Raw genomic sequence first — 120230 nt, 5'->3', positions numbered from 1 at the left:
TGAGTACCTAAGTTTAATTGCTGTCTCCACATTACTGACCGGCTATGTGACATAGGGCAAGCTCTTTAACTTCTCTGAACTTCATTTCCCTGATGTGTAAAGTAAGAAAAAGAATAGTACTTCACACAACTGTTCTTAACTAAATGAAAAAGTCACTAGGAGAGAACTCTTCATGCTCTGACACTAGCTATTATGTTGTGGTTAATGATCAAAACATCTTTTGTCTTACAGGATAAAAGTCACAATTGCTTGAGATATCCTTAACCTTCTGACATTTGTCAAGTCAGTTAAGGGACATAAAACATTTCAGTCAAAAGTGTATCACTGATGAATAAAATTTGCTCAAAATATAAGCATTATACTCAAACATAGCAGTATTATGATAGGGGGAAGTTTCTAAAATGTTAGTCCTCTTACTACCCTCCCCTCCAAAAAATCAACTTTGGTGATAAAAAACTAAACATAGTTGAAAATACTGTATTCCCTATTTTTTAAAAAGATTGTGTGTATGGTGTATATATATTTTTTATTATGTGCCCTCCAGATAGTTTTATTTTTCCCTTGGTCTTTTGCAAAAGAAATATGTGCAACACATCGTGAGATATACTAAGAGCTATCATCATAATAGCTGGTCATGATGATCTTCAATTACTAGGAAAGGCAGTATACTCACTCTCTCTAGGAAGGCTGACTAGTTTATAAGTATTTTTATCTATACTGAGTTACAAGGTATCCCAAGCACATGAAAGTTACCTCTTTAAAACAAACCTACTACTCAGTCCATGAAAAACCATTCTCTAAGGATTCTAGGAGCTTAACTGAACTACACGTACTAACACTAGTTTCCTCAGAAAACCAAGAGAGATAGTGATATTGTCCAGGGGAGGGCCCGCACAAAAATGAACTGTTCTTTGATGTAATATGCTGAAAATAAGTATCTGTCATGTAAGTTTTTGAAAAGCACTCGAAAAATGTGTGTGCAAGTAACTGAAATGCCATCTATGAAACAGTTAAAACCACCAAAATAAGGAAGGCTTATTTTTTCTATTTTACTTCAAAGGAACAAATAAATTGGTTATCAGTCTGATAAATTCTGGATTTGTCACATTTCCAGGAACTGTACAAATGAATAATTCTTTTGTTTTGCTTAAAATTATTTTTAACATGTATATCACATAAGGCAAATTCACTTCATGCTTTGCTTCAGTAAAATGGAAAAAAAAAGCTTTCTCCAAAATTGGCACTAAAGTTAAGTTCTTAATAGCAGAGAGATACACCCAACTATGAGCAGAATGAACACAGTCGTAATACATATCAAATCAAAATTATTTCCTTTATATCATCAGCAATGAGTAACTCCAGAGGTAGTATGGCAGAAATGAGCATGGATCCTATCAGGTCACAACCAATGAAGAAATTAAATTTATTTTTTTTCTCTGGTTTGCCCATAAATCGCTTCACACATTTAGGATCTGAATAAAAATCACTCTCAGCAGAAATCTTGGCCCATTAGTTCAACTGACACATCAATTTACAACTTTTAGAACTGCAGATATAAAAAATGTAAAGTATAAAATTATGTAAGTTTGAAATGGTTTTAATCATATTCATTAAAAATATTTACATTTCCCAGTACTTACTTGACAAAACGCCCTTGCAATATAATTCTACTCTAAACTTCTATTTATAAAATGAGGCTCATTTATGAGATTTCAATGACTGTTATACTGCAAATTACTTACATTCTGTAAAATATTTCAAGAACTTTTCATATCAAAGGTAGTTTATATTGGATTATCTGAAACCCAATAGTGCCCACAGATGAGCTTCTTATAATTCTTTTAATTAATGCTTGGCAAGCACTGTGAAAATGAAAAGTGCTATTAAGTGCTATCATCTCCCTTAAATTTTTACTTATATTGTGTGCACATTGTGAAATAAACACATATGCAGCATGTCCATGTTTTGATATGTATTTTTTATTTCCCTGCAGTTTTCACTTATCAAGAACAAGTAACAGGGAAAGTTGTCTGAACTAGTGCATAAACAAACATTCTGCAACACCACTACACGTATCTAATTTACAAGAACCGTATAAAAAAAGTCACTAAAACACTACACTATGAAGGTGTCCAACGCTTACAGTCAGACTTTTTCCAACCCGTTACTTGCCTTGTAGCCACAGGAAAACTCTCCAAAATTGAAAAGACAATCTTGTCACAACCCTCCCCCCCTCCCAACACCTGGGATGGCTCGATATCTAGACTTCCAATAATTATTGCAATGATATAATGCAATACATACCTGGTAAAATATCCTTTATGTGGTGTGTTACAGTTTTAAAGCCAGTTAAAATATGCAGTCTTCAGATAAAATGTAATCCTTGAAAAATTTTCATATCTGCACAGTTTAAATGTGCTAGATGCATAATTTTTCCTAGTCCATTTTTTCTGTGTAATTATTTTTTATAAACTGGTATTATAAATAGAAATATACATTCAAAATATATGGAAAAGTGAGTTACTACATTAAATTTGCATGTATCGATCCATCCCTTTCCCCTGCACAGTAATAGAAAATACTATTTTGCCTTGAACTTCATATTTGACAGTGAAATGCCACTAAAGTATTTACCAAAAAGTCCATCTAGTCAAATTGTGAAACAAAATGAACCAAGTGAAAACTTTACAGTTCCTTTAGAAAAAAATTACAAGAATTTCATTTCCTAGCTATGAATCTTTAACTTTTTAGACACAAAGTTGGATTTATTTTTACAAGATACAAAATGTAAACATGGCAAAATAAATAGTTAAAACAAGTGATGCAGGATCCCATTTCATGCTCATGATCCCATTAAAGAATTATTTTTTTAAATCCATTCAGTTGCAAATTCAAGTGCAAAAGCATGATGATGAATATCTACTATTCAAGTAACAGAAATAATATTGATGATACAAATAAACTATTTTACAAGGTAGTGATTTTCCCAATTTTACAAAATATACATCATATATCGATTACACATCCGATATACTGTAGTCCATTTAGGTCCACTGTTAGCCTCTGTGATCCACAGAGTGTCGCCTTTTGCATTCAGCTGGAATATGAATGACTTGCACACCATCAGCACAGGTCAAAGCCACATGTTTTAGGTTATGTCACTTCCATAGCTACTGTTGTCTCTGCTATTCCATTTAAACCCAATCTTTCTGGTTCATGGTTCTCTCTATAATAAGGCAAAGAGTAAAATAAACATTAACACTCTCTATTTACAGATAACATTTTTATGTACTATAAACATGTACTTCCTAAGAACATTTCCCATTTTTATAATTTCTATATAGGAATGAGAAAAAGCTTCCTTCAGCTAAGAAATCCTATTAATCCCTAATTACTTGATTATAACTATTTATTTAGGGAAGAGAATAATTTAACATAATATTCCAGTGTAAGCCAGTGATAAATTACTTATGCAATATATAACATAGGACAATCCAAAGTTTTTACAATACATGGAGCTTATGATGCTCAAAAAGAAGGATCATTAGCGGTACAATACTATTTAAATTACTTTCAACTATAGCTGAATTTTATAGGTTTAAGGTCATGAGGCTGTTAAACCATGCAAGTCAGTATTTTTCTGATTCACTGTTCTCATGTTAGTCTCATAGAAAGAAATGTAAAAACTATTCAGAAGCACATTATCTTAGATTTAGTTTATCCTAGAATATTCTAATCTTAATACAAACATAGAATAATTTACTTTCCCTTGGTGCTTAATATTGAAGAAAACAAAAATTTTGACTAGAAAATTAAAGCTTTGACATGGACGTTAATAATAACAACTCTAATCATACCGACTCTTTAAACTACAAAAAAGTAATGAGAGAATAACTTAATCTTCTAAAGTAGACTATTTGATATATTTAGCTTGATGGTTCCCAATTTGATGTAGTTTTCTCCTAGTGTTTTTACAATTCTGGTTGGCATTTAAACACTTTACTCGTGACCTCAAACAAATAATCCAAGTCACAGCGCTTCACACTAAGCAGATATTCAACATCGGTTGAAAAGCGAGCCAATCAACAGGTATCTATTACTTGAGCAGTGAATAAAAAAAAGCCTTTTTCCTCCCACAGAATAGCCAGCGAAAGAGACAGAATGGTGTGTGAAACACACACACACACACACACACACACACCTTGCTATGCTGCTGATGGCACTGCTAGGAGTAACCTTTGGCACTCTGTCCATACTGGCAGCAACTGTGGCAAGTTTTAAGGCTGTTGGCGATGGGGCTGAAGTCCGTGTGTTGATATGCACATTGACTGGAGAAACAACACTGACGTTATTGAGGTGCACTGCATTTGTCAGGCAAGAATTGTTCATGGGAAGTGTTGGAGGACTGCTTGTGCACAATGCTGGGATTAAGTGGTTTGTAGTGGTGTGGCCAACTGTCCTTACAAGTTGTACAGCTGAAATCCCTGGGCTGGATGATAAAGCCATATTGGTGGAGTATAATGTTTTAGAGGTTCCTGAAGGAGAAAAAAAGATCAATTCATGTTATGAGACATTAATTAAACTCTTACAAAATACCGTATGATCTCACTTATATATGGAATCTAATGAACAAAATAAAGTGATGAACAAAACAGAAACATAGGCACAGACACATGGAACAGACTGACAGCTGTCGGGGGGGGGGGGGCCTTTTCACTGGATGAAAGACGGTGAAGGGATTAGCCAAAGAACACATACGTGTCCCCACAGACACAGACAACAGTCTGGTGATGGCCAGAGGGAAGGGGGGTGGGGGCAAGGGCTGGGTGGAGGTGGGCAAAGCAGGAAAAGATAGGGACATCTATAATAGCATCAACAAAAATAAAGGGAAGAAAAGCAAGCACCTAAAAGGTGTACATGCTGAAAATGCATGCTTAACAGTGTACAGCATTTGGGAAGTACTTAATAAACTTTCATGTTTAATTAATATAAAAAATAAATGCAAACATCTGTATTCTAATTAAATGCCAAATTAACTTTCCATGTAACAGCCTCTCCAAAGATGGCTTCTGATCAGGAAGTACAACATACTCACCTATTACAACCCCATAGACAAAGACACTCTCTCTCTACTGGTCTACATAAAAGGACTTTGCAAAGTATTCTGCTGCCTCCACATTTGGAAACTCTAAAACAGGACAGAGAGGTCCATTCTGGAGGTTGAGGGCAGGTGAAAATCATAGCTGGATTTCTATTAGAATTTACACATGTAAGAACAGCAGTAAGGAGGGGCAATCAGGATCGTGGATACATGTAAAAGCAAGTGGAAAATCCTAAGGTCTAAGCAGGAGTTGAAGAATGTCAGGAGCGGCAGGTCTTTCAGGACCACTTGGAGTAGTAAGGAGCAGACAGTGTTTCACAGCAATGCTGTACTTGAAGAGATGGAGTCAGAGAAAGCAGGCCTATGAGTATGTAAAACTGGAGAGGTAACGCTGATTTAAAACTTACTGACCATCCTTCATTATATTTTGCCTTTTTATCAATGAATGGATAATTCAATGGTGATGGCTAGTGATTAGCTTAATGCATTTCCTAAGATGTGGATAAAACTAGGCTGGAGAGTCACACATCCAGTGGGTATGGAAGGAAAGAGAAAGCAGGTTCTATGTGAATTCTAGAACATATCCAGCTATTTCACCACTGACTGTTCTCAGAAATTCTGAAGACTGACTTTTTGTACATTTCCCCCTTGGATTTAAAAAACAAAAACCATACCTCCAATCAGTGAGTTACAACTTCGAGCTAGTTAATAACACACAAAGCCACAGGCTTACCTGAAGGCTGGACAACACCGTTTATGTTGTTGTGGCCAGTGTTCTGTTCCTTGGCTACCTCACTGCGGCTTGGAACAGGCGCACTAACCACTGCAGATGCAGCAAAGTGGGCGCTGGCTGAGTCAAGTGTTTTAGACATACAGTCAGAGGTGCTTGAGCCCTACAAAATGAACAAAATTAAACTCAAGTTTTTAGATGTGATTCCATGAACATAGGAAGAAATGGGCAAACCCAAGAGGCTGTTGCCTTTTTCATATGGAATAGTTAGAAGTGTTTAGATGAAGAGATCTACTACTCCACAGACTATTTTTTGGCATACGAAGCAGGGAAGTTGACTAAAAACTGGGAAGCAAGCATTTCTAAGAAAGAACTCGAGGGTTAAAAACCCAAACCTTTAATGCAGTATAATTTTTCCCAATAAGTGTTAATGAATGCCTTTAGAAATACTTGACAATCTTGATACTATGAGCAAAATAAAAATCGCAGATGCCTAACAGTCATTTTTGCCACAATGTAAAAAACATGCCTTGGCCTAATCTTGCAGTAGGCTGTAAATACTTTAGGTTGGTTACCCAAGAAACTCAGAAAAAAACAAATAAAAAGGCAAGTTTAATGGCATTTACTCTTGTTTCTATATAAAATCGGTAGCTATTACTGACAGCCAACAGTTCTAGAATATGGGCCAATCCCAAATGCACCCGGATGTCACGGGAGTGTTGGAGGGTCCTAGGGTCACTGAGATTTTCACACTGCTGGACTCGGGGTCTCCAAGGTCAGTGTGCTGACCCTGGAGGATAAGCTGAACTCCTATGGAAAATGCTAGTCTGAGATACAACAAAATTGAGTTGATCTCAGTTATTATCTTAGAATTATTTTTAGAATTATGAAACAACAAAATTTAAGACTTAAAACACTAGGTTTATTTTTTTTTCAGAAGGCTCAAATTTGAAATAAACTTCTCAATTACAGTTTTGTTTTTAGAGGCTCAACACAGAAATTTATTCTCATACAGTTCTGGAGGAAAGAAGTCCAAAATGACCCCTACAGGGCTCATCTGAAGGCGCTGAAAGCTTTCTCCTCTAATTACAGTTTTATAAAGTATTTTTATTCTTATCCATAGTGTTTTCATTTAATGGTGCTTATGGAAAACCTCATCTGGTGGCATTTTTTTCTTCAGGGAAATGTAATTCATGGAGACAACAGGCTATGTTTAGAGTTACTGAACAATTCAAGAGAATTACGTTTCAGTCTGGGCACAAGCACATGGAACTAGGGGTTAGGAAAGTTAAATCCTTGAAAAAAAATTTGGGGGGAACAGCAGGGGTGGAGGATAATGGTTCTTCTTTTTTTAAAATCCTCATCCAAGGGCATGCTTATTGATTTTAGAGAGAATGGTAGGGAGGGAGAACGAGAGGGAGAGAAACATCAATGTGAGAAAAAAACACTGATCAGGTGACCCTTGAAGGCGCCTGGAACTGGGAACCAAACCTGCAACCTAGGCATGTGCCCTGATCTGGAATCAAACTCACAACCCGTCAGTCCATGGGGCAATGCTCCCACCAACTCAGCCACATTGGCCGGGGTGGGGGATAATGGTTCTAAGATTATACAATTACTTTTACAAATTCTCAATAATCATTCAAATCATTTTTTCCTAAATTAAAAGCATCATATTTGGCTCTAGTGCTCCTCTCACAAAATATAAACTAGTTACTTAAAATGATATAAATGAACTAAAAAGACTTTTGATTTCCAAAATCAAGAGTGGCAGTATCAAGATTATCTTCTCTGATGTGATTAAAATTGAACAGAACTACATAATTATGAGAGAAAGGAAGAGAAATAAGCATGATTAAAAGACAGGTTTACCTGTGCTTTTGGATGTGTCTGTTGGGAGGAATGCTGAGATTGCTGTTTCTGCTGAAGCTGAGCAAGCTGCTGCCTTTGCATTTGAACTAACTGCTGTTGATGTGTCTGAAACTGTTCTTCTGTGATACCCCCTGTTACTGATAAAGGACATTAGCGTCAGAAATAAGTATGTCTTAAAGTATTCTTAACAACACGAGTGAAAATACAGCATAAAATTCTTCCACAATTAATATGAAAAGGAGTTACAATGCACAATATACATCATCAGCAAAGAACCCAATAAAAATGACAACTCTTTCAGGAAGTGGCTATGCTAATATCCATGATCTTATGCTAATAAAAAGTTCCTATATGTGGATTTTACTTTATAACACAGTTCGAATATGAGCATTCTACCAGTTATTCATACTCTGTATCTCTGCAATCACTCTAATTCTCTACACTACGATAACTGTAGTAATTGTATAATGAGAAATACTTAGATTTATTAGTGCAAATAATAATAAGACTAAGTTATAGCTTTAATAAGAAAACAGGACCATCTGCAAGGTGTAAATGATCCTGACTGCTGGCTTTCATCTACGGCATTCAAGTGGAAATACCTTTTTTCTGATTACAAATCAGAGTGCAAAACAAAGATGTTCATCTAACATAACCATAAACCATAGTTCAAGCTAATAGATTACATGCCTGAAATAAGTCCTATCTATAAAACTATGGGCTATATATCAGAGAGGTGTTTAGAAAATTAAAGATACAATATATCCCTGGAAGTAACTGATTATGCTATAACCAACTATGTTAAAAGTTAGTAATTTCAAATAAAAGCAAACATCTAAAATGTTTGTTGAAAAGATTAGCTAAGAAAAAGTTGTAATAGGAAAATTTTTCTCAAAGAAATGTAAACACACTTTCATATTTAAGTAGACCACTGATAAAATATTTAGAGGACACAAAGCTATTTCTATAGAAGTTAGTATATTATTAGTCAAGAAATATTAAATCACATCAGAATACATGTACTACTAGAGTTATTTTGCTCTATTTTTCTTTACTGCTTTCCTCTCTCCCAACTATTTCACTCAGTCAACAAGTATTTCCTATCTACTGTGATTCAGACCGCTGCAGCAACAGTTAAGAGTGTCTACAGGGAAAAATAAATTAAGAAGGGGGCCCATGCTATAAATCCTATAGGGTAGTTGGGAAGTAAATATGAATCAAACTTTAAATGCCATCGAGAAATCTAATCAATATGACCTAAAGGAGTTAACAGATATACCCTTAACCTAGCTTACTGTTATAATGAGCCTCCACAGTAGTCTGTTTAGTAGGACAACCAATTGGAAATTAAAAAAAAAACTTTGAAGATTTTTAAAAATTTATTTTTAGAGAGAGAAGGGAGGGAGAAAGTGAGGGTATATCAATGTGCAAGAGAAACACTGATCTGTTGGCTCTTGCACATCCCCCACTGGGGACCTGGCCCGCAATCCCGGCCTGTGCCCTGAATGGGAATCAACCAGCGACATTTCCGCTTGTGGGACAACACCCTATCCACTGAGCCATACCAGTCAGGGCAAGAAATTAAAAAAAAATTTTGATGGTAAATTAGATATAACAAGTCATGCATAATATAGTCTACTTTCTATGAAAAGGAAGTTAGGCATCAGAGACGGACAAAGCTTTAGATATGCCTTCATTTCTGTTCCACAACAATTTAAATTATTAAAATTAGACAATGAGGGGGAAACAGTTCTTACATAGATAGCAATTTTATTTTTAGAAGATTAAAAAACCCAGGGCTATGATCGTGCTCACTTTAAAATTTTAATATTACCTGTATTTTTGAAGTACACATTAATTATCTTACTGAATTACCAACAAAATCAAATGTCTTTCTTTGCACATGTTAAATTCACTGCAAGTGTTCTATTTTAAATGAAAAAAATAATTTTAATTCTAAATTTACAATCTTCAAAATCAAACGAAAATGTGAAGTATTCATGAATTTCCAGCTGTTTGAAAACCTTGGGAAAGATGAAAAATAGTTTATTAGATACAAAGGCAGGAAAGAAAAATTACCCCTCCCTCAAATCTGTTTAAGTCCTATGTGAATAAGGGATATATAAATAAAAAAATATATATACTTGGAGCCTGTTAGCATAGTCTACTCCCTCAAATCCAGCATTATGTTATGTTTTTTTAAAATTTGGGCCCACAGAGGTAAGCATTAAAATACATCAGAAGAAAGTCATAGTCAACAACATGAAGAAATCTGTTTAATAATGAGATGCAGGATAGGGGCCAGCTTTGGGTGGGTGGTAGTGGCACAAAGGGGAAATGGGAATGTACGAAAGAAACCCTTTTTGCTTCTATTGCTTAGGACCAACCCATGTTCTTTCTACTAGTTGCTCTTAAATTGCTAGCTTAAAAGTGAAATTCATGCTGGTCAAAAATCTACCCTACCCTCTACCCTCCAAGTCCTATCATTTAAAAAATAACTACAAATATGAATATTTTGTGGTTAACCTGAATAATATGAGTATAATAATTTATAGTTTTAATTTTAACATTTCACTTAAAACATCATATGGTGTGCATCAGTGTGTTATTGCCATGCTACAGGATAACAGGCTTATGTTTTTTTTTTTAAAGATTTTATTTATTTATTTTAGACAGAGGGGAAGGGAAGGAGAAAGAGAGGGAGAAAAACATCATTGCATGGTTGCCTCTGACCTGGCCTGCAACCCAGGCATGTGTCCTGACTGGGAATCAAACCAGCAACATTTTGGTTTGCAGGCTGGCACTCAATCCACTAAGCCATACCAGCCAGGGCAGGCTTATGATTTTTTAATAAAAAAGGTGTGTTATTTTTAACAGACTGTGTACATATGGCAGAATTTTCCCTTATATGTAAATATGTCATTCTATACATTAGTAATATACTAACATTTCTAACTATTTTGTGTATATAACCAACACTCTGTTCTTCACTAAAGACCCTAAACTTCCAGGTTATACCTTCTTTATACATGGCTCATTACCTATCTTTGATTTATCAGTTTCCTTTAATCCTCAGATGAATCCAGGTACTACTTCTTAGGATACTAGTCACAATGCTTGGAATGTTCATTGTTTTCAAAGGTTCTATTTCCTTTCCTTATTTCATTTCTTATTTCATCTATCACCTGTCAGGCATGTGGTTCCTATATGGTGGTCTGCTAGGCTGACCACTCATCACCTTTTCCTCCTGATAGTAACTCAGCAGAAACATATTCCAGGTATTGTCACTAGATTATACACTGATATAATAATTCTAAAACCCTAGATTACTGGGTTTTTTTTTCAAACTTGGGCCCACAGAGGTATTCTTGAGTATATGTAAAATCTACAAGTACTTGTTAACTTTGTATTGTTGTTTCACTGATAAACTAAAAAGAAAAATCTAATAGAAACATATTCTAAATCCCCTGGATGACCTCACAATACAATTGTGTGCTTCTGCCTGCCTTTGTAAAATAATCTTAGCTCTAGTGCAGTATTTCTCAAAGTGGCTAAGATGATATATGATTGGGAAGCCATGAATTTTAACACTAGTTTAGACCAAGTTTTCACAGTTTAATGAAGAACACCTAATGTGGTAGTAAAAGTTATCTAAAAATCAACATGAATATATTATCCAGCTTTTCTTCATCAAGCAGGTAGGTCTTACAAGTTTTAATACGTGCTTTACTGAAAGAATGCTGACTACATGCAATTTTTGTAAAGACAGATCTGGGGTCTGCATTGGGGGAGGGCGGAGGGAGTTCCTATTTTAAACCTTCTGGGTGAAAGTTCATATACACCACTGGAGCTACCCTGAGAATAAACCTTCTTCTAATCCTCAAAAGTTGATATAACCTGTCCAGGACTATACACATCCTGTAATGTCATTTTCATAGCTGAAGGCAAACTAACAAACTGCAAAACTAGGGGGTGGGGAGGCTGGAGATGGGAAGAGAGGTGAGGGGGAGAGGGTGAGGGGGATGGAGAACAAGAAACAAGGTGTAATGATAAAGAAAACTAACTCAAGAGTCACTTAAACTTCTGACATTTAAGCTGAAGAGTTACAACAGAAATTTCAGTAGTATTTCCTGTATCGAACTACAATCTTTTAATCCATGAAGTCTGAATCCATCTCACCTTTGGAAGTGACCTTAACTCAAATAATAAATCATGAGTTCTGCAGCTAGTTGTTCTACCTATCTTTAAACTTTCATACTTGCAAACAAACATTTTATGTCACTTTAAGAAAGAGATGAGAAACTGAAAAAATTAAAAATCAGGAATTTCTCCTGTAAAACTGTCCAAAATGTTGGTATCTTACAAATTGGTAATAGTAAGATATTTGAAGCTGGTGAAAAAGGCTGCTGGTATCTACTATTCAGTATACTAAAACAAATGAGGAAAAAAAGTTGATTTGTGACCATGCATTTGTCAAAACCATAATTAAGTGTAAATTAATCCAGTCCTTCAAATCTAAACAAGCAAAGCTTCTTTTAGATATGAAATATATTTTCTTGAGGTTTGAATTTAAGAACATCTCAAAAAAGAACAGTTAAATAATACTGTACTTTCAAATGCCTGAAAACTTTAACATCTATTTATAGAAAGAACATAATATTTGCCATGTAGTGTAAGATCCTTGAATGTAAGGATTACTGTCTTGTAAAACTCTGCAACTTTTAAACACTTAATATAGTGCTTTGCATATAAGAGATCCTAAAATAATTATGTTAACAGTCCTTGGTTATTCACGTCCCATGTTCAGCACAATCTATCTTTCCTTTCTCTGTCTTGATTCTATTCTTTGAAAATAATTTTTCAATGGAGAAAAGATCCTTATTTCACTTAAGAGTTAACAAGACACATCTCTTTGCTTTAAGATGAAGTCTTTAGTTTTGGTTCTTCTAATATTTAGGACACACTTCAATTTGCTTTTTGTTTTAAGTCCTTTATGTTTGATATAAAAAAATAAGAATTAGAATACACTTAGGACACAGGGATTATTACTTGAAAACATTAACTGGGTTATTAATATCATAAAAGAAATTTTTTTGCTACTAGCTCTCAAGTTCCTTTTTTAAATGAGAACTAAGGAATCCATGATACAAATAACTGTCAAACGTATTATATTTCTATTTATGATTAAATCTTTTATTTGCTGGCTTTCCTAGCTGTGAAACAGAAAATCCAGTACTTAAAATTTGTCTAGTTCAGTGATACTCTGCCAGGTAAAGGTCAGGGCTCGGGTCAGTCTTGGTCCTCATTTTAAAAGACACTCATGCTCTCAAGACCAAGGCAACTAAGAATAAGCAGAAGGCAAAAGTGTTAGAAGTCACATAGATTTAAAAAAAACAACAAATATAGGAGGATTCAATCCTTTTGTATATGTCCACCACATATAAAAATACAACTTTCTAAAAACTCCTACATCCTTTGCTTTAGGCAGACGAAAGAATTTCTATAAATATTTATTGAACTGTAGGTGAATCCACTTAAAATGATCTAACCGGAATTGAGAAAACTGTGTAATGAATATAGCTGGTACAAATGAATATTAAAATTGTCACAGCTTTTTGATTATTTATAAAAATGCTGTTAAGAGACTAGTTTCTTTATGCATTTATATACCTATGCCTAATATTATGAAACAAAAGAAATTTAAATACAAAACCCCCTCTTGTGTATTCAATGACTAGAGGATGACCTTTAGCAGAAGAAAAACTTCAAGTAAAATCCTTTACTTCAGTAACAAATAATTATATATTTGAAAAACTTAATTAAAAAACATTGATTTTAATATAGCTTAGTTGTTGCTTAAGCCTTGAAATTTTTCAAATAAAGAAGTAAATGGTACAATGTTGAGAGAACTAAAAAACATAAGACAGAAAAAAATTACATACACCAAAAAAACTATTATTTTTTCTGATGGTAGGGGAAAAGCAAAAAAAAAAAAAAAACAAAAAACACCACCACCACCACCACCACTTGTGCCTATGATGTTATGGTTTTTTTTAACATTTGTGATTTCAGCTCCTTGAGAGATGCACATTTTATTATTATAATATTTCAAATGCTTATTTTATGCTAATGTATAGTAGTGTCATAAAATCCTAGAGCTGATTATGAAGTTATTTAAGTTACATTAAATTTTATTCTGGATCAATACATTTAGAGTATTAATGATATAATAACATATACAACAAATACACATTTTCTGGAAAAGAGTTTAAGTCAAATAGTTCTAAGGTTGTTTGGGAATGTATTGTAGAAAGGCTGTGTGTTCAAGCTGAGAAGGAACAGAATAAAATCATTTTTTTGGTTTGGTATACACTGGTAGAGTTGAAACTCCTATTAGAAATGCCTATACGGATGTGTTTTCAAACTTCGTTTTTGGCAAAAATTATTTTGAGTCATTTTTAGGATAGGAATTCTCGTGCAGTTTAATAATTTGAACAATGTGTCAGAATTGGCTGAAAAAAAGATCTGACCTAATATTCATCAACTTCCTACTATCTTTTAGATTTCTTAGAATCTTGCCACCTCAAAGTCAAACTAGGTATTTTTTCAGTTTAGCTTCAAAAGCTCATTAGACATCAGATTCATGAACTTTATAAAATGGGATGCTATTTTTCTTCCTAAGTTCATTTAGAAGATAATTAACCATCTAATTTAAAGAAATGATATGCCCAATTTCCAATCATTAAAACGAATCCAACTTCCCATTACAACCTTTAAACAGATAAATGTCTAGGTCACATTTGAAAATAAGAAGTTCAGTAACTAAAAAATTGAACATTACTGAGACCAAATTTCAAGCCAAAATGCTTTTTGTGTTTTACCATTTTTGCCCTTTTAAAGAAGTCTAACCTAATTTCGCATACTAAAATGTACACCCCAGGAAATAATTTAGAAATAGATACCTATTATAGAAAGACAGGATATCAACAGTATAAGTCAAGTCACATCTAGTTTTTATCTCTGGATACATACCAAATAATTCATGATATCCAAAGACAAAGACATTATAAAGACATTTATAAATTATACATACTTGTATACATGTGATTATGCAAGAGAAGCTATCCACAGAAGGAAAAAAAATCAAAATTACATTTAAGATTCTCTAGAAATTATATATTATTTACAATGTACATGTCATAAAAATATTACATTTTTTTAGGTACGATGTCTCTTAAAATAAAAAATAACTTTCCAAACTCAGAAATGTAAGTTATCAGATAAAAATTGTAACTATTCATAGAAAGCCTCTCTTAAAGTAACTTTTGTCAGAAAAAAGCTTTCAGTGGTACTCTTGAATAGCAATGCCTATTTTTAAGCAAAGCTTATACTTACAAGTAAAAATTTTCTTTAATCAAAGCAGACAGTATTGTGCAATGATGGTCTGGTTGCAGCTTATAACCACTTTGCCCACAGGGATCCCTACGCATTCTGCTAACATGTTCACCACAGCTGGCACACACATTCAAAACATACATCGGTAGTTTTATAAGTATCAGGACATTTTGGTTAAAATGCAAACCACAAAAATTAGGTTTAGTTTCTTAGGCTGGAAAAAAATGTAGTAGGTTAGGTAAAATATGCTGTCTTCAGTGGGATTATGAAAATAAACCTTCAAAATTTACCCTGTGAATTTATGGAGTAGATAATGAAAATTAAGGAGAAAAGAACAGCAGGATATAACTTCGACAAAGCGACGGCTTACCTGATATGCCATTCTTGCTGGTATTCAATAAAGCTACAGATGCTGCAGAAACTCTTTTATTGTTCACAGTCTGCCCTGGTTTTCTTGAGGTACATTCTTCACTATCACTGTCCTGTACATTTAGTAGCCTTGGCTGGAAACACTGTAGTCGACATGATCTGATATTGCTTAATATTTCAGAAAGGGACAGTCTATTTTCACAATGTTTACTGGAAGGATTGGTCCGAGAGAAATTAGAAGAAAAGTCTATAGTTTGGGAAGAGCTTGAAAAACCATTCAGCATTTCAGGGTCTATCTGTTTCAGGACTGGGTCATGTTCTGTGGATATTCGGTCCATTATGACCCTGAAAAGCAATATAAACCCAAATATTATCTAGAAGTACTTAACATTTTCCTATACCTTTATTTCCAGCTTGTGAACAAAATCCAGGTCAAAATAAATAGTTTACCTTCCACCTCTGCCAATTCGCCTCCTTGCAAATCCTATACATCTTCTTGGGACTGTGAGTGTTGTAAGGCAATGCCTATATCTCAACTTATCCAAATCTGTCAATTCCGAATTTTCAAATGAATGGTTAACTTGGTCCAAACGAGGCTGCAAAGCAAGAAAAAGAATTAAAACTCATGGAGTAAATCTGAAATGAAGAAAGCTAAACTGTATTAAAAAGTAACTACAGCATTAGAACAATTAGAATTTAGCTACAAACTATAAAATTGGGGTTTAAGTACTATTAACCAGGTCCAATTTTATAAAATTGAATAAAAAATTCACTCACCAAACTAACTCAAACTGAATTTAGTTTATAAATATAAACATATTTAGGGTGTATTTTAAAAAGAAAAATATCTTTAAAGAATAAAAATGGCTTTTAAAATTTTTATTAAAAAAAAAGAGTGAGATTAGTAATTTATAAGTTTCCTCTTGGGATAAACCAGAGGAAATTTTTTTCTGGACCAAAAATTGCACTTTAAGCATGGGTCAAGTTGACACTTCCTCTTTGCTTGTAAGAACATACAGTCCATTTCCTTGCCTTCTCATTCCTTTTACTGTTCTGCTTTTTTGTGTTTTACCACTTTTGCCCTTTTCATAATAATTTCCTGCTTCTATCATCAGCACGACTTGTAAACACCTCCTTACCTCTTCTACATTAAATACAAACACACACCCTGAAAAAGTTGTATGTTTACCATAGTGCAACAAGACGAATGGTGTCCACAAGCCACATATGAAAGTCATCCTTGTAACTCTATAATACTTATACTTCATCTGAAAACCCAAACATTTGCGAATGGGGGTCATTCCTTGATATTATGCTGCACCAAAACTTGACTCAACAGCACAAGGTAATTTCTAGGTGTGTCAAAAAGTTATGAACATAATGACTAGACAAAATATTACCATGAGGAAAGTTTAAAAATGATTTATTTTTCATACTTACTGGATATGGATGCACAATATGGGCTTGCTTAATAGTAAATTTCAATAAACACTTTGCAGTCATCAAAGGTTCAATTACAGATTCTGGGCTTACCTAATGCTAGCCATGACACTGAGTAATTTCTGTAAATGCTGAGCTATTAGCCAAAGCCCAAAGTGAGACTAGGTCTCTAAAATATGAGTCATCAAATTCCAAGTGAAGGATTCTGATATCCTTTGAAAGAACTCAGTACCTTTGAGCATCTTTTACTGGTATCTGCATAGGGAATATTAAATTAAAAATACTGACGGATTTCCCACTTTTAGATCAAGACTAAGTCACCTTGACAAAAGTTACCTGTTAATTCCAGTTCACAAAAACATCACAAAAAATAAAGTTCTTACAGCATAATACTGGCATCCTGCTCGCCTCCTGAAAGCACAGGGACCATCAGGATCATTTTCTTCTTCAGGTTCTGATACTGGGGATGGCACCTGAAAAATGAGGAATGAGACAGTCTATTTAGGAGTCATCAAAAGTCAATAGGTAAATCTTTGTAATGGTCTAAAATTAGAATCGGTGAGCAACAGTAAATCACGCCTATATTATATACAGTAGGCAGTAGATTTCCTAACACATTTAAAGAATAGCAAAACTTTTCTATGGTTAAAAAGTGATTCTTTTTAATAGATTAGTTCTTGCAGGTAAGTTCACATGGTATTCCTTATGTGCTTCTGAACATGTAAGCACTATAGACTTAAGAAAAATTAGTACAGTTTTTATATGTCCCACTTATATTTTGTAAATAATGTATGTGGCCATAAATACTTTGTTACAATAATTATGCTTTACTTATAGGTAGGTATGTTTTTATCCAATAGCTTTATCTCTTGGTAATAAAGGCAAAAGCTGGGAAATAGAAAGAAAAGCTTATAAATAGCCCCCACCCCAAAGCCATAAAGGCCATATACATTTTACTCAAAGGAGAGTCCCTTATTTCGCCCCTCATTTTTTAAAAATCACTTTTTAAACTTGGCAAATCAGAAGCAGAACATTAGAAGAAGAAAGAAGACTTGCTTAAAGGCAGACTGGTTGCAGAGAGAAATGAAAAACCCACAACTTGACAGCAAAAAGGTAAACGAAGACTGGTCGTACATTAAAAAGCATTCTGCCTGGCACCTTATGATATCAGGTCAAATCCTTACATAATCTGAGTGGACCCTGAGGGCAGCACCCATACATTACACAACACACTTTATCAATGTCATCCAAAACCAGTTATATGATATATAAATATATTCTGATATGGCAGGGAAATTATGTGGTTTAGACAAATTTCTACCCATAATGGTTAAAAAAAAAAAAAGTTTTGTACTTAAGTTTCAGTTGTCTCGCAATTTCACTTTGGAGTATATCTTTTTCTGACAACGCTGGCTCATACATATTTACTTGCAAATTTTTGAACCTCACAAATCCCTCTCTTCCTATTTTGAGAGGAAAAAATGTTTTCTCCACATTATTTCCAAACTGTGGTAATTACCACTGAGCAGGGTCATCCAGGGGAGAAAGGCATTTGTTTGAGGTTCCAATATACCTCCACCAGCCCTATGGGGGAGACACAGAAACAGTAAACTAGGGCTGACTCTTCTTCACAGGGAACCAAGCCCTAAACCTAAAACTTGAAAGGAAATCCCAAATGTGAATTTATACTTTGGTTCCTTTGCAAATCATCTACCTCTTCTAAAATACACATAGGAAGTATCACAATGTCTTAGAAATTCTTTGCAAAAGTATACCACTCCTTCCTCCCAACCACCATTCCCTAGGAGTGAATTTCAGGATTTAGTCTGAGACATAGGGAGAGAGCCATTTTAGGAAAACCAGAAGCAAGATCAAGGGTTTTCCGTTCTGCTCTGCTGCAAACCCACTGGATAAGTCTGGTTAAAATGTCTGTTCTCTTAAGGCTTCTTTTTTACTTGCTTATTGAACAAAGAAGCAGCATATGATTATTTTACTGATGTTTTTATCAGTAAAATCTTGATTTTATAAGAGCCACATTCTAAATAACTGCCTCATGGAATACTGTCCAACTCCAGGTAAATACATACTTTAGCAACATGGGGATACCATTATAAAAATTACTGAGGGTTGTCAATGACCTAGTACAAGAACTTAGAGGAATCTAAAGGTTTCAAAATGCAATTTTCTTGTGGTGATGACAGCTGTGGACTATATGAATAAACGTAAGAATTTAGAAAAGAAATGAAGGTATCCTAACGCATGAGGAATATATGACTAGTACAGTATGTTGAGTGTGAGTGTGCCTCACTATCAGGGTGGATAGACTGATTCTAGCAATAAGAAAAAAGTTTCTATAGGTCATAGTATCCCCATGATATCATTCTTAAAGGGAATGTATAGTAAAACATTATAGGGTCTCTTTAATATTACCAATATAAGGCTATTATATATGTATTTATCTACCATGTCACATTCTGACTTAAAATTCTTCAATAATTTCCCAATATGTGTAACGTAGATAGAGACCACGTGCTACCTGGGTAGTACTTCAGGCATCATTTTATTCACCTTTTCTTCCTTTTATTGTTTTACGTTCCAGCAATGCCAAATTGCTAGCAGTTCTCCCTAATATGCTATTTTCTCTGCCTAGAGCCCTTCCCTACACTTTTTACCTGAAAAACTATATTTGTGAGGTCATTATTTCCTTTATTCTTTCAAAACGGTCATTTAATTAATGTTTCATGATTATTTAAAGCTCTGGCCTACGTCTAATTGGATGATCCCCTAAGTACTTTTCAAGAGCATCCTAAATTAAACACATCTTTGTGCACTGGTTACAATACACATGAATGCTAAAATATTATCTGAGGTAAAAAACTAAATCAGTGACAAAAGAGTAAAAATATATTATCTAGCTGAAGGACACATTTTATGTCAATTCTAGATTTTAAATAGTTACAAAAAAGGATTTTGTAAGCAGTCTTGCTTCCAAACATAGCTATGATGTTGGTTTTTAGAAAACATTTCTTTTTTAAAGCAAGTAAGTCAGAATGCTAAAATTTGATAAAGCTCATTTGTTATGGCAGTCTCTTTAGGTTGTCTGTACCATATAGAAAAGAAAAGAAAAAAGAAGAGGATATTGCCCGATCAGGTGCTAATTTTTTCAAAAAAGTGATCCTTTAATATATAAAGGTCTTGTTTTAGAAACAGAATTTATGAAAGTAAAATAAAGATTTTAATTACTAACAATTTTCTATAAAACCAAAGAATTATCTTCACAAGTTAAAATTTGAACTAGTTCTTTTAAATCTTGTTTATAATCCATAGTTATTGCCAAACAAATTAGCAAAATTAGCATTAAATTTGTAAAATGCAACACTGGCAGACTATGGTAAAAATGGAATTACTCTTGGTGAATATTTACAGCTACGTATTAAATATCTTAAAGCATAAATAATCTTTGGACCACTAATTCCATTACTAATAATCTCTTTTAAATAGAGGAAAAAGATAGATACTCATTTTTATAAAAGGGAAAACTGAAAAACACCCAAATTCTTCATAATAGAATAAATTCTATCCTACTGACAGAAAATAACAAGAAATAAATACCATTTCAGTGGCTAGATAAATGTGGCAATGTTTATGCTACAATCATTAGGTGAAGAAAACAAGAACCAAAACTCTAAAGATGTCAATTATGTTTTAAAATATAGCAATATAAAAGACTAGAAGGAAATGTTTTTAAAATAGTTTTAAAACAAGCACCTGTGGAAATTCATCTTCATCTGAGCTGTGAAAGTCATATTGCTTAATGTCACTCTTATTGATCACAGGCAATGTCTCAGGAGTGGGTTGCTGAGATGTTATCAAAGCCTCTGCTTTAGGCTTCTTTGGGTACTTCTTCTTTTGACGAACCACATCAGAAGCCTCTTCTTTCAAAGACAAATGATGAGGGTGCTGTTTACATGACGATTTTCCCCCCAAAGGAAGAAATGAAAATCATTTTAGAAATCATGAAAAACTATACTGCTCTTTGAAAAACATACATTTTTACCCAGGAGGTAATTTTATTTACTGTTTTTATTATGCAAAACTTATGTGATCATAAATTTTTAAATGTTTTACTTTCTGTAAGTTATGATAAAAAATAATTATGGTATTAAATTTGCTTTATATATTGTTATTAATACTTGTTAGTGATTTTTTTAATTGCTCTATTATGCAATCTGGCATTTAAGAAGTATTTAAATTCAATTTTAATTTTAAATCTCTGCACTAATGATGAAAATTAATGACTTTTTATTTTTAAAATAACTTGAACTAGATTATGAATTCATTAATTTGTTACTACTCTTATTTCTGACTTTTAAAAAATGTCAAATTTTTTGAAGAAAAAAGCTTATTAACTAGAAAAAAAACTTCACTTTTTGGAGTGTATAATTATTGCCTCAGTTGAGCAATAATCCAACTGTTCTCAAGTACTCCAGAGCTGTGTTGGTACTTCAGAGACCATCAGGCAGAAAGACTGGCTGATACAGTGGGTTTCCACCTCGCCCTCCCACCCCTCAATGCTCCTCCTCAACAGAACAGCTCTGTTTCTTTTTTAATATATCGACATTCCTTTTATAAAGGGGACCTACCACTTAAAAAAGTCTGAAATGACTGTTCTAAGCACCAATGTCCAAGCAATATGAAAAGTGTAAAAATATTTAAGTTGTATATTTTCCCAGGTAGTCCAGATTTTTGTTAAAACAACTTTAGGGTCAAAATGGTACATTCAATGAAAATGTTGCTTAAATGCCAAATTATTTAGTGAGATATAACTGTTTCATATAATGTGTACAGTTACAACACCAAAAAGAAAACCTGAACTTCTTAGAAACTACCTATATTTTAAGGTGGGATGTGCCACAAAGTGAATATAGTTAACTATGTGTAATATGGATGCAAAAATGGATGCAACCATATTTCTAAAAGTAGGGTTTAAACAGACTGGGTGTTTATTCTTAGAGATGATCTAAAAAAAAAAAAAAATCAGTATATAATAAAGGCTAATTCTGTCAGTAATTTTGGGTTGAGATTTTCATATTCTATGCCTACCAATCACATAGCTAGGAAAAGCACTGATTTATAAAAAATGGATTTTAAAAATGACTTGGAAAATGACATTTATTGCATTGATTACATTGTGGCTATAGAGGCAAGTGTAATTTAAAGGGAATCAGGTAGGTGGGCTAGATGCCTGTGATTAATAAGAAAGAACTCTGGTGTTTGAACTGACATGAGTTGAGTAAAGGAGTTTTCCTGCTCCACATTCTTCCTTGACCTTTAAGAATGAACCCATGAAAAATGAGGATTGTGTACATTTTTTAAAGATGAATTTTCCACAAACACCCTAAGTCACTTTTATATCTTGATACACAGTAAAGCTCTATATGGTCCAATGCTTCATTAATACCTGTTTCTTATTTAAATCTAAGCTCCTAAAATTGAAAGTCTTACTAATTTTTATATATCTATTGAATAATTAATGTGCCGAGTGAATACTGAATAAATAAAATTCTTTAGTCTAAGAGACTAAAGTAATTGTTGTATCTGACTTATCACTAGGAAGAAACTGTAAGCTAGAAGAGGACTTTTTCAAATCACAAAGAGTAGATAGCAATGGATAACTGCTGATTTGGCAATGATGACGACAAGAATAACTTTCAATAGTCTCAGTGAAGAAAGCTTTTATTTTAGATTTTGATCCCTGTCAGTATGATGCAGGATTTGTTAAGGCTAGCAGTAATAACTAAACTTTAACCTTATTCTCTACAGAAGCAGCATGCACAGTGCAAAGCACATCATCATCTTTGGTGTTAGACCTGGACTCAAACCTTGAATCTGTCACTTATTAGCTATTTGATCTAGTAGTCACACAGAAATAAAATCTATCTCAAAGGATTGAGTCATATGTACGTAAAATTCCCAGTAAAGTGTTGGCAAACAGTAAGAACTAAATACCTATTAATTACTTTCTTCTTTAACCCAGCTCTAATAAGACAACTTCAGCAACCAAAAATGTGAGATCGATATTACTATACATGCTTCTTCCCAGAAGATATTCACCTTAGTTTTACATTCTTGGACTTTGTGATGATTTCCATTATGAAGAGCTGCTGGAGTGGCATATAACTCTTTCTCTGATCGATTGATTTTCACTTCATTAAGGATTTCACCACCATAATCTCCCAAATGGTATCTTGAAAAGGTAATAAAATGTAAAAAAAGTGTTGCACAGTTTAAAAATAAAGAAGAAAAAACAATGACACCTCAATTAATTGGAACACAACTAATCAAATAAACCCAGTGATTAGATTCTTCTTAAAAGAGAAGACTTGCAGGAATAAAGCAGCTCATATCTGAGATTTAATAAACAAAACAAACCAAACCAAAACAAACAAAACCCTCCCTCCCCCAAAATCTCTAAGGTACACAGAAGATGAATTTCTTGTATATTTTACATTTTGAAACACTGGGACATGATGTTTAGAATGCTAACTTCAGGAATCAATAAAATTCTGTTATGTTTAGTACAGTCTAATTATGCAGAAAAATGACTATTACTTTAGAGAACACATTTTCAAAATACATTGAAATGAAAAAACGTTTTCTACCTAATCAGAAAAAAATAATCAATTAAACATTCATTTCCCTCAAACTTTGATTAATAGAAATTTTAATAAAGAAAATTGGATAAAATGATATCTAGGTTCTTTTCTAAATACAATTTAACAGTTCTGCAAAAAACAAGAAAAATTTAAGTGTATTAGATGATCTATACTACACACAAAAATATCCTCCAAATTTGCACTCCAAATTATAACAATCTGCTTAAAAAAAATTGTAACCACAATTCTTAAACCAAAAAACTTTTGTTAGAGAATCAATTTCAATCGCTTTAAATTTACCAAAAAATATCTCTCTCATCTGGTTATATTTTGCCCATCATTTGGCTAAAGCTGCCACTAGTATGTAATTGTAGCAATGTTACCTTTTTTCCACAACTTCTAAGGTTAAGTGCAATAATTCTCTTTTTGTTTTCTCTCTTCTCTTTATCATTTCCAAAATTGTTATGGCTCTACTAAACTCTCGTCTCAGTTTCAACATCTTTTCATAAGAGGCTTCATCATTCTTACGATTCTATTGAAAATAATGACAATTTAAGAAGAATAAACAATTACTCCAATTATCCACATTTCCAGCTTCATTCAACAAAATCTTATCAGATCCAAACTCACTGTATAAAAGCAAAATATTAAAAATGTTGAATGTAAAAAAATCACCTAAACAACGACTACATTAAAGAAAACTAACTCTGAAAATATTAGTAAATATCTTTCAATAAATTTTCAGGAAAAATGTTGCCAGCAACTGAAAAGATAGAATGACATAGAAGGGATAATTCCAATGTAACCAAATTTGTAAAAGTCTGCCTGAAACAAAACCTAGTGAGTAAATCAGGAAACGCAGTCCATTCATATTTTAGCAAGGTATTTTCCAATGACAGAGAGAAACAGTTCTGTCAAATCGAAGTTACCTAAAAATAGCTAAAATGGGTTTCTAGGTTCTATATACAATGAGAACATGCACAATAGGAAGCAAAGCTTCACTTCAGAAACTCAGATATAAAAAATTGGGAACTAAAGCACCTCAAGGAATGAGATTGTCATGATTTAGTGTAGTAATACCTCACTGCAGAGTAGAAAAGTGAGTTAGTGAAAATTCTGAGTTTCAGAGTATTGTTCAGAAATTTCTACTCTGATTTGTAGAAGGAATCTGAACCAACTTAAGAGTGACAGTCCTGTTTAATAACCAGGGAAGGCTCAGTTGAAATTAGCAGCATCAATTTGCATACAAAAATTACTGTTAATATAAAATATTTCATTCAATTAAATAGCCACAGAATACTTGCTTTATATTAGGCAAGGCACTATTTGTTTTAAAATGGACCATTACCATCCCTCATTCTACATGTCCAGACAGACTGCACACTTCCGCAATCTCTCCATCCTTACTAACACAGTATGACATTAAAAGGAACCGGAAGAAAGCCAGGTTTGTATTGGAGGATTAAAAAAATAAAACTTGAGAAAACATCAAAGTTTTACTCTTTTTTCCTTTTGTATATAGTTTCTTGTATTTGAAAATTAATCAGCACCTACAAAACATCACCTAAACTAAGTCCCATCAAGGTGCTGAATAGCAACTATTAAGAAACCTTATGTTAGTAAGTCATCCTCTTTCAAGAGGAAATTTATCTTTTTTCCCTTCATACTATGTGACAAAAGGTAAAATCTAAAGCATAATTTTAAGCATTTTTTTTGGTAAACAGGCAGCAATAATACCCTCCAACTGAAAAAAAATTAACGTTACCAAGAGCAAACATTAAAGTATCCACTCTGTGCAGGATATTGAGCATGTCCCCCATCCTCAGAAAGCTTAAAGTCTTATAAGAATGAGAGACATATAAATTCAAAATATAAAAATAATACAAGGCTACAAGCCAGCTGAACACTGAAAAGAGTACCAGATCCTTCATCTTGCTTCCCTCTTCACTAAGTTCCTCCTGGATTACGTACTTCTCTGCCCTGTTTTATTCATTCATTTCATGCTCTCTTTATGCCCAAATAACCACCTTTTCCTATTTTTTTCTTTACCCAGCCCAATCTTTTCTTTTTACTTTTTATTTTGAAATAATTTCAGATTTATAAAAAAAAGATACATAGTATAAAGAATTTCCATATATCATCATCCAGGTTGCCCAAATGTTAATATTTTCAGTTGCTTTATCTCTATGTATACAGGGTGGGGCAAGAGTAGGTTTACAACTGAGACAACAAAACAGTTTATTTTTATTATTATTTATTAATACTGTATTGTTTTCCATACAAACTGTAAACCTTTTGCCCCACCCTGTAAATATACATATACATGCACATGTTATATATTTATGTACATGCACATTGTTATGGACTGTATACTTGTGTCTCCTGAAACTTCCTATGTCGAAATTCTAACCTCCCCAATGTAATGGTATGTGGAGGTGGGATCTTTTGGAAGGTGATTAGGTTACCAGTGTGGATCTAGGAATGGATTAGTGTGTGTTGGGAAATGCCCTATCTGGGTTGAGGAAGTGTAGCCTCATTGACAAGCGAGAGGGCCCCAAGGCTGGAAGTAATCAAGGAGGCCTTGGGAAAATAGGCCACTGAGGACACAAAACCTGTCTCTCATCTCCCTGCTTGGCCCTGAAGGATGGCTGGTTAGTCCATGACAGGTAAGGCCCCTTGACGGAAGGGGCAACCTAAGAAAGGCACAGCCACATGGGCATCAGGGAAAAACTTGGGGACATGGAGAAAGGGCAAAAAGACCTGTACCCCTCACCTTGGGCTTTGATATGGCCAGGGTCCTCATTCTATCTGAAAGAAATGTCCCTATTTCCTGGTTACCTTGCTCTTCCCCCTGCCTGGCTCAGGCTTGAAACAACCCTGGAGACAGTCCTAAACTAGATCTGGTGGTTCCCAGGGAAAATCAGGCCTAGAAGTAAATTCTTTAAAGCATGTTTTGTTCTCCCCTCAAAAGCTATGATAACCAGCTCATGCTGGGAAAGAAATGTACATTATTCACAGACCCTGACCCTAAACCCCTTGGCGTCCTTATGTTTATGCCCTCATGTTTACTCATCTCATTTTAGACCCATGTAAATCGGTGTTTCTGCCATTTGTTTTCCTCAACATCATCTATTCTCTGTGAACATTAATATAATGATGTAATGAGATCACCTGTACATTCCTATTACCTAACCCCACTGGTAACTTTTTCAATAAAAGCCTTTGGAAAAAGGGGCTCAGCTGGCTTCTCCACTAGAGGGAAGAGACCTTTCCCCTCTCCTGGCAAACAGACAAGTTTTCTGGGACAATTCATTTTGTTTGCCTCCACCCATGACAATCCTGGGACAGGCTCTGCACGATCAGGGCTTAAGCTCCTGCCTCAGCTGGTGCTGAAACCCGGGACCTGAAGAGTCCCTCCCACAAGCGCTGTTATAAAGGAGAACCCAGAGAACTCTCTTGCCCCTTCTACCACCTGAGGGCACAGCAAGATGACCATTCATGAACCAGGAAGCAGGCCCTCACCAGACACCAAATCTGCTGGTACCTGAACTTCAGACCTCCTAGCCTCCAAAACTGTGAGAAATAAATGTTTGTTGTTTAAGCCACTCCGCCATCCAGTCTATTATATTTTTATTACAGTAGCCCTAATGAACTAAGATACATATACACATACGTATATAAACATATATAAATTATTAGCAGTAGTACTTTAAAGATTTTTTGAGGAAAATTTAAGCTATAATGCCCCTTTATCTCTCAACACATTCAAGTGTACTTTCTTAAAACAATATTCTCTTATATAACTGCAGTAAATTATTAAAATCAGGAAATTAACATGATGTAATCCTACTACCTTACAGATTTCATTTGTATTTCACCAATTGTCCCACTAATGTCCCTTATAGCAACAAATATAATTATTACATGTGTTTTTATATGCTTACATAACTGTTGCTATAAAGGGCATTAAGTGGGACCACAGTAATTTTTATAATTAAAATTCATTAAAATGTAATATATTCTTTTGTTCTGTCTGGGATCTGATTCTGGGTTAAAACTGCATTTAGTCGTCATGTTTCCTATAATATGAAATAGTTTTCTAATTTTCTATGTTGATCATGACCTTGCTATTTTTGGAGAGTAGAGAGCACTTATTTTTACAGAATTATTTCTCAATTTGGGTTTCTTTGATGTTTTTCCACAATTAAATTTAGGTTATATATTTTTAGTAGGACCCTAACAGAAAGATATATGGTATATCTTTCTCTTACCATATCACAAGTTAAATGATACCCATTTGTCCCATGAGTGCTGATGTTAACTTTGATCACTTGGTTAAGATGACATCTGCCAGGTTTCTCTACTCAACTTATTGTTTTTCCTTTTTTTAGTTAAAAAGTATGCTGTATAATTTTTGTCTTATTTTTCATCAAATCTCCCCCCACTAGTTGTGTATCCATTGATTCTAATGTTGCCTGAAACATTACTATGGTGGTTGCCAAATGGTGATTTTCAAACTGCATCATTCCACTGACATTTATAAGGAAAAGTGTAGCTTTCTCTTTATCTATCTGTGTATCAATCACTCATTCACCCACCCATATATATCAGTATGGACTCATGTCACTCATACTCTTTAGGTTATCCATTATGCTCATTTAGACACTCAAACTTTCCCAGCCTCCTTCAAGCTGGCTCCTGAGACCTTCTGACATGGCTCCAACATGCTTCCATTTTCAATCACATTCTTACTTTCTGGTATAGCAGAATGTTCCAAGTTTATGTTTATACTTTTCCAGCCTCAGACCTGGAATCAACCATTTTTCTAAGGAGCCCTGGTTCCTTTTATGAAAAATGTTATTTAAAATCACAATCTATGTGCAAAACATGACCATTGCTACTGAGTCACTGCTTCTAGACCCTCTCAGAGAACAAAGTTAGGAAATATGTATGTAATATATGTATGCACATACAAGTGCACAGATTTGTATCTATGTCTAACTATATCAATATATTAAAATCCATGAGTTCATACTGATACCTTTCCTACATGCTTTTAAGGTGACCCTACTCCCTGAGTTCAAATCCTCTCATTCCTCTTACCCTTCCTTACAGGTGTCTCTGTTCAGGTAGGGCCAATTCTTTTCTTCTTATTCCAGTAACATACAGTTCTGACCTACTGCCAAATCTCTAGGGAAATGGTTCTCAAACTGCTGCGCTTTAGAATTAACTAGATCTTTCTGTAACCAAGGATAATTCACAGGTGATCATTATGTGCAGCCAGACTGAGAACCACTACTGTGAGTGTTTCTTCTCCTGTTTGTCTTGCTTCTTCTGGGCCACAAAGAGGGGGGAGAGAAGGCACAGACACTAACAGTTGCATCTCTGGGGTTAAACACATTAAATGTATATGCTGATTCAAGACTTCCCAATCAGTGCATTCAGACTTGCTGGTGCCTTAAGATTATCTTATTTAAGAACATCCTAAAGTACGTAAGCACTCCCAAATTAAATATTAGTTTGGTGAATTAAAATTAAATTCTAGACTACCAAACAAATATTTCAAAAGTCCCTTACTTTGTGTTTGCATCATCTATACAAGTGTTTTCAATTTTGTGGGACTAGAAAAGGAAGCAGAGAATCTTTATTAGCTGTATTCATTTTTGCATATCTCAATGCTTGCCCACCTCCTAAACATCCCAGGGGATGGGGGTAAGGGGCTCATTGTTTACTGCTTTCCCAACTTTCTCAATTTGAAACACATAAACATTTCTAACCAGCAATAGTAGCCATGAAGGGGAACAGTCTTTCCTTCCACAACTAAAAACAAAGAGGAATAAAAAGACTACTGGAAAAGAAATACACCACCCTGCAGAGGAATATGAAAGTAACAGGTAAGAGAAGGGGTAGGAATCAAGAGTGCCAGGAAAAAGCTGGACTAGTTAGTGACGAAGCATCTAAACATAGGGATCCATTATGAGCAATTCTCAATATGCACTGGTTAAAAAACAGTGATTTAACCTGTTTTAAAACACATTTAAACATTTAGAATATTGTTTAGATGTGAAAAGTATTTCTAATTTTAAATACTTCATACTACTCACAAAAAGTCAACCAATAGTACTTTTCCTTCAAAAGACATTGCTAAATCTTTGTTTTGCAATATATTTAAATTAATTACATTTCTTTTAAAAAGCAATTGGCAGTTCAAATTTTTTAGTCATTCAGATAACCTTTCCTTCCTCAGGTCCAATGGTTTATATTTATAAAGTTTTACTCTATTTACAAACTTATCACAGTCTCATCTTTTCTACGACACTAAATCTTCATATAATATCTTAGATTTCCTTTGCTCAGAACTAAAATGCCAAATTGAAAACTCAGCCTTGGTTAGAGTTTTCCAAGTGTAGAATGTCATCTACACTTGGGAGATCCTAAAAAGAGTTATATAAACTCTGATTGTTAACCAGTGGGAGAGTTTCTCCTAAATATACTATCCCTGACAGCTGTTACGCTTCCCAGCTGTTATATTAACAGCTAACAAGGACAAGCTTTCAATGTTAGAAAAAACAGGAATCCACAGAAAATGTTTTGTCTCCAATTATAATTCCTCACGGTTTTTACTTTTATATGTTCTTACTATTTTACAATGCTCGAGAATGTATTAGGATGTGTGGGGTTTACTGTTAATTATGAGAAATGGAAGGCAGTGAATAACTACTAAAATAATGCTTTCTTCTATACCACATCATTCCACAGCATGAGACCTTTTTCTCTTAATATTCTGGCTCACACTGCTTCTGAAAGCCAGATGGGGATGAGTTCATCAATCTGAAATCTGACACAACTGACAACTCATAAAAAGATCCTTCTGTGTTACTTATGACTGTTGGCAGAAGAGGCCTGAAAATGAACCTTTCCCTAGTTCCCATGACCCACTAGTAGCTAGAGGCAGTAAAGTCCATAATTAATTAACAGTTTCAAAGGAACTGTAAGCTTTTAAGCTTCCCAAATAAAGGATATATATAGGATGTATAGTTTAATTAAGAATCAAAACTTCCAAGGTACACGAAGACCTATAATTCCTCATATCACTTCAACTGCATGTCTAAAATGGTATGATCAGTAGGTATATAAAGGGCATAGATTTAGATACAACTGGTCAATAGAAGCTATTAAAGAGCGGAATTTCTAACATAAAGCTCAACAATATCATCAGCACCCCTTTATGTTCAAAGTATTCAAAATTATTCGAGTTATTACCAGAAAAAGAAATACTAGTCTTAAATACAATTAAGCTATATTCAATTAAATCTAATTTGCACATTACCTTTCGAGTTTGCATTTTCTCTGTTCTCCTCCGAAAGGCAACGTAAGGATCATTGTTAGTAGAGCCATCTCTTTTCTCTTGTTTTATCTGAGGAATGAGAGATGGCCCCCTGCAGTTTTTACGTTTTCTCACCCAGTAGTCATATACCGCTTTAATAAGGTAATCATCTTCATTTAGCAGCAGTTTTGCTTCTTGAAGTGTTACAAGCTAAATTAAACAAAACAAAACACATATACCAACAACAATGTTTGAAAAAGAGAAATCAAGTTAAATGATACCTATCGAACAAATGTGGTAAGTCTAGCAATTATGATCAGATATCATGATAGCAGAAAACACAATTCAATTCAATTGAACAAAAGATTTATTAATAATGAGCTTTATCTGAAAATTTACTTTTTTCCCTTGAGAAGTAATGAGTACCACCAGTTAAAATATTTAAGAAGCCTGGATGAGTTATAGTTGGGAAGACTACAACCAATCTTTGCCTCAGGTAAATCTTATACTAGAAGACCTCAGAGATCCTTCAAAATTTTGATAGTCTACGTATGATTCTATACATTTGAGGATCTACTAGTTTTCAATAGACTCCTAACTCCTTTCTGTGTTTTTGTTTATCAACAGAATCTAGAAGATATAGGTTTCTTTTTATCTCTCTTTAAAATAAAAGATAAATACAGAGTGTGCAAAAGTAGGGTTAGAGTTGTTTGTATGGAAAATGATAAAGAATAAACTGTTTGGCATACTCATAACTGTAAACCTACTTTTGCCTAAACCTCTATGCTCTAATTTATTGCAGCTAAATATATAACGTCTGTTTTGAAATTGTAAAAGGACAAACTGTTAGCATGCTTCCTGAAAATTCAACGCCATTTTGAATTTCCGGTACTAATTACATGTAAAAGCAATTCCTTTATCCAAGCCGGTTAGGTACTTGAGTCTTTGTTCTCAACACTCATTCTGCTAATGACATTGTTACGTCTCCTCTGTGACAGTTTCCTAAGAGTGTTCCTCTAGGAGCTGACATTGGTATCTCAGGGATCTATCTGCTCCTTTATCAAAGCAGCCAGTATGATAGGAACATATTTCAAACTAACATTTGTAAAAATTTGCTTGGTCACATCTGTTTCCTTGTTCCTCGTGAAAACTGGATAGAACAATCAACTTTAGCAGAATGGATTTGGGGTTATACAAATCCATTTACAGTGAACTTCAGAAAAAGATCATGGAGGAGTTTTAGGGCTGGAAAGCTTCAATGAAGTGAAACTATCTCAATTTTTTTTTTTTACTTGTATCATTTTAGAGATTAAGATTAATTTCAAAACAGGTTGAGATAGCTCCTAAAAAAAAAATGTTTCCCTGAAACCTGGAAATGAAGGGAAAATTTTCTCACTCAAATTATAAGATCAACATATGAATTATCTGTTGGGCCTTATGAAGTCATCTGAAGAAGGCATGACCCACCAAATAAATTACGCCTATGATCTGACTTATATTGGTATAACTTCATGGAATAAATGGAATGATCATTTGGACTTCCAGTCCTATGACAGTGGGGCTCATTAGAGGATTTCTTATATAATTTGGTTGCCAAGATAGTGTTACCACAGAAGGAGAATACACTGACAATGAAAACTCAAGTATTTTAGTTCATGTCACAGTTACATTTAGTGCATTAAAATTATAGGTGGTCATTTTTAATTTATTCAGTGTCTCAGTGGAGTCAGCTTAACAGCATCTGAGAAGCTGAAAAATTTAATCTTTAAAGTGGCAGGTCAGAGCCTGGAAAAAGACCAAACCAAAAGAATCTATTTACTAACATCAACTTTATTATTTTTTAAAAAGAATTTATTTATTCTTAGAAGGGAGGGGAGGGGGAAAGAGAGAGAGAAATATCAATGTGAGAGAGACATATTGCTCGGCTACTCCTCCAATGCACTCCAACGGGGGACCAACCCTACAACCCAGGGATGTATCCTGGCTGTAACCGAATGGGTGACCTTTCACCTTGCAGGACAATGCCCAACCCACCCGATCAAGGTTTCAAACTTCAATTTTAAAAGGACACTTTCCCACTGCTGGTTGAAGTTCTCTGGAATGGTGATGTATGCCTCCAAAGTCTACAAGGACAGTAGTACAGTAAGAATCAAGCTTTGTGGCTCTAATAGAATTCCACCTCATGCTGACAGCATCAAAGCATCACTAGCCACTCTCATGTGCTCTGGGGACCAAGGGAAATAATGCTGTGGTTATGCTATACATACTTTAGTTGTTTGGTCATTCTGCTTTGGATAAAATTTTACCACCTTTACTAATTAAATAAAAAACTTAACCTAACGTTACAGTGGGAAGGATTGGATTCTTTCCATCAACCTGCAGAGCAGTAGTGAGTTTCTTACATAACAATACTATCAAAATAACACTGCTTCCTATCCATATGCTGCCTCAGATTTTCTTCTCTGGTGCTTCTTGCTCCTGCTAGAAATATTCTCCTGCCTGGTTGTTAAGTATCCTCTTTGTATTTCAGGTCTTAAGAATTCAATACACAATTTACAGTTAAACATCCTGACATTTCTTTCCAGTGTTAACTGTATTTTCTTAGTTGACTGCTGTTTTTATGTTGTCATACAGCAAAATTTTATTTTATTGAATAACCTTGGTTTTAATCATTCTGTAAAAATTATCTGTAGCTATTCTAAGGCAGCTAGTATCAATGCATTACCATTATCAATGTGACACCATCGATTTGAGTGGGCAAGAACTATTTGCAGATAAAAGTAGTCCCAAATTATGTTGCATGATTAAAAACCTACAAAATCAGAATTCTACTACTTTTGAACCTCAGAAAAAGTTCTGCCATTTAGCACTTTGTCTACTAGAAAGTAGTAGGAACCAGTATTTAACTGGCAAAGCATTTGGGGTATATTTACTATTCCTAAAGCAGCTCTGAGTTGTTTGATTTACTTGATTTACTTACTTTGGGGGAAGGGAATGGTGAGATTAAAAATTATCCTACCATATGGTTTTTTCTTCTAGACTGCTTACTAGCTCCATGAGGGCAAGGATCATTTAGTGTGTTTATAAACAAAAGTCATGATCTAGCAATTTCAATAAATACATTTTTAATACACAAATGAGTAAATTACATGTAAAAATCAATGTTTTCTATATATAAAATAGCCAATTAAGCAATAAGTAGTTAATAATCACCAACCAGCAGCCCACCATTGTGTTATGGGTTGTGAGGAACATAAGTAAAAAAAAATTTAAGAAAAATCCACTACCTAAAGAAACTTACAATATGGCAAAAAAGGAAAAGTAAGACAAATATAAATTAAACAATAAGAAAACAATGTAAGAATTTTAGAACTGAGTATTAGTGAAGTAAGATACAGGACAGAGTCACAAGAACACTCTCCGAAGTGCCTGCAGCAGTAGCCTACTATATAAGAATGAATTCACAGGACAGATACTGAAGAGCAACAAATGAGATGTAGAGGAGCAATGGAAGAGGAGATGAAGACAACAACAATCAGGAAATGTGGAGGTCAACAGCATCCAACACTACAGGGATATTAAGTAGGATGGACGCTGAAAAGAGGCTCTTGGATAACAGTAAGAAGGTCACTTGCTGGCAGACTTTATGCAATTTCTATAAACTGAAATGGATTGTGGTGGCTAATCTTTTGAAAATTTAACTGTGGCAGAAAAAGGAGAGACATCAGCTGGTAGTTTATTAGGAAAGACAGCGTCAACTATAGGGACCCTTGGCACATTTTGGGGCAAAGAGAGAAAGATTGCAGAAACGAGAGAAGAGACAACTGAAAATGAAACATTCAAGGAATATGAAGGTACACAAGGAAGACTAAGAATTAGAAACTTAGGGGCTAAAGGAAAGGTCTAAAAAACAGACGATTCTGAGTTTTGTGAGTCACTGGAGAGAGAAGGAATATAGTACAGCATCATCTGGAGTTGAAAGTAAATGAGATTTTGGAAAGCTTAAAGTTGAAAGGTCTATAGGCCAATAGGCAGCAGGAAAAAAGAAAATCCTGAAACCTGAAAAAGATGTCAAGACTAAAGGTATATGTACTCTTATACCCACAAAAAAGCTTGCTGAGGTGCTATCTCCCCAAAATACATAGGTTAAGAAATTCAAGAAAAGAATATCAAGAAACTCTGATGTTTTCAGGAGTTGAATAAAAAGTTGGCAAAAGAAAATTAGAAGGAATGGTCATAAAAAATATTAAGAAAAACTAGATGGGAATGATTTGTATTCTAAAGACCAAAGATAATGACAATCAAGAAATAAGAAGAGATCAAATTAGGCAAAAGGAGGGGGAAAGAAAATAATCACAGCATTTGGCAACAGTTTTCACTAATGACTTCATTACAGTAACCTCCACAGAATGATGGGGGCAAAAGCTTTACCCCAGTCTACTTTTTGTGTCTTTCTCTACTAACCTAGTAAGTATTGTTTTAATCACAAACCTGATTCCTTGCCCTTGAAACTGGTCCTATGCTATTCCCCCAAAAAGAGAAATAAAGAAATCCACAAATTCACACAACAGGGACTGGGATGGGGACAGCCTTCTGGTATCTTTAATCCTTGGTTCTATTAACAGAACCACTACCCTGTTCCTATGACAAAACTTCCACCTTCATCTCCACTGCTGAAAGCAGATTCATGCTATCATGGCTAAGTCCAGCCTGTTTATTTAGGCTAGAAGCTTGTCACTGAGTAAAGAGAACTAAAATAGGATAATGCTGATTGTATGTGTAGAGTTAATTGCATTGTTTCCATGCTTTTTGGTTTATTCTGCCCCAACTAACAAGATAAGCTCAGTAAGATGAGACCTTCTGTCATGGCTCCTGTTCACCTGAGCACTAAACAAATATTACTGATTGAATGAAAAGAAACAAATGAGAGAACAGAGGGGTGAAGGCTTTGGACGAACATAATTTCAGCCACCGAGAATAATGTCTGCACAATCATGGAAAACAGTAGAAAGAGCAAAAGACTGATCAAGCCTAAGATTGCTAGGAAAATTTGTATATAAAGAAAAATTGAAACTGTATCTGATGCCAGTGATCAAAATCCTAGAAAAACTGTGAACATTAACTATAATGAATATCAATTTGATAATTAAAAGAAATCTCCAATGGGGGAAAAAAAACATTTTCTCAAAAAGCTAATTAGGTTGAATTTTACAAAATTCAGTTTTGAATGTATTTCTTTGGATAGTACACTAAATTTACTTTCCATCAAAATAGGGATAAAAGGCTGGTAGGAAGGCTAAATATGCAACAAAATAACTTTACAAAGCAAAAGTTTTTAGAAATGTTCTGTAAGCTGGTAATGCCTCTGGAATTCACAGGACTTAAGTGGGAGGTAAGAACAATTAAGAGATCTGCATGGGTCAAACAGTGAAAAATTTTAAAAGTCTATTTTTAAGACGTTTGTATCTGTAACTTCTTACTACATTAATAACTTACCATATCAATATATCACAAAGGTATACAAACAATTATTTTTAAAGATAGTTTAGTTTTAAAATCTAATTATAATATCAACGCTTGCTTGTCCTGGCTAGTGTGGCTCAGTAGATTGAGCGACGGCCTGTGAACCAAAGGGTTGTTGGTTCGATTCCTAGTCAGGGCACATGCCTGGGTTGCAGGCCAGGCCCCCAGTAAGGGGCACGTGAGAAGCAACCACACACTGATGTTTCTCTCCCTTACTTCCCCTCTGTCTAAAAATAAATAAGTAAAATCTTAAAAACAAACAAAATACATGCTCATTATAGTAAATTTGGAATCCAGAAAAACAGAAAAAAAAACCCCACAAAAATCACCAGTAATTCCATTACTTCAATATAACCATTTTTGGCATTTTGTTAGACTTTCTTGTTCTTTTAATTCTATGCACAAATATACATGTAAAGGCTTTAAATAAACCACAGAGTTTTCCACTAAAGCAATTCTGTATCCTGTGTTTGAAACCTAACATAAACAATTACTTGTGGCATTAGATATGATTCAAAATAATGATTTTAAATGCCTGTATGATATCCCACCATAAAGACAACTTGTAGGTTATTCTGAACATCATTGTTTAAAAATTTTTTATATTTTCACTGATTATTTTTCTTGAGAATAATTCTTAGAGGTAAGATTACTATATCAACAGGTATAAACATTTTATACCTGACATTTGCTGCATAAATGCTTTCCAGAAAGGCCATACCATTTTAAATTCTCTACCATATAAAAGCTCACTAAGGAAAATTCTTTAGGACTTTGTGAATAATATTCTATTCACTTAAAATTTTAAGTAATATATACATAAGTAAATTAAAATACTTTTAAAATAATTAGAGACCAGCCAAGATGGAGGTATAGGTAGAAACACTTCACTTCCTCGCACAACCAAGAGAAGGATAACAAATTTAAAAACAAAACAACAACCAGAACTGCCAAAAATTTAGACTGCATGGAAGTCTGACAACCAAGGTGTTAAAGAAGAAATACTCATTCAGACTGGTGCACCAAGACAAAGGAATATGGCCCAAAATAAAGAACAGGTCAAAACTCCAGAAAAAGAACTAAGCGATGAGGAGATGGACAACCTATCAGATGTACAGTTCAAAATACTGGTAATCAGGATGCTCACAGAAATGATTGAGCATGGTCGCAAAATGAAGGAAGAAATGAAAGCTATTACAAAGTGAAATAAAGGAATATACAGGGAACCAACAGTGAAGGGAAGGGAACTGGAACTCAAATCAACGATTTGGAACAAAAGGAAGAAATAAACATCCAATGGGAACAGAATGAAGAAACAAGAATTCAAAAAACTGAGGAGAGGCTGAGGAACCTTTGGGACAACTTTAAACGTTCCATCATCTAAATCACAGGGTGCCAGAAGGAGAAGAGGAAGAGCAAGAAATTGAAGACTTACCTGAATAAATAATGAAGGAAAGCTTCTCCAATCTGGAGAAAGGACTAGTATACATGCAAGCCAGGAAGCTCAGAGAGTTCCAAATAAGTTGGACCCAAGGAGGAATACACCAAGACACATCATAATTAAGTTACCCAAGATTAAAGGAGAGAATCTTAAAGGCAGCAAGAGGAAAGGAGAGTTACCTACAAAGGAGTGCCCATAAGACTATCAGCTAATTTCTCAAAAGAAACCTTACAGGCAAGAAGGGGCAGGGAAGAAGTATTCAAAAATCACGAAAGGCAAGGACCTATACCCCAAGATTACTCTATCTAGCAAAGCTATCATTTAGAATGGAAGGGCAGATAAAGTGCTTCCCAGACAAGGTAAAGCTAAAGGACTTCAGCATCACCACGCCATTCTTACATGAAATGTTAAGGGGACCTATCTAAGAAAAGAAGATGATCAAAACTAGAAACAGTAAAATGAGAACAAACTCACAACTATCAACAACTGAACATAAAAAAACAAAAACAGAAACTAAACAAACAACTCGAACAGGGAAAGAATTATAGAAATGGAGATCACATGGAGGGTTACTGGTGGGGAAGGGGAAGGGGAGAATATGGGAAAAAGGGACAGGGAATAAGAAACATAATTGGTAGGTACAAAACAGACAGGAGAAGGTTGAGAATAATGTAGGAAAAGGAGAAGCCAAAGAACGTACACATACGGCCCATGAACATGAACTAAGGGCGATGGGGAATGCTGGAGGGTTGGGGGAGTGCAGGATAAAGGGAGAAAGAAATGGAATAACTATAATAGCATTATCAACAAAATATGCTTTAAAAAAAGAAAAAATAGAGTGCATTAATATAAATCTGAGCAACTGAGCAAGATTTGGTATGAGCTATCTGCCTTAGAGACCCAACCAAGCAAATTTAGCTACTGAAGCACCAAGAAGACAGACCTATGAAAAGAATCTAGAAGATAATATAATATTGTAACTAGCATTGTTTTAATATCCAAACAATAAAAAAAGTCAGAACAGTACTCTTCATACTCCCATTCAAAGAAATTATTCTTAAGTACTCAGTTCAAGAAATACTGTAAATAAAAATTCTAAGATGTCAGGAAAAGAAATGCAAAAGACAGTAAACTGCAATATATGTAGGTCTAAAGAATATGTAAAATAAAGCTACTAACTGGATTAACTGTAAGACAAAAGACATTTTTACAATGTACAGTACCTGATTAGAACTGGCTTTTTCAAGTCTGTCAATCATAATTTCAAATTGCAAAGGCTTAATTTCCATCTTTCTGTTAAGTCTATTTAATAAGGTCTCATCTTCTGAATCCATATCATAATCTGGTTGCTCGTTGTCTAAATTGAAGGCTAGAAAAGAAAAGAAAAAGTTTTCAAACTAAGAAAAAAATAGTTATACAGTGTTTATATTTGACCACAGAATACTCCTGAACTATAATGCATTTACCAAAGAGGAGCTCATGAGCAGACATCTAAAAGTTTGTTTCAGAGATAAAGGGAACAATGGCAAAAAATAAAATTTTAATTCATATATAAAGTTTAATAAAATAGCAAAAATTTATTTCAAAAAGTTCAAAAATACATGCTAAAATATAAAATAGCAATTAAAAAAGATACATCTTTATCAAGACAATAATTTGGCAGCACAATGAAAAGCTATGAAACAAAATGGCATTTCAAATCATTAAGGATAAAACAGATTATTTAAAAAAGGAATTAGAAATAAATGATGGTTTGTACATAAACTGAAGCCCTGAGAATGAATGACAATGATGTATGTATACTGATATGAAAAGAAACCAATCTTCATAAATATTAAGTGAAAACATCTAAGGTACAAAATAGAGTATATAGTGCAGTAAGTTATATTTTTAAAAGGGTAAGGAGTGTGAGTCTGTGTGTGTGTCTATGTATATAAATGCACTGAATATTTTTAAAGGATACTGGTAATACTTCTCCACTTCTAGAATTGGAATGTTAAGTAGGAGTTCAAGGATAGTAGAGAGAATTTAAAATTTCTCTTTGTTCCTTTTAAAATCTCCCCTTTATTTTAAATATAAAGTATTTTAAGATTTAAAAATAGAGGTTTTTAAGCATGTATATGTATTAATTTTTAAAATATGAATGCAGAAAAAGAAAGTGCCACAAAGTATGTGTTGAAATCACACGTCAAAATTTTGCATCAGGCAATGAAAGAGATACCTATCACCAAGAGGCAGTTTATTTAAAGGCTGCCTACATATCAGTGTATAAATGAGTATCTCATAGTCATGCTGTGTGAAATGTCCAGCCATTCTCAGATTCAGCATGATATTCTTAAAGGTAGTTTATAACACAGTAACAGATGTGTATATTTATATATTTGAGTAAAAGCTGTCCCCAACTACAGATAGTACTGGCGGACATAAAATATTTAAAGGTAGCCCTGGCTGCTGTGGCTCAGTAGATTGAGTGCTGGCCTGTGAACCAAGAGACTGCCTATTTGATTCCCAGTTGCGGGCACATGCCTGGGTAGCAGGCCAGATCCCCTAGTTCAGGGCACGAGAGAGGCAACTGCACATTCATGTTTCTCCCCCTCTCTTTCTCTCTCCCTTCCCCTCTTTCTGGAAATAAATAGTCTTTAAAGAATGTATTTAAAGGCAAAAATAACTGATTATAAAGTAAATGACTGTATCGCAAAAAACCTGAACTGTGGCTAATTGTTTAATAAAACTGTTCCACTATATAAAAACAACAAAAACGAGAATAAATTTTAGCTAAAATAACCTTATATAGCACTTAACAGGGGTCTAGGAGTGTTCCAAGTGCTTTATACACACGAAATGATCACAATCACCCTAAGTGGTTGGTAGTATTTCATTCCTAAAGAGACTTACATTCTAAAATCTGCAAAAATTTTATTGTATTTAACCTGTATCACGTAGTATAAAAAAAATGATGCTCTGTACATAAACTGAGGCCATGAGAATGATTAATAAATCAAGTTATAGTTATTCATGAAATAACAATGCAGATTATTTTATAAGTATGACTGATTCACTTAAAATAGTCCTGAAAATAAAATTATCTTCCTTCTCTTGATTCACTGTTTTTATTCCTGAAAATAGCAATAATTCACAATTATGTTTTTAAAAAAATTCAATCACCATCAAATTCAATGACAGATGATATGGATCCTTAAACCATGTAGATTCACTAAAAATTAATGTATATGAAGTGATGTTGTGTTTGTAAATTCACATAATGACAGTTGATGATCTGCCATTAGTCCACAGACTAATAAAAATTAATAAAATATGGTTATCTAATACAACCAGAAGACATGTTAGAGGAAGATAAGTTTAAAAAATGTTAAGTAGATGCTCTGAATTTCTAAGTTAAATGCAAGTTTTTGAAAGTTCAAGGTCAAGGCTATATACACAGATTTTGTGTGACCGTCTTTTACACACCTACCTATCTCACTCATCTCTTATTCCTCCACTTCCCATCTCTGACTCTATGTTCTTATTCTATTCTTACAAAAGGCAGTACCCTAGCTTCTGAGGCAGGGGAAGGGGCAAGAAAAGCTGGGAAATAGTCAGAAAAATTAATAGTGAGAATTGATAGGTCTTACAATATGGTAAATCGGAACGAGGGCGAAGACTTGCATCAGCACTCCAAGTTTTCTGATGCTATCATTTCTCTTTATATTAAAAAGCTGTAAGAGAATTCAATTACACATTGGGTATCCTATTGCTTCCAAACACCTACACGGTTTCATCTATACCTCTTTTTATCACAGATTACATTGATTATCACCTCTATCAGTCAAAAAAACCAAATTTTTAAAAAGCAGTAATTACTTTAGTCATACTTGTATACTCCCTGCACAGTACATAAAGAAAAAAAGGTAGGTAATAAAAGCTGAATAGAAATTGAGTTTCTTAAATATAAATGATTCTTTTAAACTACAAGCAGAATATATTCTAAAAGCTTTTTAATACCTCATTTTTTGAAACACAGAAGGCTTTTCCTGTTAAAAAAAAACCTAACAAATATTGAGTTACTTTCATAAGCCAGTCAACCAAACAAAACAAGTAAAACAATCCCTATTCTCTCCCTTCAAAAAAAGAGGGGAAGGAGGTAGACAGGTGGTTGAAAATTTCTTGGTATGAACAAGGTTAAGGATAGCAAGGGGGTGTGTCTGTATATATGTGTATAAGGCTTTCTGTGATAAGGGTAACTGAGCAGTAAACAATTACAAAAGTAAAAATGAGGGAACTAGAGAATGTGCATGCTGGCCATGAGAAGGCAAAAGTGGGAAGGAAAATAGATCAGAAAATTCTATAGGGTGGCTACCACTGTTCAGGGAAATTGGGTTTTCTGACAGGGAGCAACTGCTTCTGTGTAGGTAGGAAAGTGTGTAGAACCTGCTGTTTGAATATATAGGGCATTTTCAAGTCAATTGGATATAGCTTAGATAATACATAGAACAGAGTTGGTCAAAAATTAGCCAGTAAAGCAAATATTACTTCTAGTCAAAAGTAACTTTCAAAGTCCCTTATACTACCTTTTATTTGGATATGAAGGGTGGGGCAAAACTAGGTTTACAGTTGTGAGTACGCTAAACAGAATTGATCTCTAAATTATTTATTAATCACTGTATTATTTTCCATAGGAATACCTGGAACTCTACTTTTGCCCCACCATGTATTCATATGCAAGTACCTAGCAGGCATAGCTATCTAATGGAATAAGAGAGTTTCCTGGAGAAGAGAAAATTATAAGAAAATTTTCCAGAGCTAAAAAACATCAAGAAGTTTTCAGACTAATGTCATTTACCAGAGAATCAAGATGATGGAGGAGTGAGAGAAAGTCACACTGACCTCTTCCCAGGACCAATCTGGAACTACAACTAAATTGTGGAGAAATCACCTGGAACAAACAATTGAACAACAGCGAGAGAGGAGTCTTATAACCTCGGACAGACAGAAGAATCAGCTTCGGTCTGTGCTCAACCTCCTGGTAAAGAGTGCAGTAGAGACTTGAGAAGGTGGCCAGGGAGCGCACGGACGGCAGGACCAGAAGGATATTGAAACGGCCATTTGAATGCCCCTGAGAAGAGCAGGGTCTAAATCATAAGCAGGTATCTCCAGCCTACAGCACTAGAGCCCCAAAAGTACACAGATAACAGTCAGCTGTGAAAAGCGGCAGGGTTGCTTTCTGCCAGAGAGAGGCAGCTGGAGATGCAAGGAGCCCTTTAAGGGGCCAATGCATAAATTTTTATTTGCAGCCACTTACCCTGGGCTCCAGCAAAGGCCGGGGCAGAGTAGGCTAGAGACTCCTGAGGAAGAGACTGGGGAAAGAAGCTTTGGGGAGAGAACTGAGAAAGTAGTTGGTGGGATCCTGGTGCTGACCTCTCCCCGATACTGCAGCACCCACATGGCTCAGGCAGACCACTCCCCTGACTGGGCAGCAGTGTGTGAGGACCCAATCACCCCACCCCCCAGGAGGGACTCTGCCCCACCCTGTGGTGCCTACGCTGGACTGCTGAGAGCAGAGTGACTAGATTAACAACTGAAGGATATAGCCACAGGACAGTAGATTCCTGGAAATCTCAAACAGAATGCCTAAGGTCAAACAGGGTCAACATGTGACATCATCAGAGGCAGAGCCAGAAAGAAAAAAACAGCGGTCTCTTACCATAGAAGTTCACACCACAAAGTCAGGAAATCAAGACAGATCAATTTAAGAAGCAGAAGCAAAGGCTTTACAATGGATTTAAATGTTTTAACATTTTATAATGGATTTTGACAAAAAAAAAATAAATGAAATCAATCTGCATTAAAAAAAAAAAATGGAACTCCTACCTTTTGTGATGACATGGACTGAACTGGAGAGTATTATGCTAAGTGAAATAAGCCAGTTGGTGAAAGACAAATACTGTATGATCTCACCTGTAAGTGGAGTCTATTCAACAAAATAAACTAACAAAATAAACCACAGGCATGGAAACATGGAGCAGACTGAAAATGACTGGAAGGGATGGGGAAGCAGGACAATGGTGAAAAGATGGGAGACGGGACTAAACAAAGAACATGTAGGAATGAGCCATGGACATGGACAGCAGAGTGGGAACTGACTGTGGGAGAGGGGGGCGGGGTCAGGTGGGTGGAGGAGGGCAAAGGGGGAAAAAATTGAGACAAGTGAAATAGAACATACATGATTTAAAAATAAAAAGATAAAGACTTTAATTAAAAATAAAAGTCATTTACCAACCATGGTACAGAGTGTCAAGGAATTCAATGTGGTGCACGATGATGGGCAAGTTACTGCCAATGACTTCATAATATTATTATGAATATGAATTAATATTATTATTACTACATAATAGTATGCCTAGTATATGTTGTATGTTAATGGAAAATAGGTGTTCCCCACATTTCCACTCAAATCTCCAGGCGGGAAAAGGATAGGAAGAATACTCTCACCTTCTATCATACTTTCACTCTCTCCCCAGCCAGAAAGAGTGACTCAAACTGGTGAACTTGGGAGAAGAACCTCATCAGCTCAATACCTTCAAGTGTATAATATCTTGAGGTTCTTCCTTCCTTTGGAGAGGCTGCGCTCTAGTTGGCCCTCTACTACAGGGCTGATTCCGCCCTTTATGGCCAGTAGTGAGGTAAGTATATTTAATTCAAGGGTTAAAAATTAGATTGTCCATTGAGGCCCTACATTTATGCCTTGTATTCCAACAACATTTTTGTTAGTAATAAAGCTAAAATTTTATATGTCTATACCTGTTTCTCCATTAATTCCAAAGTAAATAGGGAAAGAAATGTTGCTTATTGCTCCTATGCCTCAACATTAGAGGCTACAGAATAACTTATTTTACAAGTGGTTTGTGCCTTTTTTTTTCTTCACTCCAGAACTTTCTATCTTTATACTTTAGTCTCTGTCATACTCAACATCCAGGGTTTACTTCACTCACCCTCTTGTAGGATGCATTATCTCACACAGCATAACATACTGAATGTAAGCCAAAGCCAACGCTTTAAATTCAAGGCTTTCTAAAAACTAAACAAAACAAACACAGATAATTTCCCTATCTAAATTCTGTGAATTAAGAACTCTTTACATAAAACTGTCTCTGTATTTATAGGTGTTAATCACCTTTCTGGACCCTCTATGCCATGTTTGATACCATGCAATATTTCATTCCACAGGGAACTCTACCACGATGAGTAACTGACCCTTAAACTGTAGGTGATCAGTGATCTATGAAATGCTTCTGGGTTTAAAGTATAGGTGGGCCAGATTTCCTGTAACAGAAATGTGACCATAAAGATGGTTTCTGGTTAAGGAGGCCAGAGTGAACTCATGTTTGTTTTGAAATCCCAATAAAATAAAAGCAAAGAAATCTTTTCCTCCCAAATGTCATTTATCCTCAGAAGGGATAGGAAAGAGCAGGTAAAAATTATCAATCAAATTTTCAGACTGGTAACGCACATGGATTAGCAGACAAGAAAATCTTGAAATATAAATGGTGAGGAGAGGACACAAGAAGCAGGAAAGCTTCCCCACCCATTTAAATACTTATGGAGAATTGAAGCTAACAGTTCCAGAAGGCAGGACACTTCTGGAAACAAGAAGACTGGATAAATATCTTTATATGAAAACCAGACCTTTCCCTCATCTAGTATACCTAGGGAACTACTTTTCCTTTGCAAATGGTAGAAAAATTGACGGCTTAACCTGTAAGGGTTAATCCAGAGTGCCAGTGGACTCCAGAGTAAAGGCATGCTGAAGGAAAGTATAAGGCTCCATACCAAAAATGGTAAGTATAAACCTATAGGTTGAACCATGAATTCTCCCACAACTGCCATCCTACTACCCCATTACCATTCCCCAACTCACCTATAAAAATAAAAATAGTCAGCCACCCAGGAGTGAGACTGAATTCTTTGTTTAGGAAAACTGAATAATCCTCCCCAAAGCACTGTAAGATAAAAAATCTTACTCAAATATAGACAGTCAAGTAATCCAAATATCTGAGAAAAGATAGCAAAAGAAACAAACATTTAAAAAAAAACCCTTGGGAAACAAAAAGAATGTAAAGGGAAGGAAAAAAATGCTTAGAGATAGTACTGAATCCATGCAACCAGAAGAGAAAGGGGATACTATGTAAAAAGCACTTAGCGCTGGCCAGTGTGGCTCAGTGGGTTGGAGCATGGACCTGTAACCAAAAGGTTGTGGGTTTGATTCCAGTCCAGAAACATGTCTAGATTGTTGGTTCAATTCCTGGTCCAGGTGCATACGATTCCCGGTCCTGGTAGGTACAAGAGGCAACTGTTCAGTATTTCTCTTTCTCCCTTCCTCACTCACTAAAAGCAATGAAGAAATGTCCTCAGGTGAGAATGAAAACAAAACAAAACAAAAACAAAAAACCCCCCACTTAGACATCAAACAAAATTTAAAACTCTAGGACTTGTGTTCAAGATGGAGACACAGGTAAAATATGGCTTGCCTCTTTGCACAATCACATCAAAATTACAACTAAACTACAGAACCACCATCACTCAGAACTGTCAGAAATCAAGATGAATGGAAGTCCAACAACTACAGGCTTAAAGAAACCACATCCATCCAGAATGGGAAGAGGGGAGGAGGTGTGGAAACACAGAATAGGCTGGTCCTACACCCGTGTGTGGTGTATAAAAATTTGGGACGGATATCTTGGGAGTGAGGGGCCCCAGCCCAGGGTTCCAGTGCCAGGAAGATAAGTCCCCAAAACTTCTGGCTGCAGGGATTGAGTCAGTGAAAGAAACTGCTTGAGCCTCTAGCAGTCCTCTTAAAGAACCCCCACACACACCTCATCCACTCAGACTCATCCCTCTGAGCTCCAGCACTGGGTTTGGAGCTTGAAAGGCACCAGAGGCATACAGAGAGGAACTGAAGTGTTTGGCATCAAGGCAAGAGCTAGGGAACACCTTTCTCTCAGACAGAAAGGTGGGCAGAGGCCACTGTTCCTTTTCTGAACCCGCTCCCCACAGAACCACAACGCTGGCAGGCAGGTGCCATATCTGATATTCCATCAACCTGGCTGATTGCCCTATCCTGGAGATCCCCAGACTCTGCCCCAATCAACTTGCAGGCCCACCCAAACTGTTAACAGAGGCCTTTCCATATGAATGACTGGTCTTGGCTCATGTTTCACAACTTCTAAATTCTCTCAAATAAGCAACAGCCTGCCTCAGCAAGTCCCCAGCCCCTGTACATCTTGCTAAGTAGTTCAGGCCCAGCATTAGCAGCAGCCAGCTTAGGTTCACATCTTAGCTTCACCTGGGAATCTCCAAGTCCAGCACAAGTAGCAGCCATCTACAGATTGCTGGGTAGCTTATGCAGGGTGGCCCTGGGAAGAACACAGATAGGGGCTGACCTTGGCCTGAACCACCCGGGAAACCCCAGGGCCTGCACACCCAGTGGACAGCTACAGACCATGTTGTAGCAACACTACCACCCTGCCCCTGCATAGCTGATCCTCCATGGAGGGAGGGGGTTGGTAATCAGTGGTCATAGGCAGTCCTTGCAGCTGACTGGCCTGGTTAAATCCCTCCCACTGACCTGCCAACAGCAATCAAGGCTCAATTACAAGAGGAGGGGGTATGCAGCTCACATGAAGGTTGCACCTCGAGTACCCAGCTTGAGTGAAGGGGAGGCTGTGTCACTGGACTCAACAGGATACTTACTAAATTAGGTCATGCTACCAAAACAGGGAATTATAGCAGCTCTACCCTATACTTAGAAACACACACAGAGAGGCTGCCAAAATGAGGAGACAAAGAAACATGGTTCAAATCAAAGAACAGAACAAAACTCCAGAAAAAGAACTAAGCACAATGGAGAAAAGCACTCTATCAGATGCAGAGTTCAAAACACTGGTTATAAGGATGCTCAAGGAACTTAGTGAGGACCTCAAGAGCATTAAAAAAATCCAGTCAAAATTGAAGAATACAATGACTGAAATAAAGAACAATTTATAAGGAAACAACAGTAGAGTGGGTGAAACCGAGAATCAAATAAATGATTTGGGACATAAGGAGCAAAAAACCAATCAGAACAAGAAGAGAAAGAATCCAAAAAAATGAGGACAGTATAAGCAGCCTCCCGGACAACTTGAAGAGGGCCAACACTTCCCTCATAGGGGTGCCAGATGGAGAAAAGAAAGAGCAAGAAAAAGGAAAATATATTTGGAAAAAAAAATAATGAAAGAAAACTTCCCTCGTTTCGTGAGGGAAATAGATGTGAAAATCCAGGAAGTACACAGTCGCAAACAAGATGGATGCCAAAAGGCCCACTCCAAGACACATTGTAATTAATACTCCAAAAGTTAAAGAGGGACTCTTAAAAGCAGCAAGAGAAAAACTGTTAGTTACTGATAGGCGAGTTCCCATAAGGCTGTCAGCTGATTTCTCAAAATTGCAGTGTAGAAGGGATTTCTACTTTGCAGGCTAGAAGGGATTTGCAAGAAATATTCAGTATCATGAAAAGCAGAGACCTGTAGCCAAGTTTCCTCTACCCAGCAAAGATATCATTTTGAATCTAAGGGCAGCTAAAGAGCTTCCCAGACAAGGAAAAACTAAAGGAGTTCATCATCATCAAACCATTATTATATGAAATGTTGAAGGGACTTATTTAAGAAAAAGAAGATCAAAACTATGAACATTAAAATGGCAATAAATACCTATCTATAAACAACTGAATCTAAAACTAAGTAAACAAGAACAGAGGCAGAATCTTGGATACAGAGAGCATTTTGATGGTTGCCAGATGGGAGGGGGATTTGGGGGATTGGATGGAATGGTGAGGGGATTAAGAATTGCAAATTGGTAGTTACAAATAGCCATAGGAATGCCAAGTACAGTACAGGAAATGGAGTAGACAAAGAACTTATATGCGTGACCCACAGACATGAACAAAGGTGTGGGGAATGTGTGAGGGAGTAAGGTACGCTGGGTGGAGGGGGGCAAAGGGGGAAAAATTGGGACAATTGCAATAGCATAATCAATACAATATAATTTAAAAAACTGTAATAGCAAAAAAATAACGAACAGCAGATTTCTCAACAGCAACAACTAAAAGAACACAATAGCACAACCAATATTCAAAATTCCAAAGGATAAAGGTTTTCAACCTAAAAGGTTCCACTCAGCTAAACTATCAATCAAGTATGAGGCTAAAATAAAGTTAATTTCACACACGCATGGCCTCAAAAAATTCTTCTTCCACACACTCTTTCTTAGAAAACTACCAGAAGCTTGTGCTCCATTAGAATGGAGTAAATCCAAAAACAAGAAAGCATGGAATCCAAGAAATGGGGAAACAAACACATGAGCGAAGCAAAGAAAATCCTAAAATAACAGATGACAGCCAAGCAGTAAACCTAAAAGCAACCAGTCTAGAATACAGAGGCAAAATAAAAGGTTCCAGGAAAAAAAAAATGACATTATCTAACTGTTTGAACATATTAAGGGACTTATATATTTCTGTGGGAGAATTTGTGGTGACTCAATCAAAGGTACACAGAAGCAGCAGATATAAACACAAGAAAGTTATCTTCTTTGAAAATAAAAACATAAACAAGAAAGGACATGTAATCATTGTTAAGCTGTTAATATCTGCAGAATGATAAGACTTTTCAGCTGTCAGTATTTGCAGAATGAAAATATTGTATACATTGGACTTTATAATATAACTAGAGACAAAATATGGGACAAGTGGGCTGAGGAGAGAAGTAAATTTTAAACAGCCAGTAATCAAAATATATTTTTAAAGAATTTAAAAAGATAATTATATGAGCCCACTATTTAGAAATGTGAAGATAAATACCAAAAGAAAGTACTTGAAGGAAAGTATTTGAAGTTAGTTGACTCTCAGAATGGAAAGGACACGGCGCTTTTTAGGGAAAAAAATAAAAAGAAAAAAATTTCAACTAAGTCTCATGATGTATGTATCGCTTTGATTTTTATGCACTACGTTTGAATGTAATTTTTAGCCTTTTGCGGGTGGTGGAGAACGCGGAGAGAACGCTATGAACGTCTTGGGCACGCTGGGAGAGTACAAGCTGGCGGGGGCGCTGCCTGATCACCCCTGAGTGCCGCACACCGCCCTGTACCGCAGGCGCATCTTTGCACCTAACCATGTCATTGCGAAGTCCCGCTTCTGGTACTTTGTGTCTCAACTTGAAGAAAATGAAGAAATTTTTAGTAGAAATCGTCTACTTTGGGCAGATGTTCGAGAGCTTTGGTATTTGGCTGCACTACACTCCCATAGTGGGACTCACAACATGTACCTGGAGTACCAGGACGTGACCAACTCAGGCGCCGTCATCCGGTACTAACCGGACATGGGGGTCTGGCACATCCAGTTAATCCAGATTATAAAGGTCGAGGAGATAGCAGCCAGCAAGTGCCACGAACCGGCACTCAAGCAGTTCCATGACTCCAAGATCAAGTTACTGCTGCCCGACTGGGTCCTTTCTCACCAGCGCAAGCCATCCAAGAGGCCCAACACCTTCTTTTAGATGCATGGCCTCCCTGTCTCCTGCTCCACCCAAATAAACTCCTTGGGAAAACTGGGGTGCTCAGGAAAAAAAAAATGTAATTTAAAAAAATTTAAAACGAAGAGAGACAATAAAAATGTTAATGATGGGAGCAAAGAGGTGAAAAGATACTATTTATAATATGGCCCATGAAGACCAAAGCTGTGAAGCAAGAGAAACTAGAAAGAAAAAAAGTAAAAGAATTCCAGTTGCAGTTTATAGGCATTAATAGTCCTTACAGTAATTCTTTTTTGCTTTAGTTATATGAATGATTACCAACCTTATACTCAAAAGTGCCTATTTAAAACACTTTACCTTTTGCAAAACATATTTCCAAAAGGGCCTATACAGTTTATTTCAATATTTTAAGTTTTTAGCAAAACTTTGTTGTTCCTTTCATTTGTTTGTAGCCCTGAACATTTACAGTTAGTTTTAAGTACTTAATAAAACTCTAATTCAGTTGTTGCTTGAATGCATTGTAAATTGCAATTACTCATAACAATTCTTAAAACATGGATGCAATTCCTACTATCTCTAAATGTATGCGTTATATACACTGTTTTCTAATCCTCACAAAGCACTGAAAGGCATGGTACTTATATCTTCATTATGCATACACTGAAACTGAGATTTTAGAGGTGTTTTAATTACTTTGCACGAGGTCACATAGACAGAATTTGAGATCAAGTCTGTTGGATTCAGAAGCCCATGCTATTTCCCCTTTATTCCAACTTGCCTAAAAGGAGTACATTCATAGCTTCTCTCAGTCCGTGGTTTGTTCGTTTTTTGTGGTACAGAAATTTAAAGTTTTAATACAGTGAAATGTATCAATCTTTCCTTTATGGTTTTTGCTCTTTGCCTTAAAAGATCTTCATCTTTAGGTCATAAAGTTATCCTCACTTTTTTTCCCTAAAAATGTTAACATTTTGCTTTTGATATTGGGTTGGCAGAAAGTTTTTGTTTTTTCCATAAGATGGCTCTAGTAGCACTTAGTTGTCTTTTAACTTCATTCAAAACAATTTTGTTAGATTGTATTTTGACAGCTGTCATATCAGCCTGCAATTAAAAAAAATCAAAATTGGTGATTTTTTGTGTAGCCATTTTAATAATGAAGATGGAAGAAAATACACAACATTTTGGGGGTATTATGCTTTATTATTTCAAGTAAGGTAAAAACGCAACTGTAAAACGCAACTGAAAAGCAAAAAATGATTTGTGCAGTATATGAAGAAGGTACTGTGACTGACTGAACGTAACGAAAAGTGGTTTGTGAAATTCTGTGCTGGAGATTTCTCACTGGATGATGCTCCATGGTGAGGTAGACCAACTGAAGTTGACAGCAATCAAATCGACACATTAACTGAGAACACTCAGTGCTCTCACGTGGGATATAACTGACATACTCAAAATATCCAAATCAATAAAGTTACTGGTGAAAATGACAAATTTGTCTTTTGTTTTACAGAAAAAAACATATGGGCTTTTTGGCCAACCCCTTATTTATTCCTTATGTTTACATTTTTCCATAGGGATAACCACTGTCCCAGCACTAGTTATCAAATAGCTCAATCCTTTCCCCACTGACTTCTCGTGGCTCTTTGGTCATACATCAAATTTCCACCTAAGTATGGGTGGGTGTATTTCTAGTCTTTCTTTTCCTTCATTGGCATACTTTCCAATCTTTGAATAAATTACTAGTATCCCAGACCATAAAATTTTAAGAAATGGTTAATTTTAAGAGGAGGGAAGAAACAGAATGTGTGACACAAACACACAAGGAACAGCAACTGAACTTTGGTCATGTCTTTTAGACCATGTATTTTATGTAATCATGAAACAAAATCTTGGAACAAAACCCATGAGAATACAAATGGAACAAATAAACTGAATTTTAATTTGGGTTCTATTGCAAGTACCTTTAAAATACCGTAACATCACATTTCTGGTGGGAGATACTCTAAGGACTAAAGGCAACCAACCAACCAACAAATAACTTGAAATTATTTTCAGTAATCACATCGTTGGTGTAAGTGTTGGCATTATTATTCTGAGACGCTCATGGTGTAAAGTGAGGTAAAACATGGGAATATGTGGATGTCCTTGAGAACTAACAGATGTGGAAGACAGTTGTTAACTCTGTAGTCCTGAGTTAAAGTAGGAAATATTAGCGTAAACTCATGACATATTTTATCTTTAAAAAATTTCATTATGTATTTATTTCCTAGTGAGGTCAACTAAAAAGTCTTGGAGACAATGGCTGGGCAATGAACACCCTCAGTGCCCTGACTGTAGTCTCCAAATATGATTTCTCACTAAAAGGAGAATGAGCTCTCTGGAGAAACAGACGCTTTCATATCTGAGCCAGAAAATTGGGGGGGGGGGGGGGGGGGGAACAGTGCACGCACAAAAGTACATTTGCAGTTGTGAGTATATGAAGCAGAGTTTGTTCTTGTTGTATTAATTATTGTATTATTTATTTGCAGTACAACTGTAAACCTGTTTTTGCCCACCCCTATACAAGGTGAACCAAGAACTCTTAGTTTTATTGTTTTCTGGCAGAGTCATGTCAAAAAGACTCAGAAGTTAACCTGAATAACATTTTTTTCCTAATGACCAAAAGATACCATTTACAGTTGTAAACATGAATATTAATGAGAATAGCAATGCAGTGAACTGAAATATAATAAAAATGTATAAATCCATGATTCATACTAATTCTAAAACAAACATCTTCAGTCACCTTAAAGAGTGCTAAGAAACCATCCTCCAACAGGAAGCACACAATATTTGGTTGTCTCCCCTTTTATGATGTCGGCAACCATTAATGATCACTGCCATGATCCAGTAATTCATTACGGGTTGCAAAATAGTGACATTCTACCATTCCTTCTTGTTTTACTTTAGCTGGAATACTTCTATAAAGAGAAACGTTCCCCTCTTCAAATGCTTAGAGATCCTGAGATACAGTTCATAGAAAAGTTGAGATAAATGCTCAATTCCCAATTAAAAGAGTCTTCAAAAACTGACTAACCAATTGCAACATATGGAAGTTTCCTAGATCCTAATTCAAAAAAATTTCTAAATTCTTTTGTATAGTCAGATTGCCCTATTTTCTGGATCCCAATTTAAAAAAATCAACTTTTTAAAAAAGGAGCTAAAAGAGAGAGGACAATCACATTTAAAGGACAATTAAGAAATGTGCACACTGACTAAATATTTTATGCTATTTTAAAAAATGCTGTTTTTCTTTTAAGGAGTGGTGTGAGGCTGGTACTGTGATTATATTTAAAATTTCCCAGTTGAAATGATGTTGGGTGGCTATAAAATCATGAGGAAGGGGTTGCACAGGTACGATATTGGCAATGCTAAGTGATGAGTATATGGAAATTCACTGTACTATTCTTTCTACTTGTGAATGTTGGAAAACTTTCTATAATAAATGGTTTTAAAAATACATTAAAAACCTTTTAAAAAATCAGTAAGAAAATGATAAGAGAAAAATGAATCGAAAGATAGGAAGAGGTAATTGACATAAAAAGATGTTTAACCTCATTGTAATTAATGAAAGGCAAAATTAAATCAGGAAATACCATTTCACATGCATCAGATTGGGAAAATTATAGTTAGACAATAACAAGTAAAAAATATGAAAAAACAAGAACTCTCATACATTACTGGTATATCCATACCGTGGAATTATACTAAGCAATACATCATAGCTTGGTGCCATTCATTGCTGCATTATTTGTAGGAGCTAAAAATTAGACAAAAACTAAACATCCATCAATAAAACAAACTGACATATTTACACAGAATTATATTTATGAAATGAAGAATTATGTTCATACAAAAAACGTGCACATGAATGCCCATACCAGCTTTACTCATAAAAGCCAAACATTAGAAACAACCCACATGTCCTTCAACCAGTCAGGGGTTAAACAAACTGGTGAATATCCATACCATGGAATTATATTAAGCAACAGATAATATCAAACTAATGATACATACAACAACTTGGATAAATCTCAAAAGAATTATGCTGAGTGAAAAAAACCCAATCCCAAAAGGTATCAAGCTTTTTGTTTTAGGTCCTATTTTTATAACATTCTCAGAATGACAAAATTCTAACAGGTGGAGAACAGATTAGTGGCTGTTAAACTCTAGGCCAATAAGTGCATGTATCCCATAATATTCTTGTCAGGATTAAATTAAATAACTTGTGCATATCATAGTGACCAGTATAGAGTAAAAGTGCTCAGTAAAGGTAGGCTGCAATTATTACTCAATGCTACTCCATTAGTAGATCAAGAGTATTCTATAATGTAGCGTAAGTGAAAGTAAAATAGAATATAATTTTATAGGTATTTTTAGTATTGTCCTTAATCAACAGGGCATACAGAAATCATGGTTTTTAGTTTCAATACTTTAGAGAAGCCCAGAGTATGACTAACTGAAAACTATAATAGCATTGTTATAATATATAATATAATATAATAGCACTGTTAAAAAGGTACTTCTTTCTGTTCTCTAAGGCTAAAACCTACCATGTAAGAGCTGCAACATCTATTTTTCTGGCTTATTTCTTAAGATTGATTTGTAGCCAATGTGCTTTTCATTTATAAAACTTAAAACTCACAAATGTTTTGATAGAATCTGGAGAAACTTTTAAAATTTACTCCTGCATGTATCATGGGAACAGTTTACAAAATGAATCAGAAAATGCCTGGTCTAACACTAATTCAGTTTATCAAGGGTTTACTTAATTCATCAGGTAGAGAGCTGGGTACAGTAGATGAAGCTATGAATAACTGTCCTGGAGGCTTTGTAGTCCTTCATTTTAAGAATAACAGTATTTATTTTCACTTGGAAACGCCCTTGGATTGGATAAGATCTTTGTGGTTTTCCTCAGAAACGCACATACCTTGTGACATTTGGCTTAGGACAGTGTTCATTCATCTCCCAAGAAAGTGCTAGCTTACATCCTTTGAATTACGTGACCAAATCCCATGTTAGGGGTTTTTTTTGTTTGTTTTTTAACCTATCCTGATTTAGAGGAGCAGTTTGGTGACTTGTCACCCTTCTTTTGGTTACCTACAATAAAAAGCTGAACTTCGGTATGTATTTCTGAATTTTAGTTTTTTTGAGAAGGACTTGCACCACTGCTGGATACTGTATGCTACTGAAGAGACTACATCAGTTTCCCTTCCAAAAGAACAAGCATTTTAGAATAAATCTGGCAATAACAACTCCTTATATTCTTTTTTTTCCTACGAGGCACCACACAGTATGGTTCCAGAAAAAAGTAAAAAAGGCAGGCCGTTCCGCCGTTTAAAAAAGAGAGTGACCAGAAAATACACTATCAACATTCACAAACACCCATGGAACATGCACCCCACACACCAAGAGCTCTGAAAGTCACCATGAAGGAGATAAGGAGATGGAAACACCAGATGTGGGCACTGCTAACAAGATTGAGAAAGCTGTCTGATTAAAGGAAGAGGAATGCAGCCTAGGGTATTTAGGTATGTCTGTTCAGAAAACATCATTAATGTGAAGATTTGCCAAATAAGCTCTATACACTCATCATCTATGTACATATCTGCAATTTCAAAAACTTGCAGAGGGACAGGACAGCAGTTTATAGCAGTGGGGCTTTGCATTTCTTCCTTCCATCCACCATAAAGTAATGCGCATCTTCTAAGACGAGGGGTCATGTGTGCGGTCTATAATGCATCTAGTAATGAGCTGGTCTGCACCAAGACCCCAATGAGAAACAGTATGTGTTCATCAATAGGACACAGTACCTACTAGCAATGATACAAGTGCCACTAATTCATATGGGGCAAAACTGCCTCCTGAGGAGGAAATGTAAACAAAAACAGTCAAAAAATTTCAAGAGAAACATGATTAAGAATAAAAATTTCTGAAGGAGTTCCTCCTCTGGAGCAGGGAAAGCTTCTTGGGGGCATCATTTTAAAGTCTGGCCAGTCTTGCCCAAGTGGCTAAGCTGATAGCTTTGTGCTGGAGAACAAACTGAAATTCCATCTAAGGAAGAAGATCAAGGCCCAGAGAGGCTGACCTCCTCCCTCCCATCTTAGTTCAGGTAATTAAGAAGTCTATTAAAAAACAAACAAAACCCTCCAAAAACCTTCAAGAGACAGTTAATATGATAAAAAATAATTCTTTAAAATTGTAAAAAAAAATTTTTAACAAGAAAAAGCTCTCAAATTCACCTGGCTTGAACACTTCCAATGAAGGAGCAAACGATGAACTGTTTGACCCTTTTAAAAAAACCTTGCGTTAACATCTGTCAGATACTTTCTTCACTCACACTTCTAACAAATACAATTACTTTGAAATTGAAAGTTTTCACATAAAAATCCCCTCATTCTCTCTGATTGAAACAGCAACAAACTGTAAGCAAAACTATGAGATTTGCCAACTGTTTCACAAGTGGATAAAGTGATACAAACATGAGAATGGCAAGTCCTGATTTTTAAATGTTTCTTTTTAATCATCAAAATTACTCCATTTTTATTAGAAACATTTTTTTTCATCTAAAGTTGCTTGTCTTCTAAACAGGAATTAATACAAAGAGGACTCAGTCACTAAATGCAGTGAGACTGGAGAAAATATTTACTATACTTTCAGAGTTTTTTCCTTATAAGCTGTTGTCCTCTGAAGTTCAACATGTATTATAGAGGGTCTACAGTGTGCTAGGTACTAACAAGAGAAAGGATGCACAGGGGAATTCCAATTGGAGGTATCTGAGGTCACTGAGTAGACACCATGAGCAAAGCTCCTGAGTTAAAAAAAATCCATGGACAAGAAGTTATCGTTGAAATTTAATGGTGGCAGACATGTCCAAGGAATATTGTGGGGATTTGATCCCTTTATGAATCTTATGATAGATGAATGTGTAGAGATAGCCACCAGTGGGCAACAGAGCAATACCTGAATGGTAGTCATACAAGGAAATATGGTCATCATGTTAGAAGTCTTGGACCCAGTATAAAGAATGGCTGTGTCCACTAGAGAAATCAATTGCTTCCAGAGTCCCTCCTTCATAACACCTGTTTTAGTACAATATAAAAATCGAGTAGTGTATATTTGCACATTGAACTTTTGTAAAATAAATTTTTGTATCGTTTAAAAAAAAAAAGGATTCAAGGGGATGCCCAGAGTAAGTGCTCCCAAGTCTTAAAAAATTTTTAATATATGTGTCAAGAGGAAAACTCCAATAAACAAAGATATGCTGGGAGATACAGACTCCAATTAATTTTACCCAAATTATATAGTAGTTATCTCTTCTCTAGTAAACAGAGGTAAAAATCTTAAAAATTAATAGTTCCTAAGGGCAGTCACAAATCAGAACTCAGACATTCAATTAATCATATAACCCTTTCTTCAGGTTGGTGGAAAAACATCAGGTATGGGGGAAAAATTACATCAACTAAATATGGTTACTGAAGCAATATGTAAAAAGTAAAAATCTTGCGCTGACTGGTGTGGCTCAGTGGGCTGGGTGCTACCTGGCAAAACTAAAGGTTGCCAGTTCGATTCCTAGTCAGGGCGCATATCTGTGTTGTAATGCTGGGTCCCCGGTTGGGGGCAGGGGAGAGGCAACCGATTAATGTTTCTCTCCCTCTTTTTCTCATATCCTTCCCTCTCTCTAAAAATAAGTACATAAAATTTTTAAAAAAGTAAAAAATCCTCAGTGTCATAAAATATAATGTGGATAGTTTTTTGTAAAAGAATCCATTTTGAATTTTTCCCTTTTTCAGATCTCCCCTGTCTCTCCTTCTCTGTCAACTTTTTTCCTTTCTAGTATACTACTACTGGGTTCACCCTTAAAAAAAAAAAAAAGACAATACAAAACAAGCAAGTTAAAGTTAAAATCAAATACAACAGTTAATTTACATTTTAATAAAGATAATAAAAAGTTACATAATGCAGAGCTAGAAATGTCTTATTTTATAGATCAGAAAACTGTAAAAGGTTGAAAACGTCATGAGTTGAGCACAAGTTTCAGGGCTTTCACTTAGAGCTCAGTATTTTTCCCATTACATCAGACAGATGCTAAATGTTAAATTATACTCTTCTAACCATTATTGCAGTAATGAAAACTTACTTGAATATCAAAGGGAGCAAACATATAGATAAATAAAAAGTTTTTGTTTGACTTTGGACTTAAATGTTCAAGCTTATAGATTAAATAATCAAAGATAATAAAAATTAATCTATAAAGTAATTATCAGTTAATAAAAATGCATATAAAACAAGCTATTGTGAACCTAGTGCATTAGGTACACAAGGATATGTTAAAAATGAAAAACAACTATTATAGTTTCCCACTTAAAGTTGTTTCAAGTCAAGACAATTTCTAAGATTTATCTAAGAATTTTCAATATCTTTTTATTGATATTTTGAGACAGAAAGGGGAGGAGAGGGAGAGAGGAAAGGAGACAGAAAGGGGGAAGAAGTGAGGAAGGAAGGGAGGGAAGAACACACACACACACACACACACACACACACACCCCTCCCCCCTCTTGTTGTTTCACTCACTGATACATTCATTGGTTGATTCTTACGTGCCCTGACCAAAGACTGATCTGGCAATCCTGGCGCACTGGGACAAAGCTCCAACCAAATGAACTACCTGCCAGAGCTCAATGGTGATTTTTTTTTTAAATACAAAAAAAAGCAAAATCCATCTTTACATAAAACCCCTACGACTTTCATGCATCTCTGAATTTCCTAAACGTGTAACTTCTGCACACCATTTGCCAATATCCACTCCTTTTAAAGGAGGAAACAAAATTAGTCAGAGGCACAAGTATACCCTGTTTGTAAAGGCTCTTCTTTGAAAGTACTAACAATAGCACCTTCTAAGAGCGCTGTTCCCTTAAAAACTCACTGGTCTATCTCATCTTCCAATTCTGCACTTCCTTACTTATACAACAAAATGATGTCTATTAATTTAATGAAACCACTAACAACCCATACTGACTTTACCTCATGTGCAACATGTATAACGAACTCCCTTCAAAATTAGAATAGTATCAATACTATGAGGCATAGAGAGAGTGGATGCCAGGGCATCACAGAACAGCAGGAACAAAGATAGCAAATAAGTTTAACTGCAAGAGATACAAACTATCAATAGAGAGGATTGGCGGATATATGATCCAAATCAACCTTCAAATTGAACGAAAATTCAGAACCATATACCCACAGAAGTTGTATGTGCATATATAAGATGTGTTTTGTTTTTCTTTTTCAAAGGAGAGTTGAAGTGCAGGGATCTGACAAAGGCTCAGAAGTCTCTCTTTGGCATAAGAGCATCATCAAAGTCGTTAACCCAGTTTTTCTCAAACTTTAGCACTCACCACAATCATCTGCATGGCTTGTTAAAACTGCTGAGTTTGATCACCAGTTTCTTACTCAGTAGATGTGGAGAGGAGCCTATGAATTTGCATTTCTAACAAGTTTCCAAGTCATGCTGGAGAATCTTTTGAGAACCACTGATCTAAACTGAAGTCTTTCCTCTTAAAATACTACAAATTTTACTCATGCCTAATATGAAATACACTGACCGAACATTTAAAATTTGTAAATCTTTTTCTCAGGCTTCCAGAAAGTTTGAAAAATAGTCACTGACAAGCATGTATATTTCAAAGTTCAGAAGCAACCCAAGCACAATCTCCCCTTTGTCTGGAGCTCTCCAGGGTTCTGAAAGCCTCTAAGCCTAGCAATTCTCAGTATATTCAACCAAGAGATCGTCAGTGTTCAAAGTCAAGATCATGAATTTTAACATTAATTCTCTGAGATTTCCTACAGTTATAAGACTTGCCTAGAGTCTTTCCTTATACTCCCTCCCCAATGTACAAATACAGAAAAGTGCAGAGGAGACCAAGGCCACTTTTCACAAGATCACACAGTGATCCAAGTCTCTCTACTGACTAAAAAAAGCTCCAAGTTTATACTGTAATTAGGATTATTTTTAGTGTTTTCGCTGACCAGCCAACCAACACTCCTCCCCCACTGAAGAATCGACATTTTACATAAATGACAAGTATTACCAGCAAAAATTAGTAGCAGTGATAACACTGACTGAAACTACAGACCATGAGAATGGATATGTATGGGTTGGCCAAAAAGTTTGTTTTGTTTTTTCCATAAGATGGCTCTAGTAACACTTAGTTGTTTTTTAACTTCATTCAAAACAATTTTTTAGACTGTACTGTGACAACCGTCATATCAGTGTGCACTTTAAATAACATTTATCAAAACTGGTGAATTTTTCTGTAGCCATTTCAATACTGAAGATGAAAGAAAATATGTGACATTTTCAGTATATTATGCTTTATTATTCCAAGAAAGGTAAAAACGCAACTGAAGAGCAAAAAAAAAAAAAAAAGGTTTGTGCAGTGTAGAGAAGGTGCTGTGACTGATTGAATGTGTTAAAAGTGGTCTGTGAAGTTTCGTGCTGGAGATTTTCTTGCTGGACAATGCTCCGTGGCTGAGTAGGCCAGCTGAAGTTGATAGCGACCAAACTGAAACACTTAGAACAATCAACGTTCAACCATGCGGGAGATGGCTGACATACTCCAAATACCGAAGTCAATAAAGTTACTGGTGAAAATGAAAAATTTGTCTTTTATTTTACAAAAAAGACTAAACAGACTTTTTAGCCAACCCAACAGATTCTCTGAAACTTTCAGGTAGAGTTTTTCATCATCAGAGAGGGTATAGAGCCTAATTATATTAGACAGGATCTAAGGAATGCAAAGGTGACTTTTTAAAAAAAAAATTAAGATGTATGAAGACAATGATCCTTTTATTCTCTCTTTAATTTTCTTAATCTTCTTCAGACTCTTCCTCCCTTACTGTCTAACAACTCAATAGACAACTGGGCAAGAAAACAGTAACAGTTCAGGGATAAAAATGCTAATAGCTCCTGAACCTAAGAAAAGACACTCAACCCCATTCATAAAGGAAGCCCAAATTAGGACCATACTGAGAAAAATCAATAGTAAAGTCTGGGTTTTAGTTAAGAAGAATGCACCAATATTGGTTTCTTATTTTTGACACAGGTGCCACAGTAACATCTGATGAAAATATCAAAGAAAACTGAACTAGATGAGAGGTATACAGGAACACTATTAACTATTTTCATAACTTCTCTGGCAATCTAAAAAAAAATTTTTAACGTTAAAAAAAAATACTACACTGAAGTATATCATCTTCCACTTATTAGACTGGCAAAATTTTCAAAGGCAGTCTTGTGACCCAGCCCCAAGCACTCTCACACATTGCTAGTGGAAGTGTAAAACGGTATGACCCCTACAGAGGGCAACTCAGCAATTTCTGTAAGAAATAGATATACTTGCACCTTCATGAAATTCTGTTTGTTCATAGTTATTCACTGAAGCACTATTTGTAATTACGAAGACTGAATACAACCCAAGTTTCCTTCTATAGGAAACTGGATAATAAAATGGCACATATGAACAAAATACACGATTATGCAGCAGTAAAAAGGAATGAGGATACACACTACATGCTAATATGAGATAATTTCCAGATTATACTCTTATTTCAAAAAAAAGTAAGGTGCCCAAAAGTACATAAAATACCATGCTAACAGGGAATAGAAAAAATATGAAGTCTTATGTACTTGATTTTGCAAAAAAGAACCCTAAAAGAATATACAGGCTAATAAAAATGATCAAGGGGAGAGTGGAGTAAAGAGTGGACAGGGATGACTTTTTTTTATGCTTTTTATTTTGAAATCATCTGAATGTATAATCTATTTAAAAATAAAATAAAAGCATGTTACTTTGTGAATCTAAAAAGGTTTAATTTTTAAAATAATATTCAGCATCAGTGATCCCTAAGTACTATGAGATTTCCCCCCCACTTTCTGTTCAGACCACTTAATCTTTCTCATTCACGCTCAACCAATCATTCAGCAAATGCAGAATGAGGGCAAAAAGCCTTACTTAGACATCTGGGTGCAGGAAGTAGCTAACCACTACAAACTAATTCTATAATTATATATGATATGTGCAAAAATATACATTCTACTCTTGTATATAATATCTTATATCTAATAGTGTAAAAATAATTAATAAACAGGTCACAGAGAGATAACATACCTCCATAGCCCACTAAATAATCAGAAACTTGAGAGATTAAATAGCAGTATTCTTATAAACAGATTAGTTTTAATGTCAGCAAAGTATTGAATGGACAAAGAAGTAAACTCCGTATATAGAAGACATCAGATGTTTTGAAAGAGAATTCTTAACAGAGCTGGAAAAAACCAAAAATATAAAAAATAAAGTGGAACACAATGAATAATTTCCTTTACTAAAGAGACTCTTTGTTAAATATTTTACCAAATGTTCTTTTCAAAAACCAGCCCAACTGGAGATATAAAGTATCTCATTTAAAAATACATTTTAGATTTCGAAACATTACAAAGCTCCAATAATCAAATCAGTGTGGTACAGGCATAAAGACACACACACAGACCAATAAAACAGAGCCAAGAAATAAATCCTAGCATTAACTACCAAATTATCTAAAATGGTGCCAAGACTATACACAGAAAAAGGACAGTCTCTTCAATGAATGGTTTTGGAAAAACTGAGAAATTCATATACAAGAGAATGGAGATGGCCCATTATCTTACATTACACACGTACACTAATATTAACTCAAAATGAATTAAAAGACTTAAATGTAAGACTTGCAGCTTAAAACTCCTAAAAGAAAACAAAAGGGGGAAAGCTTCATGATACTAGGTTTGACTATTATTTCTTGGCTGATACTACAAGCACAGGCAACAAAGGCAAAAATAAGCAAATGGGTCTGTGCCAAACTTAAAAAACTTCCGCACAGCAAAGGAAACAAGCAAAAGAATGAAAAGGCTAATAACAGAATGGGAGAAAATAGCTGCAAAACATAGTAAGGGGTTAATATTCAGAATATATAGACTACTACAACTAAATAACAACAAAAAAAAAAAATAATTAAAACATGAGCCAAGGACTTGTAGAGGTATTTCTCCAAAGAAATATACAAATAGCCAACAACATATGGAGATGCTCAACATCACTAAATCATTAGGGAATTACAAATTAAAATTACAATGCGTTATCACCTCACCCCCATTAGGATGGCCACTATAAAATAACAACAAACCCTGACTGGTGTGGATCAGCTGGATGGGCATTGTACCTGCAAAGCAAAAAGTCGCTGGTTTGATTCCTGGTCAGGGCACATGCCGAGATTGTGGGTTTAGTCTCTGATTAGGGCGTGTAGGAGAGACAAACGATCAATGTTTCTCTCTCACACTGAAGTTTCTTCCCCCTTCTTTCTCCCTCCTTCCCCTTCCCTCTAACAATAAATCAACAAAAAAATTTTAAAAAACAAAGACACAGAAACAACAAAAAAAATTACATTTGGTGTGAATGTGGAGAAACTGGAACTCTCTGCACGGTTGACAGGATGATAAAATGCAGCCTCTGTGGAAAACAGTATGTAGATTCCTCAAAAATTAAACACAGAACTAACAGGTGATCCAGCAATCAAAGTTCTGGGTACATAGCCAAAAGAAATGAAAACAGGACCTCAAAGAGATACATGAACACCCATGTTCACTGTAATATTATTTACAACAGCCAAGATGTGGAAGCAATCTAAATGTCCATCAACAGATTAATGGATAAACAAAATGTGGTATGTACATAAAATGGAGTATCATTTACTCTTAAACTTTATTGTCAAAATCAATGATCCTTGAGGACATATTAAGTGAACTAAGCCAGTCACAAAACGACAAATACCACGATACCACTTACATGAGGTATTTAAGGTAGTCAAATTAATAGAAACAAAAACTAGAAAGTGGTAAACAGGATGAAGATCTGTTATACAACAATGTGTATAATTAACAGTACTATAATAGACACTTAAAAACTGTTTAGAGAGAAAATGTATTTTCTTTTTACTACAATAAGATGACAGCAATAACAAAGTCCCCATTTTAACCTGAATCAAGTAATGAGGGAACAGACAAACCTAAACTGAGGAACGTTCTACAAAATAACTGACCTGTATTCAAAATGTCAGTGGCATGAAGCACAGAAAAACTTAGGAACAGGCTGAAGAGATGTGACAGTGGAATGCAACATATCATCTGAGTTTTCCTTCACTTTTAAAGGATATAATTCAGACAACTATTAAAATGGGAATAAAGTTAACAGATTAAATGATTAAATCAACAATAATTCACTGATTTTGTTACCTGTGTTGTAGTTATGTAAGAGAATCTGTTTTAAAGAAACATGCATTGAAGTACTTGGAGAAAGGAGCATGACATATCTCACTTAGGGTTCAGAACAAAAATAATATAGGGAAAAGAGAGAGAATGACTGAGACAAAGAGTATGAGAGTAAAAAGAAAGAGAAAGAGTGAGAGAAAGCAAATATTAAATGTTAACACTTAGTCGAAATCACAGAGAAGGGTATAGAGAATTCTTTATACTATTCTTGCAACTTTTCCATAAATTGAAATTAGATCAATTTAAAATGTTTAATTAATATTCCTAAAACAGATGAATGGATAAGGAAGTTGTGATATATGCATACATATAATGAATATTATTGCCGTAAAAAAATAATCCTGCATTTGTGACATGAATGAACCTTGACAGCATTATGTTAAGTGAAATAGGACAGATACAGCATGATCTCACTTAAATGTGAAATATTAAAAAAAAAAAAAGGCAAAAACCAAACTCACAGAAAAAAAGAGATCAGATTTATGGTTACTAGAGGTGAGGAGAGGGCAAACTGGATGAAGAAAATCTCAAAAGGTACAAACTTCTACCTATAAAAAAAAGTAAGAACTAGGATGTAATGCAAAGTATGACTATAATTAACACTACTATATGATATATATATATATATATATGAAAATTGTTAAGAGAATAAATCTTGAGAGTTCTCATCACAAGGAAAAAAAAATATATTTTTTGGTAACTGTACGAGGTGATGGATGAAATATATTATGGTAATATTTCACAACATTTGTACATCAATCATTATGCTGTGCACCTTAAACTTATGCAGTGCTGTATGTCAATCATATCTCAATAAAACTGAGGCAGGGGAAAGCAGTAATTCTGGAATCTGACTGCCTAGTTCCAATTCTGGCTCCTATAGTTAAAAGGCCTTGGGAACATGCTCCTAAACCTTTCTATATTTACAATAGGCCATTATAATCTCTGTAAAATGAAAGAAATAATTTTACCTACCTCATACAGTTTTCATAGGTATGAAATAAAACATAAAGACTGCTAAAAATATTCAGCTAATCATTAATACTGAATATGTATTAATTATCATCAGATATTATGGAAACATCTAAACATATTTTATTTCCACATTCTACAAGTGGACAATTAGTTATGTTCACTTCTGTTCTCTCTCATCTTATCTAGTCAGTTACAAAATATTGTCTAAAATTGTTCAAAATGTGGTTCTCTAAATCCAGACCTCACTGGCTCTTGCCTAGAGTTTTGCATATGTGGTTATGGTTCTGTTAGAGATTGGTAGAGGGTAGAAACATGTCAAATTAACAGTGGTTGTTCTAATATTATTTCATTTTACTTTTCAAGTAATCATGTAAAGTAGGTATGAACTTTCCGCCCATTCAATAGAAGTATCTAAAACTCTAGATGAGCCACATACCTTGACTCAAGTTAACAGTTAGTAACTAAATAAATAACAGAGCAAGTATATCCCATTAATATAAACTTTGTTTCTTAAACACTAGAGCAATTAATACCCATTAGGAAGGAAGAGGGGAAAAAACACTCTTAGTATTTCCTCAGGAAAAATGAAGTTATAAATATGCCCTGAAAGGAGATAAATATTGGCATCTTACAAACTTCATGGTATCTCATAAAGTTTACATAGTTGGATTAGATGAGATAATCAATGTCTCCTAGTTAAATTAGATTATCTAAAAAAGTTCTCTACATACTAGCTCTTGAAAAAAATTAAACTATTAACTTTTTAAAGAAGCCTAAAATCTTATTTTTCCTTGAAATGAAAATTTTATTTTACTAATGCAGATTTCCAATTTACTAATATACAAATTCACATTTTACTAATATAATAAAACCATAAATAACATGAGTCTAAAATTCCTTAATTAAAGTGTAAATAAATAAAAACCTTTAGAACTGGTTTGCTTTCCTTATGGATTCCTGTTGACTAATAACAAATGTAAAACTAATTCCTTATAATAGTTGATGTTTTAAAAAATTATTAAAGTTCTTTAATAACATGAAAAAATGCTTCCTCTATGAATATAAGTAAAAAAAGCAAAAGCTACAAATACACACATATACACACATAAACAAAATACAATGCAAATTTGGAAAAAAAGGGGAATACAACTTTTACCTATGGTTATCTTTGTGAGATGATATTATTAATTTTTCTGCATGGGCATTTTACTTTTCATTATAAAGAATAAATGCCAACTTCTCAAAAAAATCCAAAACACCTGATTTTCTTAGTTTTATCAGAAAAACAAAGGATATTCTTAACACAGTGATGAGAAATAACTTTTTGAAAAAGGTCCACAGCGGGGTGGGGTGGAGTGGCTTTATTTAACCTCCATGGGGAGAGGGGTCTTACATTCCTACAATTTTGATTACTTTGACTTTACTGAAAAATGTCAGTAAGAAAACAATTATTTTCATCACTAAAATATTATCATCTTGGATTACTTTTAAAAATTCTAAAGGTTTTTCCATTCTTTCATCTTTTACATTACTTCCATTATCTATTTTAGCAACTTCTGAACAATCATGAGAGGTACTGTTAACTGTATTTTTTTAAACAGAGAAAATAAAGCCTTATGCATTCCAACATCCTATGCGGTCCAACTCATTCTGCCCAAAGCAAACGCAGCAACTAGAACTTAGTTGGAGGTTTTAGAAATAAATCAGTACTACTACACAGCTCTTTCCTAACTTGGGCCTCCCTCTGCCAGGGTTACAGGAGTGTCTTCAAAGGTGGGTTGGAATTGGAGAAAGCCAGGACACCCAGAGGTATTAGAAGAGATTCTCTAGCTCAGCTGTTAGTTTACCGGAGCCCCAAGGGCTTGCCTCATTCCTTACCTCCTGTGTGTACACCTGTGCATATGTTGGAATGAGAATTTTTTTTAAAGGCTCAGCCCATATTGTTACCTTAGTGGTTTCCCCCCCTAATATCTTTGACTGATACAACTTAAAAGGCTTTTTACAAAAAATTAGATCTTAGGCCTTGATAATGCTAAAATTCACCCCCTTTCACTGGAGCTCCACACTAGCTTAAGAAGAACTGTAAAATCTATTTTTATTACTTGTTTTTATTTCTCTTATGGCTCCCTTTTCTTCAGGCTTTTCTCTCTTTCTAGCACACCACCTCATCCCCATGCACAAGTTTGGCCTGGCAGGATTTCACTTATGAAGCAACCCTGCCAGGCCAAACCAGAAAAATGTCATAGCAGGTGTTATGCACCTGTCTTTCATATCCAGGACTCCTTTTCATATCTGCAGGCAACCTATCATCTATCCTGCAATTTATTTGTCAAAAAAAAGGGGGGGAGGGAATCCTTTACTCCACTGATCCTATTATCAACCACACATGAATGGTAATGGGTTTCTGTTTAATGTGCATCAATATTTGCATCTTATAACAATGAAGTATGACTGAGAAGCAGTAAGAGCCACAGGGTCTGGGTTTGAATTCTGACTCAGTTGCTAGCTGCATTACCTTAGGCTCTTAATGTAATTTCCTATTAAAAAGGAAGTAAAAATATTAGCTGCCTCATAAGATTTCTTTGAGAAGTAATTGGCTTAATATATGTAAAACACAAATAGGACATGAGCACAGCTGGACAATGTTAAAAATTTTATTATGCTTCTATTCCACTGCTGTGGAAAGAAAAGTTTAGACTTCTATTAACATTTTCAGAAAATAAGCACATGAGAAAATACTTTTATACACAGGCAGCCCATGAAATTATTCTACTGGGGTCAGATGGGAAGAAAATTTAGTCTTTTATGGCAGACAGAGATAGGGAAGATGCTGAAAGGTGCCAACTCTTACGGCAATGTGGTGTCACTGAAGAATCTTCCATGGAGATGCTAGGTGAATGTGTGGAAGGTCTATTTCCACCAACTCCTATTAGCACAATCAAGTGTTCTGCTGGGTTACACCACAGCATCTTCTTTGTGTGACCCCCAGAAGAGTTCTCAATGTTTCAGTGCCAGGAAAGATGCACTGAAATATGCACTTTAAAACCAACATTACTTTTTTGCTTTTTCTATTAATTATATCGTGTCTAAAATATGTACCACTGTGCATCAAATTTACCTCTTACTATAGTGTCTTTTTCTCCCCGATTTCTTTAACCATGGTCTTTAATCTACTGCACTGTGTTTTATTGATAGTCACCTCAAACAATTTTTTTTCATAGTGGATATAAATAAATGCATATAGAACTAAGGAGCACTCTCCTTGTATCCAAATTGCTCTTTCATCTCTCAATGCCAGACTGTTAAATGATTATTTTGCTCCCCTCTCCCCCCAAATACCTGGCATTACCTTAATCTTTACTATTTCCTGAGTTCTGGGGTTCCTCCTCTTTTCTGGATTAGTAGCTACCTAGATAAAGGCCTACTATTTCAGCCCACACTCAAGAGCTTTATCCAAAGGCAGAGGGTCAGCCCATCTTGAGAAGAGAGGAAACTACTTAAAGCTACCTGACCCGGACGTAGATTGCCTTCAGTGCCAGGCCTTGCACACTGTCCCTCTCATAACCCCTCTCATCACCCCAACCTGGGATCCAGCTTCACCTGGAATGTATTCTTTACAAATTTGATATAAGCTGCTTTTGTAATTGTGACTCTGTTTTTCTAGTATTTATTAAATGTGTGATGTCATTTCATTTCATGGGACTTGTGCTCAATATGACTTCTTTATATATATCCAGGGAGTTTTACAAGAAAGTGACATCCCTAGAGCGCATCCTTTCCACCAAGAAGTTTTACTGTATAAAACAGAACAATGCTCTTCATTTGGGATGCTTTTCAACTCTTTCCAATCAAAATGTGTTTGTCTCACTAGGGCTAAGGGTCAATTACCATCATTTTTGTTTAATGAGAATAGCAAAGGACATTCCAAAGATAATGAAATTGAAGTTGGATGTTAGGCCAGCATCTGTTTCACTCTTCCTGAAAACCTAGTGGACTGTACACTTCCACTTCTCATTGAATAAAATTGTTTTTCTAGCATATACTAGTTAGCTTTATCAGACTGAGAAGGGTCCAGCTTCAAGTGTACTGAGGTATATAGTAGAGCACACACATACAGACACTTTCCCAGGGCTTAAGATCTTGGCCACAGATACAAAAGAGCAGAATTCAATTTCCTTTGTGAGAGTTGCTTTTACTGATTAACAGATAAGAGGGTGCTTCCCCACCTATCCTTTCAGCCAAGAAGCAGTGCGAGGGTCTACTGATCTGTGTTTGTAGGTGTAACGCAGTGAAGGAGAAGTGAAGCTTCCCATCAAAACAAGAAAAGTAGTACTGTTATTAAGAACCACCAGAGTTAAAAACTAGACACATTAACTTCAGAATACTTATGAAACAATATCTCAAGTTCCATCATGCTCTAAAATCCTGAGATACCTAATGTGAATTGTAAAAAAATTATTATTAAATGAAAGAGGTCATGGGAGGTCAAAATAAAGAACTTAATACAGTGTAAACAAAGTTGTTTCCTTAAGAAGAAAAGTTTGGATCCTGGATTTAATCAAGTTCTTAAAGTCCAAAAGGAATTAAAGAATTATAACATCTGTGTGGAGATAACCAAGGTAAATTTGTTGTAACTGTAAGTGAAACTTAACTGTAAGTAAAATGAAGGAAGCATTTTCTACATGTGTCACAACTGAACAGTGTATAGAGTTAGCCTCAATGAGGAACAGTTTGGGTACCCTGGGTCACCTATGTGCTTCCAAGATGCTTCCAACCTGGTAAGAATACCCCAATGTGTTGTGATTAAGGAAGTTCCCCAGAATACAACATGGGTGACTATGGAGAACTAATTCTAAAAGGGATGGGAAGGAACCAGGTTCCTCTCACATCTCTACCGAAACTGGAGTCATTCCACTCCCAACTCCTTGGCAGGCACTTTTTGCCCTAAAATGACATTGTGGGTGAATAATAGAACACACTTTTAATTCCTAACTTGGATCCACACAATGGGTCTCTCAATTTCACTGTACACACTAAATAACTTTATTCTTATATTTGATTCCATATACAATTTTTAGTCCTATGAGGCTGATGTCTGGAAAATGTCAGATATGTATGCTTTTATCTTCAACCATCCATTCATTCACTTATTTATTCTGCAAATAATTACACACCTAACCACATGCTAGGTACTATACTAGGAAGTGAAATTTAAAGAAAAAAATTCCTCTGCTCTCCATGAGCATTATGCCTACTGAGACAACAGAGGGCAACAATCACTACTGGAAGTTATCAATGCCACACTGAGGGTGTGCACATGACACAACAAGATTGAGGTAAACAGTGCCAAGGGCTTAAAGGGGTCAGGAAGCAGCTCAGGTAATTCTAGAGATGAGATGTGGAGAACAAGCTATGTGTTAGCAAGCAGAGGAGAGAAGTAAACAGCTATGTGAATACATAAAGGCATGAGAAAATAAGGCATAAGTCGGAGAGTTGCAAGGAGCTCATTATTATAACTGAAACTATGAAGAGTTACAGGAAGTGGAAGAAAAAGGTATACTGAGACTGTAAGGATTATGTGCTGAATGAGGTGGAGCTTCTGTGCCTTAAGAGCTTACAGTCAAGAGAAGGAAACGGAACCCCTAAGAGTTCATTTCAATAAGGTTGGTGTCATAGTGAAAGAACACACAGGGAACCACAGCTGGACAGGCACAAAGAAGGGTCTTAAAGATTACACGAAGATACTAAAATTTTACCCTACAGTTATCAGAGAGTGTTGAAAAATTCTAAATGGGTAATAAGGACAACAGTGGCAGTGTGATAATGAACTGGAAGGCGTGGATACTAGAGCAGGAGAGATCAATAAAGAGGTTTCTGTCAAAGCCCAGGTAAGCATATGATGGGCCTGAAGCAGGCCACCGTTCTGTGGCAATTTTGCAGTATCATTTTCTAGCCAGGCAAATAGGGACTCTTTCAAAACTATCATTAAAAGAAGAAAAGGAAAAATCCAGAGCAACATTATCTGAATTCCTTGTATTTAAGGGTTCCGAAAGAAGTTATATAAAAAAAAAATTTTTAAAGCCTTCCTAGAAAAAATTTTCAGTAACACAAGATTAAGTTTTAGTACAGATAATCTTAAAGCTAATAATAGGCATATAGGTAAGAAATTGAGGAATATCAATCTGATGAAAAAGTAAAACACACTGAAAATGAAAATAAGATTATATAATATAAAAACACGAGCTTAAAAATATAAAGGCAGAATAAAAATTATGTATAGTATGAAATTGTACAGTATAGTATGTAGTATATGCTAATAAAGAAAGTTACAGTAAGTTCCTATTATTTTTATTTCATTTCTTACAACAGAATAAAATGAACTTTAAAAAAACAGATTAATGTTTACTGTATCCAATGGGCCTGACCCAGATAAGTTATCCCCAATTTCCTGATTCTTGGTTTCTTAGAATGTTTTTTACAGATAGTCCTGTTGTCTGGCTATACTGTTATTAATTTAAAAAAATATTGGGTACTTTGGCTTGACAAATTGTTAAAATTCCTATTGTGAACAGCCATCTCCTTCCTGATACAAAGATAAGGTAAATTCAAGCTAAAAGGACTCAAAAGCGAAGAACACAGAGGAAATATACAATAAATAATTTTTCCATGTATGTTTCTCTTGAATGCTTCAGACAGAAAAAGTCTCTGGAAAATGGTTCTGACACCTAAGGGCCTTATGAAAGCCACTTAAAAACAATTTAATCAGTTGACGAACATGCCATTTATTGAGCATCTATAAGCCATGCACTTCAAAGATACAAAGAGAAAATAAAACAGGGTCTTAGGTTCTCAAGGAACTCACAGTCTAAAAGGAGAGAAAGAATGGCTGCAAATAACTGCAACAATATATGATGAGTCCTCTAACAGACGTTATATACACGATACTGAGACACACAAACAGGGAGAATGAGAGAAGTCAGGGTAAGTTTCCTAAGGGAGTTAGGTCTTAAATGAGCTTTAGGAAGGGAAAGAAGACTTGAATATTGAATAGCAAGCATATGTAAGGAATTGTGAAATATGAAAGTAGGCAAATGTGTATAATTTTTAGTTAGTCCCTATGGTACAAAGTTAGGGAAAAAAGCAACAGGAAATGAGGTTAATAGAGCAGTCACGGAATAAATCACAAAGTACCTTGTATTCAAAATGGTGAATCGGCTATTACAGAATTCTGTCAAATCTAAACTGCCATCAATTAATTACAAGATGCACCATGACTTTATGTACAGTAAGAAAAAATACTTTGTGTTGGAGACTATTAAGAAGTTTGATTGAATAAAAGCTGCACTACCAAAGGGTAACAACTTCAGTGTAAGGTAAGGAAACAACTGGCCATGCAGAAAGGAAAAGCAAAGAACTTTATATTTCTCCACTTGCTCTTAGGTAGAAAGGTGGTGGGGGCGGGGGGAGGCGCGCGTGGAATCTCCCCCAGAGACTTAAATCCCAAGCAGGTCTGTAGTCTGAACTAAAGCTACTAGTGTGGTCCAAAAACAAACAAGCAAAATATTTAAAACGGTCTCAGATTAGTAGTGTCCTCAGATGTCTGGCAGAAACAAATATAAATTCTCTTTAGACAAACCAGAATTCAATCTAGGACAACAGCAATTTAAAATGCAATCTCATTTTAAAGATAACAAATGAAAAAAATGTGCATCTCAGAATCAATTAAAAAACAGATCTTACGGTCACAGCCTTATATCTGGAGAAGTTTCAGAATTACCTGAGAAACTTTTTAAAAATTCTTGTTAGCAAGCTACATACCAGAGATTGTCAGACAGGTAGTCCTAACAGAGCCCTGGAACCTCTATTGTAACAAACTATCTAAGGGGTGTGTGTGTTAAACACTATCAGACAAGACACAGGCATGTCTCTGTCAGCTGAAAACTGCTACTGTAGACAATAAAGAACAACAGTAGGATTTTAAGCCAGACAGATACTCCAGAAAGACCACTCTGGTACTGGTGGACTTCGTGTATAGATAGGTTAGAAGAGGGTAACAGTAGGGGGTTGGGGGCGGGATAGTAATACAATAGTTAGGAAATTCAATTTAAGGCAAGAGATGGTGATCATTTAAATAGTAACAATGGAAAGAAACCTAAGAGTATCAAGGAGGTGGAATTTGAATTTTATAAAAACAAGATGAAAGTAGGACCTAGTTCTAAGAAATTTCAGAACTCACACCTAATTGGTATTATAGCCATTATGCTTTTAAAAATAAATCTTATTTAGGTTTGGTAATCCACCAACTTTCAGCTGTATATTAAAGTATATGTGCTATATAGAACCCTCCACTATATAAACATCAAATGTTCCAAATGCAACCAACACTCAAAATCTCCAAGTTCAGATATAAGCAGAGGGATTTTATTCTTTAATGTTTTACATTTCTATTAATCAGTGTATATAAATTGAAAAAAATAAAATCTCTTTGGGCAAAAAAGAGAAGAGATCTTAAATTACAAACAGAAAATAATGAATTAACAAACTTACGCTGAATATGAATGAACTGTTTTGGTTGTTTAAACTCTCCTTTGTACAAGCGATTGTAATAGTTGACGTTGCTCTCTGCCTCAGGAACTGGAATGACCATGCTCTCTTTTTTTTCTCTAAACACTTGCTGTGCTGAAATAGCTCGCTGTAAATGATGTTCCTGGAAAATGTAAAGTAGGCAACATAAGTCGTTTTAATAATGTTACTTCAATGCAAAATTATATTTAAATTTTACTTTGTTTAATAATAGCAAAGTGCTTTAAGAATCAATTATAAATAGTTCCTTTGCCGCAGACCTACAGAAAACATTGCTACCACTTTTTCTTTAATACTTGTGTTCATACTGATGTCACCTTAGATGGTTATAATTTTAAGTGGCATTTTTAAAAAGATTAAATATATACATATTCACAAACTAGAATTTAACCTCTTAATTACAAGAAAATTGATCCTTTGTTTGCTTAAGCAATTGAGGTGTCTGTCACCAATAACGAACTACAAACAAATATGCAAATACAGGAAAATAATTTTTATCACAGATTTTAAGTATCTTCTGCATTTATGTACTTGAAACTTCAACAGTACAAAATTCTGGATAATTCAAAGAAAGATGAAATGATGTGCAAGAGACAAAAGTTAAAAAGTTCCTATAAAATATATCCAGATTCTAATAACTTTTCATTACTTCCAATACTTAAGGCCACTTTTCTCCTTTGACCCACCCGTGGATCGTTCCCAACAAACCAGCTTTACCTTGTAGAAGGAAAATTAGATTATGTTACTCTCCAGGAGATCCCTTTCATATTAAGATTAGAAGTTAAAAATCACTCAGTGAATAAGGCCTTGGCTGGGTAGCTCGGCTGGTTAGAGCGCTGACCCATGCCAAGATTGTGGGTTCAATCTCAGATCAGGGCACATACAATATGCAACCACTGAATATATAAACCAAAAAAGGTTCATTTTTGTCTTAAGAAAGCCCTGTCCATTGTTTCTGTAGTTGTAGGTTAACATACCTTTGAAATGCCCCTTTCAGACCCCTCCTAAAGGGTGAATAATCCTAAATATCCTGTAATCCAATCTTCACCTTGCTTGGGCCCACCTTCATGTAGTCTTCCTCACATTCCCTCCTTAATTTCCATGCATAAAAGCAGCTGCAAAGCTGTTATTCTCTGGAGCATTTGAGATCTTGCTTCCCTGCAGATGCTGTCAGTTTGGCTCAAATAAACTGATAAAAATTCTCTAAAAGTTTGGACTTTTCTAACATCAAGATTTACAGGGTGAGGCAAAAGTAGGTTTCCAATCAGGAGTATGAGAAACATAGAGTTTATTCTTGTATTATAATTTATTTAAGTATTGCATTATTTTCCATACATACAACTGTAAACCTACTTTTGCCCATCTCTGTATTCAGGTAATTTTCTTCTATGCCTAGTTTGTTGAGTGGTTTTCCATGAAAGAATGTTGAATTTTGTTAATGCATTAATTGCAATGATCATGTGGTTTTTTGGTCCTTGATTCTTTATGATGGTGTAATATATTGATAAATTTTTGTTCCTGCATTCCAGGAATAAATTCCACTTGTCATGATATACAGTCACCATACTGTAGTGTACAGTCCCAGAATTTTATTCATCTTGTAACTATAATTTTATACCTTTTGACCACCTTCACCCATTTCCTCCTCCCTCCACCCTCCTTGTAATATTTTTGTCTGATTTTGGTATCAGGATAATACTGGCCTCATAAAATAAGTTTGGAAATTTTCCTTTTCTCTCAAAAAAAAATTTTTTTTTGGAAGAGTTTAAGAAGGATAGGTGTTAAGTCTTTTTATTTTGGTAGAATTCTCAAGTGAAGTCATCTGGTGGGTAAGCTTTACTCTATTGAGAGATATCTGATTGCTGATTCAATATCCTTAGTTATAGGTTTGTTCAGATTTTTTTATTTTCATGATTTAGTCTTGATAGGTTGTATGTTTCTAGATATTTATGTTTCTTCTAGATTATCCAATTCATTTGTGTGTAATTGTTTGTAGTAGTCTCTTACTATTCTCTTTGTTTCTGTGGCATCAGTTTAATGTCTCTTTTATTTTGAGTTTTTAGTATTTGAGTTAGCTCCTCAGTTCATGTAGCTGGAAGTTTGTCAAATTTGTTGATCTTTTCAAAACAACTTTTAGTTTCATTGATTTTTCCCCTATGTTTTTAAATACTACTTCATTTATTTCTGCTCTAATATTTCCTTTCTTTTGCTAATTGGGTTTTGTTTGTTGTTTTTGTAGTTCCTTGAAGTGTAGAATTAGGTTGTTGAGTTGAGATCTTTTTAATATAGGCAGGAGTTTACTGCTATAATTCCCTCTTAGGATTGCTTTTGCAGAAACCCTTAAGTTTTGTTATGTTGTATTTTTGTTTTCATTTGTCTCAATATTTTCTAAATTCCCTTGTGAAGTATGTTGTTCAATTTTCATATAGAGGGGTGGGCAAAAGCAGATTTACATTTGTATGTGAAAGTTTATTCTTTTTTAAAAAATTTTAAAAGGTTTTACTTATTAATTTTTAGATAGAGGTGAATGGAAGAAGAGAGGGAGAGAAACATCAATTGGTTGCCTCTCACATGCCCACAACTGGGAACCTGGCCTGCAACCCAGGTATATGCCCTGATTGGGATTCAAACCAGAGTCTTTTCAGTTTGCAGGCCAATGCCCAATCCACCGAGCTTCACAAGCCAGCGCAAAACAGTTTATTCTTGTAGTATTTATTAATTATTGTATTTTCCATATAGACAAACGTAAACCTACTTTTGCCCACCCCTGTATGATAAAGTCCACCATATATGAAAAGCGCACAACTAACATACTCAGTGTTGAAAAACTAAAAGCTTTCCTTTCATGATCAGGAACAAGGTAAGGATGCTCATTTTTCCCAATTCTATTCAACACATACTGTAAGTCCTAGTGAGAGCAATTATCAAGTTATAAAAGGTATCCAAATTGGACAGGAAAAAGTAAAACGATCTCTGTCCACAGATGACTTTATCTTTTATGTACAAAACCTTAAGATTTCATAAAAACCTGCAAGAATAAGTAAACAAGTTCAACAAAGTTACAGGATAGATCAACACAAAAATCAGCTGTTTGTATACAACAGCAATGAACAATCTGTGAAGGAAATTAAGAAAACAATCCCATTTACAACAGTGTTGAAAAGAAAAAAAATTCTCTGAAATAATTTAACCAAGGAGGAGAAAGAGTTGTACATTAAAAACCACAAAACACTGCTGAAATTAAGTAAGACATAAGAAAAAAGGAAAGACACCCAGTTTTCATGGATCGGAAGACACAACTCTAAAAACAGAACTACCATATGATCCAGCAATCCCGCTTCTGGGTACGTATCCAAAAAACTGAAAACAGGATCTTGGAAAGATAGTTGTACACCGATGTTCACTGCAGATAGTCACAACAGCCAAGGTAAAAGCAACCCAAGAGTTTACTGACAGATGAAAGGATAAACAAAATGTGGTACACTTGTATACATGTAATGGAATATTACTCAGCCCTAAAAAGGAAGGAAATCCTGACATATGCTACAGCATCAATGAACCTTGTGGACATTATTATACTACGTGAAATAAGCCAGCCACAAAAAGACCAGTGCTACATAATTTCATTTATATGAGGTCTAAAAAGTACTCAAATTTTAGAAACATAAGGTAGAATGGTAGTTGCCAGGGACTGGAGGGAGGAGGAAAAGGGGAAGTTGTTCAATGGATAGAGTTTCAGTTTTCTAAGATAAAAACAGCACTAGATATCTGCTGTATAACACTACATATATAAATTGTTAACACTACTGTACTGTATACTTAAATATGGTTAAAATAGTAAATTTTAGGCTACGTGTTTTTCATAAGGAAAAAAAAAAAAAGCTCACCAGGTACCTGGCAAAAGTAACCCAGAACAACCTACTCTGACATATATTTGAATAAAACTATTTCAAAAATAATTTTAAAAATCCTCACAGCCTCAAAACAACAGTAACAGTAATATTATTATAAATATTATAACTTAAAAGGCCAAAATAATCAAACTACATTAGACTTGAGAAGCAACATATAATAAAAACATCAATGAAGCAGCATTTTTAGAAACCTCAGTGAATGAAGTGTGAACCAAGGATTTTACATCCAGCTAAGCTGTCCTTCAAGTATCAAGAATAAAGAAAAAACTTGAGACTTCTGTAATCAGAATCAAAATTCTGATTTTTGAGGAACCTATTACAATAGAACTGTTCAACAGAAACATAAGCCACGAATGTGAACCGCATATTCAAATTATCTAGTAGACATACTTACAAAAGTAAAAAGATAAAATTGATTTTAATAACATTTTATTTACGCTAATATATGTATTCAAAACATTATCATTTCAACATGTAACTAATTTAAAAATGGTGATTATTTTATATTTTTTCTTCTATATTGAGTCTACAAAATCCAGTGTGTTTTTTACATGTATAGAACATCTCAGTTCAGACCAGCCATATTTCAAGTGCTCAAGAGCCACAAATGACTAGTGGCTACATACTGGATAGCGTAGTCCATCTTCAAATTGTTTTCATACAACCAAGAAGAGACTAGAGCCCTGGCCAATGTGGCTCAATTGGTTGGGTGTCCTCCTGCAAACCGAAAGGTCATGGGTTCGATTCCTGGTCAGGGTACACACCTAGGTTGAGGGTTTGGTCCTGGTCAGGAAGCATTTCGGTGCATACAAAAAGGCAACCAATCGATGTTTCTCTCTCACATCTATGATTCTCTTCTTTCTCCCTCCCTTCTCATCTAAAAAAAAAAAAAACAAAAACACTCTCTCCCTTCCTCCCTCCCTCTCTCTTTCTCTCTCTCTCTCTCTCCCTCCCTCCCTCCCACTCCCTCCTTCCCTCTCTCTCTAAAAGCAATGACAAAATGTCCTCAAGTGAGGAAAAGAAAGAAAGGAAGGAAGAGAGGGGAGGGAGGGAGACAGGCTGAAAAATTTCAGCAAAACTGTGTATACACACACACATCAAAGATGGTGAAAAGGCTGGAAGGCCAATGTTCAAACATTATTTTCACTTTAGTGTTTAATGTTCAAACACTAAAGTGAAAATAATGCAACTAAAAATGGGAGAATGAAAAAAAACCCCTTCTTAAATACTAAATACAATCTTTTTAGAAAAGAGAGCAAAAAATAAAAAGAAACAAAGCCAATATAACAAAATTTTTAAAAATTAAATACTGTGAAAGAGCTGAAATCAAAATTTTGGTCATATCAATAAATATAAATGGACTTAACTCATCTATGAAAAACAAGATCTTTAACTTGTCTCATAACCCAAGAGTCAACTGTATGCTATATACAACACACACACAAACAGTAGTTCAGAAAGAATAAAATTAAAGGCGCAGATGAACGTTTATCATGTAATGAAAGACAATAAGAACAAGTAGAACTTAATATCAGACAAGTAGAATTCAAGCCAAACAGCAATAGCATGACCTAGATAAAAACCACAATTCATAATAAAGACTTTCAATATTTACATCACTTATGAATATCTATACATCAAATAACTTAGCAGCCATTTTTTTTATGAAGCAAAGCTATAGGATATGCAAGGACTAATAGATAAGACACACTAAAATCAGTAACTTTAACACACCACTCAGCATAAGGCAAATTAAGTGGACAAAGAATAAGCAAGGACCTGAGCAACTTAAGGATCAAACTTTATACCTAACGACCCTTCTTCTCAAGTGCCAATGAAACTTTCATAAAACTGATCATATATTAGTTAAGAATTACAAGGACAGGGTATTATAAATGGAGTGAAGGTATAAGGAGGAACTGAAAATTCTCTGAGCATCTACATGCCCTGTGTATAGTTTTGAATTTTAGAACCAAGTTAACGTTTCACGTACTCTAAAAATAATTAAAATCAATGGGGATGTGGTGAACCCTCAAAATACAAGGAGAAACAAATAGAAATCTTGAGTATTAGAAATGAATATTCATACACCTACCATGAAGGGAATGGGAAAGAAAGGAATTAAATTTCTTTGGAAAATAATGATGTGAGGGTCATCTGTAAAACTTAGGTAAGATATACTTCAAAGGACTGTTGTGATGATTATATAAATTAATAACACATTTGCAATATCCCATGACATACCATAAGGGATAAAAGTTTCTTGTCCTTATTAAGTGTATAACAAAGGTACAATATTCAAAAATAGTGGAATTTTAAGATCAATAGCAAAAAAACTTAGAGATTTGATAATTAAAAACCTTTTCACTCATTCATAACAAAAATTTCCTTGAGAGGAAGAAACTTCCTCAAGCTGATGAAGGGAAAGCTGCTATGGAAAACCTACATCTAACATCATACTTAATGGTCAGAGACTGAATGTTTTCCTCCTAAGATCACTAATAAGCCACGGAAGTCTGTTCTCACCACCTCTAGTCCACATTTTAACAGAAGTTCTAACCAGTGAGTAAGGGAAGAAAAGAAAAATAAAAGCATACAGATTGGAGGGGAAAAAAAAAAAGTTAAACTATCTGCATATGATATGATTATGTAGGGAGAAAACCCAAAGGACTCTCAGCAGAACTGATAAAACTAAAAGGTAAATTAAACAGGATTGCAAGTCCATACTCAAAATTCCGTTTTAGCCCTGGCTGGTATGGCTCGGTAGATTGAGTGCCAGCCTGCTAACTGAAAGGTCACCAGTTCAATTCCTAGTCAGGGCACATACCTGGGTTGCAGGCCAGGTCCCCAGTTGGTAGCGTGCAAGGGGCAACCGATCAATATATCTCTTGCATGTGGATGTTTCTCTCCCTCCTTTCCTCCCTCCCTTCCTCCCTCCCTAAAAATAAATACTTTAAAAAAAAAAATCAGTTTTATTTCTATGCACCAGCAACTGAAAGTGGAAAAAAAAAAAAAAGGCAGTATCATTTACAACAGCATCAAAACTAAATACCTAGGGTTTAACAAAGTATGTGCCAAACTTGCACAGCAACATAAATGGAGAGATTTAACATATTCATGGGCTGGAAGGTTCAATAACATTCAGAAAAAAACCTTTCTCAGGTAAGTTTTCCCCTAGGTTGATCTAGATCAGTGTTTTTCAACCTTTTTCATCTCATGATGCACATGAGCTAATTACTAAAATTTTGAAGCATACCAGAAAATAGACTTTTTGCTGATCTGACAAACAATAGGTATAATTTTGATTCATTCACACTGGAGAGCTATTGGTGTGTTGGCTGTTGTTATTTATCCCCGGTTGGGGCATGCGTGGGAGGCAACCAACTGATGTTTCTCTCACATAGATGCCCCCCACCCCCCGCCACTTTTTCTCTCAAATCTACAGATGTCCTCAGGTGAGGATTAAAAAAAGAAAATCTCTCATCTGGATGGAGATTCATCATAACCCCAATCAAAACCCAAGAGGCTTAAAAAAAAAAAAGAAATGGACAAATTGGTTCTAAAATTCATATGGGAAAGCAAAAGAAATATAATAGCAAAAATAATCTTGAAAAAGAATAAATTTGAAGAACATACACAGTTTGACTACAAACTAAATTAATCAATAATAGTGTGTTACTGGCATAAGGACAAACATATAATGCAACGCAGATAAAAGGAATCTAGAAACAAACCTCCACACACATAGGTAATGAATATTAGACAAAGATGCCAATTAAATGGGGTAAAGGACAGTCTTTTCAACAAATGGTCCGGACATGAGATGATTTTAAAAAAAAAAAAAATTGAGCTGAATGTTCCTACCTCACATGACACGCAATGATTAACTCAAAATAGATCACAGAATTAAATATAAAGCCTCAACTTCCAAAACATCTACAAGAAAATATAGGAGAAAAGTCTTAGTGACTCTAGATTTGGCAAAGATTTCTCAGGGCATAAAAAGCACAAATTATAAATGGAAGAATTAATAAACTGAACTTCCTCAAAATTAAAAATATGTGCTTTTCAAAATATATTCTTAATAAAAAGACAAGCCAGACTGGGGAAAAATATTCACAATATATATGTGAGAGAATTTGTATGCAGAATACAAGGTGGGGCAAAAGTAGATTTACAGTTGGGAGTACATGAAACAGTTTATTCTTGCATTATTATTTATTAATTATTGTATTATTTTCCACATGAACAACTGTATTAAAGAACTCTTATACTTCAATAAGAAAACAAGCCAATTTTTTAAACAAAGTGGGCCGATAACAGACACACCACAAAAGATGATACAGAAATGATCAATAGACACTTTAAAAGATGTTCAAAAATCATTATATCAGGAAAATACAAAAATAAAACCACAGAAGTTTTGGTTACACACCCACAAAATAACTAAAATTAAGAAACTGATCACACAACTGTTGGAGTGTTAAATGACAGCACTGCTCTGGAAAACTGTTGTGCAGTTTCTTATAAAGTAAATTACACTTATCACATGACCCAGCAATCCTACTGCTAAGTACTGTACACAAGAAGTGAAATGTATGTCCACAAACAACTTGCACATAAATGTTAGCTACAATTTTATTCACAACAGCAACAAACTGGAAACAATACAAATGTACATCAAAAGGTGAATAAAGTGAATACATTTATTCAATAGAATATTTGGTTAAAAGGAAAAAAAGAAAAGAAATGGGGAAAACTTATCACACACACAACAGGATCTCAAAAGCAGACTGAGCAAACTCAGTGTACTTTAAAAGTAAACAAGCAAACACAGGTGGATACATACTGTATGGTACTCCTTATATGAAGTTTGAGAACAGACAAACTAACCTACAGTGATCGAAATCAGATCAGTAGTTGCCTGAAATGAAGGTGGAGGATATGACTGCAAAATGGTTAAAGGGAACTTTCATAGGGAAAGAAAATGTTCTATTCTCTATTCTTATTATACCACAGAACCAGCCCTGGCTGGTAAGGCTTAGTGGACTGAGCGCCCCCTGCAAACTGAAAGGTCGCTGATTCAATTCCTGGTCAGGGCACGCACCTGGGATGCTGCTCCTGGTTGGGGGCCTGCAAGAGGCAACCAACTGATGTCACACATCAATGTTTTTCTCCCTCTCTTTATCCCTCCCTTTCCTCTAAATAATAAATTTTTTAAAAAACCCCACAGAACCGTATACAAAATAAACAAATATAAAGCAAAAATTTTAAATGTAAAACAATTACCTTGTGAGGTAAATAAATATTTAACATAAAACATGGTGGTGAGGCAATATTTACAATGCTGGTAAAATTGTGACCAGTAAAACAAACACTAAGAAGGAGTGCTAGATAATCTGTTAAAGTATAAATTGGCATGTTCTAGAGAACAGTTTGGTAGTATGTTTCTAAGCCGTAAAAAATCTAACAGTTATAACAATTATTTAAAAAATAATTATAATAAGTAAAACTGAAAACAACCTAATTACCTGCAACACTGAAATAATTGTAATGTTGTATATCTATATGATAAACTTATACACTGCCATTTAAAACTTCCTGAAAAATAATTTAAGACTTGGAAATGCTTACACATTAAGTAGAAAAAGCAGAAAACAAAATCACATATTGTAGATAACCTATCTCAAATAGAGTAAATAAATAGATGACAGGTGATGGGATACTAATTGCAGATTTAAAAAGTAAAAAAAAAAAAAAAGGTTGGAAAGAAATGTGCAGAAGTATTACATGGTGAAATTATAGGTGGTCTATTTTCTTCTCTACATTTTCTACAATTTACTCAAAATTTGCATTACAGAAAGCAACCAGTGCCAATCTTCAAAACAACTTAAATTGATCTGGTATCCCTTTCAGAATAGAAGAAAGGAAGAGATGAAGGAAGACAAAAGAAAAGATTCTAGATAAGTCCTCTTCCTCTCTGTTTAAAACTGCTTCTCTTCTAGTACTTTCTAAATCTGATTCTCAGCCTTGGCAACATATTAAAATTACCTGGCAGGCCAAATATAGACTACATGAGAGATAAAAGCAGCAGCAGACATCAGTTAAAAGGCTTCAGCATTTGACTTCCACTCTAACAAAGACAAAATACATATGATAAAATATTATTTCGCCATAAAGAAAAATGCAGTACTGATGTATGCTATGACATGGATTAACTTTAAAAACATTAGACTATGTAAGAGAAGGCCAGGTATTATATGATTCTATTAATAGGAAATGTACAAAACTAGACAAACCCATAGACGAAGAAGGTATAAGAGGGAAGACCCCCCCCCCGCAAAAACCCCCCCAGAATTATCTTCTGGAGGGTGAGCCCCTTGTACTAGAGGGCTCCTCCCCACCCCGAGTGACTGTTCTAGGAACCCATCTGTATCAGCGTACTAGCTGGAGATGTTGCAAGAGACTGTTTGGCTTCAGTGAATTTTTTTTGAAGGCTCTTTCAATGCATTTGCCCATTTCATGATGGGCGATTTACAAGCACACCTGCCCACACCACACTGAGTGTTCAGCAGCTTTTGACCAAAAATGGCATGACCCCCGTGCCCCACCCTCCCTATTCACTCAATCTCACCCCAAGTGACTTTTTTTTTGTTTCCCCAATGAAAAAAAGTCCTCAAAGGGAAACAGTTCGCTGATGTGGAAGAGGTAAAACAAAAAATGGCAGAAGCACTAAAAGGAATAAAAATTGACGAGTTCAGAAACTGTTTTGAGTAGTGGAAAAAACTTCAACAGGTATACCGCATCAAATGGAGAGTACTGTGAAGGTGACTTAAGTTTAAACATGTAAGAATAAATACTCAATTTTTTATAAATAAATTCCAGTTTTTTGGGTCCACCCTCATATTAGCAGTTATTGTCGAGTGATGGGGGGCTGTGGAGATTAGGGTAAGACTGACCTATAAGAAACCCCATAATGGGTATGTGGTTTCAATTTAGGGTGATGAAAGTGTTTTGAAACAAAACAGTTGTTACCTTGTAGAACACAGTGCTATTCAAAAAAAACAGTTACACATGTTAATATAATTAATTACACATTATATAAATGTTTTTTACCCCAATAAAAAAAAAATTGCCAAAAAAAAAAAAAGAAAGAAAGAAAAGGATGAAGTGGCTGGGAATGAATTCAGCCCTCTACCTGAAGAAAAAACAAACAAACCAAAAAAAGTGACAAAAGAGTTTAAACAGTGGTTTTCCAGACACTGGACAATAAAAGACAATGATACTTGAAAGAAGGAAAATAAACCAGGTGAGCCTTATGACAGTCTCAGCCTACTGCACTGAAAGTGTTTCCATACCATGGAGCAAAAGAATGAACTAAGGCAGAGCTAGAAAGACGTCATGAATTGCAGAGACAGAAATAAGAGTCCTGGAAGACTAAGGCACTTAAAGTTCTTAGGACAGCAAACCAAAAGGAAGAACTACACAGCAAGAGAAAGAGCCCACGAAATCTTCACAGGGTTCCCTGCTGTGTTTAAACAGAGTACCTGTCAGCACATGCATGTGAAGAAACTACCTGACATTGGAGAAAACTACCCCCCAAAGATTAGAGGGAACAGTGCCTGTCACTCATGGTCAGAAAGAGCACCTGTTCATACCAACCAGACTGGGAAAAAAGAAATACTGCATACAGAGGAACAAAGATACAGATGACATCACATTTCTAATCAGAAATAATGCAAAAAAGGCCCCCCCCAAAAACAAAAAACCCAAAATACCATTTTAAATGAGTATCAGAAGATAAAACTGTCAACCTAAAATTCTATATCCAGAATCTTTCAAAAAGCAAAACCAGAGATCTGTTGTACAGCAATGTGCACATACTTAACAATATTGTAATGTGCATTTATAAATGTTAAGAGGATAAAATTTGTTATGTGCTTTATCAAACACAAAAAAAGATGAAATAAAGACTTTTTTTAGACATACAAAAGCTGAAAGTATTCATCACCAGCAGACTGGCATTACAAGAAATATTAATAGAAGTCCTTCAGTAAAAAGGAAAATGATACCAGGAAGTCTGGATATAAGACAAATTGAAGAAAAGCAGGAATAGTGATAACGATAGGGATAAATATATACATCTTTTTCATATTATTTTAAAGTATTTGAAAAATTGACTGTTTAAATAAAAATAATAAGAATGTATCATAGGGCTTCTTAGATATGAAAAATGTTTGAAGACAATAGCATAAGGGCTGGACAAGAAGAAATGGAAGTACACTAATATAAGGTTCTTATACTGTACATAAGCAGGACATCACTTGAAGGTAGACTGTGATGAAATAAAAATGTACATTATAATCCCAAATCATAGGTTGTCACCTTTGGCACTACTGACACACTGGGCAAGAATCCTTTGTTGTAGGAGGCTGCCCTGTGCACTCTAGAACATTTAGCAGCATCCCTGACCTGTATCCGCAAGGTCAGTAGCATCCCCCAAGTTACGAAAATCAAAAAGGTTTTCAGACATTACCAAGTGTCCTCCCGTAAATAAATCAGACCCCATAGAGAATCACATTCCTAAAGCAATCACTAAAATAACAAAACAACCACTGATAAGGAGTTAAAATGGAACCATAAAAAGCACTTAATCCAAAAGAAGGCATAAGAAGAGGAAAAAAACCAAAGAATAGAAGAAACAAACAGAAAAGAGTAAGATGACAGAATAAGACCAAACCATATCAAAAATCCTTTTAAATCTCAGTAAAATAGTAATAGCAGGGCATTTCCTCAACTTAATATAGAGTATCTACAAAAAGCTACAACATCCTAGGTACTGCTGAGAAACTTGAAGCATTCCTATTAAGATCACTTACAAGGCAAGGATGTCCCCTCTCACCACTTTATTTCAACATCATACTACAAGTTCTAGCTAATGCATGAGACAAAAAAGGAAAATAAAAGGTATACAGATTGGAAAAAAAGACGTTAAACTGTCTTTGTTTACAGATGGCATGATCATCTATATAGGAAATTTGAAGGAACTGACAAAAAACCCTTGGAACTAATCAGTGATTTATAGCAAGGTTACAGGATTCAAGGATAATATACAAAAGTAAATCACTTTCTTATATACCAGCAATGAACAAGTAGAATTTGAGATTAAAAACAGTACCTTATACATTAGCAACACCCAAAATAAAATATTTAGGGATAAATCTAACAAAATATTTTCAATATCTATGAGGGAATATCATAAAATTCTGAAGAACAAAATCAAAGAACAACTAAATAAATGAAGAGATATTCCACATTCACGAACAGGAAGACTCAAAATTGTCAGTATGTCAGTTCTTCCCAACTTGACCTACAGGGTGGGGCCAAAGTAGGTTTATAGTCGTACGTGAAACATAGCTTATTTTTGTATTATTATTATATTATTTTCCATTTAAACTGTATACTTACTTTTGCCCACCCTGTATATACAGATTTATAGATATATAGATTTATATATAGATTTAATGCAATCCCAATCGAAATCCAACAAGTTTTTTGTGGATATTGGCAAACTGATTCTAATGTTTACATGAAGAAATAAAAGACCTAGATTAGCCAACACAATATGGAAGAAAAGGAAAAAAGTTGGAAGACTGATACTGACTACAAGACTTATAAACTCTAGTAATTAAGACAGTGTGGTATTGGGGAAAGAACAAATAGATCAATGGAACAGAACAGAGAGCCCAGAAACAGACCCACATAAACAGGCCCTCTTTTATAGAGGAACAAAGGCAATGCAATAGAGTAACTATTTTCAACAAATGGTGGTTGAACTGGGCATTCACATGCAAAAACCAAACAAACAACCCCCCCCATTAATGTAACAGCCTTCACAAAAATTAACACAAAATGTATCACACACCTACATATAAAATGGAAAACTGTAAGATAACAGGAGAAAACCTGATGACCTTGGATATGGCACTGACTTCTTAGATAAACAGCAAAGGCACCATCTATGAAAGAAATAACTTATAAACTTGACTTCATAAAAATTAAAAATTTCTACTCTGCGAAAGATAATGTCAAAAAAATGAGAAGACAAACTGGAGAATTAGAAAAAATATCTGGGAAAGGGCTGTTATTCAAAATATATTAAAACTCAACAATAAGAAAACAAACCACCTGATTTTTAAAAATGGATCTCAGACCTTAACAGACATCTCACTAAAGATATGCAGATGAAAATTAAGCGTAAGAAAAGATGCTCCACCACCAGAGCATTTCACCCCAAAGCAGACTATACATTCTTTTCAAGTACACAGGGAATGTTTTCTAGGATAGACCACATGTAAGAATACAAAACAAGTCTCAATGAATGTAAGAAGGCTGAAATCATATCAAGCATATTCTCTGACCATAATGGTATTAAACTAGAAATCAGTCACAAGAAAAAAACTGAAAAAACCACAAACACATGCAGGCTAAATAACTTGTAACTACACAATGAATGGGTTAACAATGAGATCAAGGAAGACATCAAAAAGTACCTTGAAACAAATGACTATGAGAACATGATTCAAAATCCATGGAACAAAGCAAAAGCTACCCTACAAGGGAAATTCATAGCATTACAGGTCTGTTTCAAGAAAGAAGAAAAATCTAGTCTGTCCTAAAACTCCTATTTTTCTCTTTTAAGGATACATGTGATTGTATTTAGAGTCCATGCAGATAATCTAGAATGAACTCTTCTTCTGAAAATCCTTTATTTAATCTCATCTTTTGCCACAGAAATCAATGTTTACAGATACCAGGGACTGACCATAGACATACCTTTTTGAGACCGTTTTGGGTCTGCCACAAAGGTTACCCAACCAATAAATGGCAGAACTTCAACTGAGTGGAATCTGGTATTTTGAAACCAAAGCCTGCATTCTTGTCTTTTGTTTGTTTGTTTAAAAAAAAAAACAAAACCCTTTATCCCAGGGTATGCTTTGATTTGTTTTAGAAAGAAAGGTGGTGGCGGGGGGGGGCGGCGGGGGAGAAGCATTGATGTGAGAGAAAAACATCAACTGGTTGCCTCCTGTCCACTCCCTGATCAAGGATTGAACCTGCAACCTATGTATGTACCCTGACCAGGAGTTGAACCCACAACCTTTTGGTGTACCAGACAGTGTTCCAACCAAGTGAATCACCAGGCCAGGGCAAAGCCTGTGTTCTTTGTAATAACCGCATTAAACCTTATCTCTGCTGTAGAAAAAACTGGAAAAAAAAGAATCACAAGTAAATTAACTTTACACTTAAAGGAACCTGAAAAAGAACAACAAATAAAGTCCAAAGTGAGTAGAAGAAAGGAAAATAATAAAGATCAGAACAGAAATAAATGAGAGAGTCTTAAAAAAATATACATAAGATCAGTGAAACCAAGAGCTGTTTCTCTGAAAAGATAAACAACACTGAGAAACCTTTAACCAGACTCATCAGAAAAAAGAGAGAGGACCCAAATAAATAAAATAAAAAATAAAGGATAAGTAACAGCTGACACCAAAGATATATTGAGAATTATAAGAAAATATGAACAACTATATGCCAACAAATTGGACAATATGGACAAAACGGATAAATCCTAGAAAGACACAATCTTCCAAAACTGATTTGGGAAAACCAAAGAATCTGAATAAACAGAGCACAAGTAGTGAAATTGAAACAGTAATCAAAAAACTCTAAAAACCAAAGTCCTCGGTCAGATGGCTTCACAGGTGAATTTTACCAAACACTTACAGAAGAACTAACACCTATCCTTCTCAAACTGGTCCAAAAAAATCAAGAGGGAAGACTCCCAAGCTCATTTTAGGAAGCTAGCATTATCATAATTCCAAAATCAGATAAAGACACTACAAAAAAAGAAAATTATAGACCAATATCCCTGATGAACATAGATGCTGAAATCCTCAACAAAATATTAGCAAACCAGATCCACTAACACATTAGGAAGACCATATACCATGATCAAGTGGGATTTATTCCAAGGATGCGAGGTTGGTACAATATCTGCAAATCAATGAAAGTGATACACCACATAAACAAAATGAAGGATAAAAATCACATGATCATATCAATACATGGAGAAAAAAGCATTTGACAAAATACAGCGCCCATTTATGATAAAAATTCAGCAAAGTGGGAATAGAGGGAATACACTTCAACCTAATAAAGGCCATATATGACAAATCCACAGCCAAAATCATATACACTCAAAGGACAAAAACTACAAGCCATTTCTCTTAAGATGAGGTACAAAACATGGATGTCCACTTTCACAATGTTTATAGTACTAAACTCCTAACCATGAGACAAGAAGAAATAAAAGGCATCCAAACTGGAAAGGAAAAAATTAAATTGTCATTATTTGCAGACGACATAATATTGTATACAGAGAACCCTAAAGTTTCCACCAAAAAGCTACTAGAACTGATAAATGAATTCAGTAAAGTAGTATGGCACAAAATAAATAGCCAGTGCATTTTTATACACCAATAATGAACTATCAGAAAGGAAAACTAAGAAAACAACCCCATTCACAATTGCTTCAAAAAGAATAAAATACCTAGAAGTTTAACCAAGAACATAAAAGGCCTGTACTCAGAAAATTATAAAACACTCAAAGAAATTGAAAAAGATACAAATAAGTGGTACCATATACCACATTCACAGATAGAAAAATTTAACATTTTTAAAATGTCCATTCTACCCAAAGCAATCTAGAGATGCAATACAATTCCTATCAAGATACCAATAGAGTTATTTCACAGAATCAGAACAAATATTCTAAAAATTTATATGGAACTACAAAAGACAACAAATAGCCACGGCAATCTTGAGAAAGAAGAACAAAGTTGGAGGAATCATGCTACCTGATATCAAACTGTACTACAAGGCCATAGTAATCAACACAGCATGGTACTGGCATAAAAACAGACAAATAGATCAATGGAACATAATGGCAAGCCTAGAAACCCACACCTTTCTAGTCAACTAATTATTTGACAAATGAGGCAAAAACATAAAATTGAATAAAGAGAATCTACTCAGTAAATGGTGTTGGGAAAATTGGACAGATACATGCAAAAAAATTAAACTAGAGTATCTTCTTATACCATATACAGGAAAAAACTCAAAATGAATTAAAAACTTAAATGTTAGACTTGAAACCATAAAAATCCTAGATGAAAACATAGTAAAATCTCAGACACTGCTCGTAGCAACATTTTTTCTGATATATCAACTCAGGCAAGGGAAACAAAGGAAAAAAAATGAACAAATGGGACTGCATCAAGCTAAAAAGCTTTTGTACAGCCAAGGAAACCTTCAACAAAATAAAGACAACCCACTGAATGGAAGAACATATTCACCAATGATACATCTGGTAAGGGTTAATATCCAAAATTTAAAAAGAACTTATAAAACTCAACACCAAAACAAAAAACAATCCAATTAAAAAATGGGCAAAGGACATGAACAGACACTTCTCCACAGAGAATATACAGATGGCCAATATACATATAAAAAGATGCTCAATGTCACTAATCACCAGGGAAATTAAAATCACAATGAGGTATCATCTATCAATAAATCAACAAACTACAAGTGCCTGTGAAGATGTAGAGGGAACATACCCTCATGCACTGTTGGTGGGAATGCAGATTGGTACAGCCACTGTGGAAAGCAGTATGGAGTTACCTCAAAAAATTAAAAATGGAACTGCCTTATAACCCAGCAGTTCCACTTCTGGGAATTTATCCAAAGAAACCCAAAACACTAATTCAAAAATATATATGCACCCCTATGTTCATTGCAGCATTATTTACAATAGCTAAGATCTGTAGCAATCTAAGTGCCCATCAGTAAACAAGTAGATAAAAAAAGCTGTGGTACCCTTATACAATGGACTACTACTCAGCATAAAAAAGAAGGAAATCTCACCCTTTGAGACAGGATGGATGGACCTGGACAGCATTATGCTAAGAGAAGTAAGCCAGTCAGAGAACGACAAGTACCATATGATTTCACTTATATGTGGACCCTAATGAACAAAATAAACTAACAAAGTGGAGACAAACCCATAGACAGAACAGACTGACAACTGTTAGAGAGGGAGGAGTGTTACAGGGCTAGGCGGAAAAAGGTGAAGGGATTAAGAAAACAACAAACAAACAAACCCAAAAAGTACAACTCATAGACACAGACCACCAATATAGTGATAACCAGAAAGAAGGGGGGAATTGGGAGAGGTAGAAGAGATGGGGGGATAAGTGGTAATGGAAGGAGACTTGACTCAGGATAGTGAACACAAAATACAGGTGATTTATTATAGGATTGTAAACCTGAAACCTATATAATTTTATTAACCAATGTCACCCCAATAAATTCAATAAAAAAACTATTGGGCAAAGATTTTTATTCATAATTAAAGTCTCTATATTGGTGAACATTAAAAAAAAAAAAAAAAGATGCTCCACTTTGTATATGATCAGGAAAACCAAATTAAAATAACAAGATACCACTATACATCTATTAAAATGGCCAAAAATCCAAATCACTGACAACATCAAGTGCTGATGACATGGAAAAACAGGAACTCTCATTAGTTATTGGTTATAATGCAAAATGATTCAGCCAGTTTGGAAGACAGTTCCTTACCAAACAAAACATGCTCTTAAGATACAGTCAGCAATTGTGCCCTCCTGTTATTTACTCAAAGAGGCTGAAAACTTATGTCTGTAGAAAACCTGTCCACGAACGTTTATAGTAGCCTTATTCATAATTGTCAAAATGTGGAAGCATCCAAGATGTCCTTCAATAGATGAGTCGATAAACTGGTACATTCAGACAATGGAATACATTATCAATGCTAAAAGGAAGTGAGCTCTCAAGCCATGAAAAGAAATGGAAGAATCTTAAGTGCATATTAGTAAGTGAAAGAAGCCAATCTAAAAAGGCTATATATTATATAATTCCAATTATATGACATTCTCAGGAATGCAAAACAGTGGGAAACAGTAAAAGTATCTGTAGTTGTGGGGGGGCCCAGAATAATAAGTATGCAAAGCACTGAAGAAATTTAGGGCCATGAAAAAATTCTATATACCAAAATGATGGGTACATGTCATTATACTTGTTCAAACCCGCAGAATGTACAACACCAAGAGTGAACTGTAATGTAAACCATGGACTTTGGGTGATAATGATTTGTCAATATAGGTTCACTAACTGTAACAAATGTTCTACTCTGGTAGGTAGTAGATGTTGAGAGCAAGGAAAGCAAGGATAGTATGGAGTATAGGGGGAATCTGTCTCTTTTCCTCAACTTTGCTGCCTAAAACTGCCCTTAAAAAAGTCTTAATTTAAAAATCAAATTAAATGTAAAAGGTCTAAACACCACAATTAAGAAACTGAGATTGCCAAACTGAATTTTTTTAAAAAGACAAAATTATAAACTATCAATAATAAATGCACTTTAAATATAAAGACATAAATAGGATAAAAGAAAAAAAACAGAAGGAAGATATAGCATGCTAACACCACTCAAAGACACTAATGTGACCACATTAACATCCAACATAGATTTCAGATCAAAGAAAATTACCAGGGATTTAGAAATTTATTTCACACTGCTTAGAGGGGTCAGGTAGTCAGGAAGACCTAACAATCCTACCCATCTATGCACCTAAAAATAGAGCTTCCACATACATAAAAACTAATTTAACTTCAAGGTAAATAGGCATATATGCGAGTAAAGAGATTTCATTACCATGTTCTCAACAGACAAAACAAATGCACAGAAAATTAGCACAGATATGACTCTAAGAACACTACTATCTAACTTGTCCTGACTTTTATAGAATGCTTACCCATCAAAGGCAGCATATACCTTCTTTTTGTATTCAAAGGGAAATTTACCACAACAAAATATATTCTAAACTATACAACAAGTCTTTAAAAATGTACAGGAATTCAAATCATACAGACTATGCTCTTATACTATAATGAGATCAAGTTAGAAATGGTAACAAAGATCCCTGTGAAACCAGTAAATATTTGGAAACTAAATAACATATTTCTAAATAACTCTGGGAACAAAGAAGTTGAAATGGAAACCAGGAAATATCTTAAACAGCACTTAGAAATTTATAGCACTAAACACCCATACTGAAATAGAAGATGGGTCTCAAATAAACAACTGTGCTTCTACCTTAAGAAACTAGAAAAAGAACAAATTAACCCTAAAGTAGAAGAAAAGAAATAATCAAGATCAAAGTGGAAATCAGTGAAATAGAAAACAAAGTCAATAAAACTAATAACTTCTAGTCAGATCAATGAAGAAAAAAGAAGACAAATTACCAATGACAGAAACAGGAGAGGAGAGAATATTGGTTCACACCAATAAACTCATCAATAAGAGATGAAAAGGACAAATTCTTTGAAAGAAACAAAGCTCACAGAGGAAGAAATGGATAACCTGAATAACCTCATATCTATTAAAGAAATTAAACTCTAGTTAAAAAACTTCATACAAAAAAAACTCCAGGGACGAATGGCTTCACTGGTGAATTCTAGCAATTATTTGAAGAAAAAATAATACCAACTCTACACAAATTTTTCCAAGACACTGAGGTGGAAGGAATACTTCCCAACTCATTCTATAAAGCCAACATTACTCTGATGCCAAAACCAGAAAAAGAAATTACAGGAAAACTACAGATATTCCTTGTAAACAAAGATGCAATCATGTAAACAAAAATTTATTTAGCAAATAGAATCCAACAATATATAAAAAGGGTAATACGTGGCCAAATGGTCTTTATTCCAGGAAAGCAGCATTGGTTTACATTCAAAATCAATGTAATTCATCATATAAATAACTCAAAAGGAGAAAAACAGTATGATCAATTCCATATAAAAAAAATTTACAAAACACAACTACCATTCCAAAAACTCCTAGGAAACTAAAAATAGAAGGGAATTTCTTCAACCTGATAAAGGGCATCAACCAAAAACCCACAACTAACATCATACTTAAGTGAGATACTGAATATATCTTCCCTAAAATTAGTAACAATATAAAAATAGCCACTTTCAACACTTCTATTCAATGTTGTACTGGAGGTCCTAGTCAGTTTAATCACCAGAGAGGAAGGCAGGCAAGCAGAAAGAGCGAGTGAGTATCCAGACTGGGAAAGGAAGAAGTAAAACTGCCTTTATTCACAGATCCATGATCTTCTATGTAGGATATCTATGTAGGATTCGCAGACGCATGATCATCTATGTAGGATATCTGATAGAATCTAAAAACAAAACAAAAACAAAACAAAACAAAAACTCTAATACTAATAAAGTGAGTTTAGAAATATTGCAGGATACAAGATCAATATACAAAATCACTTGTGTTTCTATGTACTAGTTACAAACTCACTGAAGTTAAAATACAGATTAATAAAGACAAAGATCCCACTTCAATCTGAAGTGATCTGAAACATAACAATGTGTTAGTTCCTTTTAACATGTACCTAAACAACCTGCCAAACCTCCAACTTAGAGCTGTATGTATTTGTTCCTATGCAACCCTGAGGTCTTACAAGCATGAAGAGTTTTAACCCGCAGAGACTTCATGTGGGCAAGAGCAAAGTCAAGCTTCTCAATTCGATCAAAAGAATTTTATTTATGCAATCCATATGCCTAGTATCTAAAACACTGGAATCTTTTTTCATTTAAAATATATATTTTCAAACATCTCAATCTTTAATTATATGTTATTTTAATATCTAAGAATCCACGACAGGTTTAACTTTTTAACCATCCATATCTTTCAGTCTTTCCATCACATAGTAGGCACTCAAGAGTTTATATTATCCAATTCTTTCTTAGAAAGCCCAGATAATCAACATTTTAGACAAGAAGCCCAAGGCAATGGCTCTTCAAAGTCAGTGTGCTTCAGAACTGCTTATGTCTCATTTCAAAACATAGGTCTGGGGTAAAATCAGACAATTCACATTTCTAACAAGTTCTGATGGGATAATAAAGCTGTACACTGAGGGACCACACTTAAAATTACCAGTCTCAAGGAGTGCTACTCAGTTGTTGTCCTCTGGAAATTTTAAAGCAATATAACAACGAAAACTAATGATTTTCTACATCGTTCTTTTAATTTTTCTAGTAATTCATTTTTATTATACTTGAGGAAAGTATTAGCAAGCAATGGGTTATTTTTTTCAAACTGGTCTTTCACCACAAAATTTGAGAAACATTAGCCTAAAGAAAATGGTATCCATCCATCCATTCCTCTAGTACTCTACCCTTTGGAGGTAAAGTTACATTTATTTCATTAACTTTGCCTCCCAAAGAGGTACACTAACTTAAAGCCAAAAATCAATAAAACAAAAAGTCACCTTATTAAGGTTTCTTTTTTTCTGTAAAACTGTATTTGAAGACATTTATCGGTTAAACAGGTGAAGTGCCCATTTGCAATAAATTCCTTTTAGAATTTAATAACAGGGTAAATATTTTTCTCTTCTGAAAAACAGCTGTGTTAAATTTTAAATAAATAAAAATTAAATCACCCATAGCGTCTCCTTCTTTCTTAACTGCCTATGGGGATGTAAAAAAGAAATACGGGTGAGGGTGCTTTAATGGCCTGAAAAACTGATATTTTAAACAAAAATGTAAAAGTGAAAGCAATCTTACTGTGCAGAAATAGTTTACCACAAGCATTACTATCTAATTCGAGAAAACGAGGTCTGTCCAGAAGGAATCCAGTCATGTACTATGAAAAATAGAGACATTTATTGAACAAGATACAAGAAACAATGTACAAAGGACAACTACGCCTCAGTCCCCTTCAAAGTAGACAGACACCTTGGGACCTCACACAGTTCTCCCAATCACCATCAGCTGCTTCGTTGCATTTTCCTGAATCTCACTGTTGGTCTGAAATCTCTTCCCTTTCAAAGGTGAATTTAGTTTTGGAAAAAGCCAAAAGTTGCAGGGCGCCAAATCTGGGCTGGAGGGGGCCTGGGTCACCTGGGTGATTTGATGTTTCACCAAAAAACTCTGCAAGAGACATGATGAATGAGTGGGAGCACTACCATGATGAAGCTGCCAATCACCAGTTTATCGCCCATAGCTGCAGCCTTCTGAATCATTCAGTTTCCGCAGAGGAATATTCAAGCTTAACACAAAATCTGATGCAGATTCACTGCTCTATTTGCTCAGTCATTTTGAATACAACAGCCACACAGTACATATGCTCACTCAACAGCATCTACCGCCTCACGGACTAGTACAGTGAAGTCTTCATTGTTCACACACGCACATTCCAGTCCACTCTCCTTGGCTGCCAGGTAATACTGATGGTGCACAAACCGTTCTTGTTACATTTACAATGGCTGGACTTTTTCCGGACTGACATCATATCAGATTTACATATTAACTTCTGGAGAACAACTCAATTATAAGTTACACAATACTAACTTGTTTCACTTGATAAACAAATGTTTACTTTTTAATCTAATTACTGGGGTTGTTTTGGAAACGTTTTAAATTGGAATTTCCTAATCCTGATTGAGGCCATGCCCTTCAACATTAACACTAATTCAGGAAGGTGACAGTAATATCAATGTAGCTTGATCCTAAATATTCATGCAACAATGGAAATGAGCAATAGAGAAAATGTAAAACAGTAGGCAAAATAAATAACTGGAATTTGGCTTGAAAAGCATTGATATTTAGTTAATTTACTGATTGATTAAGTCATTTCTGAATTTATTTTGTATTCCTTGAACTTAAGAGTAAATAGATTAACCTTTACAGAAATTTTCAGGATACCCACTTGTGAAAATAATGAAGAATTAAATCACTGGTTATGAAAACAAAAATATCAACAAAAACAAAGGCTAGCAAATGAACTCATTCACCAGATAAATTACACAAAAAGAAGAAGATTATCTCTTACCCATACACAAAAAAATTTGTGTCAGGCTACAAAGCTCTACACTAAAAAAAATGCTTGGGAAATAATTACTTCTAAAAGTACCATATTTAAAATGAGCAATAAGCAAAAATTTATTGCCATTAGTTAATTACTATGAAACAATCATCTGAGGAAGAGCAAACCACTCAGAATTTATCAATATTATGTTGGAATTTTAAAAATAATACTGCATCTCCCAGCCCCATTTGAGAATGACATACAAAAATATGAGTCAAAGCTGTAAGGCATGTTAAAGCACAACAGAAGAAAGAACAACTTCTCTAAACGAGAGCTTCTCAAATCCTAATGTGCATTTGAACCACTCAAGGAACTCTCTAATATTTTAAAATGCACGTCATGATTTATTAGGTGTAGAGTAGGACCTGAAATTCAGCAATTTTAAATAGCTCCCAGGTAATGACAAATCCACAACACACTTGGAGTAGCAAGGTACTAAGCTATGTAAACATCTTGTGAAAAGGTATCTTTATGGTATAACTCTGAAAAAGTCTGAGGAATTTTTTTTTTAAGTTAAACTTTTTAAAATATCCATACCATATGATCAAGCCATTTCATCCCCAGGTACTTAACTGAAACAAATGAAAGGAGATGTACACACACGAATGCTCATAGCAGCTTATTTTTAATAACCAAAAATCAATCAACAGGCAAATGGATAAACTGTGATATATCCATAACAAGGAATATTACTCAGCAATAAAGAGGAATGTATTATTGATACATGCTATCATATGGATGAATCGCAAAACAATTATGCTGAGTGAAAGAAGCCAGACCAACAAAGAATATACACTGTGCCCTGGCCAGGTGTCTCAGTTGGTTGGAGCATCGTCCTGAACACCAAAAGGTTGCAGGCTGGATTCCCAGTCAGGGCACATACCTAGGCTGCAGGTTTGATCCGTATGAGGGGCAAAAGATGGATGTTTCTCTCTCACTTTCTCCTTCTGTCTGTGTGTGTCTGTCTGTCTGTCTGTCTTTCTCTCCCCCTACTTCCCTCCCTAAAATCTATAAATATATCCTCAGGTGAGGATGAAAACCATTTTTTAAAAAAGATATATACTGTGATTCCATTTACATAAAAGTCTAGAAAATACAAACCACTAATCTACTTTGACAGAAAGCAAGACAGTATTTGCCTAAAGAAGGTGGAGGGGCTTATAACAAGGGATGGAGGTGATACCCATGTTCATTATTTTAACTGTGGTAATGATTTCACAGGTGTATCCAAATGCCAACATTTACCAAATTGTACATTTTATCTAAGTATGTGCACTGTATGTCAACTGATTAAAATCTATTTTAGAGAGACACAAATACAAAGAAAGCCTTCAAATACAAAATTCTGGCTAAGTAATGTCACTACTTACAACGTATATAAATTCCAATTCTTTGAAAATCCCATGTAATACTGTGGCATTGTGATATATAACAAGAAACGTATGTTTGATTTTTGTCTCTTCTCCTGGCCCCGAACTCCTAAAACACTTGGAATCTCCTGTGATAAAACGGATAAAGGCACCTTGATATTCCTAACAAATCCCTTTCATCTACACCAGAGTTTATGTGAATGAAGTGACTTTTGGAAAGTGACTAAGAGAGGGCTAGTTTCCAGGAGAACCAATCCTGTGATTAGAAGGGTTGAAACTTTTAGTCCCACCCCCTTGACCTCTGGGGAGGGAAGAGGGGCTACGAATTGCAGATCAATCACCAATGGCCAATGAGTTAATCAATCATGCCTATGTAATGAAGCCTCCATAAAAAAATCCAATAGGACTGGGTCCAGAGGGGGTCACCGAAGCCTCCAATCTATAACCAGTTGGTCAGAAGCACAGGTGACAATTGGGACTTTTGACTGGTATTTAATGCTATTTCCAAGTACATAGTGTCAAAATTGAGTTGAATTGTAGAATAATCTGCTGGTGCCAGAGAACTGCTTGGTGTAGGGGGGCAAACATTGAAATAAATGTCAGAATCTGATATCTACAACAGTATGCCTACACTAAGAATAAGAGCCTCCCTTTCTTGGGGGAGGTGACGGTGAAAACTGACCCAGAAGGCCCATTAGGATCTTTCTTAATTCCAAGTAACCACGGAAAACATGTGCTGTAGAGTATGTAAGAAAGCCAGTGGTGATCTAGTAAAAGAAATAACAGGAAACAATGAAGTCATAGGACATAAATTAACATAGAAATTGATAGCTTTTTAAAATACAAGCAATAGCAAGTTATTAGGTTTAACTTCTTTATAAGGTATAAGGAAGAGGAGATGGCATTTATAATAGCAACCAAATAGGTAGAATTCCTAAAAATAAGCTTAACCAAAATGCACAAAACTAGTAAGAAAACCACTCCTGAAAGATATGTAAGTACGCTTCAACAAATGAAGAGCTAAACCATATTCTTGGATAGGTCAATACCGCAAGGATGTCAATTCTCTATAAGCTAATTTATAAAGGTATGGTGAATCCCAATGAAAACACCAACTTTCTTCCTGGAGTTAGATAAAATAATTATAAAGTTCATATGGAAAAGTAAGTAAGAAACTATAGTAAGAAAAACTCTGGAAAGAAGAATGGGAAAAGTGACCAATTCTACCAGATATTTTTTAGAATGGTAAAAATGGAAAGATAAAATAATGAATTGATTAATGATTAAAACAGTAAATTTTTTGCACAATGAAACAAAATAGAAACTTAAGATACAAGCACAAATACCTACAAAACTCAAATACGATGAAAGTGGCATCTTAAACCAGTGAGAAAAGATATTTCTTTCAAATGGCGTTTAGACAACTGAATATCCTTTTTGATGAAAAACACATGGATCTACAGAGCAGTGCACACTAGGACAAACCATAGAAGTTCCAGAAGAAAATTTAAGGTAATTAAGGACCTGAGAGAAGGGGAAAAATTCCTTAATAATAATTTAAAAACCAGAGCACTAACTGCTGTGGCTCAGTTGGTTGGGCATCATCCCACAGAGGAAAAGGTCACTGGTTTGATTCCTGGTCAGGGCACATGCCTGGGTCGCAGGTGATCCCTGGCTGGGGCGAGTGCGTGACGCAACCATCAATGTTTCTCCCCCTCTTTTTTTCCCCCTCCCTTCTCCCTCCCTCTAAAAATAAATGAATAAAATCTTTAAAAAAGCATTTTATAAGAAATGAAAGCTTTCTATTTTGTCCTTTTAATGTTCCATTTAGTGCCATTTTTCATTTTTTAAAATGATTTCATTGTTTATGCCCCCTCACCACCAAATGTAGTGCTAAAGTGCCATTTAATGTTCTTAAGCACAAAGCCATAACATGCCTTACAGAGAAAAATCGTTGTTAGATAAGCTTCATTCATGCATGAGTTACAGTGGCTCTAAGTTCAGTGTCAATAAATCAATAATATATATTATATAAAGTATCTTTAAACAAAAACATACATGAAACAAGGTTATGGTACACCTTCATTGGTTGATGAAAATACATGGAGACCAGAGGCTTCTGGGAGAAATGGTTTAGTCATTCACTGCTCATGGCAACTCTATAGATTATAAGTACTGCAAAAAATGAAAATCCACTGTATATTTGTGTGTGTGTGTGTGCTTGCATGTATGTGTCAATGTGTAGTTCATTTTGTTTACACAGACACACACACAATAGCAAAGTCAAAAAAGTTTGAAAGCCAATGAATTAGAGCACAAGAGGAAACTCTGAAAGGAGTGCTGAAATGGTGAGGCAGACAGGAAGGGATCATGGGCATACATGCTAATCATTTTCTTCTACCTAGAGTCAGAATCACCTCTAAATTGTGATTTGGTTGGTTAATCTAGAGCAAAGGCTACACCTGTTCTTTAGAAAAGTATCCCAGATATTCTGATGTGTGGTCTAGATGAGAACCACTATTCTTCCTCCTAAACTGGTAGCTCTCAAAGTGGGTTTGCTAGATAAGCAACATCAGGATCACCCAGGAACTTGTTAGAAGTGCAAAATCCTAGGCCCCATCTCAGACCTACTAAATCCTACACTCTGGAAATGATGACCAATGATCAGTGTTTTTAACAAGCCTTCCAGGTGATTCTGATGAATGCCAGAATTTGAGAATCACTGATCTAAATTTTTTGTATTTCTTTTAGAGGTACTTTGAAAGCCCTGATGAATTCTGCTAAAATGGCTGAGGCTATTTCAAATAAAGCTGAAGGGTAACTGCTGTTACCCTATTGAAACACCTATAATGTATAGGAAACACTTCTTCCAAGTAGTTTCTTTGTGGAGAATGACCCCTGCTTTTTAAACCAAAGTAAAATCTATACATTACTTGTATAATAATCAAGCAGCACGGTGTCCTTAGACCATCCTACATAACACAGTTTCTTTTCCTCAGAACTCCTTAAACAGATACTGTTCTTAACATGAGTATGCAAGTGCTAAAAAGTGAATCTACACTAGACCACAAAAATTCTTTCAACCCTCCAACAAGTTTCCTGGGCATCACACACTGGCCAATATGAGACATAACGACATGTGTCTATTAAAAAAAAAACTTACGGAATTTTGGCACATGGACATAATTTTAAAACTAATTTGTAAAAATTAATCCAATAGTATATTATACTCAATTAGCTATTACATAAATTCATATGTATTCTTGTTCAAATCATGTCCCTCATGTCACAAATTTCCAAAATATCAATTTTATCTTCCACATAACACATTAAACCTCATATGGAGTTACAACTCTTTTCTATGGTACTGTAAGCTGCTTAAAGATAATTACTATATTTTCCCTCTTTCTGTGTCTAAAGCACACAGATCATTCTGTCAGCAAATACAGAGTCTGGCAGAAATAACGCCTGCTTGAGTGTGGCTGGTAGGGCAATAATATGGGTGTATAATTTAGTTTTAATTTGAACATTTCACCTAAAATGTCATATGGTGGGCTTGAGTGTGATATATTGTTATGTTACAGAATCACAGGCTTATGATTTTGTAATTAAAAAAGAGCATTATTTGTGCTAGACCCTGTCTTTAGTGAGCAGCTACCATATCTCACTCACTGCACCAGATGATAGATACAAAGGTAGTACAGGGAGTCCCTGCGTTCATAGAACTATTTATTGAATGAATAAACATCACAAACAACTACAATGAAAGTTTGAGAATGTAGAAGAGATGAAGATCCAGTTTACTCATGTTATGCATGCTATTTAAGGCCATATATGATTGTTAGAGAAAATACAGCGACAAGTCACTTAATAGTTAATCAGACTTTAATATTTTATATATAAAAAAATAAATAAAGGTCTGTAAACAATGCAAGGCTTACTGACAACCAAATTCCCATACGGGAGTAACAGGTTAAGCTTTGATATCCAAACTCCAAACAATTCATCAGAAAGCTACAATTTGCCAACTCTTAATTCCTCAGAGATTTTAAAGGGAAGGAATTTAAAATCAAAATTATCTGACATTATGACTATAGATTAAGAAATTAACTATAAGGTCACACACATATCACCCACTTATAAAATGAATACAATAGGAGAAATATTTGCCTGCTTCACCAAGTAAAAAGCTTGTGTTTAGAAGTTTTCTAGGATATGCACGCATACACACATATACATGCTAACAACAGCTGCCTCTGTAGAGTGTCTGGGGATATGGGGAAGGAAGGAGACTTAGTTTTTATGTATATCATTTTGTGTTATTAAATTTTTATCTTTAATCATGTGAGTATTATTTTTCAATTTTAAAAAGCTAGAAATGTTGAAATATCAGGGAGACCAATTTGTAAAATATACGACTGATCACTACGCTGTACACCTAAACTAGTACAAAATAATATTGAATGTAAACTGTAACTGAATAAGAAAAAAGGGCTAAAAAATGTCTTAGACATAAAAATAACATTGTTTATAGCAGCATCTTTCTCTTTTTTATAATGATGGGAATAAAATCTGCAGCCTGACTATATATTTGGGATAAGGTGACAAAGAACTGGGTTGTCATTTGGGCCATGGAAATTCTCCCAAGGGGTTCTGAACCACAGGTCCATAGATCTTCAAAATATTCACAGAAAAACCTGAGGGATCCATGAACTCGGGTGAGAAAAAAATCCTTTCTCTAATTTCACTAACTTCTAACATATTTAACATTTCCGTCAATTACTAATGTAGGCAGCAGACCACAGTAGTGCTGGTAATACTTAATACATAAATTAAAAATTGTTTTAACATTGATAACTACATTTCAATATAACTGGTTTATTTGATTTTATTTTATGCATTCAATAAGTCATTCCGAGGAGTTTCACCAGACAGCTAAAGGAGTCCAAGACACAAAAAAAGGTTAAGAAGCCTTGGATAATAGTTCTCAAATGAAGTGCAATAGCCCCCATCTGGAAATTAGTTGAGGAAATATTTTGAGTTTATTCCAATCGGAATGCCACCAGAAATTAGTGGGCAGTAAATTGGTAATAAACATCCTGATACACCAACCCCAAACAACCAACTACAAACTGAATGTCAGAAATGTCCCAGTTGAGAACCATCTCAAGAATCAAATACATGGCAACATCATCCTGTTCAGTATCATGCTTTCCGAAGTTTCCAACCTTAAGTGTCCATCCCAGAGTTCACTGGTACAGCAGGATGTTTCTCTTCATTTGCTTGTCTAGTGTACACCACACACTGAACAGACTGTTATCACTAACACCAATTTTCCCCCATGACCAACTATCTGTCTAATCTTAAAAAAAAAATCACTTCTAAGAAACAAATACAATATTTAACTATCAATTATTCAAGATTCAATTTTTACTCTGAGGATTAACTAAAGATTTAATTCTCTTCGCTGTTAATTTTCAAAGTCTTTTTTAAATCAATTTGATTGTTAACTGCTCTACCAGAAAACAGAGATGGAAGGAGAAAAATAAAGTATCAATTTACTAATGTCTGACAAATGTAAAAATATATTTGTCAGTAGGGAAAAAAAAGCGTGAAAGTATACCACAGGATAATGTACAGAGGTACTCTCTATATTCTACTCTTCCATATTCCTTCATTCTGTATTTAGTTATATAGAATGTATTTAGTTATAACTACAGAATGAAGTTATAATTTTAGTTATTTTGTATGATCTTAGTTATTCTGTAAAACTAAAAATTATAATTAAATAGCAACTGCCTATAGAAAGAACTAACTTAAGTCTTTACAAAAGTTAATCTTTATTTTTCTTTTTAGGATTTTATTTATTTATTTTTAGAGAGGAGGAAGGAAGGGAGAAAGAGAGGAAGAAACACATAAATGTGTGGTTGCTTCTTGAACACCCCCTACTGGGTGCCCTGCACTGGGAATCAAACCAGTGACCCTTTGGTTCACCGACTAGCACTCAATCCACTGAGCCACTCCAGCCAGGGCAATCTTTAAAGTTATCTTTTGAGACACTTCTCATTAAACAGATGAAGAAATATTGTTTAATGAGATAAAGTAATTTATTTTGCCCAGAGGGAAAGTGACAGAGGCCAGGTTTGGAACCTAAGTCACAGCTTCAAAGTTCCAACAACTTCTATCAAATTAGTAGTACCAAATAAGGGCTGCTTATAGACTGACTCCCAATACCAATACCATTATCGTCTTTGTCCACAAAAAGGGGGTGGTGCAGTAAGAGAGTTGCAAGTAAAGATATGAACGAGGACATGAGTTAGAGAGCTAGCAGACAAGACAGGCTGACTCCTCCACTTCTGCATAGTTATACTAGCTAACAAGAAAAAAGAAACCTAAAAGCATATACATGGGAAGGTACTAAGAAGAATCTGGAAATGACTGCCATCTTCTTCTAGCATAAATCCCACAAGAAACAGTCCTACATGATGAAACAGAAGAATCTGAAGTTCTGTTCCATTTAAGTGTAGACAAGGCAAAATAAATAAATAAATAAATAAAATCTGTCTGTCTGCCTGGGATCGGTTTTAACTTAAGATCACAATCATGATGGACCTTCTGCTATCTGCACTGGTCTCTTTCATTGGCTTATTCCTATCATCCCTTCTTCCTCAAACGGTTCCCTACGCACCCATTACTGTTTTTCTGCCCCAACTCTACTTAAAATGAAATAAAGACATAGCACTGTGTTTTTAATATTTCAATACTTTAAAGGTCACTCAGTCCAATTGTATTTCACAAATGAGGAAACTAAGAGTCAAAAAGTTAAATAACTTCTCTGAGGTCACATAGAATTCATCTCTTACTACCTTAAAAATTAGTAAGTATGAAGGGTTTGCTTTCTTCAAAAGGATTCCAATCTCATTAAACAATGTGATACATACAAAATATTCTAATCTCATTAAAACACCATACAAATTTAAAGTTTGTAAAAACACACAAAGTAAACAATTCATCTTGGATCAATTCATGGATTAAAACAATTTAGCTTCACAACTTTTGATTATGGTGTTATATACCCACCAGAAGATCTCTTAGGGCAGCTCCTTGGCTAAAGCCCCATTCTCAGGAGGGCAGCCTTTAATAGCACATGTACACTAACTTCCCCTCTTCCTTGACTGGTAGACTTGGAAGTAGACAGATACCTGATGCAAGCCAAACCAATAACACTCTCTATCCCAGGGATCTGGAATTTTAAATTGGAAAAAAATAACAATGATGATAATAATAGCTAATATTTATTGAACCCTTACGGCACGCCACTTACTGTCCCAAGCATACTACAATCCATCCTCCAACAACCCCATGAGATTGTATAGATCCCATGGGGTTGCCTGAGGACTCAAACCCACACAGTCTGGGTCCAGAACACATGTATGTAACCACTTCTCAAAAGATTACAGATTGTTAGAGTGACATCAGTATCACTTGCTTTTGAAGGGCCCATAGCTGTCCTGATTCTTGCCCTTCCCAAACTTTGACAGTTCATTCCTTCCTTGGTGTTTGTCAGAGAACCTTCAGGAATGTTAAAGAAGAAAGATTTGGTTTTTGTTACTTGAAATCTCATGATCCCACGTGTCAAATATTTTTAGGCTTCATTTCTAGAGAACTGATACAGATGAAATCTAAACTTACCCTACAGACAGATCGTTGCTTTGAATTTTTTTTTTAAAGAATGTGTTTACAGAAGGCATTCATCACCAAGTTTCTTTCGTAATATTCCCTGAGGAAAACTTTTAATGACTCCTCTATGCCTATGGAATAATAATAGGAAAGTAGAGATGGAATGAACTTCAGATATTACCTAGTTCTTATCACATTCATTTTACAGATGAAGCAGTACGATGGTGAAATTGAGAGCCGTGGAGTCAATCACCCAGACAGCCTAAGTTCAAATACCACCTCTACCATGTTCTAGTTTAGGTACGGGTGTCCTCGGACAAGATACTTAATTTCTAAAGCCTTGGGTTCTTCCTCTGGAGAAGAGATAATAGCACCCACCCATCTTAGTGTATAATGAGCTCTAAACTGCCTACTGAGTTTAACAGCCTAGCATATGATCACCACACTCACTAACACACACTCAATAAATGGTAGCTGAGATGGTAGTGACCAACCTGAAGCTCAGAGAAGGTAGGCAGCTTCCCCAGATCATATGGCCACTAGATAACAAATTAAAACTTAGAAAACAGAATTTACACTTGTACCTCCATTCTTTCTTTTACACCATCCTAAAAACTGCTGGGCTTAATCAAAACTATCTATAAAATTCTACCCTTTTTTCAACCTAGTCTCCACTCCAACAATTTCATTCATTCAATTTGTTCTAAACAGTATCTAGTACTGAAGATATAGCAAAAAACAAAGGCAAGGAAAGAAGAGAAGTAAAAGCCATCTGCAAAGAGAAAGAGCGAGAGCGAGTATGCGCATGCTAAGATAATGACGTGCTCAGAAGTAACAGGACTGTTATCCTCCTCAAGTTTCTATCAGTAGGGGTAGGACAGAAAGGGATAGATTAAAAAACCTAACATGGAAGAACCTTCCTTTGGTATATGTAACGTCCACAGAACTAGTTTTAAATATTCCTGCACTAAATATTTGCTTCAACATACACCATTACAACCAAGATCCCATATTGTTAAATCCCTCACCAAGGGACATTTCTCTCTACATTCCAGTGAGTCTTCTCTTACTCCTCTTAACTACACTGACATGTAACTTTTTCTAGTGCTCTTTTAAGGTCTGTCAGGCTGACTTACTCCAGTTGTTTTTGCTAACTTTCCAGATATGTTTTTGATCTCAATGATTCAATTAAGCACCCTCACGTGAAGATCTTTATCATATTCTCCTTTTTATCCTAACAACACTTCAGTACACAGCTGTACACATACTGACATACAGGTCCCTTTAAATTGTTTCCCAATATCTTACTTAGGTAATACGTGCAACTTAGATGATACCTGGCTGGCGTTTGCTTTTGTTGAAAGAATGCTTAATCTTTTTACGGTATCGGCTTATAAAATTGCATTTTATACCCTCTTTAGAATTGCCCCCATTAAAAAACATGAAATATATTGCATTAGAGCTAAAAATAACTCAGGGTAACGAGTGAATATACTTCTACTATAGCATTCAAAATATCACTTAAAATACTAAGAATGACAAAAACTAGACAACATATGAAGGAGAAATGGCAATTTAAGTCAGTCATGGTCTTTGTCTTTAAAAATAAATGGAATCACATAGTTCACATTCATTTTGGTTCATTCTAGTATGAAAAGATCTTACACACATACATACATAAATACATTACACATGTTATGTGTCAGGCACTTTTCCAGGAACTGAAATATATTAAGAAACAAAACATGTAAAGATGTTGGGCCTTACAGAGATTATATTCTATTAGGAGAAAATCAAAATAATAAAATAAAATCGTTTCCCACAAATTATATGCTTAGGATAACACACACTCAGATAAACATAATGGCACGAACATAGGAAAAACCAAAACTAACAGACTTACAAGAAAATAGAGGGAGAAGGAGAAAGAGAAATTTGAAAAGCTAAGAGCAAAAGTCAAAGTGATGAAAAACCATACTTCTTAATTTATTATTTCAATCAAATCAGTATCATCTTTTATGGTTCTCAAACTTATGAAAAAAGTACATTATTTACCAAAACTATATATAATTAATAGTTCATAAGATAATTTGGGGTTCTGTAAGAAGTCAACATGAAGTATAGTAATTATGAGAATGGGCTCTTGTGACATTTAAAGGCCAAGAGTCTGAATTCTACACCTGCCAGTTACTAGTAGTGAGACTCTTTAGTTTCTTTATCTATAAACTAGAAACAACAATTATTTCAAAGGGCTATTACAAGAATTAAATGAAAACCAAAAACTAGAAACAACTCAAATATCCAACAACAGATAGACGGATGAATATATATGGGATAGGCAAAACTAAGTATAGTTGTGAGTATGCAAAATAGTGTATTCTTGGAATATTATTTATTATTGTATTATTTATTCATATTACAACTGTAAACCTACTTTTGCTCACCTCCATATTATAGTATATAAATTCATTGAGATACTATTCAGTAATAAAAAAGAATGGACTGATGATATATGCAACAGGGATGAATCCAGGGATGAATGCATTATGCTGAGCAAAAGAAACCAGACACAATAAAGTATGTATGGCTTCATTTCAATGAAATTCTAGAAAAAGCAAAACTAATCTACAGTGAGAAAAAGGAAATAAGTGGTTCTTAGAACTACTGTTGGAGAGGACTGCCCCGCAAGAGAACACAAGGGAACTTTCTGGGTATTTAATATGTTTCTGTATCTTGACTGGGGTTTTTTCATCAGTACACACATTTGCCATAATTCATCAAACTCCGTGCATTAGATGGGTATATTTTATTATATGTAAATTATATCTCAAAAAAGTTATTTTTAAAAAGGATCCTATAAAATAGTAATGTAAAGTTCTTAGCACAGTACCTGTTGCACAAGAAGTATTCCAAAACTGATATATATATTTTTAAAAAACTGCCACTATACAAACTCATGGGGAAGTGGCAGAACCACTGATCACCTGATCCCTTTGGTTGTTTAGATTCTAAGTAAACATAATGTTAACATGTTTTGACCAAGACTAAGTGCAATGGGGAGCACTACAGAGACCAAGTTATAGAAAGATGGCAACTGACAGATCTTAGGCAAAAAGCAATGAAAACAAGAAAAGATAAGAAAAGCAAAAGATGCCTACATGTCCAAAAGAGAAGAGAAAGCTAAAAGAAAAATATAGTCTTTCAATAGACTTCTACCAATAATAGAGTACTACCAATGCCAAAAAACACCCAGATTTATCACAGTATTATTTACAATACTAGAGATAAGGAAGTAACTTAAGCCTCTGCCAACAGACAATTAAAGATGTGACATACACACACAAAATGAAATACTACTCGGCCATAAAAAATGAAATTTGCAACAATATGGTCAGATGTAGAGGGTATTATGCTAAGTGAAATGAATCAGACATAGAAAGACAAATACCACATAATTTCACGTACATGTGGAATCTAAAAAAGCAAAACAAACAAATGAAACAGAAACAGACTCATAGATACAGAGAACAAACTGATGGTTGCCAGAGGGAAGGGCATTGGAAGGCTGGATGGAAGAGGTGAAGGGCTTAAGATAAACAAATTGGCAATTACAATTTAGTCATAGGGATGTGACAAAATAGTACATAGGGAATATACTTTTCTAGGGGGATCACTTAGTAAGTTACTGTGTCTACTATGCTGAAACTAATATAATACTTAATGTCAACTGTAATTAAAAGATTTTTTTTAAAGATCAAAAACAAATAAAATTACAGAAAAAGAAAAACCTAGATTACCTCATCTAGGTATTATAAAAGTGTAACTCAAAACTGACTCAATGACTACACAAAATGTATTGATAGTCTAATAGCTACACAGAGACAGTCCTTAATTTTATTCAGGGCAGGAGGTGGGAAGGAGTTGGGGTGAGGGAGAGGGAGGCCTGGGAGGGGTATGTCCATGAAGGCTTTAAGTGAAGTCAAAGGATTCTGCCAAACAATCAGAAGAGGGGTCATGATCATATTGTGGGCAGTTCAGAAATGCCAAGCAACAATTATAAATCCGTCAGCCAAGGTTTTTCTTCTTTTTTTAACAAGTCTGTGATTAAGATAACAAACTAGAAACACGTTGACAACTGAAGTTGAACTGAAATACAACTCAAATGAAACAAGACATTTATGAAAGTTATATTTTACTGCTGCTTAAAAATGCTTACCAAGGAAGAACATTTTTTAATGAACGAATAATTCTGCTAAATAACAGAAATCCTGTACATAAGACCAGCAGAACTAAACTGGCTGTCACACATGAAAGCACAAGTCTTCTGACATACATGTTAATTTTTTTTTTTAAGAAAAAACTAGTACCCCCATTTAGACATCCTTGGAAGCAAAAGACTTTAGAATATATATACATATATATATATATATATATATATATGTGTGTGTGTGTGTGTGTGTGTGTATATATATAAATAAAAATATAAATCTTAACTGTCAAGGTCGGTTTAGTTTTAATTTTAAGAAACTCCAACTGTAACAACGAAGAGGCAGAAAGGACAGGATAGAGAATCAAGAAGTTCTGGTCTACAGCTCTAGCTCTATCAGAATTTGGGTTTCTTCTTCCCTAAAACTGGGTAGATAAAGCAGGCTTCTTTAAATAATCCAACTTTAGGGCTGATGGTCTAGATTGAAAAATCACAAGTTTTACTGAAGAAGTTAACAACACAAAATTGTGGTAGGGTTAAGCATTCATTTTTACTCTATCATTAAAAAATAACTAAGCTGCAAGTTTTCTTCCTAAATTCAGATAAAATACCATCATAATGGGGCAAACTAAGGACCTAAAGCAGTAACTGAATATAATGATCACTGTTTGCAAAAAGTATTGATAACATACCTTACAGTGGGCTAACTGTTCACTCTAGAACAGGTTTCTAGATTCACGTTTTTCCCAAACCAAAATAATAGGATACAAGTAGTTACATACAGTACAGGGTGGAGCGAAAGTAGGTTTACAGTTGTTGAATACACAAAACAGTTAATTCTTATATTATTTATTATTGTATTATATGCCATACAAACAACTTTAAATACTGTATTGATACTTTAAGACTCATAAGCCACCTTTCTTTTGGGATCAAAACCCATAAAGTAACATTAACATAAATTTAATTTTCTGGAATCCAAAGTTGTGTTGTTTAAAGTTCAATTAATTCTTGTACATACTACAACTCTCTTATTTTAATTATCTTTCCCAGGGAAAACCGCGCAAAAGTAGAAATAAATTTTATTCAAAAAACAATTTTCACGTATGACATAGTTCTAAACTTTGAGCATAAACGTTGGGTTTTCATCGGATTTACTTAAAAGGATTGAATGTTCATCCTGATAGTGCAGCCATATTTATGTTCTACCGAAAGCGAAAAGCATTCAAGTAATGAAACACCAGAAAAATGTGTTTAAATCACAGCACAAAGTAGTAATACAGGGTAATATAATGAGGTCAGAATTCGAGCAGCCAATCAAAGGCATAAAAGCATTTCCTGCAATATTAACAGTCAAAAGAGAAAGCCAATCACAGAAACCTCAAGCCTTCTGTTGACAGTCACAGAAGCAAGAGAACCAATCCTAGAATACCCAGCGTTGACAATAAGGCGGGACCGTAGGTTCATTGAAGAAAATCTTGAGGGTGCAATTACTATAAACTTCGCATGCAAGTAACACCACCCAGAGTCATAAACACTGTCAAACCAGATGAAATTCAACCGTATGCAAAATTTAATCCATCGGGGAGAAAAAACACCATTTTGCCAAAATGCGCTGCATTATCAAAAATGCAACTGTCAATTTAGATGCTCTAGGTCCTCGACTTCTAAAAAGATTCCCCTCTGAAGACAATTCTTGGGGAGGAAGGCTGGGGACAGCACACCGCCAGCAGCTCGTTGCTGAACGTCTCTGGTTCCTTTCCAAGGCTGTGAGAGGGCGCCGTCCGACCTAGACAGGCAGAGCTGCCCAGCTCGGAGACACTGAGCTAGCGAGTCCCGGGCTCTCTAACGCTACAACCTGCGGAGGAGTCGTGGTCCGCCCCCTCCCCCATCGCAGTGCCGCACCGCCTCATCCGCGGGCCAGGGCCCATTACCAAGGGCCAGGAAATAAAAATTAGCTTGCTAGGAGGGAGATGTTTATTTTAAAAGCGCTTTACTTTCCACAAGTTATTTCAAAGAGGACCCAATGAAAAACTAAATTTAAAAGTGAAAAACAGATCTCTCCCAGTCAAAAGATCCCTCTTTCGTTAGTTAACCCAATGTCGAGGGCTAAAAGAAAAGGTAAACAGAGGCCCTACGCCAAGTGCGGCCAGAACATTCCCTGCGCCATTCCCAGCTGCCGCTTACGGCAAGGCCCCCTTACGGCAGCGTAAGCGGGGCTGAGAGCTAATCACAACACTCGGACGCAACAACATGGCGGCCGCGGGCGGGCGCTGCGCCGGCAGAGAGGGTTTACGCTACTCCGCCGGCGTAAGGTCTCATGCGTTGGAGCGGCAGCGGCGCCCTCCAGCGAGCGTAAAGCGCGCTGTGAATGGCAAGGCCCGACTGACAAAGGGGAGGGGGGAGGAGAGAAGGGGGGGGTAATAAACACTCGAGTCCCTACCGATTCCTCCTCCTTCTCCATCCCGGTGGGCATCTGGGGCACGGCCCGGTTGATGGAGACGCAGTCGTTGAGATCAGGCATGTCCTTGCCGCGGTAGATAGGCAGCGGTTTGGCGGCGTCCAGCGCCCGCGCTCGGAAGGAGAGTTTACTCATTGTCTCCCCGCCTTACAGGAACAGCCCGGGCGGCGGCGGCGGGGCGGGTGGGGAGGGGGGGAGGACTCCCGCCGCCTCCTCCACCTCCTTCCTCAGTGCAGCGCGGCCGGCCCGCTCCTCCTCCTCCTCACTGCCCCCGGCCACAGCATGGGCGCCCACCCGCCCGAAAACAGCCCCCTGCCGCCCGCGGCCGCTTCCACACACTAGATCCTCCGCTCGCCCGCCCGATCCGCTCCCTGCGCCATGGCCAACATGGCGGACATTACCACAGCGGCGGCGAGCGATCCCGGCAGCCCGCGCGAGAGCGCGCCCCCGCCGCGGGGACGCGCCTCGCCCTTTCCCTCCCTCCCTCCTTCCTCTCCCTTCCCCTCCCTCGCCTGTCCACCCACTCTCTCCGCGGCGCAGCCGGCCCGCGGGAGCGTGCTCAGCCTCGGGCGCCTTGGGCGCCTCGGGGGAGAGGGGGCGGTGGTGGCCCTCCGCTCGGCTGTCCGCGCTCTCGCCAAGTGGCAGGTGCCAGGTGCGCAAGTTCACCCGCGCCCCCGAGCGTGCGCTTCTGCCTCCGCGGCCCCGACACCCCGCTCACTGGGCGCCGGGGAGGAAGGCGCCGAGCAAACAGGCGCGCCGAAATTCGCGAGGGTGCAGAAGTCTGTAAGCGGGAAAGGAAGACAACCAGGTCTGTCACAGCCACTACCTAACCTATACTTATAAAGCGCTTATCTCCAAGGCGCCCCGAGCGCCGGCTGATTTGCATCCTGCAATTCGCACATCCCCCGGCGGAACCAAAGGTCCTTTCTGGCTGCTTGGAGGGGCGCAGACCAAACGCGTCTCGCCCACTGCTAAAACGCTTACGCAGTCCCCACCGTCTTCCCCGCATCCTCACTTTAGTACCTGAACGAAAAGACCTCTCCAAGGTAAGGCGTCCCTGCTCATCCTCGCCCTCGCGGGGAGGATGCTAATGGCTGCAGCGAGGGATAATGTTTGGGGCTGCCAGATGCAACAAGTGCACTTGAACCTGTCACCCAAACTTTAGAGTTATTTAGTCGGTGGTAGATATTCCTCGAATTTCAAAAATATTAGAATTTTAAAAATTAAAGTTTAATCAAAGCAGCAACATTTCCGAAGTGGCAGATATGTGTAAAATATGGGGTACTGTGGAAGACGAAAAGAAGTTAAGAAGTCTCTGTCTTCATGGAGGTTTCACGTTAACGGGACGACGGGACGGTTGGAAAAATCAAAAACAGTAAGAGACGTAAATGGTTGAAGAACGAAGCAACTGGACCTATAAACGACAGCAAACACACACAAAGCAATAGAACGTGATTAATTAACAAGTGAGTTGTATTGGCAATAATTGCCGGGAAAGTTCAGAGAAAGTAGACATTAACGTTACCTTAGCCAGAACTGGTTAGAGAAAGTTTTGAAGAGGAGGAAGAAGAAAATATACCAGCTATTGTTAGCATCGACCTTGTTTAGCCAAGTTTCTTGGTTAGTCTTTAAGCTGTAATGCTTAAAACTGCAATGTTTTCTTACAAAATTCCTGTGAAGAGTGCAACATATTTTTCCTTTCTAATAATTGATAAATACCTGCCTGTTTAAGGGAAGAGATGGTTTGCTGAAGTCCAAAAGTGCAAAAATCAATTCCTACAGTCATTTTCTATTTAAAAAAAAAAAAAGACTATCTCTTCCTTCATATCCTCCTCCTCATCCACTTCTTCCCTCTCCTCTTTTCCTCCTCCCTTTTCTCTCGACCTACCTTACCCCCTTGAAGGCAAAATGGTGGCTACGGACTCCTGGCAGTGTCTGAACGGACTAATCCGCTTGGTACAGCCAGCCTTCCAGCATTGTTTAGCTGGAGTTGAGTACTCATTTTCCATCCACTTTGTTTTTGGAAACAATGGAGATTCTGTGACTCACTTTTTGTAAGCAACACCTTCCTCATGCTTGTGGGCCAGTCCTGCTCTGACATGCTACCCTCTGGAACAGTTCCAGTTCTCTGCAGGAAGAACAAGATGTTGGGAGAGGGTCAGCACTGTTCAGGCCTGAAGATGGTTGAAGAAATGAGTCATCCAGAGCTTTTATCTGAGTGCCCAGCACTTCTCAGGTTCAGAAAGGATAGCTTTCTCCTATTCCCCGTAATTATTGTTACTTTTTCTGAAGAAAAGAAATACTGAGTATTTATAATATACCACCCACTATAGTGGAGACTATATATATATATATATATATTTTTCAATTAATTGAGTTCCAGTTAATTCTCATTATAACTCTATGAAGAAATATTATAATTTTACTAGTGAGGAAAATTAGGCTCAGATAATATGCCATGTTTCAACACTAGTAACTCGTAGAAATGGGTTCAAAACCAGGTCTACTGTGACTCCAAAACAGTGCCACCTTGCTATCCAATGGCTAATAGAATGCATAACCCACAGCCTAAAGATGCAATATCTTCAACAAGGGCAGGAACACATCTGCTCTGTTAATCACTATATCCCTAGCTCTGTGCCTCACACATAGCAGAAACTTAACATATATTTGTTAACTGATAATATCCTCTCAAGAGACTCTGATACTGACTCCACTTCACTTCAGCTTGGAGTTCATAGCTTATTGGCCTTTCACTTCACCTAGTCATTGCTGCCAGTATTTGCTCTTATTGTCCACCCTGCTCTCCACCTTCCTACCTCTGAGCACAGAGATTCTAGAACCAATTAAAGCAATTCAAAGAAACTTTAAAATCTGAAATTTTATGACATAAATGGATTTTGCTCTAGGAGTTTATTTTTGTTGTTCTTTTCTTTGACCATGTGACAGACATCTTCTCCAAATCTCTATTTTCCTCTTGCCCTGTGGGCAATGATTATAGAGCTAGGAATAAAACAGTTTGAGGCAGATAACACAATACACTTTTCAAGTCAGACACAGCCTGTGTTTTTTGGCTTCCAATTCAGTGCCCAAACCAAAACGCCTCTGTTTCCCATTTGGAAAGTAGCTTTTATTTGTATACAAATAATCTTTTTCATAAAGTTTATTTCTGATCTATTTGTTGAATACCCATATACTTGTTAGTGCTAAAAACAAAATATCTTTTCAACGTTTGAAGTAGATTCTGTTACAAAATATCTGTATCAAAATCTGTTTGAAATGATTGCACAGCTTAATCATTTAATTTCCATGTACCATTAATGCACTGAGTAGAGTCATTCTAACATCATTTCACTTCAAATATGCTCTGAACCAATTCAAAATGACATGCATTTAGTCAAGCAACTGTCCTAAATAAACACCCAAGAATTAGAAATAGTTATAAAGCCATGTCAAACACACAATCACTGTCTAAACCTAGTCTAAATTCGAATAAAGGTAAAGTAACTGTAGGAATTGAGATTATGTTCCAATTTCCATCTCACTATACTACAAGCAGTACAGGCAGCTTCCAAATAAGAACAAATTACTTTTTGAAAGGAGGCTTAAAACTGGTGTGTACAATTGCTATTCAACTACTTCAGAGTTTTTTAAATGCCATGGTCTTTCTAATGGGCTCCCTATTTCAGCAAACACAACTGAAAGTTAATTGCGTTGGTATGTGAACTGCAACCCCACCTCTCCTGATATGTTCCTGGGAATGAGCACATTACCAATAAAGCTTTGTTGTTTTCCATATATATTTTGAACGTGGGGGGTCTGCATTCATTACAGTCAACTAGAATCAGCCCCCTGGTTCCAGTGTCCTTTACTGAGGCAACTCTGAATCCTTGCAACATAGGGACAGAAACTGCCCTCAGAGATGACATGCCAAACATCTACTTCCACCTTTGTGTTTGCCACAGTGAGAAAACCAAATGCTGAACAAAAATCGTGGCTGTGGCTCAGGCTCTTCACAGCATCACTTCTCTTAGACCTGGTTGGAATCACAGGGTGCCACCTTGTGTATAAGCTGACGATTTACTTCTCAGTTCCACAAAGGATCCAGATAGATTAAAAATAATCAGACCCAAAGCTCTGTATTTTATTAAGCAAGGAAAAATGAGACAGATGTAATAAAAGAAAACAGGTTTGAAAACACACGGCTCCAGAGGGTCCAAGACACTCAATATTGGATTGCAACGACAGCCTGTCTCATTTATTGCCCCGCCCTGATCAGAAAACGCACCCAATGACCCACACATGGAATAGTTCGATGCCTCTCACTCAAGCTTTGGGTTAGGAATACCAGAAACAAGTAAAGCTCTTGTGGCAGAGCTAATAAATCTGAGTAGGACAATTATCTGTGTCCAGACAGCAAGAGAGCTATGTAGATTTCCTTTTAGGACTTCAAATTTCTGAGAGGCACTGGGTTCCACTGAGGTGATGAATATGATCTTACTTATTTCAATGAAGTGCTGACTTTGAAACAGAGAAACAGGATTGTTGAAGCAAGGTTGCAGGAGGTAAAATAGAATCTTTTCCAATCCAGCTGTCTTGCCCTTGAGAAATTCCACACTGCTCTAAAGTCAGCACAGCTGCCATTCAGCTGAAGCCACTTACATTCATGAAAGGATGGACCTTTCATAGTATCATCATTGGGGAAGTGGAGTGGAGACCCTGGGGCTTTGGGGCTACAGGTGCACTTCTCTCGACTTAGGTTTCCTTTAACATCTATTCCTGGTTGCCTTCCCTGACCTCTTCCAACAGGCATCTTTTCTCAAGCATCTTCCAAAGGTAACATGGAAGGTGGTTTTTCCTTCCCTGTGAAGACAGGTTAGCTTCACTGATGGACTAGCACATCTCAGACAACTGGAGCAGGCTCAGAACACCAAGCTCAAGCTCACTGAGGTCCAAAGTATCAGCTGAAAGGGTCCACTATTAGAAAACTTGGGTTGCTATTCTAAATCTTGCTCCCCTCACCAATTTTTTTTAAATCTCTCCCACTACAAACTGACTAATGTTCATAAACACAGATTTGAGCATTGAATATGCAATTGGAATCCTGAAATAAAGAAAATCGTTGAACTGATTTTAGTAACATCCACACCTTATTGATCTGATCTTTGTTGTTCCCAGGAACAAAATGGTCTGTTTCCAAAGAACAGGTTCCAGTATTAGCATATTGAGAGCCCTAAACAAAAGCTCCTGATATTAGCATCTTGAGAGGCCCCTAAACTCCAAAGTGACTTGTCAAGAGGCAGAGAGGAAAGCAGTTTTCTATCTTCAAATTAAAAGACAGATGTACTTGTCTTTTGTCAGCCATTAAAGGTCACTGACAGAGGAAGAAACAAAACCATTGAAATAAAATACATGAATTACCTAGATATTTACTGCCTCACCCACACCCCTCACCCTGTTTAAGAAAGATTTTAAGTGATTTTTTATCTTTAAAAAATTTTTTTATTCTCACCCAAGGATTTATTTTTTTTTATTTTAGAAAGAGGAAAGGGGGGGGGGGAGGGAAACATTAATGTGAAAGAGAAACATTGATTGGTTGCCTCCCTCATGAGCCCCAACTGGGGATCAAACCCACAACCTAGGTATGTGCCCTGACTGCGAATCGAACCCACAGCTTTTTGGTGTATGGGATGATGCTCCAACCAACTGAGCCACCCAGCTAGGGCAGCCAACTTAAGTAACTTTTGAGAGTAGCTAAAATATGCTAGGATGGGATTTGGGCTCTATTTCCTAGTACCATGAAATTTCCTAGTCATGTGAAAATAGGAAACATTGTCAGCCTCACAATGTCCATTAGATAAAATGATTGCTCAGGAGATTTACAGTTATTCCTGTTTCTAATGGGAATATCCAAGAGTTCATAAATAGAACAACTAAGGTGGTAGGACAGACATCTCAACTGTCCTTACAGTAGAAACAAAAGGGGCATCCCAGGGCTGTTTCTTACAGAGATTCTATATAAGCTGATGGCATCATATGCAATCTAGCACAAACAATTCTGCAAGAATTAGAATGGATCTGGATGTCTAAGGCTCTGAGGACCACCCTATGCGGATCCAGGAGTGTGAATGGACCTCGTGGCCTCCCAGAAATCCTCCCTGAATAGTGCTTTTCTCTCAACTGT

General features: G+C 35.5%; 1 protein-coding gene and 2 pseudogenes across 3 annotated transcripts; 2 read left to right on the top strand and 1 right to left on the bottom strand.

The window, feature by feature from the left end:
• Positions 1-1099: 1099 nt before the first annotated feature.
• On the bottom strand, positions 1100-114216 carry EPC2 (enhancer of polycomb homolog 2). 3 transcript variants are annotated; one of them, XR_008528212.1, is made up of 15 exons: positions 114029-114216; positions 74332-74491; positions 39078-39223; positions 30894-31100; positions 23947-24095; positions 23022-23154; positions 20676-20867; positions 17291-17380; positions 15918-16063; positions 15469-15812; positions 7704-7840; positions 5835-5994; positions 4202-4535; positions 2305-3226; positions 1100-1546 (listed from the first exon to the last, which is right to left on the bottom strand). XR_008528212.1 is itself a non-coding variant. In XM_054562454.1 (14 exons), exons 1-14 carry the CDS (start codon positions 114179-114181, stop codon positions 3154-3156), a joined length of 2424 nt encoding a protein of 807 aa, XP_054418429.1. In that variant the 5' UTR covers positions 114182-114216; the 3' UTR covers positions 1100-3153. The 3 variants fall into 3 exon arrangements, 2 of the variants coding, with proteins under 2 accessions (XP_054418429.1, XP_054418430.1); XM_054562454.1 differs by having other exon boundaries at positions 1100-3226; XM_054562455.1 differs by lacking the exon at positions 20676-20867 and having other exon boundaries at positions 1100-3226.
• On the top strand, positions 49944-50435 carry LOC129061719 (60S ribosomal protein L18a-like; annotated as a pseudogene).
• On the top strand, positions 57243-57471 carry LOC129061720 (small nuclear ribonucleoprotein G-like; annotated as a pseudogene).
• Positions 114217-120230: the final 6014 nt, after the last annotated feature.

This window comes from Pteronotus mesoamericanus, unplaced genomic scaffold (assembly GCF_021234165.1).
Source record: "Pteronotus mesoamericanus isolate MK-2021 breed Mesoamerican mustached bat unplaced genomic scaffold, CSHL_Meso_final scaffold_651, whole genome shotgun sequence".
In the NCBI taxonomy this organism is placed as follows: domain Eukaryota; kingdom Metazoa; phylum Chordata; class Mammalia; order Chiroptera; family Mormoopidae; genus Pteronotus; species Pteronotus mesoamericanus.
This window is presented reverse-complemented; position numbering and strand designations above follow the sequence as displayed.

Bases quoted from the DNA above. Each gene is read 5' to 3' on its own strand.
- EPC2 (XM_054562454.1), bottom strand. From the start codon at position 114,181: ATGAGTAAACTCTCCTTCCGAGCGCGGGCGCTGGACGCCGCCAAACCG. The intron at 31,101-39,077 runs GTACTGTACATT...TGTTTAATTTAG, and splicing joins AAAAAGCCAGTTCTAATCAG to CTTGTAACACTTCAAGAAGC. The intron at 24,096-30,893 runs GTAATGTGCAAA...TATTTTCAATAG, and splicing joins AGAAAATGCAAACTCGAAAG to AATCGTAAGAATGATGAAGC.